Source organism: Chelonia mydas, chromosome 5, assembly GCF_015237465.2.
Source record: "Chelonia mydas isolate rCheMyd1 chromosome 5, rCheMyd1.pri.v2, whole genome shotgun sequence".
NCBI lineage: Eukaryota > Metazoa > Chordata > Testudines > Cheloniidae > Chelonia > Chelonia mydas.
This window is the reverse complement of record NC_051245.2, coordinates 117,067,972-117,212,150: the sequence shown is the minus strand read 5'-3', so window position 1 is coordinate 117,212,150 and position 144,179 is coordinate 117,067,972. Positions and strand designations below refer to the sequence as shown.

The 144,179-nt window shown below is 42.8% G+C and overlaps 1 protein-coding gene and 1 long non-coding RNA gene across 2 annotated transcripts; one reads left to right on the top strand and one right to left on the bottom strand.

Moving 5' to 3' along the window:
• Positions 1-22,019: 22,019 nt before the first annotated feature.
• Positions 22,020-29,371, bottom strand: LOC122465922. Its single transcript, XR_006291065.1, has 3 exons — positions 28,510-29,371; positions 25,099-25,211; positions 22,020-24,731 (listed from the first exon to the last, which is right to left on the bottom strand). It is a non-coding gene; the product is annotated as an uncharacterized LOC122465922 (long non-coding RNA).
• A 20,847-nt stretch (positions 29,372-50,218) lies between these two features.
• MUSK (muscle associated receptor tyrosine kinase) lies at positions 50,219-139,892 on the top strand. Its single transcript, XM_037902969.2, has 17 exons — positions 50,219-50,394; positions 54,989-55,115; positions 63,586-63,737; positions 69,792-69,919; positions 70,516-70,657; positions 97,791-97,915; positions 106,952-107,111; positions 108,794-108,800; positions 111,098-111,364; positions 116,583-116,758; positions 117,753-117,776; positions 121,140-121,228; positions 122,092-122,251; positions 123,192-123,375; positions 125,394-125,585; positions 131,986-132,134; positions 134,638-139,892. The coding sequence occupies exons 1-17, from the start codon at positions 50,316-50,318 to the stop codon at positions 135,318-135,320; spliced, it is 2,844 nt and encodes a 947-aa protein (XP_037758897.1). The 5' UTR covers positions 50,219-50,315; the 3' UTR covers positions 135,321-139,892.
• Positions 139,893-144,179: the final 4,287 nt, after the last annotated feature.

Here is a 144,179-nt window from a genome sequence, read left to right as displayed (position 1 = left end):
AAGAAGTAATACTACAGTTAAGTCACAGGCCGTTAGGAGAAAGGAGTGGAATTTCCCAAGTGCAGAGGCAATAAATGCAATAGAAAAGGCCTCCTTGTAAGCTTAGCCAAACTAGACTAATTACCAATAAAATACATGACTTCAGTTATCTGAACGAATGAATGGGAGACATGTAATTTATCGGGATAAATAGGATTCTGATGTGCATCACTTAAATCTACATTTGGATAAAGGGGGCTTTGGATAGAAGGGGTTATTTACAGACATCATGATCTAATGGATAGAGCATTGGCCTTTCTTATGCTTGGCTCAGACAGTAAGATGCTATGTGATCTTATCAAATCACTTCACTTCACTGTGCCCCTGTTTCTCCTTTAGCTCTGTGTCTGTCTTGTCTATGTGGATTGTTAGTTTTTTGGGACAGGGACGGTCTCTTATTAAGTATATCTTGCCCTAAATCTTTAGGTGCTACTCTCATACATGTAATAATCCTAATACACAAAAGAATTCTAAATACTCATGAGGCCTGATGGAAAGAGTCACTGAGTTCAGTGGGCTATGTATTAAGGTCCGCTTAGCATTTTTTCTACATAAAGTTGATCACTTTCACCACATACCACTAGAAAGTTTAGAAAAATTTAAGTTGCACATACCACAATAGACAATTCTATTGGACAATTGTGTCGTAAGGGAAATGGAGGCCGGCTAAGGATCTGTCCCAGTTTGAGTATGTATGGACACAGACACAATACATACATTTATCGTTCATCATATATTCAAAGAGGCGCATACATTCATACAGAGCAGCATGTGTTTCATCTTCTCTCGATTGTCCCATCTGATGGTCTATTACTGGTATGCAGTATACATTTTTTCTAAACTTCCTAGCTGTGTGATTAGTTTTATTTAGGAAAAATCCTGTATGGACCTTAATCCATAGCCCACTGAAGTCAGGTGTTGTCTTTGCATTGACTCTAGTGGCCGCTGGATCAGGCCTTATGTGAAAAGGAATGTTAAGGATCAATCCATCAGCTCACACCAGCTGAAAATCTAGTGCATAAAGTAAAAGTGCTATAGTAAAGAACAAAACTGTAAGACACATAGATGAACATAATTTCTTGGGGAAGAGTCAACATGGTTTCTGTAAAGGAAAATCATGCCTCACCAATCTTCTAGAATTCTTTGAAGGGATCAACAAGCATGTGGACAAGGGGGAATCCAGTGGATATACTCAGAAAGCCTTTGTGATAAATGAAAGGGGGGCAGATAGCTCCCTTCTATGGACACCCAGCCAGCCAGCAACTATAAAATCCCTCTTAGTAGCTGTTCTCTATTGCGCTACCTGTAAAGGATTAAAGAGTCTCACTGCTATGCATAGGTAAAAGGAAGTGAGTGGGCATCTGGCCAAAAGAGCCAATGGGAAGGCTAGAACTTTTAAAAATTGAAAAAAAGACTCCCCTTTTGTCTGTCTGTTGTTGTTCTCCCAGGGAGAGGCAGACAGGACAGCAGCCATGCTGTAAGAAGTTTGGGCCAGGTATGAAAAAATCATCAATATCATACCTAGAAACTACTCTTTTAAAACCCCAGAGATGTAAGTAGATCAGGAAATGTCTAGGAAGACACAATTATGTTTATCCCTTTTATTTCGTTATGGCTTGTGGATTCCTCTGTGCTAACCCCAGGTGCCTTTGTTTTGCTTGTAACCTTTAAGCTGGACCCAAGAAAGCTATTCTTGGTGCTTAATCCTTGTAGTTGTTCTTTTAAAATCTAGCAATAGCCTGAGTTCCCAGATGTATTTTCTGTCTTTTTTTTATTAATAAAATTTTACCTTTTTAAAGAACCGAATTGGATTTTTGTGTCTTAAGAGGTCTGGGCACGTTTAATTAGCTGGTGGCAACAGCTGATTTTCTTTCTGTTTTCTTTCTCAGCTCTTCCCCGGAAGGGGCGGGGGGTGAAGGGCTTGAGGGTACCAGACAGGAAGGAATTCCCAAGTGCACCTTCCTGGTCTCTCAAAGGGGTTCTGCACTTGGGTGGTGGCAGCATCTACCAATACAAGGTCAGAGAAAAGCTGTAACCTTCGGAGTTTAATAAAGCCTGGAGTGGCCCGTATAAATTTTTAGAATCCTTGCGCTCCCCCTCCTTCTGCACTCGAAGTGCCAGAGTGGGGAATTAGCCTGGACAGCCGTTGACAAGGTCCCTCACCAAATGCTCTTAAGCAAAGTAAGCTGTCATGGGTAAGAGAGAAGCTCCTCTCATGGATCGGTAACTGGTTAAAAGATAGGAAACAAAGGGTGGAACAAATGGTCAGTTTTCAGAATGGAGAGAGGTAAATAGTGGTGTCCCCCAGGGATCTGTACTGAGCCCAGTCCTATTCAACATATTCATAAATGATCTGGAAAAAGGGGTAAAGGGTGAGGTGGAAAAATTTGCAGACCATACAAAACTACTCAAGATAGTTAAGTCCCAGGAAGACTGCAAACAGCTACAAAAGGATCTCCCAAAACTGGGTGACGGGGCAACAAAATGGCAGATGAAATTCAAGGTTGATAAATGCAAAGTAATGCACATTGGAAAACATAATCCTAAGTATACATATAAAATGATGGGGTCTAAATTAGCTGTTACCACGCAAGAAAGATCTTGGAGTCATTGTGGATAGTTCTCTGAAAACATGCACTCAATGTGCAGCAACAGTCAAAAAAGCGAACAGAATGTTGGGAATCATTAAGAGAGGGATAGATAATAAGACAAAAAACATCATTTTGCCTCGATATAAATCCATGGTATGCCCACATCTTGAATACTGTGTGCAGATGAGGTCGCCCAATCTCAGAGAAGATATATTGGAATTGGTAAAGGTTCAGAAAAGGGCAACCAAAATGATACGGGTATGGAACGGCTTCCGTATGAGGAGAGATTAGTAAGTCTGGGACTTTTCAGTTTAGAAAAAAGATGACTAAGGGGGGATATAACTGAGGTCCATAAAATCATGATTGGTGTGGAGAAAGTGAATAAGGAAATGTTATTTACTCCTTCTCATAACACAAGAACTAGGGGCCACCAAATGAAATTAATAGGCAACAGGTTTAAAACAAACAAAAGGAAGTATTTCTTCATTCAACGCACAGTCAACCTGTGGAACTCTTTGCCAGAGGATGTTGTGAAGGCCAAGACTATAACAGGGTTCAAAAAAAGAACTAGATAATTTCATGGAGTCTAGGTCCATCAATGGCTATTAGCCAGGATGAGCGGGATGGTGTTCTGTTTGCCAGAAGCTGTGAATGCGTGACAGGGGGAGGATCACTTGATGATTACCTGTTCTGTTCATTCCTCTGGGGCACCTGGCATTGGCCACTGTTGGAAGACAGGATACTGGGCTAGATGGACCTTTGGTCTGACCCAGTATGGCTGTTCTTATGAAAACAAGTTACAATGAGAAGGATATCCAATCAAAAGAAACCACCCAAATCTAAAAAATAGAATGTGTTTTTTAAAAAACATATCTTGCATGAAAGCAGCCATATGGATAACTTCAAAACACACAACTAATTCTGTATGATATCTTGTGTGTGTAGAGCCTTCCATTTAGTATTTAGTACATTATTAGGGTCAACTGCAATCAAGTAAATAATCCACACATCCCTTTCCCCCTATACAAGCTAAATGCATTCAAATCCAACAGAAGAAATATGCACCGGGAGGTCTAGAGCCATCAGGCCAGGTTTATACTTCAGCATGTTTTATGCAATAATCTTTTAGAGCTGGATGGAACTTGTTGACAAAGTATAATTTCATCAAAATATGCTGTTTCATATAAACTGAAAAATTTTGTGGAACTGTAACTGTTTGGACAAAGTTTTCATCAGGAAGGCTTCTGCTGTGTAGGGCTCTCTGGTCACTTCTGACCTGGAAGAGACCCCTGAATTGAAACGCTGAGCTTTTTGATCTGAAAACAGACATTCCATCGCAATTCCATTTTGTAAAAATGCTTGAAAGGTTTTGTTTTCATTCCGCATTGGAACGAAAACAAATGTGGAAACCTCAAAAGTTGTTGCAAAATAGAACTGTCATCCTCCAGCCTGCTCTATTAGTTTTGCTTTCCAAATATATTATTTACACAATGCTAGGCACAAAAGAGTCTCCCTACACCAACTGGAGTCTGTCTGCTTCTGCAATGTAAACCTTGAGGTACCTTTAGGGAAAAAAATACTAAGTAAAATAGTGCCTGTTGAAGTTGACACAGCTCTTGCAGTGCCTGTTTCTTTTATTTTGGTGTCACTGTGGTGTTTCAGAGGGTCTTCTTTTTCCTGCATAATTTGGAGAATGTCCCAAGAGTCCACTAATTCCAAAGGAAGCAACCCAGAACATTGCATGGATCTGTTTATTATTCTGGGATGTGCATTGAGCCTCAGTTGCAGGGTGATCTTCCCCTGTCTCTAGCAATCAGAGGTAGTCTTCCTCTGAGATTGATTAATTGATGAGTAGGACTCTCTCTCATAAGAATCTTGGACAGAACACAGGACAAGGTGAAGGATTCACAGTCAAATTTAGAAGTCCATCATTTATTTATTAGCAGCACCAATGCTGAATTTCAGAAGCTGAAGAACTTGCAAGCTTATATAGCATCACTAGCATACATAGTAAAGGGTGCAGCTATCTTTTAACAGATTGCCAAAACTCATGAACTGGACTTAAAATGGAATTGGTTGGAACATATATTATTGTTCATGAATGGTTGGTGAAAAAAAAAGAGAGCTTCATCGCCTACAAGAGATGTAAAGCTGAACAACTCAGCCTGATTCCCATCTCCATGTTGGGCATTCACTGAAATCAGTCCCTGATGTGACAAACACAGAAGGTGCATAAATGAGAAGAGTCAGGCCCCATTATGCATTATATGTAATGGAGTGTGGTGCTTAAAGAGTTTTGAATGACAGAGTGGTCACAGATAGCAAACAAACAACAAGTTCCTCACATAAAAATAAAACTTTTAGGCTGCCACACAGTTATACATTTTATTTATGGCAATTTTTTTTGAGAAAAAGGTTATTACGTAACTTTTGAAAAAGCATCTTGCTGTGAATCACTAGAGCCTGAAATCCCAGTGTTTCGGTGACTTCAAGCAGTTCAGGGCTTTGACGAGTTAGAGGGTTTTTGGTGGCTATGGATTAGCAGGTAGAGTGCAAGTGAGGAGGTTAAACCCATCTGATTCTAGAACGTCAGAAATAACGCAATTTACTCCCTGATAATCCACATATCTATTGAGTACCACTATTTACAGCTTTGGAATTACGTTGATGTTATGTCTACTTGTTGCGGAAGGAGGTTCATATCTTTATCACTGCATCCACAGCATCATGTTGATGGTTTAAATCTTCTTTCCATGGCTCTCAGATAACGCAGGGTTTTGGAGCACTTGACAAAGCAGTGCTCCAATTTTTGTCTCAAAGGAGGAAACCACTGCTCCAGCAGGAGACAGTCTGTGATAAGCTTTATCCAGCTGGTCACCATGGGAGTCATGTGCTTTGTGCAGCCCGGCAGGGTGCACTTACATGACAGAGTCAGCAAGAACAAGAGGCAAGAGATGCTGGAGATCTGAACTTCTGTGTTTCCCAGATGTCCCAAGAGAAGCAGGGCAGAGAGAAATCTCTCTCAAAAAGGTTTGTTTAAACATTTGCAGTTACTGAACTGGAACATCTGAGTGATGGGCAAGCTCAGAGAGAGCACTGGGGAGATGAACAGCCCGGGAACAATTTACCGAGAGCAGAACAGGCTGGGAGACATCAGATGTAAAGGCTTCAGAGAAAGAAACAGGAACAAACAAACAATATCCCGCCGCCCCGCCCATCCTCCCAAAAAAACAGAGGAGGGGAAAAAACAGAACAAAACCCAAACTAAAAACCAATCTCTCTGTATGAGCAAAGTACTGAGTCTGAGTGAAACTATTGTATACAAGTTCCTGGTAATTATTTGAAATAGTTGTCAGCCTTGCAGTGACATTTCTAGCTCAATTCCCCCCCCCCCCCCCCCACATTTTAATGAGCTCTGTGTACCAGTCTTATTGATTTCAAAACTACATAACCTCTCCTTCAAATCCTTTAAATGAGTTCCCAGTCAAAAATATTTACCCTAACTGAAAAGTGAATGCAAGTTCCTCTTCCAAGAAATAATTCTTAATATAGGCCCTGATCCAGCAAAGCCTTTAAGCATATGCTTAATTTTTAGTACATGGGTAGTCCCGCTGAAGTCAGCTGGACAACTCGTGGGCTTAAAGGTAAGCACATGCTTTAATGCCTAGCTGAATCAGAGCTGTAATATTTGACTTAGATGCTGAAAGTTAGATTTCTCACTAAGTTTACATAAGAACGGCCATAGTGGATCAGACCAAAGGTCTATCTAGCCCAGTATCCTGTCTTCTGACAGAGGCCAATGCCAGGTGCCCCAGAGAGAATGAACGGAACAGGTAATCATCAAATGATCCGTTCCCTGTAGCTCATTCCCAGCTTCTGCGAGGGGCACCATCCCTGCCCATCCTGGCTAATAGCCATTGAAATAGTCATATTCTCTCTAGGTCTTCAAAGCGCTTAACTTCAGACAATCTGAAGCGGTTTTTTAACCCATAGTTATAGCCAGTTATGCAGGCTGGCCAGGCTTTGTCTGTAAATGCAGCCTCAAATCCTTAGCGGTGCTGAGATTAGGAAAGACTGTGCAAAGTTATGGTATTTTTAAACTTGTGTCTAGATTTTCCATTTTTGGATATTAGTAGGCAAGCCAGAGCCATTGAATATGACTTGGTGGAACCAGTTCATTGGTGACAGGTAAGGATATGCAAGTGCCATGTTGGTAAGAGGGTGTGAATCTAATGAAGATCAGTGGAGTGTAAGTTAATGTAACTTGCACGCTGACATGGCTGGAAGAAGCTACACTATCTTTGACTGCTTTAGAGCCATTTAAAATAATTTCTGACGGTGGCATTATATGTTGTTCATTCCCACAGTTTACTACCTCCTTTAACTTACCCGTCAAACCTTTAATTTTCATTTCTGCCTTTTAGCCCATGTTCACTCATTGCTGTTCTATTCCCCAAGGGAAAGTCTAAGTAACATTCTTTTTCAACCCAAGGCGTGAGGGTGAGAGTGAGGTAATCAATCACATCCTTCTGATGCAGTGACAAGTCACATTTCAGCTGTTTGTGACACAGCTGCATTAGATTAATTATCCCGTTTTCTATCATTTCAAGGAGTTAATGTGAGGACATTGTTTTACTCAGAGAGGGCACAGTATGAATCTAATATGAGGCAGCATAAGACAGCTTTCAAAAGCAGATGACATTGCCATCTCACTGCCCTCCTTCACATACACACACGTGCCAACACCGGTACTTCACAACTGTGTTGTGTTTCCCACATCTTTCTTTTCATATGTTGACGGCAGCAGCTTTGAAGATCAGACCACTTGTACTTAGGTACTCAACAGCAGGCACTCAGGTTTGAAAAGTATAGCGTTAAACACTGTATTTTATTAGTATTAATTATATAGCGCACAATGACACCTATAGCATTGCAACACAGGAAAGAGTAGCCAAACAACTGGGTTTTAGAAAAACAAAACTTTTTTAGCCCACTTGTTTGTACTTGTCCCAAGAACACTCAGCTCATAGAAAGCATTTGGTTCCTTACATAGTTTCTTCGTTTTACTTAGTTTTACAGCTGGTCTTAACTGAAGCATGAAGAGGTCAAGTGACTTGCTTCAGGTCTCAATGAATCAGTGGTTTAGCTGGGCTGGCCAGCCAGGATCTTCATCCCTTCTGCTTCTTTTGCATTAGTCACTAGACCACACATCCTCTTACATAAATTACTTTCAGCTTTTGCAAATCTCACCCTAAGTGTTGGCCTAACTCCGCTCCTGTGGAGGTCACAAGCAGTTTTAGGCCAATGGAGAGAACTTTTGGAAACCACACACTTAATGTATATCCATATTTAACACAGTATCAAATGTTTCGAGGGATGATATGTAAAGAGAAAAATTAGAAACTGGACTGAGGTATTTCATGAGAGTCAGATGTTTGATGGAGTAATGTTATAGGATCAGGCCCTTAGAACATATCTAGAAAGGCAGAAGCAGTATCCATGGGGTGATTTTGTATGTTTTGTTTCATTTTACCTTTGGTCAGATCAAAGTTCTCTGTTTATTGTAACTAAGCTGGTGGTGTAACTAAGCTAAGTTAGGAGAGACTGTAAAAAAAATATGCCAAGGAAGAGAAACAAATGCACTTCACAAAACGACCCAAAGGCTGAAATTTGTTTTTCTAGATTGTCTAGAATGACTAGGAACGTACAGATCTGCAAGACTCAATGTTTCTTGACCTACACCCGAATCTAGCATGCATGTAACATATATTTAACTTTGCTCACTTGATTAGCTTCAATGACTTCAGTAGGACTTCTTATGTACGCAAAGTTAACCATGCCCCTTATATGTTTGCAGGATTGGGAATCAAGCAGAAAACTGGACTAGAATCACCAGTCAGGTCTGAAAGATTTGCCCTGCTAAAAGAATGGGAGCAGTGCAGCACTTTGAAATTGAGGACACAATATAAGAGTGTGCAGAAAGAAAACAGCGAGGGGCTGTGTGGAAGGGGCTGGGCTAGTCAAAAGTTGAATGTTGGGTATTCAGAAGAGCTGGAGAGGTCTCTCTCTCTGGGAGACTGGGGAGAGCACAGCAGCTCAAGTGAGACAACCAAGGCACACAGCTGGGTTTCTGCAACGGGGTGGGGAGAAAGGAGTAGATTTCAGAAATGATGCCCACAGAGAAGCTGTAAGTTTCAGTGAAAGCCTGGATGTCGGGACAGAAGGAAAATGCGGTGTGGCATATTAAGGACTATACTGGAATTGCAACTATCGCTTTAGGAGTGGCTGGGCATATCGGGGGTGGGCAGGTTCCTGATTCTGTTTGCAGGTGAGGGCTCTGTCGCAAAGTATGTGGTTAGATTCTGCCTGGAAAGAGCCATCAGAAAGCAAAGTAGGGTGAGCCGTACCTTGCTTCCTTCTCGGTCTCTCTGTATTTGGGTTCTTGTGTGTTAGTGTTCTGAAGCCTAAGAAATTTTCCTGAACAATTTGGTCCATTCGAGATAAAAGGCTAGCACCCTTCTGATGTCTAGCGTGTGGAAAATCACTTCTTGTCTGTCCCTGTGAGGTTTAGGGAAGAACATGGGAAGATGGATAGGCTGGTTGACGTGGAGGGAAGAAGGGACCTTAGGCAAAAATTTGGGATGAGGTCTGAGAGTGGCCTTATTTTTGAGCAAAACTGCATAGGGTGGTCTAGCCATAAGAACACCAATTTCTCCCACGCATCTCGCAGACGTGATAGCAACTCGGAAGGCCACTTTCATGGAAAGATGTAGAAGGGAACATGTGGCCAGAGGTTCGTATGGTGCCGTTGTGAGAGATCGAAGCACTGAAGTCCCATGGTGGCATTGGGACTCTGGGTTCTGGGTACAGATTGCGCACTAAGTGGAGGAACCTTTGGTAACTGGGTGAGCAAAGACTAAAACGCCATCCACTTTGTCACAGAATGTTGTAATAGCTGCCAGATGTACCCACAGTGAACTCATTGAAAGGCCGGATTTCTTAAGGTAGAGCATGTAGTACAGGACCACTGGTATAGTTGAGGTGGTGGTGTCAATTTGTTTGTTTAGACACCACATGTGGAATCTCTTCCATTTATGTAGGTACATAGCCCATGTAGTGGGCCTCCTGCTGTTTTGCAGGATGTCTTTAAATGTCATCAGAGCAAGTTATCTCCTCACCCTGGAACCATTAAGGAGCCTGGCTGTGAGGTGGAACGACTCCAGATTTGGATGCAGAATCTGTCCTGTGTCTTGAGTGAGGAGATTTGGAAGAAGTGGGAGGAGATGCAGGGGGCATGATGGCATCTGTTTCAGGTATGGGTACCTGGTTTGTGTGGGCCATGCTGGTTCTATCAGGATGACTTTGGCTTGATCGATTTTGATCTTGTGCAGGACCCTGGACAGCAATGGGGTGGGAGGGAAGGCTTAAAAGGAGGGGTGCATCACCTCTGGATCCCGATCCCAGACCTGCTCTGGAGCAAAAGGCTTGGCATTTACTGTTCTTTTCTGTGGCGAATAGGTTTATAGCAGGGAACCTCCATCGGTGGAATATGCTCTGGATCATGCAGGTATTGAGTTTGCACTAGTGATAGGGTTAGAGAACCTCCAGCTTAGGGCGTCAGTCGTGACATTCTGAGACCCCAGTACATATGTGGCTGATATGGTGATTTATACACCATGTCCATAGTTTTATGGCCTCCATCCATAGGGAGTGTGACCTCGCTCCTCCCTGTTTACTTATGTGGAACGTTCAGGCTATATTGTCTGTCACAATCTGTATGTTTTTGTCTTTGATCAGAGGCATGAAATGTTCACAGGCATTGCGGATTGTGTGTAGTTCCAGTACTTTGATGTGGAGGGTTGATTTGGAAGGATACCATCTTCCCTGTACTGTGAGGTTGCCTAGGTGGGCCACCCACCCCAGTAAAGAGGCATCTGTTGTGATTATCAATTTGGGAGGAGGTTGAAGGAAGGGGACACTTGCTACAATTGTGTACTCACCCACACAACATCTGCGCGAGTCCTTGACCTTCATTTGAATTCTTAGAAGTTTGTTGAAGTTGTGCTCGTGTGGTGCGAAGACCGACTTGAGCCAACCCTGCAAGCTGCGCATATGCAGCCTGGCCTGTTTCACCACGTATGTGGTCGCCGCCATGTGACCTAGTAGTTGGAGACAGGTCCTGGCAGATATCCTGGGGCTGTGCACTGAGGTATTGATGAGGTTCAATAGAACGGTAAATCTCTGAGGAGGTAATGATGCTGTTGCTTCTAGAGAATTTAAGTGCATGCCGATGAAGTCCGGTTTCTTGACTGGTGTTAATGTGGACTTTTGGAGGTGTATTTGTAGACTTAGACTGGTAAAAAGCAATATAGTCTGTTGCATGACTGTGACGGCGTCTTCCCAATGTGAGCCTTGATTAGGCAGTTGTTTAAGTAGGGGTATATCTTAAACCCATGCTTGCAAAGGTGGGCCACCACCACAGCAAGAATGTTAGAAAATACGTGGGGAGCCACAGAAAGGCCAAAAGGTAGTACTGTATATTGGAAATGATCCTGTCCCAGTACAAATCAAAAATTTCCTGTGCATTGGGCATATGGCAATGTGAAAATATGCATCTTGCAGGTCGAGGACTGCAAACCAATCCCCCTGTTCCAGTGCTGGAATGATTGTGGCTAACATAACCATCCTGAATCATTGAGTTCTGAAGAATTTGTTTAACTTCCTGAGATCGAGGATGGGTCTCCATCCTCCAGATTTCTTCTGCATTAAAAAAATAACAGGAATAGAAACCCTTCTCTCTCTGATGTACCAAAACTGGCTCTACTGCTCCCAGTTGTAGGAGATGCTCCACTTCTTGTCTCAGTAGAGGCATGTGAGAGGGGTCCCCAAAGAGGGACGGGGAGGGAGCATAGGTAGATGCGATGGAGAGGAACTGGATGGCGTAGCCAGTCCTGATAATTTCCAGAACCCATTTGTCAGAAGTGATGGTTCGCCAGGTTGGATAGAATGATATCAGGTGGTTGGTGAAGGGATGGCTGGTGGGATGTAATGTTGGCAGCAAAAGATGGGGGAGGTCTGACAAACCCTCGACCAAACTTTAAAATCTGCTGTTTGGATGTTGATTGTTGAGAGATGGTGCACTGGGAGGAGTTTGGGCCATGTCTGGGCTCTGTCTCAGTTGCTGCGTATTGTCTCAGTTGCTGCATGTATGGGATTTGTCTGGATTGCTGCAATGTACAATACCTGCCTTTTTTGCATTTTGTTGCAGGTGTATAAATGCCAAGAGATCTGAGAGTGCCCCTCAAGTCTTTCAACGAGTGGATGACTCAGTCTTGCTGGCGAAGTTTTGGACCCTCCAAGGGCAGATCCTCTACTATGGCTTGGACTTCCTGGGGAAATCCGACAGGTGAAGCCAGGAGGCCCAGCGCATTACTACGGCAGTAGCGATGGTCCTTGCAACCGTGTCAGCAGAGTACAAAGATGCCTGGAGGGTTGTCCTAGCCAAGAGATGAACCTCAGAAATGAGCGATGTAAGTTGCTCCCTTTTGTCCTCTGGTATGCAGTCAATAAAGTCAGAAAATTTGGAGTAGTTTATGTAGTCATGCTTTGCCATAAGGGCTTCTTAATTGGCGGTTTGGAAGTGAAGTGTTGCTGGTATGTAGGTCTTGCACCCGAGTAAGTCTAGTCATTTCCACTCCTTATCAGAAGGGGTGGTTTTGGAAGAATATTGTTTTCCCTTTTTGTTAACTGCATCAACTACCAATGAATTTGGCTAAGAGTGTGTGAATAGAAAGTCCATCCCTTTTGGAGGGATGTAGTATTTTTTGTCCACTTTCTTAGATGTGGGAGGGATGGTAGCAGGGGTCAGCCATACGTTCTTGGCAGGTTCAATGAGTGCTGAATTAATTAATTAAACTGTAACAGCATGTAGCAAACCTATAACAAAGAAGAAGACAACCTGTAACAAACCCCGTTGCCTTCTCTGTCCCCATATCTACTCTAGTGACACCATCATAGGACCCAGCCACACCATCAGAGGCTCATTCACCTGCACATCTACTAATGTGGTATATGCCAGCATGTGCCAGCAATGCCCCTCTGCCATGTACATTGGCCAAACCAGACAGTCTCTATGTAAAAGGATAAATGGATACAAATCAGGTGTCAGGAACGGTAACATACAAAAGCCAGTAGGAGAACACTTCAACCTCCCTGGACATTCAATAACAGATTTAAAAGCAGCCATCCTGCAACAAAAAAAAACTTAAAAAAAAAAAAAGACTTCAAAGAGAAACTGCAGAGCTACAATTAATTTGAAAACTTAACACAATTAATTTGGGCTTGAATAGGGACTGGGAGTGGCTGGCTCACTATAAGAGCAACTTTCCCTCTCTTGGTATTGACACCTCCTCCTCAATTATTGGGCGTGGACTACATCCACCCAGGCTGAATTGGCCCTGTCAACACTGGTTCTCCACTTGTAAGGTAACTCCCTTCTCTTCATGTGCCAGTATATTTATGCCTGTATCTGTAATTTTCACTCCATGCATCTGAAGTAGTGGGGGTTTACCCATGAAAGCTTATGCCCAAATAAATCTGTTAGTCTTTAAGGTGCCACCGGACTCCTCATAGTTCTTGTGGATACAGACTAACATGGCTACCCCCTGATACTTGAGAGAAAACAACATCCCTTAAGGGGATGAAATAAAGGTTTTTTTTAAAAGGGGGAGAAAAAGAAGAAAAAAGTAAAGGGGCTCACTCAGCTAACCTACCTACTCTAAACTATGTGACTAATCTAGCTAAGCTAATTCTGAGGGAAACAGGTGAGCGCACTGCTGGAGCTCCAGCTCGGACCAAGGGTGCTAGAGAGGGAGCTGGGGGGGGGTCGAAGGGCCCCCACAGGGCTAGTCAACTGCCGACACAGGCACAAGACGGGGAGAGGGCATCCATGGCCCAACCAGGTACTGCTGTCAAATTCTCTGAGTAGAGGTGCAGGGTGCACAATCACCTAAAGTGGAGCACCCACAGGGACACTCCTCAAAGAACAGGTTGCTCCATAAGGCAGGGAGACAGAACTCACTCCACCTTGCTTGAAGCTGCTCTTTCCAGCCTGACTCTGGTAATTGCACGCTTTGCACCAGACGCCCCCTGGCCTGCGAACAGGATCAGAAGCCATACCCACCATCCCAACACACTTAACGTGACAGCTTTCAATTCCAACAGAGTCCTCAGTACTCAGGAATATTGCTCTAAAAGATAAAAGCACTAATGATACAAAGCTAGTCAGAGCTCTGCAGTCAGAGGGGAATAAAGAGGACTGGGAAATACACAGATGCAGGTTTCTAAAGCAGAATCAATGACACACTTGGTGCTGGAGGGAAGCAGAGAGACATCGTCTACAGCTCTGGATGCTAGGAAGCTGCTTGGGGAAATGGCTAATACCATCATCTGGGCAGAGACCCAGCTTAAGTTTTCAGGGGCAGGGGGAAGAGGGGGAGCAGCAACATAATAGTCTGAGAATTGCATGAAATTGGGCAGCTCCCCTCTTCCCTGAAAATCATTTCTTTACTATAAATAGGCCACTCCAAAGTTGTGTGTGTGTAGATGGCAGATTCTTTAGAAAGCATGAGCGTCCCATGGCCACTTCCCCACCCATCATCCCAGCCATGATCTCACATCCCCTCCGACAGCCTTAGCACTAACTGAATTTGTACATGTGTGGTTAACATTGAAATCAAAGCCTGTCTCTGATCTCATGGTGAGTGAACACTTACTAAGCTTTAAAAATCAAATTATTTCCCTTTCCAAATCCCACTGTCTCCTGTTTCTCTTTATTATAGATGCCACCCCCTTGCATCTGTCTAGCCCATTCTCTGCTCCTCTTTGCCCTTCCCCCCCTCAAACAACCTTAATGAGGACGCTCTTGACTCCTACCCAGCAGCAATCTAAGGGGTTGTTTTCCACTAAAAAAAAAAAAATCTAGGGTATGTCTTCACTGCAGAGCTAGCCTGGGGTAGCCTAGCCTGCATGGGGCATCTCCATTGGAAAGCCCTCCCTGTGCCAGACCCGTGTCCACAGTAGTGCTCCACTAGCCCACACGTGAGGACGGGGTTCTGGTGGGATATCCCATGGTTCTCAGCAGTGTCTTAAACTGGGTTGCTCTATGAATTCATTTGCAGGGTGCTCTTGTGCTCTCCCCGCCCCCCTTCTCCTAGTGTGGAGCTAACATCTGTGGCAGTGACATGAGAACAAGACTTTTTGTAACTATCTCCCCAGTGGAGTTACTCATTATTGGATACGTCTATGCTGCAAAACCAACCAACCAAGATAAAAAACCCCAGTGGCAGCAAGCGTCAGAGCCCCTGTGAACTGACTGGGGCTTGTGCTATGGAGCTGAAAATAGCAGTGTAGACTTTCCCGCCGGGGTGGGTGGGACGGGGGCAGGCTTTGAAACCCAATGAGGGAAGAGGGTCTCAGAGCCTGAGCTTTCCCCCCCACTCCGCTGAGACCAAGGCTCTGAGACTGACTGTGGCTTGGAGGGGGAAGGTTGGGGGTGGGGGGGCAGGGCGGAAGAGGGTGGCATAGATATGCCCATTAATGCAGACAGTTCTGAAGATCATAGGAAACAACATTTGGCAGCAAGAAGTTTTAATGAGAATGTCATGGAAGAATTCAGTCTGCCAGCCACAGAGTAATTTGTAGTGCACCCAGCTGACTTCTCCTTCTCCAATTCTTTCCTGGCCTCTAAACATAAAGGTGTCATTATGGGTTTTATTGTTGTCACGCCAGTTTTACCAGAAGGCTGGTGTCAGCTTCTGGCCAACTGGCAGCATAGGAAGATTTCTTGGGCAGCATCTTTGTTCAAATGCTCTGGAAGTGCAGCAAAAAGAGCAGAAGGGAGGAGGTAGGCTAGAAAGTACAGCCCAGCAAGAATAAGTTTGAAGGACTAACATCATCTTGGCTTGATAAGCCTGAAGGAAACTCAAGCTCAAGCCTATACCCTCAACCCTGCCAGCTAGCCCAGGCTGAGAGCACCCTCAAATCAGGGTTAGAGGGTTTTTTGTGTGGACAGGAGGGTTGGGGCAATACTTCTGCAGTAATGCCCAACCCTTAGTCTGTTCCTGTTGGCAGTTATGGGCTCCTCTATCTCACAGAGCTGCAGCATCACCTAGTGATTATTTGTGTGGTCCCTATCACTGTGCTATTCAAGTGCCTCAGACATTAATGAATTCATCCTCACAACATTCCTGTGGGGCAGGGAGCTATTCTTCCCTTTTCTGACAGGGGAGGAAGCTGGAGCAGACTAAGGGCACATGGGAAGTGTGACACAGCTAGGAATTAATCCCAGACCTCACAAGACCAATCCAACGTTGTCACTGCAACACCATCTTTCCATCTCTCCTAAAGTTGCTCCTCTCCTCGCATACACTGCTTCTTCAGACATCCAGATTCTAAGCCTGTAAAATCAGCAGTAAAGGCGGGGTCAGCACCCAATGCTCTCTGGACCACAATTTGAGAATTGCTGCTACAAAAGAAACCAAACAAAAGTCACTGCTCAGAGGGGACTCATATTAGTGGCTCTGTGGCAAAGAGATTTTTGGGCTCCTTTAATTTTCTGACTCCGCAGGAGGGTGGAAAAGTGATCAGATGCACAGAAAGAATCTGTAGAAAGATGAGAAGAATGTTACCGCTGGTAGCTTTGCCCTAGGTTGGGAAGCAGTGAGGCTCCATGGTTGCTGAAGCAACTCTGCCTCAGCGTAGAAGGGTCTGTGTCTATCTTTTTGTGGATCAACTATTGCTGGGATAACTAGAGGTTTAGAGCTTGGGAATTGGGAAACCTGGATTCAATTTCCTGCTCCATACAGAGTTTCTGTGTATCCTCTTTGTGCCTGAGTTTCTCCATCTTTTAAAATAGGGATTTAGCACTCCCCTATCTCACAGGAATGTTGTGAGGATAAATATGTTAAAAATTGTGAGGCATTCAAATATTTATATAGCCCCAGTTACCACAGTAACTAAGATAGGTAGATGGATTACCTGTATGTGCATGTGTGTACCATGACCATTGCCCCTAGAAACAGATCTGGGAAGTTCTTCTTTTTCCCCGCAGATATACGGCCCTATACTCCACAGCCTTGCACACTGAACAAGGTGAGTAGAAAATAGCTGTAAAATGCCAAGAGTGCAACCTTTTACTTCCCACTTTGCACGGATGTGACTCCAAAATACATGGCAGTGGAGAATCAGACCCAGATATTTTCTTCCTGTTATTTTCAAAGCTTTGGCACCCACAGAAAAATCAAATAGATTAACAACAATTGCTACTGCAAATATGGTAATACATGCCATGGGGCAGATGATCCAGCAGTTTGAACTCTGAAATGCAGGGCTTGTCGCAAACAGTAGCGAGATGTTTGAAGAGCTAAAGGTTGCGCTGATAGGGGGACTGAAAAAAAAAAAACTATCTTAACAGGAATTTTGAATGAGTAAAGACTCAAAGGTCATTTTTTGATTCAAGAGACCAGTATCTCCTATGAAGCATTACAATCCATTTCCTCCCCCTAAGGGCATCTAAATTGGACCTATCAGGTTTAGGCACACAAAGCTGCAGCAACTGACCCATGTGAATGAGAACGCTGATTCTGGCTACCCTCCAGTGGTGCTTTGGTATAACTGCAGGAGTTTCCTTTGGAAAACAAACACTTGAACAACAAACAACAAACTGTTGTTGAAACAACAAACTGTTGTTGAAAGCCCAAAATAAGCACAAGCACACTCTTCTAAGCACTCTCCAACTATGGTCATTCTCTTAAAATACATATTATTGCAAGCCGGAAGCATATTTCACCGTGAGGATTTCCCCCTAAGTCTTCATGGAGTTACCCCTCTATATCCAGTTCATTTTAAGCACACTGCATTCTGGGGTTGGTCAAAAGTAAGGGTGCAAACCTTGGTTATGCTCTGCAGGTGCCCAACACTCAATGTGCCATGGAAATGCTGCTGTCTGAGGCATCAAGACCAGCAGCAGAGAGCATCAGCTAGGTAGACGCAACACCCTGTGTGTGCCACAGACAGTAGATCATGAAAATGGGGTGTTTGTGCAGCATAACTCCCCTGTAATTATGATATATCATGTGTACTGAAGTAGTGCCCAGAGGTCCCAGTCAGTGACAGGGCCCCGCTTTAGTGGGCACTGTAGACTGTGCCCCAAAGAGTTTGCAAGCTTATCTGAAACCAGACGCAGCAGGAGACACTGTGACAACAGGAGAAGAGGAGATGGTAATCAACCAAGTGGTCACATAGGAAAGCAATGTGCATAACTAAATGGCTCTGAGTCATTTCAAAGGTTTATTTTAAAATAAAGATACATGAACCAATGTCACCTGCCCCTGACTGCGCCTCAGTCTGGCCATCATTAGGTGGCTGACCCCTCACACCAGAAGCAACGTTTGATGGAGTGGCTTTATAGAGAAGTTTTGGGGTGTGTCACGGTGCGGCACTCACCCCTGCGGTGCCTCCTGCTGGTTGCGGGGAACTAGCTCTTCCAGCCTCCGGAGTGCCCTCTGAAGGCTAGTGTCCCTCCCGGACCCCAGTGCCTCTTTTACCCAGGGTGGTGCCCCCAGGCAGTACCCCCCCAGTCTCTGGATCTCCCCTCCCCGGGGAACCCCCACCCACTATCCCCACCTCGCCTCGCCTCTTTGGCTACTACCAGTCACCATTGAGCCCCTACACACTGGGGTGGACTAAAGTGTCTAAGCCAATCATCACAGGCAAGGGGGGTTTGGACCTGCTGCCTCTGCCTACCCGTGGGATGCCCCCTGCAACTCCAGTACCCCTTTTTTAGGCCGTCTGCCAGGCCTGCAGCCTGGGGCTTTTGCAGTCTGGAGCCTCCCAGCTCCTCTGGCCTTCCCCAGCCCTGCTCCACTCCAGGTACCTTCTCAAGCTCCCCAGCAGCCAGGCCTGTCTCCCTCCACAGCTAGAGAAAACTCTCTGTTCCTGGCCCACTGCCCTCTTATAAGGGCCAGCTGAGCCCTGATTGGGGTGTGGCCACAGCTGAGCCTGCTTCCCCAATCAGCCTGGGAGCTACCTGCCCCCAGCTACAGCCCTCTCCTGGGCTGGTTTAAGCCCCTCCAGGCAGGAGCAGGTGACCACCCCACTACAGGATGGCAGCCCCAGAAAGTGGAAGTGTGTGTGGAAACAGCTGTGGGAAAAGCAGACAAGTGTGTATTCAAGGTTAGCAGCACTGATGGAACTGAGAGGTCAGGGCATGATGCAGTAAGCAACATGGGTAGATAGGGTAGATAAGTAGGGAAGGGCATAGTCATGAGGAGCCTTGAAGGGGAGGACACGAGGCCGAATCTGACGGTGTCCACTTCACAGATGCCATGGCCATTCCCTATCCTCCTCACAGCACAGCCCTTGACTATACACTATGTATTATCAAAACATACAAAGGAAACAAGCTGAAAACTAGAGAAGTCAGCGGTGGTTTTGGTAACCTTAGCAGACAAGAGATATTCAAACAACAACATAGTCTGAATATCTCAGTCTAAGATATTTCAACAACCAACTCCCATTAAAATTAATGGGGCCTGAGCAACCAAATCCTGTATGAGGCTTTGGAAAATCTCATCCATAAGCGACAACCTTTATCTGTCAGCCTGTGTCACTCAGGTGACAGGTACACAGTTATTTGTGTTTATCTGCTCTAGGCATTTTGTGTCTAAAGGGTAGTTAGAGAGGGAAGATATCAACGTGTGTCACAACTGACACTAAACCCTGATGGCTTGTTTAAGTGCGGTGCTGGTCTGCTGTGTAAGAGCTAATGGATTTTTAAAATTCACGTTAGTAAGAGAAAAGAGAAACTCTCATTTATATGCAACACTTATCTATTGTTGAAACACCTAGGGCTTATCTTATAAAAAACAGTGCAGCTTTAACTATACTCATGTAGTGAAGCAGCAAAAAGTCCCCTATTGTGGAGAGATACGCCTTGTCTCTCTAATATCTTGGAACCAACACGATTACAACAACCCTATTGTGGATGCAGTCACACCAGTATCAGAGTGCTCATAGCTTATTCCACTTAATGAACACCAGTACAACTGTGTCTATACTAGAGCTTTTACCACTATAACTTTGTCAGGAAAAACCACTCACAAAAATAAGACAAACCAAACCCAAACACTCCTAACTAAGGCTTTGTCTACACTGCACTTTCACGGTTAAAACTTTTGTCGCTCAAGGGTGTGGAAACACCTCCCTCCCCGAACGACAAACGTTTTAATGACGAAAAGAGCCCGTGTGGACAGCGCTTCATTGGTAGGAGCTGCTCGCCCGTCGATGAAGCTACTGCCTCTCGTTGGGGTTGGTTTTATTGTGTTGCCGGGAGAGCTCTCTTACAATGGCTCTCTTACAATGGCATGGCTGCGGTGGCACAGCTGCGCCGTTTTAAGGTGAGCAATGTAGACATAGCCTAACACAGTTATGCCAGTAAAACTTAAGTGTAGACCAGCCCTTAGGCCTTGTCTTTACTAGGCGAGGAAAGAAAACAGGTGTGTTTTTAACTCCAGTTAGCTAACTTAAGGTAAAATCCTAGCGAATACAAGGTAATTTTCACGTTAGCATGGTTCCCTATAGCCTTTACCTCAAACTGCATTGTCTTCACTGCAGTTTCTGCCTTGAATTAGTTAACTTGAGTTAAGAGCACACTTCTTCCTCTTAGTCAAGGCCCAGCCTCTGAGATTAAAGAATGAGGGGCCAGATTTTCACTTCATTTACACTGGTGTAAATCCAGCATACCTACATTGACTTAAGTGGACCTATTCTGGATTTACCCTGGTGTAACAGAGGTCAGCATCTGTCCAGAGAAGTATTAGCTCAAGACACAGAACCTGTCCATGCTTCCACATAAGCATGCCAGTTCTTGAAAAACCAAAATCCAAGAACCCTACATTGAATAGCTAATGCATTCCCATATTAAAATACCCCTCCTCCCCCATTGAAGAGCTACCGGCCTTAGCCCAGGCGATATGGAACGTTGCAAGTCATGAGTCTAGGAACAGAAAAAAGGTTTAGCCTGTATGCCCATTCACATGGTGTAGTTTTAAGAGAGAAAAGATAGACACATTTCCCTGCAATGTGCAGAAATAATCTGGACTGGGCTTTTCAAAGGAAAGTAAGGGAGTTAGGATCCCAACTCCCATAGGCTTCTTTGGAAAGTCCATCCTTTGCTGTAAGGTAGAGGCTTGATCCAGGAAAGCACTTAAGCATGTGCTTAACTGATTCCTATGGGACTATTCACAAGCAGGTGCTTAACTTTAAGCATCAGTGTTTCGGTGGATTGGGGCCTTAGTAAATAATTTTTAGCCTGGTGTAAGCTTTGTACCACTTAGTGAATCCATTGTTGCAATGAACTTGTTTCATTGGGGGTGTTCTCTGTGTGTAATCTCTCTCAGGCTGCATACCTCATTCTGGTAAGGTCAGAGTTTTTATTTATTATGCCATATCTTGTTTTGTTCAGATTATAAATATTGTTGAGTGACAAACATCAAATTTTTTTCATTCTTTTCTGAAAGACTGCCTGGTAACTTGGGGCACAGCTAGAGAGACTTTACAAGCTATCATTACTATGGCAATTCAAAGTGCTAATGTACAGGCAATGGGCAGTATACATCCAAAGCATGAGTCACTTCTTGCTACCCATAGCAGCAGATACAATGACTGAGGTGTGCTCTGAAGGGGAGTTGGTGATGGGAAGGGGTAGCAGTGTTACTAAAATAGCGTTACAACTTGTTGCAATGTGCAATGAATTAGCATTTGCACAGAGTGTATTCATTCACAAAATGATGATGGTGACTTTAGGCCATAGTCACAGTATGGTTGTAACAATGACTGAAAACAGTTACAAGCCAGTTTTAGCACCGTATGCAGCCGTGCACAGAAGTGCGTGCGCCCCAATCCTGCATTCCTTGTGCTTCCATAATTGCCATTGATGGCAGTGGGAGTTTAGGGTGGGCAAGGAATGTGTGTCTTCCAATGGTGGTAAGAAACTGTGCTCTAGACTTCCTGAGGGGTAGGCTGTAACATGGTTTCTGGAGGAGTGATGGTTTAGAAAAAAGAAAATACTTGTCTATCTATACTGGATAAGATTTTCCAACTCAGGTGCCTAAATAAGTGACCTGACTTTCAAAAGCATTAAGCAGCTCTCGCCGAAGTCATTGGTTGCTGCTCAGTGCGTTAGAAAATCAGGTCACTTTTCAAGCACCTCAATTGGAAGTTTGGAGCCTAACTTGTGGCACCCAGTTTGAACATTTTCTTTTTAAATTAAGAAACAAGTCACTTTCAAAGTGAACCGTGCTATAGGATTTCTATCCTGATCCTCCTTGCTCTATAGAGGGTCAAGCTAAAGTCCACTGAAGTTGATGGGAACATTTCCATTGACTTTGATAGGCTTTAGATCAGGCCCTAATTTTGTGCTACCTAAAATATCTGAGAGACTTAGTTTTCACCTTTGCATGAACTTTGTGGTTTCAAACAAAGCAAAGACAGTAATTTATTGTAGTTATACTCTATGAAGATAAGATGCTACAGTGATAGGAATGATTATAGGCTATATTACCTAGCTAGAAGAGAGTTCAGAATCCCAAATACCCACTTTAGAAGTCTGAAAGGGTCAAATTTTGCAGCATATCCTCAATGCAGCATTATCAATCCTCTCCCCACAATGTTTCTTTACAGCCAGAGCTGTTGACAGCAGCATTTGAAGTTTGCCTGCATTGCTTCCACCCCTCTCAGCACATCTCGTCGTCTGCTCCCCATCACGTAGATCAAAAGAGCCCACCCAATGAGGCCATCTTAGCTGTGGGTGGCCTGGTGACCTGCCAATCCCTCCCATGTGTGGGCACTGCTCTGCAGTAACTAGATGGGAGTAAGAGCAGAGGAGGGGCTGACACATCTCTAAGTGTGTCAAGCTGCAATATATTATAAATGCCGGGTGTGAACAGAGTGATTTTCTTCCCTTATATTTTCTGACAGAACCCCCTCTCCAATGGCTACCCATGTCTCCTTTCCAGTTGTGTGTGTTCTTGCGTAACTCTAGAAACCTGTAGCTTCTTCCTTAACTATTTCTTTTTTGAAGTTTTAGTCCTGAGCTTCATTTTGCTACAAGACACAACCTGATCTGCGAGCAAGATCTCAGCTAAATATATTGAGTATTATTAAGTAGCTAAGTAGAGCTGGTCAGAAAAAAACCTGGATGGAACTATTTTCTGCCAGAAAAGGGACAGTTCCATTGAAATGGACATGCTTCTCGAAATTGGTCAGTTTCTCAGAAATTCAGTTTTGGAGAAAGAAAAAAAAGTCCTGACAATGTCAAAACTTCCTGTGTTGACATTTTCAGAATGAAAAATGTTTCAATTTTTCATTTGGAAGTAATGTTTCATTTTTAATTGTTTTTATTTTGTAATACAGTATAATAGAATAAAAAAGTTAAAAATCAAAACAATTTGAGTTTTGCATCTGGGAGAATTCTAAAATGTTCAGGTTTTGTTCCAATTTGAAATGAAGTGAAATTTTCAAAATCCCCAACTCCCTTTGCAAAGTGGAATTTCCATCCTCTGCCCAACTCTACTACTAGGCCTATTTTATCATATTCTGTGGAAATTCTTTTGAGGTATGAACATGCCTTTCTAGATGACACGCTTTAGTCAGACAAGTTATTGAGCTCAATACAGGGTAACTGGTGAAGTTTTGTGGCCTACATTATACAGGTGGTATGACTAGATGATCTTAAATGGTCCCCTTGGGCCTTAAAAATCTAGAGAATATCTTTTGAGCAGTGCAATAAAGTATTTCAAACCAATTAATCTCCTCAGCTCAAAGCTCTATTTTCCTGCAATAACAGGAGACACTGGCAGGCTTAGATAAAACAATTATAGTTTCTTACTATTCAAAATTCTGTTGTCTTCTGCATCTGGGATACTGGCCTTGCTTAAGAAAAAATATTCCTTCAGTAAAGTTTCATATGCAACCAGAAGATGTCAGTGTTGACACAAACAACAGTGCTGGAGTTTTTAAAAATAGAGCAGATTACACACTAAAGATGACATTTAGCCTTACCTTAGAGGTTAATACATTGGATGACATCACATGTGACTGTTACATGATTTAGCAAGAAAAAGTTTGCTGAAGAATTAAAATACTTCAGCATTTGCTGGGGGAAAACACTGAAGGACTCCTGCATCTGTGTTTTACTCTATGGATAAGGTCAAAATTACTGCTGCGTTTTCCAAATAAACAATCAGTTCAGTATTAGAGCAAACATCCATTCAAATGACTGTATGAAAATATTTTCAACAAGCCAAAAGACAGACTGGATAATAATGAGATATGATGCTTTTCACTTCTAGGTCACTGGCTCTGATCTGGCCTAAGTTTTATGACTGAAAGTTGTTAGCATTTGACAGCTGTTTTGTGGCCTTTCTGAGTTAGTGATCTCAGTGCTGTTGCTAGTGGATTGATGTCCCCAGCACATAAATCAGCTCAAGAACTGGCATCTTCATGGACAGTGTCATCAGTGGTGTCAATGGAGAAAGAACTGTTCTCTTACCCCTAGAGATTGCCCCTCTAGGTCAGGGTACTGGCCCGCTGATGGGGCAGTTTGGGAAACTTGCACAGACTGTACTCTATTTTTCAAAGTTGTCGATTCAGCAGATCTTGCAAGTGCATGCAGATTTGGTAGTGATCAGAACAAGTTAGGTAGCCAAGGCTTGGTCCTGCTCCTATTCAAGTATATGGGTAATTTCCCATTAACTTGTACGGTGCAGGATCAACCCCCAGAAAGCTTTTCATACTCAATTCAATAAATACTTATTGTTTGGAAAGCAAGCAAGCATCGAAGTGGGAGCCATAGTGAAGTCATTAGAAAGGAAGGCTTCCAGAGGCTTCAGGAATTCTCTAGGACTCCAAGAGTTTGGAATTCCTTGCTTGTATCTTTATTAATGACAAACTTCCTGTGGGTCTGGCAGAGGCAGGAAGCACAAATAGTTTGTGTTCCTTGGTGCATTTCTTTAGGGCCAAATCCTGCCTATGGGCATATACCTGCAATTCACAGACAAGTTTAGTCAAAATCATATATAGATCTGAGGTCAGAATTTGGCTATTATGTATAAGCACATCCACCTGAGTAGGTACTTATATGGCCTCTACCACTGGAGTATTTGAGTGCATACATGTGAGGTGTCCACATGCCATTGGATCAGCTTTGGTTGCTTCCTATATTTTTTTATAAGTATTTATATAAATATATGTAAATAAAATATAAACATTGTTCAGAATTGTGGCATTCAATACTTCAAATATACTCAGCTAAAGGTTTATGAAAAACATGCTATTTTCAAGTCTACTTTTGATGGTTAGCATCTGATTGACCAGATCTGTATCTTGTAAATATTGCCTGAGGTCCCACCATGTGCTTGTGACCAATGTAACTGCCGTAGGATGTATGTTGACAGTCGGATCATGGAACTGTTCTCCTGGCTAGGGAAAGTGGGATGCACACTGCTCCATCTGTGTGATTTTCTAGAAAAAAAAACACATCATTGTTTTATTAGCGATATCTAAGAGCAGAGATGAACCTGAACCAAAACCCCAGACCTAAATATCCTCAGTCTTTAGGGAAGCTCAGACAGGGACATGAAGTTGCTATCATCTTTGCAGTGGGCCAAACAAACCCAGCTGCAAACACCCTCAAACATTCAATGTGTTCCAATCCACATTATGCTTGGGCCCATCTCTGCTGAAATTGCTTCATCTGGTGATAAGAAAGTTTTAGTGTCCTATCCAACTAAATATTGTTAAGAGTGCAGTACATTAAAGGGTCTTAGGTGTTTGTATTACAGCAGTGCTTAAATGAAGCCAGACTTTCAAAGTAATATACGTAGAATGGTGTCGCTTTAACAGCATTGTGAGGGGGATATTGAATTGTTTATGAAGAAATTGCTTACAGAATATGCATCAGGCTCCCATGAAGCCCTTCGCACATGGTCACATTGTAGGGTCTAATTTCAAGAGCTAAAATTTCCCCTAAAAATGCAGAGATGTATAACCCATTGTCATTTCCTCTACCCAGGTGCTTCAGCAATGTGCTGCATCCTGGCATGATGCATTTGCACATTAAGATGTGGTCTGAGCAATGAAAATAAGCTTCTAGCTTATTCACTCTTCTCAGATGCACTCCACCCCCTGGTTTAAATAGTTTGATGCCAGTCTGAAGGGATCAGATGATCCAGTGCACACAGGCCCCAGTCCTGTTCCCTTAAAATCCATGGCAAGACTCCCATTGACTTCAAAGGAGAAGGACCAGTCTCTGATGCAGCGGAGATGTACTAATGGGGCAAGTTAGATTTCAGTACATTTGGGTAGATTCCCTTACATTCAGTAAGGAGTCCTTTCACCTAACTACTAGAGCTTGCTGACTTTTTTAAAAATAAAAAACAAAAGTTGAAAATGGCCTTTTTTAAAAATGAAACATTTCACACACAAAAAATTCACTTTCAAAGAGGACGTGTGTGTGTGTGCCTGCCTGTCGAAAAATGTACAGAAATTTCCATCAAAAAACATTACAAACATCAGAGTAGTTATCAACTTTGTGTTTACCAAAATCCCAGGTTTCAGTAAATGAAACATTGTGGTAATCAATTCAATCATGGTTTGGCAGGTCTTATATAAAGAAATTGATTTCATAAGTGGAAAATGGGCCCATTGCAAACCATGCAAAATGGGAACAGCTTTGAAATTTCTCTCTCATATATATAAAAAGCTTGTGATTAGCTCTGCTAGTTATCCCTGTTGTGAAAGAAAGTGAAAAGTAGTCTCACAAGCCAGGGCAGGAAACTGCCAGAAGATATATGTTAGATTTGGGGCTGGCTGACTTTAATATGCACCACTGAAAAATGCAGATCTCTGACCTGTTTTAGGATTAACAGTGGTACCACCAACTGTCTGCAGCCGGAGTTTATGGATTTTTGGATGCATTGCATGATGGGTTGGGTTCATTCACAGCCATGGTGAAAATCACAATTTGAGCAACGAGTGAGGGCAATAGGAGTATGGAAAAAATACAATGGGCCAAATTCTGCCTTTATCTTAAGGGGACTTGCAAGTGTAAAAATGAAAGCAGGTTTCCAGATGACGAGTGTTAAGTAGAGGCTAAGACTAGAAGTACATGGCAGTAGTTTAAGAGTAAAAACCCTTAAAAAAAACATTCGACTTTATATTTATTGAAAAAAATCCATTACGTAACTAGGAAATTCATTTAACGTTACAAGACACTCACAGATCGGAAGCTATGTTTGGGTGGGTTAACTGTGAACTTCCAACCTTAATGCTACTCCTCCAGCTATGCCAGAGAAAGTAGTAATAATACCTAGTTCTCATACAGTACTTTTCATGAGCCAATCTCAAAGCACTTTACAAAGGAGATATCATTTCCCCTACTTTGCAGATGGAGAAACTGAGCCACAGAGCAGCAGCGTGACTTGCCCACAGTCACCCAGCTGGCCAGTGGCATAGCTGCGAATAGAATCCAGATCACCCGAGTCCTGTGCTATAACCAGTAGGCCACACTGTCAAACTATCTTATCTAAAAATCAGCAGTTTCATCTTTGCATTAATCACACACCCGAGAGTTTTCTTTTCCTTGCAGAAAGAAATTCATCGCTGTGCAGAGGACCAGCACAAGATTTATGCATTATGAAGTCCTCAAAACAGTGCTTAATGGAACTCACAAACGCCTTTTGATAGCATTGTGCAGAAATGAATTTCACTACAAGTACTATACCTCTTCCAAAGCCGACTCAAGTCTATGGAAATCTTTCCATTGACTGCAATGGGCTTTGGATCAGGCCTTCAGTTTGTATATTTCTGTTTCTTTCCCTTATCACATTAATTTGCATTACACTGTACATCCAAATATGTTGGTCACAGGAAAGGCATGTAGGAGAATTTTCGAATGTGACTCTGGTTTATTACACTGCAGGAGATAAACGTAAAAAAAGGAAAACTGGATTATATTAAGAAAAAAAAAGACCTACAGCCAGGACAAAAATTAATTTCCATCCGTCATTATGACTCACGAGACAGCATGCCGGCAACATTGCACAAAAAAAGGCCATTAAGTAGTAGTAATTATTTCCATTGCTAATGGTTACACTGGCTCAACAATATTTACAGGTTTTGTTAAGCTGCCGTAAAACAAACACTGCAGGGAAATAAACATGGCTATTTTACCAATATAATCAGACCCTTCTCTGTTTAGAAAACAAAATGGATTTTTTTCCCTATCCTTGCACATGAGATGTCAGGATGTCTAGTGAACAAAGTCAGATTTAGGCAGACTTTCAAATCAATTTGCAAAACATTCTTGCTGTGGTACATGCAAGCTTATTAGTCCAGCAGCACCTAATTACACCTGGAAGAGTGAAGCGCAGTGACACTCAGGTCTGGCTTAGCTGCCCCTAACAGCCAGGTGCCACCCTTCCAGGATGGAGGGGTGGCTGGGTCAAACTTTGGTTTGAGTGTGCTAGGCACTGTAAAAGACAGACCTTTCCCCTTAGTCCTTTATTTAGAAAACAAGGCTTACAGAAAACAAAAGGCTTTTTTAAAATGGATCAGAATCTCAGCTGTTGCAAATCAACATAATGCCACCAAAACTAATTATACCAGCTGAGGATCTTCCCCTTTATTTTCCTATGAGATGCAGAATTGTCTAGTGGTTAGAGTCGGGGACCAGGGGCACAAGAGAATTGGGTGCCTAAGCACCTAATTATTTTTTTACAATCCCATACTCAAAAGTGCACCATTGCTAGTGACACTGTACCTCATCAAGGAAGGCTCTCTCCTGCCACGGGAAGAACATGTTCTCCATCAGAATGCAGACGGATTTTTGTGTAGTTTCAAACCAGAGCATTTATAATAATTCAGTGAGCCAACTGACACAGGACATATCCTGACAGAGAGATTGTCCCAGCCAAAACTGATTTTTGATGAAGTTTTACAATGGTAATTATTAACTGCAGGATTACAGTAATTCAGCTGTACAGCAAAAACCTTAGACTCTACATGTAACAAATAAGCTTGTTGACAGCACAAACTATATAATTAAAACACTATTTTAAAACACCTTCCAGATTGATCAGTAACCGAGGGCTTGTAACAGAGAGAACCACTACACAACCCCTTGTAGCATCACAACTCTCTCATTAGACGAGAGCTGCCTGCCTCTCGTTAGGAGAGTGCTCACTTGCTTTTTCTGTCAGCCCTGCACCCCTTCAAGGGTCACCACTGTCCAAACTAAGAGTCCAAAGATGTCTTTAACAGAAAAGAAATTATTCCACCCTCTCTGGGGCCGTGCCTCATCCTGCCTTTGGCTTAACCTACAGCCCCCTTGCTAGGCTTCAGAACCCTTACAGTGGGCTTGTAGGCCCCCTTCCTTGGGGCAGGTAGAGGAACCCAGTTCCACCCGCAACTCTAGGCTCTGGCCTAGAGCCCTACACTAGGAAGCTAGCCCTGCTCCTTTACTTGTGCTTTGTTTTTCCCAGGTCACTTGCTACCTCTCCTTATTTTCCCAGCCCTTTGGTCTTCCAGTAACTTTCCTGGTTATTCAGGATCTCTCCTAGGCCTCCCTGCTGAGAGAACTTTCCCACCTGCTGAGTCTATCACCTTCCCAGCTGGGCTTTATCAACACTTTAGCCTGGCTCTCTCTGGGGAAGTGCCTGGTTCCCCTCAGATGAGGCTCATTCTGTCATCAGGTTGGCTCTCCAGCCCATGAGGGAAAGCTACTCTGTTACAGGGCCATGTGGTTATGCTACCATCTGCCCTCTATAAAGGGCCAGGTGTGGCCATACTGCCCTAGGAGAGGAGCAGAGAATTAAATTCCCTGGTTCCTCCTGGCGAAAAGTAATGTACTATTGGCCTGTACGAGTAGCAGGTTACATCCCCCACCAAACCAGGTCAGCTGTGCTGGCCGGTGGGAGGAGGGGTTGAAGAGCCAAGGCCTCACCCATTACTCTCCCATTCTCTGCTCTCCTTCATAGGGAAGTGTACTGGCACGGTCTTAGGGGCTGCTTCCCACTCACTTGCTTTGTGTTCACAGCAAAGTTAACTTGAGTGTTTCCTTAACTAGAGCCCTGTCCAACAAAAACCTTTAACTCATGTGAGGTGGTGCTTTTCGCTCAGGCTAGCCCGTCATAGGGTCGAGGCTACAGCTTGAGTGAGTACAACTCCTCAGTTGCTAACGTGGCCACTCTGCAGCATGGACACAGGCTAACTCCACTTTAATGCTACTAGTCCTCCAGTGCCTTCCCACCATCCCCAGAAAGGACAGGCAAGGTCTCCCACAGTTCACTGGGAGAGAATTCATATAGTCGCTCAGCTCAGTGCAGTGCAAAGAGCCATGGGCTCAGCCCCCAGACATCTAAGTGTCAGACAGGAATGAGTGTGGTGTGGACACCGCAGCTTGAGTTCATTTCACAGTGTGGCTGCTCTCACTCGAGATAACCTGAGTTAACTCTACAGTGAAGACATACCCTGTTCTGTGACTCAATGTTGCTATTCCACACAATGAAGTAAGGGAGCACCTCCGCTGTGCAGCATTATATGGCCAGGTCACAATCCTGACCCTAATAATAATAATAATAATATTTACAGAGACAGATAAAGTTGTGTTTGTATCATTTCCTTATAGGCACTTCTATGGCACTTGTGCAATAGTATCTCAGCACCTCTCTAGGCCTAATCTCAATCTAATTCTTTAGACGTATACCCAGCTAGAAACGCTGCAAGCACAGAGCTCTGCAAAATGAATATGGCCATAATGTGTTAGGTTTTGCTGAGATCTTAGAGAAAATGAGAACAAAATATTTCAACGCTGCATTCAAAAGGAAAAGGATGAGATCATAATTCGAAGAGTCTTGCCAAAGGTGAAGTCAGCAACAATTGCTGAAGCACTTACAGGAATGGAAACCAGCTATCAGAAATCAATATGAAAACCTGAGTTATGCAACCATGACTAATACTTCACATGAAGTTTAAGACTAAAGCAGGGGGTTTTTAGTAGGGGTTCATGGACACAATTGCACCCACGGTGGCTCCTGTTCTGTGGGGCCCAGCTCTCTGCTCCAGGCCCTGAGATCTGGTGCAAAGGGTTAGAGTGCTACTCAGGTTTGGCCCAGTCAGCCCTCTGTAATGAAAGAGGGATGGCTGGGCCAAACCTGGGAGGTGCTGTGACCCTTCATGCCAGGTCACAGAGCTGGGAGCTGAGCCCACACCTGTGGGACAGGAGCCGCTGCTGCAGGGTGAGTGTGTGGCAAGCTCGCTCTCCAGTCCCTCCCCCCACACTGGGGTGGCCTCCCCCTCCACAGGGTGGGATTAGGGTTTTGGTACTGGGACACAGGGTGCTGCTGCAGGTGGTTGGTAGCCCCTTGGCAGGTGAGGTGGCAGCAGCAAAGTGCACCCTTTGGATCAGGAAGCTGCATCCATCACTGGATTGAAGATGTGTCCTGCAGAGCCAACTCCAACTGCCTGTCCCTGTGAAGAGGAGTCAGAGAAGAGGTGTTTCTGTGGCTGGGAGTTAGTCTGTTTATTAACAATGTGATGAGCAATTGCCCTAATCTTGCCCTTTTGAGGGCACAAGCGAAACATTTTGCAGTATCTCTGTCCGTTGTTAGGGTGGGAAAGATTTATATACTGTATCCTGGCCTTTTCTGGACACGTTTCTGAATGAGGTGGCTGGGGGAGAGCAGATGCAGTATATGCAGCTGTGGGAGGATTCTTCTGCAATCCAACCAGCGCGACTAGTGTTCTCACCTTCTTTTGCCCTTATACAATGCCCCTGCCTCCTGTCAACCCTTCTCGGCTTGCCTTTATGTTTTCGATACAATATGCCTTGTACTTCCCTAATGTACTGACCTGGATTCACTCTCTCATCTGCCTCGGGTGCCAACCCTGCCCATCTCTCTGCAAGCTGCAATTCCATTGTCTGAAGCACAGTTATAACTGTGATGAAAAAGCAGGGCCTCCATGGGATAATCTGATATATTCTCAGATGTATCATTCCAGATGTGTGAAAATGTCTCCTGTCACAATAAAGCCAGTCAAGTAGCTTCTGTGCTGCACTCTGTCGACTCACACTTACTATCACCATCAGGTTAAATTTCAAAACAAAGCCACGAGGGCTGCAGCATTTTGTGGCATGTACCAGTGGCACTCATGTCAGCAAAGTGACACACCACAGAATTCCAACCATCACAATGCACATTGTGTGTGTGCAGTTACCAATTTGTTGTGTTCTCTTAGACGGTGTTCTAAAACCATTAAATAAAATCAAGACTATTTTTAGCTCATATTAGTAATTTGAAATCAGTCAGACTTGGATTAAATCATAAATGAAGATTATCTATATTAGACACCTCAGAAACTGATAAACTATCGATGCATATATATTGCTGCTGCGTACACCAAAAAGGTGTGTAAGATTTTTTGGTCCCTGAGTATGATTTCTATTCTTTACATCTCCGAATATCTTTCTGATCTTTTAGGAAAGTTTCTCTAATATTTAGCCTGAAAATGCCCATTGCTCTTCAGTATATGATTCCTAATTGTCTGTGAACTATGCAACTTGAACCACAAAAGTATTCAAAATCATCTTAGGACTGAGTTTGAACTGAAACCAGTAACCAGAAGAGGTTTGCTTGCATATTTATCCATTGCTGATGCTTGCATTTTCTTGTTTCAGGAATCTGAGGTGCACTGTATTTTGCATTTATAAAAACTTGCACACAGAAAAGTGTTCCCAAAACTTTTGGGATTGATCCAGAGCCCACCAAGGTTAATGGGAGTTTTTGCATTGACTTCTGTGGGCTTTGGATCAGGTCCTTAGAGACAACTCTTGAATAAGTGACCCTTTCGGGCATTTTATAACTCAACTGTTGCTTTATTTTTTAAAAACATTTTCACATATGTAATAACTGAAAGCTGTGGAACCAATCTATCTGACTGTACAGAGATCTTGGAGTCCTACTGGCAAATTTAAAACCATTCAGTCATCCCAAAGAAATCTGAAAATGCAAAAGCATCGTAGGAGCTTCCAGATGGTGACTGCATTTCAATTTTTGTCGTTTTCTCCTTCCTCTTTGTTCAAGATCTAAATGGGAGACAGTGTCAGAGATGTGAAAAAAGTGCCTAAGGAAACTATTTTGGTGCATCCCTCTTCTTTTTCAGAGCAGCAAGGTTTATACCATATCATGGGCTTTTTTTTTCACATTTCATTTGCTGAGGATTTGAATGTGTAACACATGGTTCCTTGTGTGCCATTAATAACAATACATTACATCTTAGAAGGCCGAACTATAGACACAGCACCACTGAAATACAGCTACCTCTGGAGTGGAGGGTGACAATGAACTCTTGCACTGACTACTGTGCAACAGGGAAATTTTGGGCAAGAACACTGGGGCAAACTTTCTCTGTTTTAGTGGATGGATGTTCCCTCTCAGTTACTGTTGCTTTGGGTCTTGGGCCATACGGTCCATAAATTAACATGTCACTGCTTGTGTTACTATGCACGTCTGTGTTGTTAAATTACTCAGCATGGAGCCATACATATACTCCAGTGCTTGAATGCCAACACCACTCAGATTTGCTTGACCGTAGCACTTATGTTATGTGATCTATCCATCTAGTACTAACAAACATCTACTGAAAAACATACAATTTGTGTACTTTGGATCAAAGCATTTTGCAAGATTTGATTACTGACTGATACAACTTTGTAGATTCAAAATTAAACAGTCTTACCTGGACTTTAAATCTGCATTAGAAAACCTCTTGGCTGCAATTGTGTAAAAGTCAAATTACAGTTCTAGGACCCTAATTTATCAATTTATTTCAGCACCTCTGCCTTTCAAACCACATCTTTATTACATGAAAAGAGTAGGTATCTCTGCAACTTCCTCTGACCATTTTACCAGAGGAATAGGACTGAGAAACAGCTAATTCTTTTCACATAGGGCACTGAACAGACAATATATAGTAATGGATTCTGGTGACTACCAATCTGGGCTGGATTAGAATGGGTGGAGTAATGACGAAAGACAGTGTAACATCCTCCCCAAACCAGAAGCCATCCTGTCCTCATTTAAACACTAATTTGATGCCAGATTGTGACTGGACCCTGCAAGGGTGCACGGTAGGGTGGATACAAGAAGTCTTCCCCACCTTTTTACCTCACACTAGGATCAGCGACGGTTGCAGTCTCTGGATTTGAGAGCACACAGGAAGTACTGTCATCAGGCTCCCCAAAGAGAATATGTAGGGCCAAAGCTCAGCCCACCTGTAAATCAGCCCTCCAGAGCAGACTGGGAACACAGGGAAGATGGTGCTGCATACAACCGTCCTTCAGATTTAAGTAGCACAATCCCTCCCTAAGCTCCCTGCTGGGACAGTGCAGCTCTACACCAGACCTCACTCATGGCTGTGCTTACCTGGCATGGTCTAGGTCCTTGAGTGTAAAATCCTAACATCTTGCTCAGCCAACACACAAGGCTAATACAATTTCATATTGTGACATATCAGGGTATAATCCAGACTAATGAGCAGCTGTGTCACCCCTGACCTGCAACCTTGGGTGCCTTACAATGCCTTGCTAAAGTAGCTCCCACCTGGCCCACTCACAAACAACCTTTCAGCATGCAAGCCACACCCTGAGTATCTGTGTGTAATGGCAACCTGCCAACCACACTTGGCCTACTCTCTGGTTCTCACCAGCCTTAGTTATACTGTGGGGTGACCCCAGCACTCCTTCAGTCCCAGATTTCTCCCCAGAAATGTATGTCCTGTACTGCCCAGATCTCTCTTGGACAGTACAAAATATTGTAAGTCTGTTATTTCTTTAAAGGAATAATATGCCAGCTAATCCTCTCAAATAGTTATTCAGACACTTCAATTTAAACACACTGGATTAGATAAAACAGCAAAACAAGTTAATTAACTACAAAGAGATAGATTTTAAGTGAGTACAAGTAATGAGACATAAAATTCAGAAATGGTTACAGGAAAAATAAAGATAAGACATTTGCTAGTGCCTAATTTAACAAACGATATCAGATTCAAGCCACGCCAAGCCAAGTTTCTCACCACATGTTTTCATCAGTCTTACTGACCAAACCTGTAGGTCAGGACCCCTCCCCGAATGCTTCCTTTGTCACTTCAGGTGCAGTGAATGCAATGGGCAGAGAGAGAGAGATGAATGCTGTGGGGTGTTTGTCCCTCCTTTTTATAGTTTCAGTCCCTCTCTTGAAAAACATTTCCAGCTGGGTGCTAGGAGACAAAGAGTCTGTGTGGAAGGATGTTCCCTGCTGGCTTTTCTCCCCTGTTTGAGCTTCCTTTGTTTCCCTTCCTGCCTGATGACTCTGTTTATTGCTTAAATGCAAATTAGGCAGAGCACACATTCCTTTGTTTGCCAACCTCAGTTTAGGCAGGGCTGTGGGATTTGGAACATGTGTTAATAATATCGTATGGGGAAATGTTATAAATTTACATATGATGTTGCCACATATTTTATCAGGATGATACTGACCAACAAATTATGAGTTTCCAAAGGATAATTTACAAGGCATGCCTTGTACAAAAAATATTACATCAGCCTCTAGGGCAGGGGTCTCAAACTCAATTTATCTTAGGGCCATTGCCAGTCCTCAAATCCTCCCAGCCGGCCAATAATGTCACTGAAGACGGCGTTCAGAAAAGAAAACGTTCCTATTGTATTTTTTATTTCGAATTTCTTAGAAATAATAAAACTGGTGTACAACTTTATACAGTTCTTTGCCTGCCAGAGAGTTTTTAGTGTTTGCCAGACACCTGGCAACACTTCAGTTCTGTCAGTTTGTTGATGTTTGGCCTCAGTGACTGAGCAGTTGAAACCTTCAGGACTGCAGCAAGGAGCGCATCAGATAGTTGTGTTTGGTATTTTGACTTGTTTATATTCATTGTGGAAAAAAGTGACGCTGCCTCCATGGCTGACTCTGCCTGGCGACAAGTGATGGTATGTCTGTCCCTCTCCCCCGACCAATAGGAGCTGCAGGGGGCGGTGCCTGCAGAAGACATTGCCAGCAGCTCTCCTCCATGCGCTGCAGTGGGGAGGTTCTCGGGCCGGAGATGGCCCATGGGCCAGGACTTTGAGACCCCTGCTCTAGGGTGTGAACACGGGTACATTATGTCACACATATAAACTCTTAGATGACAGCACTGGACACAAGGCTTTACAGTGAGGGTCTACCAATATTTCATTAAAAGGGGGGTCCAAACAATCTGGAATGTTGAAGGAAATCTAGAATCTATTCACTCTTTCCCATAATATATCCCAGGCTAGCAGCAGCACCACTTGGCAAAGAAACCACTATGAAGTGCACTTGCTGGAAATGTTGATGCTTGCTTTCTGAAAAACGCACTGTATACATTGACAGCGTGATGTGGTGTGCAACTTGTGGTGTCTAATCTGGCGTGTGGAGAGGGGAGATTTTGCAGGTGATCATGCATATTTATCCTTCACCAGGAAAATACTTAGGGAGGACGTAATACTTGGTGTGATCCGGTGCTTCCCAGAGGCAAAACCATTTGCTCATTAGAAGCTTGTCTCAGGATGGATAATTTATCAGTATCTAGAGAGGGGGTGACACCCTCAAAGGACAGGAACTCATCATAACCCTCTCTTTAGTCTGGTGGGGAGATTCTATGGCCCCCAGGAGCCCTCTCAAGCTCAGCACTGGGGTTAGAGAAGCAGACCTGAAAGTTAAATCACAGAGCCCCAGAAGACCTCAGTGTCAATTAGCTGGAGGTAATAGTAGCTCGAATCCACACCAGAGACTGTGTTAGTGGCTGTAACTATTAGTGGCAGTATCAGGAACAGGATAACTGGCCCCTTCTCTTACTTATATAAAGAATTTTGTTACATTAAAAACCAAGTTGTTTCCATGTATACACACACGATTAATCTGAATGTCACCCCACACATAAATATCACAACATGAAGATCTGAAGGGAATGACATGCCTAAGAGATTTAGAAGCACAAGTCCCCGTGAAAGTCAATGGAACTCATGCTCCTAAACCTCTTAGGTACTTTTGAAAATCTGTCCCTTAAGCTGTGTTAACTTTTTCACTGTAGAGTTATATCAAATTCCCATTAAATTCAATGGGAGTTGTTCCATTGATTCGACCTGGCGATCAGTTGCTAGGTAATTTTAAGTGAATCCACCACCTCAGATCACTATCGTGCAATAATTAATCACACAAGTACCTCCACTGAAATTAATGAGATGACTAACATGAGTAATGACCACTTGTGTGAATGAGGATTGCGGGAGTGTTGCCAGCTCTTGTGATTTCATTGTGAGTCTTGTGATATTTGGTGTTTTGCTTAATGCCCCAGCTCCTGGAGCCATGTGATTAGGAGAGCATCTCAGCTTTATTTAAAATATAATTAAGTAAGTTTCTAGCCCTTATGGTTGTGGAGAAAAGCTTGAAAATGTGACCTTAAAGGCTCAAACACCAGAAGGAAAATAAAAAGACCTCAACTTATTGTATTTTTTCAAAGGCCTGGCTTGCGATGTTTGAATATTTGGAACTGGTAATACTGTGGTTAACCACACATTTTGACCAAGAATGCTCAAAAATTTATTTATTTCGTTAAAAATGTGTTTCAGTTTCTAGATGAGTTTTTTAGGACTGGCGCCATTGCTCAATTCAGGGATTTCTTCTTCTCTAATGTTTCATACAGTGTCTTATTATATTCCCCAAACATCCACTCCTCCCCCAAAAAAGCCTGAGTCACCCATCACGCAAAGTTCCTTAATGAACACATTTCCTAAAGTGTTTTTTGGTTTCAAAACATCACTCTTTCACAAGAAAACACACGGCTAGAAAGGTCAGTTTTAACTAGTTTTCCATGAAGTATCCTTGGTTAGGTTGCAATACAGCTATTAGAGAAATGATGTTTCCTTTCTCAGTGTCTGGGATCATAGGCACAACCATGGTGGAGGTAACGAGGGTGCAGCGGGGGACATGTCATTCCCTACTTCCCTTCCTCACACACAATAATTTGCTTGCCTGATGGCTGGGAAGGAAAGGAAGTCTCTCTGTAAGCATAACATCCTCCTACTGGAGATCTCCATTCTATGGCCCCATGCAACAAACAATTCTGTCTCCCCCATTCACCCTAACCTTGATGCAGCCATGCAGGGAGGGGACACAGTGCTGGAGTGGTCCACTGGGGGACACAGAACACGGGGGGGTTGGGGCGGGTGGAGGGAGAGAGGGAGACGACAATGGGACATACAGCATGCGGGGAAGGGGGAAGTATCCTGGGGCCCTCTACCTACTCAACTGACATAGGCTGGAGTAGCCCCAGGGCTAGGGCTAGGGTGGAGTTGTGAAGAGAATCAGGGAACTGAAGACCGTTGCCTAATAGTTCCCCTGTCTCTGCTGGTTGTAGAATAGAATTTGACACTCATTTGCTGGGCAGAGTTTGTAATGAATGAGCGGACCAGCTCTGGGGGCTGGACATGTAGGAGAGGAGCATGACCACTTGTGACCTGTTGCATCCCTTGGGCTTTTTGAAAAGCTCGGGCGCTAAGTTGTTCTGGTCACAGTAAATTCCCCCTTGTGATTTCAGTGGCACGTTATATTCTGCCTCTCATTCTGTCCTACATAACTATGAACCGTTAAAACAGTTGTCACATTGCACCTTAGAGATGGTTGCATTTTAATGATTCCTGACTTCACTGACAGCTTCAAATACACAGCAAGGACAGAATTTGGCCCATAGTTTGTAGTCTGCTTATGGTGAGGCCAATATATGCACCGAAGGTCCCCTGAAGGAGTACTTAGCCTCAGTGATATGAATCTCAAAAGTGAACAGTGCTTTCATTTACAGCTTCCTTCACACATGGTTTTAATGTCAATCAGCTGCAGCTTTAACTGGATATAATACGTTTTATAGTTTTGTTCCATTTGCTCTTGATCCAGAATAGGTCTAATATTTTGGTTTGAGGGCTTCTTAGCTGCTAGATATTTAGAGGTACTGGCTGATTAAATTTCCAACCATCTGCATCTCTTTCCTTTTCCCCCATGGAACATATTCAAGGAATTTGGAAGAAATATATTGCTGTCATGACTTAAGGCTTGTCTACATGGGGAAATATCCTGGAACAGCTATTCAGTACTTTGGAAGTGGATTAAGCTAAGCCACACGAAGGCACTCAGTGTGGAATAAGAGTGCCCATACAGGGAGTTACTGCAGAATAGCTATTACACTTTTAAATTGACACCCTTGCTCATTTCACAATAGCTTCCCCATGTAGATAAACCCTTAGAGAAATCACATCCCCCAGCCCATCCTGTTCAGAGGAGACTCCAATTGGAAGAGCGGATATAGCAATAGTTACGTCTTCTGAGATACCTGCAACAAATTTTAATTTTTGCTCAAAGTGAAATTTATGGAATGTTCAGAGAACCTCCATAAATGATCGATCTGGGCAGCATCTACATCTTCGGTCTTTGACACAGATCAGCATTTTCAAATTTGAGTGCCTTCATTCTGGCAGCTAAATCCAGACTGAGTACCTAAATCAGGTTACTAATTAGAAACCCTGAAAGAGATCTGCTCTCATTGTTCACAGCTTTTGGGTCTTTCTGGACTCCTGTATGCTAGTGGATATCCAAAAAGTCCCATTACTATCTTTGAATGGCCAAGAATTTCCCCCCTCCCCTATTGGAAACCAGATCTAGCGATACCGATTCATGTACTCACAACTTCCAGCCTCGATCATTACAACTCATTAGATCTAGGACAGAGGCCTCACTCCCTGAAAGAGCTCCAGCTTCTACAAATTGCAGCAGCCCCTCCCAGGTCATCGCAAACCTATCACCCTAGTGCTCAGATGTATGTGCCCTGTTGAATCCAGAGTACAGTTCAAGGTCTCAGCCCTTACATTCAAAGACCTCCACGGCGCATGAAAAAAAACAAGATGTCCCTTACACCCTGCATGTTTTCTTGAGCTGTCAGACATTACACGGGTGAAATCCTGGCCCCACTGAAGTCATTGAGCATTTTGCCATTGTCTTCAATGTGGCTAGGATTTCAACCTAGAAATTCATGTACAGATGGAGAGAAAGGGTATCTTTTACTCAAGTGAACCCTTCTGTATAGCCTCATCCACTGCATCAGAACAGAACCTTCTGCTAGCCATGAGACTTAGTCTTGTCACGTTGTGATTGCTACTGTGTGGTTAAAGTGGCATCCATGGTTCCTAAGAACTATACGAGCCATTCGTACATTGATGACTATTACTGACTGGTAGGATTCCTCAGTGCTCATGCAGAAAATCTTACTGATCCCATCACTGTTCCCCAAAATGTCATCATAGCGGACTTGGTCCTTGGTTGCACGCTTCCTGGAAGGGCCTCTCTCAGAGGCTGAGCCACACGCTTACAGATAACAGATGTCCAGCGAGGGACACATGAGATTTCAGTTTGACAGAAGTAGTTTATGCACCGGAGGACATATAAATTATCAATCTGCTACTAGGAAATCCCCCTCCTGCTACATACACACACGCACACACGCACCACTCTCAGCAGCTGGAGCATATTAAAAGGAGCGGGAAAAACTCAAGCCTGGTGTAATTCCACTGGAGCCAGTGGAGTTACACCAGGGATTAATTTGGCCCAATGCTTTTTTATATGCCAAGATACTGCAAAGCTCTCACAGAAGAGACAAATATTATGATAAATCCTCAGCAGGAGAATCACTTAGCAGCACAGTTTACTACGATTTCATATTAAACTATTTTGGGAAACGAAGCCCAGCATTACTCACTCATCATGTGGCTGCTGGGACAAGGTGCTGCTGCCCTTGTCATCCCAAAGGTACGTGGGTTGTTACATGGCTCTTCAAGAAGGTTCATTTTGCTTAAAGGCGTTGGTATGTTTGATGGGTCTTGGGGTACCCAGGACTGTAAGTCACCTTGTTACCCCTGCCTCCAGCATGAGGGAATTTTGCTGGTGGTAACTAGATGTTAGCTCCTTAACACCACCAGCCTGTTAGCTACCCACGCACTCTCCTCTGGATTAACAATATATGCGCCTCAGCCCCTGACTCCCTTTGAAGTGCTGCTACAGAAGATTTGCTACAGAAGCGAGAAACATCTGTTAGCCATAGTGGGTGAGTCTAGAAGTCTGCCGACCCTTACCACATTGTTCAGGAAGGACTCCTACAACGAGAGCTCTCCTTTTCAAGTCACAGCAATGCTTTCATATTTGTACTTCGCTTTCTATTATTGAGAGTGTGGCGTTACTTCTCCATCTCCAAGAATAAACATAACTGAGACAAGAAAAAGCTCTTGGCTACACACTGAAAAATACCATGATGCATACTAAAAGCAGAGCTGTGCAAATCCTGGTGGTTTCCCTCTACAGGGATCTGTGTTATTTTTTTTCTCTGGTTTTGTTTCGTGAGGATTCACATAACCCCCGTTTTGGTTTGAGTTTGGATGAACTCAAAATCTCAAAGTGAAACTCAGTCAAAATGAGAGTGTTTCACCTCAAGAAACTTGCAAATTTCACCAGATTCTGATGCACCCCCATAAATCAGCCCATGTTCTCTCAAAACTGCACAAACATCCTCCAAAGGGGCAGAATTTTAAGATACTTGGCTCCTAAAGATGCAGATAGATGCCTAAGGGAGTTTACAAAAAAGTGCTTAGGTGCCTAACTCTCATTGTGGGAGGCTGGCACTTTAGAAAATTCCACTACACCTATCTGCATCTTTAGGCACCCAAATACATTTAAAAAACTAGCCCTGTGTGCATCAGGTAACTTTTTGAAAAACCTGATCTGGATGTACAGGTTGTAACAAACCCAGTAACCTGTGACTTGTATGAGCTTTCATGCTGAGCTGTGAATATTTTGCACAGTTCTGGCTGATGTCTTGATAGCATGAATGACAGCAAACAGGACAAACCTACAGGGCGAAACTCAGCCCATTCAGGTCAGCTGCATTTTCCTGTGCTGGAGCTAAATCTGACATGCAAAACAGTACAGTAAGTACAAAAGGAGCTATGTTTTGCTTTTATATTAATTATATTATATTCTATTATATTACATTATATTGACTAGGGCTAGTTGAAAATTTGCCAACAAAACTGTAATGTCAGTTAAACTAAAAAACGTGTCTGCTTTCAACAGAAAATTTAAATTTTTTTGTCAACCCTCCCGTCCCCCAGAAACATCTGAAAACAGAAATATTTCCATTTGGAAATGCTGTTGCAGTGTCTCATGGGAGTTGTAGTTCCATTGCCTTGTGGCTCCATTTTCTTCTATGAGCTAGGCTCTTGGGACAGAGTACATCTGCCATGATGCACACGGCCAGGGACTCCCATGATAAACTGCCTCCCCACTCCAAGAGGGGAGATTATGGTGCCTCATGGGACACAGGCTGACCAGGAAGTCCAGCCTATCTAGCAGAACAGGAGCATCAGGTGTCTGAATTACAACTCCCTGAGGCACCATAGCAGGGTTTCTGAATCAAAATATTACTGCTTTGTGGCCAAAATGTTTTGGTTTTCAGGTTTTTTTTTTCTATATGAAATTTTTACCAAACAGATGTTTTCCATCGGAAATTTATAGAAAAGACCATTTATTCCGTTGTTGTCAAAACTGTCTATGAAAAAGTCTATTTTCCAACCAGCTCTGTTGGATACGTCACGTAAACATTCACAATACCTTTAATGTCACCATCCTAGTTCTTCTGCGGCACCCCCTTGAGGTGTGGCAGGTTATGCACTCACTTGGTTTCTGGTCACTCAGACTGGGGTAGTTGGTCACCCAGGAACTGAATATGAGCCCTCTGGCTGAGTTCCTCTGGAGTTTACCCCTTCTCGGGTACAAGGGAAGAAAGAAAAGAGCAAAGACACTGGAAAAAAGAAAGGGCAACAAATAGCCAGTCCCAGATAGACAAGCCACTGGCCTCTCTTCCTTCCAAGGGGCCCTGGGCAAGCTACAATCCAGCTCAATGTCCACAAAGAACCTGCCTTCATTTCAGGGAACTTGGACCATCCATAGGAAAGGAGGCAGGCTCTACTGCCTTTCACCAGGCCTGCCCCCTAGGCACCGGGAAGATAAACACTCTGCTCTGCTCCCAGGGCTGCCTCCTACTGACTGCTCCCCTTTTGAACTCTTCCGCCACTCTTTACATAATGTGCAGGGGTTGCAGTAATCCCCTTCCCGTCTACTATGGGGTTTGTACACCCACCATGCTTAAAAGTCTGAAGCATGACACTCTCGCAAGAGACAATGGACCTTGCAGGGCCAGATCCACCACTGATGTAAAGAGGCTTAGCTGCATTAAAATCAGTTAAGTGAAGTTAGTTTACAATAGCCAAGCTACAAAGGCCTTATGCAAAACCCACTGACATTAACAGAAAGGCTCCTATTGACTTCACTGGGGTTTAGATCAGGTCCTACATGCTGTACAGGTGCGTAGGAAACCAAATTGACAGCTACATGGAATGAAACTCTTGAAAATGAAGTATCTTACCTGAGAGTGAGCATCTTAAGGAACTAAAGAAGTAATGAATGGAAAAGCCAGGACAAAGTTTATGAATAAGGGACAGGAGTGCATAATGTTTTATTCATAGTGCAAAATCATACATTTGGGTCAATGTATTTTCCTTTGCATGGTTTTGCTGAAAAGACATGGCAAAGAGCATTCTATAAAGCCTCAGTGCAGGACAAGAGACAGTAGGCTCCAAATATAGGATATCATTTTAAAAAAAAAAAAGGTCTAGCAGACCTCACCCTAACTCACTGTTTTCCTGTACTTGGCTGCTGTTCTTCCATCGCTTATGCACAGACTATCTCAGGTTTTCAATATGAAAAGTGTTGTTATGCCAGGCTCCTCCAGTTGTGTGCCATTGGTGTTCAGCTGCCAGTGCTTCTGCACTCATAATGCTTCTTCTGAGGGACTGAAATTCACCCAGGATGCAGAGCCAGCACAGGGTTCTCCTCCCCACTTACTGCTCACACGGGGACTGTCCAGACAGAGTGGCTGTGCATAAGTGTTTCTGTGCACTCCCTCTGTGGTACAGAACACGACTGCTGTAGAAATTAGAGATGGAGCAAAACCCAAACCCCAGAGCCAAGAACCCCTACACTCTAGTGAAGGTCAGAGCTGGATCTAAACTTTACAGCATAAGCCCCTCTCTAGTGGAAATGATTGGGATGTCACAAAGGATTATGGCTTCAAATGACAAGCAGATGAATGATTAAGGAATAAAGATCACAGGTTATATTCTGCTCCCAGTTACACTTGCACAAGCCCATTGATGTCAAGGGGTTGCACAGGGGTAACTTAGAGCATCTGGTTTAATGCAAATATCCTTAGCTCTGCTGACGTTTTTTAAAAGTGCTGTACATAGCCCAGAAGGACTGCACGGTTGCTCCTGCGCTGGGCTGCCATCAAGGCATGCGTACTGTCACTGGCAGAATGCATTACAGGCTGCAACACTGTGTGGCAGCTTACATCCACATCAGTGAAGTGAGAAGGGGAGGGGACACCCCCGATTTGGGTTTGAGATAAGTCACCTGCAACCAGATAGACGTAACATGGCAAAGGTGACAGCATGATAGCACAGGGTAGCCACAGTTCAGGTGTGCCATTTCCATTACCCTTCACCTGCAGCCAGATATAGCTGGAAACTGCCATATTGTTGATGGTACTTTTCAAGCTATAGAGTTTCCTCACCGTGATGTTCAAATGTTGTAACAGCTCCCAGGTCCCATTTGACTCCAGTGACATTACGATATTTCAGCGATGACACATAGTTGTTTCTGGGTGCTTTCCTGCTGAAAGGCGAATATGTTTCTGAATACTGACTAGCAAGGAAACTAATTACTATTATTTTTGTGTTGCAATAGTGCCTAAGGACCACTATCATAGGCCAGGACCCTCTATGCTACATGCTGTTCAAACACATATGAAACAGAGGCACTTATTTGTTCACACAATGCCTAGCACTGTGCGTCCCCAGGCACTACCACAATACAAATAATTAAAATAATTAAAAATAGTAACAGAGCAACATTTTAAACCCGCTGCCTAACGTTAGACACATGAATCCATACTGAGGCACCTACGTGAGAGTGTGGGGGTGGGGGAGGGATTATCAGAGGTGCTAATAGTAATTAACATGTGACGCAGGAGTTCTGGGAAGAGACAACAAAACTTTATTTCCTGGCTCCTGTTCATTGGTGCGGTATTCACTCAATAACATCTACTTTCACCATCTGGTCAAGTTCAGGTTTACTTTATTTCTCAATGCTACACGGTGCATTATTTTGGCACCACACTGGGATCTATCTCAACATGATGTATATCCCTTAACGCATCCCAGTCCATTACACACCTCATCATAGTCTTTATTACATTTTGCATAGATCACGCCCAATTACCGTTGAAGTCTATGGAAGCTGCGAGCACTCGGCACATCTGAAAAATCAGGTCCCTTGTTTAAATAGCTAAAAATAGATTTGGGTATCCAAATTTGAGAAGTTTGACCTAAGTCACAGGGGAAGTCTGTAGTGGAGCTGGGAATGGAATCTAGATTGTCTAGATCTTCCCATACGATGCTTTAGACATGAGAGCATTCTGCTTTACAATGACAGATTTTATGTGAATTTTCAATCTTACTTCAAGCTTTAACAAGTGATTTTCTTTTTATGCCTTGGAATCACATGCATCAGGTTCCATCTTCTAGTCTAAGATTCCATATAATAAAATGCACTCTGCATCGCTTTGTGAGGGACCACGTAACTGTGCATTTCTGTGTAAGAGTCAATTTTGCCAAATGGGAATGCACTGGGAAGTTCTCTATCCCCACCAAAAGTTAAAGGAGTCGGTATATTCACCTGATTTCCATGCAGGCTCTGCTAAATGTTTCTAAATGTGTCTCTGATTTCTCACTCATTGAGCTGTTGCACCACGTGATAGAGTGAGTTTCATAAATCAATGGGCATAGTGGCCCAGGAGTTTACAGTCCTCTTACTACATTTAGAGTCAGAGGGGCTGAAACCAGAGAACAGTGAACACCAAGACTTTATGCACCTGCTTGGGGTGTCACTCTGTAGAGAAATCAAAACCACCACCAGCTGGCTCAGAAACACAGCAACAGATTTCTTGTGGCACTGTTGCTGAGGATAACTAGGCTGTAAGATTTTCAGCAGCGAGGTGAAGCTGGTACTTCACTGAGGAGAAATGTAAGGTCTCCCAGTTGAGGGAGGCCCATGTATAGTAAAGGATTAATCCGTAGTGATCAGCTAGGGAACAAAGATAGCCACATCTTAGCTGTACGCTTTGTAGAAAAAGGGCACTGCTAGCAAAACTCAAATGTAATGTGTGAATCTTCTTCCCTCAGATATCCCTGTGCAAACTCAGTTACATCCTGTAACTCCAGTGACCTGCGTGACTGAAGGCAGTGCATGGCTCGGTGTCAGCTGGCATGTCTGTGTGAACGTGGTGGATGGAGAAAGTGTGGAAGTAAATGAAAGATGGTTCTCTCCCAAATTATACCAATAAAGTGGAAATGTTTCAGGGTAGGGGGCTCTGTAGGGACTGAACTGACTTTAGCTTTGAAGTGATTCTCATACAGCAGAATTGCGTTATCTGAGACCAAGACTTACCATATACATTTAAAGCCTAAGTTATTGGGCTTTTGTGTAGGGAACACCCCCCCACACCCACCAAGCCACATGCAGGCCACAGGGCTGAAACAGCTGCTCCCTTCTCTGCACTCCCACAATAGGAGAAAAGAGATTGGGCAGTTGCAGTTTGGGTGACTGATGCTTCTGTTTTTCCATATGGGCCAGTCTCTCTGGCTGGACTACAACTCCCATGATACACCCCCAATAGTGACTCCAATGAGCCACCACATGCCCCAGTCAGAGGGGAGACTGCACTGTAGCATGGGGGATGTAGTCTGGCCAGAGAGCCCAGGCCACAAGAGAGACTGGGAGCCTGAGGCACTTCAACTGTGGTACCACTAAATATAATGAACTAATTAAAAGTCTGAGATAATTTAGTCTCAAAATGAGAAGATGAAGAAGGACTTGACAGAATTATTCAGCATTATGAATGGCAGAGTGAAAATGAATCCATCCCTTCATGTAATTAGAGAACAAGTGGGATGATTGAACTAAAGAGAAGCAAGTTTAGAATAAATTTAATGGAAATACTTCTTTACACAGATGAGATTGGAATTCAGTGCTGCAGGAGGTTGTTGAGCCTAATTAATAGTTATGCCATGGGGCTAGGTTTAAAAGATGGATAATTTTATGATCATTAAAACATTTGTAGCTGTATGAGTTAAGAACATAAGGGCAACTAAATATCATGCTTTACTATGCAAACTGATTGCCTTCAATTATGGACAAGGAATTTCCCTGCCCCTGCACACACCATGGCAGTTAGCTAGATGCCTTACAAGGGAGGTTTGCATATTTCATTAACGTGTCAAGTAATGACCACAGTCAAACATAGGATATTGGATTAGATTGGTCAATGATCACATCCACTATGGCAGATCCTGTAACTTAAAAAATCCAGCACAATATATAGCAAGAGACTGTTATGAGAATAATGGAAGTCTTAGATCAGGGGTCTCAAAGTCCTGGCCCGCGGGCCATCTGCAGCCCGAGAACCTCCCCACTGCGGCCTGCAGAGGAGAGAAGCATGCGGCCACGCTGCCGGCAATGTCTGCTGCAGGCGCCGCCCCCCGCAGCTCCTATTGGCTGGGGGAGAGGGACAGAGATACCATCACTTGTCGCCGGGCAGAGTTAGCCATGGAGGCAGCATCATTTTTCTCCACAATGAATATAAACAAGTCAAAATACCAAACACAACTATCTGATGCGCTCCTTGCTGCAATCCTGAAGGTTTCAACTGCTCAGTCACTGAGGCCAAACATCAACAGACTGACAGAACTGAAGCAAAGACTAAAAACTCTCTGGCAGGCGAAGAACTGTATAAAGTTGTACAACAGTTTTATTATTTCTAAGAAATTCAAAATAAAAACATGGTGTTCTTTTCTGAACACCATCTTCAGCGACATTATTGGCCCGCTGGGAGGATTTGAGGACTGGCACTGGCTCTAAGGTAAACTGAGTTTGAGACCCCTGTCTTAGATTCTTCCTCTAGGCTCCTGACAAAGGAGATATTTGTCTAGCGTTATAATGCAGAAAGAGTTGAGATACTATGTTGAAATAAGAGATTGGGCCAGGCTGCTGAGTTCAGATGCAAAGCCAGTAATGTCCAGATTTGAGACATTGTTTTGATTTGGGCCCATTTTTCTTTAAAATATTTTAAAATATATATGTTTTTCTTTACTGACATGTCAAGGGAAAAAAAAAGAAAATACAGACTAACACAACCCCCTGACACTACAAGCCAGATGTTTAAATTAAGACAGCACTTGTTATTACTGATATCAGGAATTACACCTTGCAGGCAATATGCACGAAGGGCATGGGGTGAGATTCTCATTGACCCCTCTCTGCTTCCATGGAAGTCTCTGATGCATCTACCACTGACTCCAATGGGAGCAGAGTAGTTAGACTATCACTGGTTGCTTTTGAAAATCCACCCTCAACTTTTTGTTATACATGCTGACTTTGGAGGTTAAACGGTAAGTGGGAGTCTGTGTTACATATCTCATTGGTAGAAGACGACTGGGAAGCTTTATGACAGAGTGTTAGAAATACATCCAATTCATGATCACTACACTTTTTCAAAAACAAATTTTCAAATAGACTTTACGGGACATCAAAGCATCTCGATAAAGCAGATTTAGCTAAGCATACAATAGCTGAAGAGGCCTCCAGCCATCAGCTAATCTTCAGGACCAATCCAGAGTTTTGGCTGAAATACTTTTAAAGACCCAAGATTTCATGTGGCACTAAATCATAATCCTGTTACTTGAAATAAGAATATAAGAACGGCCATACTGGGTCAGATCAAAGGTCCATCTAGCCCAGTATCCTGTCTTCTGACAGTGGCCAATGCCAGGTGCCCGAGAGGGAATGAACAGAACAGGTAATCATCAAGTGATCCATCCCCTGTCGCCCATTCCCACAACAAAAAGGCAGTCCCCTACTTTTGTTCATGTTTTTCCAATATATGTGCTCTGAATCCAAGCCTCACATATCCCCCCTTCTCACCTACTCCTCCATCAAGCCCCTTTGAGCTCTTCACTCTGTGAGATGTTTCAGGACTGCTACTGCCCCTGCTAGTTCTCCGTGGATAGGTAGGACTTTTCTTCCTTCCCTGACCACCGCTTTAGCACATTCACTACACGTTACTCCTTGTCTACAGCAGGCACACAAGGTGGGGGATGTGGGAAGAGCCCAGATATTTAGTCGTTGCAATTCAAATAGTTGTTTAGGCCTATAGTTTCAAAAGTTGTCACTAATCTTGGGGTCCTCAGTTTTTCAGTGCCCATCTTCAGGAAGTGAAGATACAATGAAGCAGGCACCTAAAATTAGTGGCCACTTTTGACCATTTTGAGTCTAACTTTCCAATCTGCACTGCTGGCATTGTTGGGACACATGCAAGTGCTGGACATCTGCACACACAAATAAATATACAATAAATAAAAATTGGGTGCATATGTAGGTATTGTTTTGAGGTTCCCTTGAAAATGTGCTTTGTTTTTCAATATAGATTTGGCAAATAATAAGAAATCACAGAGATAATCATGCCTAGATTTAACATGTATATTTCATAAAATGAATACATCAACTGTTGCCTGAATTGACCATGCTGTTGCTGAGATTATAATAAAATACACTTGGTCCTCCAGAGCACAAATTGAGAAACTTCCCCTGGTAGCAATTAATCTTTCACTTTCCCAAAGCTTGTATGGGTTCAAGAGTCTATTTGCAGGACATGACACTGCTTTCTCAGTTGCAACAAATCTGGAGAACTGACAGTCTCCTTGATAAACAAGACAAGCTTTCAGTTCACAGGTTCAAACATACTGTGCTCTAGCAGATGTATATACTACGCAAAAGAAAAGTGTTATCTGAAGTGGAACAGGTGGTACATTTGAGCTACTCACCAGGGATTATGACAAAAGAGAGAGAGAAGGAGAAAAAGAAAGAGAGGACCAAGTTGAAAGAAAATCCAGTGTCACTGACAAATATACGTATTACTAGTGTATTTACCTTGGGCTGGGGTAAAGGCATGGCAATTTGTGCTGTACTGGGTCAGGTTATTATTTTGGAAAGGCATTTGGCCATTGTATTCCACACTCTTTGCTCAAAAGGAATTCTAAAGGGATTTGCTTTCTCTTGTTTCATGGCCTCACATTTTCATACTGACCTAAGTGGATGCACACCAGCTGGCCATGTCCATCACTGCAGCCACGTCTGAGAATTCCTGATTATAGTTAGATCCCATACACTCCGCAGCAGAGACAGTCATTAACCGAGGCACTTTGTAACAAACCATGGTTTAAAATGAAACTGGCAGGGAACTCAGTGCACTTTGCCTAAAGGAGCCTTGTATGATTCTGGATTAACCATGAAAGACTTAATGAACATTCCACTTGTGCATATCTTCACCCTGGCGGCCTTCAGCTTAGCTGAAAAACTTCCAAAAGGTTTGTTTAAACAGCCTTCATCTTCTCCTAGCTTTTGTGACTGGTTAAGGAGTTTTTATAAGGACAGGCGAGGCTTGAAGGGCGGACCCTTGTGTCAATACTGAAAACTGTATAAATGTAAGGCTTTCAGTTTCACTAGTCTGGTCATTTCTCTATTGTCTTTCGAGGATAACAATGAAATAATCCTGCATTTCTACCTAAAACTGAAGGTTGTTTATTTACAAATAGCACTTAGTGTCACTGTAATGGGCAAGGATGTTCTTTGGGTCCAGTTTGCGTGGGATGGGTGTTGTCATGTCAAAGAAAGCTCCTAAGACTTGGCTGCTGACTGGTATACTATGTGTTAGGGTCAAAAGTTTTATGATATTCTTGTGCATCTATGTATGTATATGTATAAATCGTATTTGTATATATAATGCATATACATGTGTATATATAAAATGCCTACAAAATGCATGTGTATATATATATATATATACACATATACATGTATCATATATTAATATCATATGTCATTTATATTATACATACACACACACACCAATATGAGATTCTAAAAATCTGTTCAGAAAATTCTGAGAGATGCAAATGCAACTTTATTGTAATGGGAACTGAAGATTTACCATATGGAAACCCAAGTGTCAGGTAGGTAAATGTAACTTTTTTATTTTTCCATATTGATTATTAGGACTGGATCAAAATATACCATAAACTACACTCTCTCTGGAAAAAGAAATTTAACCCAAGAGGAAGCTGCTAGTCACCTATTATGCCAATAGCTCTGCCCAAGTCAAGATTAATACCTATAACCGGTGATCAGACTGTTTTCCTTGCTTTCCAAATTTATTGACATGGAAATTGGCCCCAAGGTTTTGTATTAAGGCAGCAACACTAGATAAGGCTCAGGAAGAGCATGGTAGATAGTAGCAAGACTGGAGAGACAAGAAAACAAAAAGAGATAGAAGTGATTTTTCTGATACCATCATGCAATGAAGAGACATCTGCCCTTTCATGAAACATCTGCACTGGATTTTCTCTTTAAGAAAGCTAAACATCATGTTCATGTCAATTGTCATGTTTCATGAGAGAGTCTGAACATGTGAATGCAACCAAGTGTGCTGAAAAGACCCCAAAGTAATATTTTTGATAGGTTTTGCAGCAAAGCTGGACCAGCAATGGTCAGAAATACGCACAAGAGCAGTTCATAGTTAGAGAAGTTTCACTATTTCCAAGAGTCTACAATTCTGGAATGGGGGTAAATTTTATTTTTCTGTTTCATTTGTTCACTTAAAAAAGTTTAAATTTAAAAATAAAAAACAACCCAGTACTAACTGATGGACTGCACTTAGAACAGGGTCCACTATCTTCTCACTGAAAGTAACAAACACTAGAAACTTTTAATATTGACCGTGAATCCTTTTACTATTTCCTAAACTTGCAATTGATGCCCAGGAAAATGGCACCTGAATGGCCTTAAGGATGGAGCAGTTATATGTCTTGTTATGCTAGTTAAAGTTATAATTGTTATCTAAAAATATCAGAGCATAGTCTTGACTGACCTGAGTGCCGCAGCACGCAAAATTCTTGTCCGGTTTCTCAAACCTAGGCACAAGGTACTATGCATTTTTCTCAGTTAATTTAACCATTGGCAATATGGACATCATTGGATTTGATGTGATTTTCTGTCTGGGAAAGCATTGGTTCTCATCAAAACCAGGACTTTTTTTATGTCAATCTCTAAATAAGCACCAGTCACTGCCATTTTGGAGATCTCCCTCTGGACAGAAACAAAATGGTGGCACGGCCCACAAATTACTGCGTCACACAAACACACCAAGTACTTCTTGGACCTGTGTCCTTCTTTTCTCTTATCCTAGCAAAATAATATTTACTCAATCTTCTCTGTTATCCCAACATTAAATTTTAATATGGGAAAATAAAAAGATAGGAAGGAAAGTGCAGGATACTCCCAGTTATTAACATTATTGTTATAAAGGCTTAGAAAGCGACAGAGGGCACTGTTAACAAGTTTTCCTTTAACTGTTTTTCTGATTGGTAAAATATTAGTTGTATGGATGCCATTCCCTTTACATATAAGGGTTAATCCTGCTCTGAGAGTTATGCCATTAATTTGAATGGGAGCTGGATTAGGCCCATAAAGCAGAATAGTGCTAGTGCCAATGGTATCTTATCTACCAATAAAAAGGTAAAATAAAACTCTTTAATTGTGCCCATTATATCTGTTTACTCCCTGACTCTGAGGGATCTTGTTTTGCCTGATGAGCAAAGTACGATCAACAATACATCCAGCAGATCAGCTGTTACCGCATTCTCCCTCAACATAGCTACATTTAGCTCATGAATACAATCAGTATGCAGTACACAATATGCATTTGAGTTAATTCATTAATTAAAGTAGCTTGAGATCAAAATGCACCTTTCCACAGCTCTAGGCACGCCAGCATAAATTAAAATATCGCATACAAGACAGCCATTGCAACCAATCCATCCCATAATAGACCCCAGCTATAAAATCTGATTCACAAAATAACTAAATCCTCTTTAAAATGAACAGACTTAGGGCAGAAAACGTACTAGCAATAATAAAGGACTTCAAAAAGTGCCTATAGTGTGTTTTCTCTAACATTTCAACACAGTTATTTTCTTGGCATCTTTTTCAATAGGACCTGGAGTGAAATCCTGGCTTCACTGAAGTCAGTGATAAAACTCCCATTGACCTCAGTGGGGCCAGGATTTTAACCCAGCTGTAACACTTGCGAACAAGGAGGAAGGGACTTCTTATGCAGTAATAAACATACACCCTGCATACTTTAAAGCAGTGATAACCTGATGCAACTATCTTGTTTCTTTTAGCTGCAGAATTATGATTTGTTTTTCACATATATGTAATTACTGATTACTATGAGCAGTTTGCAGTCATACTGAAAAGAAATGTTATTAGCAGAGACATGTTTTAGTAGCAATTTTCAAAAATACTGGACCATGACATGAACTTGAAAGATATAGTTAGCACGAAGGGCCTGAGTCTCCTCAGTTTTACTCCAGTTGGACTCCATAACACCAATGGAGTCCTAAGTTACACCCAGGTAAGTGAGAAAAGAAGCAGGCACAAATTCTGTACTATACCATCTAAATATTCTGTCTCATTTGTACTGGAGTGCCTCACATTGCCATATGTTTTTGGTGCATTTTAGTGCTCAGGAATATTTAAGATTGAGTGTATTGGCTACAGAGGAAGCAGACATAGCGTAGGCAAACATTTTTCCACCAAGAAACATCAAAATGTAGCAGACATCTCTGCAGTAAACACAGTATATCTATTTAGTAATGTATGTGCGGGAAAGGTAATTTTCTTTGTACTGTTTAAAGGTCACTGGAATTTCTCTTGTTGCTCCTTCATGTTCACTGCAGTATTTCACAGAGAAGCAGACGGCTAGTTCAAATATCTGCACAGCTGTCAATGAAATCCAGCGTACCAAGTACTGGATGTACATCTCTACCAGTCATACATTAAGAGTTACTGGTAGTGTATCTTTGGTTGCAGGGATCACCATGGGGAGGGAAAATAATTATGAGAGGTACCTTTTGATCGCTACCAACTATGCTTCAGCTTTTACCAAGTGGCATGGAAAATACCTTTCCAAAGATAAAGCAACATTTCAGTTGATGATGGGTGCCCAATAATAAATGTAAGGGATAGTTATTTATTATCTACATCACACTGGGCACGAGCTGATTAAGGAAAAAGAAACAAGAGGTTGTGTGTCCGTCAGGCTGCAGTATTGCCGTACCTCAGGGGAATTTATAGACTATCCCTATGCCAATAATAGCATTACACATTTTAAAAAAAATGAAGAAATACAGAAGAACTGAAACCGACTGCATTAATGACACGGATTCCTGAAACTCACATATTTTGACATCAATGGCGCACCACCTTACACACTCACACCAGGGTGTCAAGGAGCCCCCTTATTCCCACATATTGATCCAGCATTGCTGGTCCATGCAAGGATGAGCAGCTGCTGTAGGGGCCACTAGTTCCCCTTGTGTAGGCAAATAGTGTGTAAAGCCTAGGATCTGCCCCCCACCCCCCAACATGCCAACCACTGCTGTTGAGCAGGCATGGAGGGGGAAGCAGGGACTGAACTGTGACTCTTTGAATCACACCAGGTTTGGGGTAACTTCATGGACTATCCCTTAGAGAGTTTAAGGAAAAAAAAAAACCATGATAAAGAGACCAGGTAATAAGTGCCCATGGACACCTCAGTTCAACTGTGCTAGTGCAGGAGGCCCAGTGTGTATTGGAAGAGCGTGCAGATTTGCGAGTGATGAGGATGCAGGGAATTGCCAGCCCCACTAGCCAGTTATAAGTGGCCTAGTTCTGTGTCAGAGAATTACTGAATTCCAGGGAAGGAGTTGGGAGGTGACCCCACTTACATTGACTCTGCACAGCAGCAGAGTCCCATTGGTTTGTGCCCGTGAAGTCAACAGGCAATTTGATGATTTTGCAGACATTGCTCAGAAGAAACCCAGGACTGAAATCGCATGTTTTCTCCCCTTCTTTCTGTAGCTCCCCTTATCAATACTCCTCTGGAAACCGTGGACGCATTAGTAGAAGAGGTCGCTAAATTCATGTGTGTAGTGGACTCCTACCCCGAGCCAGAGATTACCTGGACACGTAACAACATTCCCATTAGGTAAGTATGAAGTACTATGACAGCTCAAGGGGACACCGATTAATCTAGAATCAAATCAAAACTAAAAGTTTCAATTCAGTTCAACCGTCCAAACTGAAATATTTCGATTCCAGAATGTCAAAACATTTCATTTGTTAGGAAATGTTGAAACAAAATGTTTGGAATCACAATTTTTAGGCTGGTTTCAGAGTAGCAGCCGTGTTAGTCTGTATTCGCAAAAAGAAAAGGAGTACTTGTGGCACCTTAGAGACTAACAAATTTATTTGAGCATAAGCTTTCGTGAGCTACAGCTCACTTCATTGGATGCATTCAGTGGAAAATACAGTGGGGAGATTTCGAAAGCTTATGCTCAAATAAATTTGTTAATTTTTAGTCTATTTCCATTCCATAAAACATGTGGATATTTTGACTTCTTATCCCAATCAGGATTAAAACAAATTTTGAAATACCAGAATTTTCTGCAGGATGGAAATTCTGATTTACCACCAGCTCTACTAAAATGTAATACCGAGGAACATAGCAGGACGTAAAATATGTAGGGCTGAATTGAAAACTATGGATGAAAAGCACCAGCAGAGTGCCAAGTATGTCCCTCTTTAGCATGTCCTTGATAGAACAGCAATGTCACAAGCTGTGATCCTGTAACAGGGAAATAAATGAGGTTACCTGTTGTGATTCCAGACAAATTACTGGATCAGATTTTTTGGCAGGAGAATCACAAGCGTTTTCCTATGAAAAAGACATTTGTGACAGCAGAAAGAAACGTTACCTAGGTGCATTTTGATGAAAATCTGTCGTGAGGGGAAAAATGAGCAGAAACAACATGTGCGGGAGTTCTGTACGTTAGAACACGGCACTGATGGGATGCATTAGCAGATGCTTTTTAAGATAGTCCCAGAGTGCTCGGAGCATAGTAGCTGAGTACACTATTCCACTTTGTGGTAACAGATGGGAGAAATAAAGTGCCTAGGTATTCGTATATGCTTCATAGGGTTGTTATGTAGGTTCCTGGAGCCATATCTCCATTAAATATATTTGCAGACAGCCAGCTACCTGTGCCAATGCTTGTCAGATTTTGTGCATAAGTCAGTATGACGTTTGTTGTGTATCCTTGTGCCACCATTTTGGGAGGAGTCAGGTTTTTTTTCAGGGGGAAACAAGTGTTTGAGCAGCATCAGCCAATGGGGGAGCACTGGGATGGTTTCTGTCTCAAGGATGGAGGCAAGATGTCTCTCTGAGGTCTGCTCAGAGCCTGTGACTATGCCCCTTTATATGGTACAGCCTGTTCTCCTCAACTCACTGGTCCTGCTCTAAGAGCCTGTGTAGAGTCCTTTCTTCTCCTTTTGGGGCATCATGCAGTCACAGCACTCCCACTGCACAAGCCATGTTGAGAAGGAAAGTGTCCTTGCATTCTCCCCCACTCTGCCCCTGAGTCTGGCCCAGAGAGAGACGCTTACTTAGGCATCGAGCTTGTTAAAATATTTTCACACAAAACTCCCACTGACTTCAGTGGGAAAACGAATCTGCACTAGACCCAGTGCTGACTGGTAACTTTGTGGACTAGTGAGTGCTGGGGGTGGAGCACTCTAAGGGTCCTGGCCGCATGTCAGGGTATTATTGTGTGTCAGGTTTTTGGGCGTGGCCCAAGATTCTACATTTTAAGAAAACAGTTTTGCTTCATTGGGGTGAGCTAGTTAAGGGGAGGGTAAAACTATGACTGGTTTTATTTGGGGATTATTATTTATTATTTAGTGCTCACAGAGCGCTTGGCACTGTACACCACACAGAACGTGCCAAGAGTACTAATCCACAGTGCCACGCACTGGTGCTTAATACTGGTGGAAGAGATGTCGGACAGGGAGTCAGGAAATCGGTTGTCTGTTCCCATCTCTGCCATGAGCGTCTTGCCTGAACTTGGGTGATCCTATTCTTAGCCATATTGGAGTTATTTTCAATGTGGTCATGTGAGTGTATATCAGAGCAGAATTTGATCCTTGTTATTCTTTAGGTCTCATTTCTGTATGTTAGAACTAATTTCCCTATACGGCCCTACACATTTGAATTTGAAGGAGCAGTCATATGACTGAGTCTATTGCTGGCTATGCCACCACAGATTTCTTGTATAACTCTAAGAAAGCAATTAACTCTGTTCCTCAGTTTACCCATTTACAGAACAGGGATGACATTTCTCTGATGAAAGGGAGTGTTGCAAGACTTCATTCATTTGTGTTTTCAAAGTACTTTGTGAACCTTGCATGGAAAATGTCCTGTAATAGCAAAGTAGTATTATTCCTGCCTTGTGAACATAGTAATAGATTAAAAGAAGGTTTCTTTGTATTGTACACTGTCACACATCATTCACTACCTACCAAAGCATCATCTAAAGAAGAATGATGTGCTGTGCTTTGGAAACTGTTCATTTCAGGGTGGTAGGGAATATTACTGTTGTTGCTATGGTTACATTTTGCAGACAATCTCTTGCAAAGGTAAAAAATAGTCCATCCACTTTTAACCTTGGATCAGGCAAATTCCTTTACATTCTCTGTTTCACATTCTTGATCCTCCCTTGATTCTCTTTCAGCGATGGGAAATTTCATTTTGTTTAAAAATAATCTGTATATAAATAAAGTGAGACCTGTTTTAATTGTGTAATTTGTACATTACTCAGGGCCTGCTTGAGGATGACTTCTGAGAAATACTCACGAGACTCCAGACAGGTCATTACTGCAGGCAGATTTGACTGTTTGTGCGACCATTTTAGAATATTAAAAAAAAGTCCTATCAATCTGTTTAAAACTGCATATGTATATCCACACAAGATTTTAGAATTCATGCTTCAGTGACTGCAGGAGAACTGTCCTCTTTAGCCCAAATCTCAATCCTGCAAGAATTGTACTAAAGCCCCCAAACTGTGCCAAGCATCTTGCAGAACAAGGGCCTAAATCCGCATGAACAGAATCTTCAGATCAAACCACCTATCTTCTAGTTCCTTCTCCATCAATAAAACTAGCATTGAAGGGAGAAACAGCCTGGGGGATGCCATTTATACATCAGGACTGGGGTCACATCATCCCCAACCCCCAATCCTTATAGGTCCACACACCTTCTCTGAGAGTATACAGAAAAGTAGACACTAAGTGGTACACTATCTCCTTCTCCAGTAACTCAAATCACCTTCCCAAAAGGTGTATCACTTTGATACTAAATTAGACAGAGCATGCATGTTTTACACAACTGCCAAAAAATCCTCGAAAAGCCTATTTTTGTGCGACCAAGCACATCTGTTTCTTTGTTCTTCTCCTGGTGTTTCTGCAGCAGAAACAAAATAGCTTTCTCCAGAGCAGTCCTGACATTCAGGGTCGGTGCTGGTGGATACAAAGTTTTGGCATGAAGACAGGGCATTATATAAACTGAAACTATTTCAACTAACTGCACTCCAAACTCAGGGAGGGAGAAATATTTGCTAAATGGAAGAGAACCAAACCAATGGATTTGTAAAAAAATCAAACGTCACAGACGCTAATTGTTACACACAATACATATTGATTATTTTATTTTTGAAAGCTTCTTCCCTTGCCAAGGCTCAAGGACACTGGACAGACAGATAACTTCAAAACAAAACAATATGTAAACAATTGAATGCAATGGGAACAATGCCAGAATAAGGAGTGATGAGATTAGATTGCATGCAGCTCCTTATGTATTCCTTGTTTTCTAGGGTCACTGAATATTGACATATATAGTAGAGTTTTCTGCCTTTAGTTAGCTGCTGGCCGACTAACTCAAGGTAGCTAATACATTCGTAAAGCACAGTGTAAAGCCACACATGTTTGCTTTAGAACCTGCAGTATGAACTTCAACTATGCAGACATTACTTGGGGTAGCATTTCCAACAGAAAACTCGATAGACTAGGGTCATAGGTTAGAATCCTGAATAACAGGAATCCACTGCTTTGCACCCTGTGTGATTGTTTACACCTGGGTGAGTGTAGAATGCTCCCATTCTGATTTTGTAGTATTTTCCCGCTCCCCTTGCACATGTGTAAATGATGATACAAGGTGCCAGCCAGCGGAGAGCTATGCCCCGTGCTTCTGTAGCACTTTCACTCCAAGAATCAGAATGGGCTCTACAAACAGCACTGAATTCAGTCTCACAACAATCCCGTGAGGTAAGGAAGGGTCATTATTTCCTTTCTATGCTTAAGGAAAGTGAAGCACTGAGCAGGTAAGGTTACATTTTTGAAAGACATTGCCTTAATTATCGGAGGCCCACTCTGCAACAAATGGGGCCTGATTATCAGAGGTACTGTTGAGTACCCAGTGGCGTTGTGGCTACTCAGTACCTCTGAAAATCATGTCCTTGAAAATTAGGGCCTAATGCCCACGTCCTCAAAGGCATCTAGGTCATTTCAATTGATTTCAAATGGGAGTTAGGTGCCTAAATATCTCTGAGGATTTAAGCCTACGTGACTTGCTTAGGAAGTCAGTAACAGGTATACAGAACCAGATCTCCTGACTCTTTTTCCTGTGCTTTAGCCATAAAACCGTCCTTCCTGAGCACTATTTAGGGTTTGTATCTTTCACCCTACTTTGTCAACTCCTACATTTTCCTAGGGAGAACTAGGAAAGGCAACTAACCAACATCCTGAAACTATTTATTGGCAGTTATGACTCGTCAGTGTGTGCTAGATGGGTTTATTTAAATTGTGGTTACACAGAACAGCTGAGCATAAAAACTTTCCATTTGCTCACCTCCTGCTTCATTGTCCAACCAAAGCAGTAGTGTGGAAGCTTTCCTGGTACTCAGACAGCCAAGATAGTTTTATAATGCTGCCAGGGCAGTTCTGGTAACATGTCTAATTCTCAGTAAACCCACTGAAGTGTAGCTACTCACGACATGTATCTGGCCAGCATACAGATCAGACTGCAAAGCTGAGTTTGATGAAATTGCTATCCTTGAAAAATACTGCTTTAGTCTCACAACATCTTTTACTATGGCTGGCACAGTCTCCAAAACATATACACTAAATCACACACCTATTCTACAATGCAGAAATCTGTATTGACTGCATCAGACTCTGTTATTTTTCTGCTTTGTACTTTACTGTCCCATACAGGGGCAGCTTGTGCCCACTGATTTTAAGCCCTCGCGATAAGGGTTTGATTACTTGCTTAACGCTGCTCTCTGGCTGTACTGCATCATGTGAACTAATGGCACTGTGTGAGTGATTAATAAAAATAAATACAAAAATCTGTGATGTACCATTGTTCTGTGACAGCCATAAGAGATGCAGTAAAAAGGAAAAATTATCAAAAATAAATTATTCATATATTATGTATTCATATAATTATATTGTATTATATATTACATTTAGTGCTGATTAATCACAATTAACTCACGATTAACTAAAAAAATTAACTGCGTTTAAAAAAACTAATCACAATTAATCGCACTGTTAAACAATAGAATACCAACTGAAATTTATTAAATATTTTTGGATATTTTTCTACATTTTCAATTATATTGTATTCTGTGTTGTAATAGAAATCAAAGTGTACAGTGCTCACTTTATATTTTTTTTATTACAAATATTTGCACTGTAAAATGATAAACAAAAGAAACTGTATTTTTCAATTCATCTCATATAAGTACTGTAGTGCAATCTCTTTATCATGAAAGTGTAACTTACAAATGTAGGTTTTTTTTGTCACATAACTGCACTCAAAAACAAAACAAAGTAAAACTTTAGAGTCTCAGTCCCACTTCTTGTTCAGCCAATTGCTAAGACAAATAAGTTTGTTTACATTTAGGGGAGATACTGCTGACTGCTTCTTATTTACAATGTCACCTGACAGTGAGAACAGGCCTTCGCATGGCACTTTTGTAGCCAGCATTGCAAGGTATTTATGTGCCAGATATGCAAAACATTCATTTGTCTCTTCATGCTTCGGCCACCATTCCAGAGGACATGCTTCCATGCTGATGATGCTCGGTAAAAAAATAACGTATTAACTAAATTTGTGACTGAACTCCTTGGGGGAGAACTGTATGTCTCCTGTTCTGTTTCACCTGCATTCTGCCATATATTTCATGTTAAACCAGTCTCAGATGATGACCCAGTACATGTTGTTCATTTTAAGAACACTTTCACAGCAGATTTGACAAAATGCAAAGAAGGTATCAATGTGAGATTTCTATAGATAGCTACAGCACTCGAACCAAGGTTTAAGAATCTGAAGTGCCTTCCAAAATGTGAGAGGGATGAGGTGTGGAGAATGCTTTCAGAAGTCTTAAAAGAGCAGAAACTACAGAACCCGAACCAAAGAAAATCAACCTTCTGCTGGTGGCACCTGACTCAGATGATGAAAATAAACATGCGTCGGTCCGCTCTGCTTTGGATCCTTATCAAGCAGAACCCGTCATCAGCATGGATGCATATATTCTGGAATGGTGGTTGAAGCATGAAGGGACATATGAATCTTTAGTGCATCTGGCACGTAAATATCTTGCGTTGCCAGCTACAACAGTGCCACGTGAACACCTGTTATCACTTTAAGGTGACATTGTAAACAAGATGTGGGCAGCATTATCTCCTGCAAATTGTAACCAGACTTGTTTGTCTGAGCAATTGGCTGAAGTAGGACTGAGTGGACTTGTAGGTTCTAAAGTTTTACATTGTTTTATTTTGAATGCAGTTTTTTTTTTACATAATTCTACATTTGTAAGTTCAACTTTCATTATAAATAGCTTGCACTACAGTACTTGTATTAGGTTAATTGAAATATACATTTCTTTTGTTTTTACAGTGCAAATATTTGTAATAAAAATAAATATAAAGTGAGCACAGTACACTTTGTATTCTGTTGTAATTGAAATCAATATATTTGAAAATGTAGAAAACATCCAAAAATAGTTAAATAAATGGTATTATATTATTAACAGTGCGATTAATTGTGCAATTAATCACAATTATTTTTTTAATAGCTTGACAGCCCTAGTTATAATTAATTATATATGCAGTGACAACCATCCCAATTGTGTCTCCTGTATGCTACTGGTAATCTTCTTTTATATTTTGCTCTCATTTAGATTCTGATCCTGAGCCTATTGAAATAAATGGCAAAGCTTACACTGATATCAATAAGATCAGGCTCTTACAGAGCTTCAAACTGAGGATCCAATCTTGATCCCTTTGAAATCTATAGTAAAACTCCCACTGCCTTCAGTGGGGTCCAAAGTTCACTCCTGGGTTTCATTCACTTCAACAGAGTTAGTCTGGATTTACACAGGTGCAACTGAGAGCAGAGATAGCTCCTTATGCTTAAAGGTGGGTTTAGCGGTATCTAACTTCAGTTTTGGAAAGCTGAGCCTATAAAATCTTAAATGGTGAATTTAGACTTATGATGCAAAATATTTTAAACATTAAACGAAAACAGGGCAAATAAGGCTTTGGGGGTTTAAGCCTGCTTGGCAGAAGAACCCCTCTTTCAGTGACATTTGGCCAAACAAAGGGCTGTTTTCATGAACGCAGTTGTAAAAGGTCACAGAAAGATGTAAAACTCACAAACTGATGGCTATAGGATATTTGATGCAATCCGGAGAAATCTTGCACCATTAAAATGACTGCAAAGTTTGTTATGTTTTGCAGTTTTGTAAGGAAAACCACAAAACAGCCCCTTCCTCTCCCCTAGGAATTTTGTATTGCTACACTATAGTTAGTCTAGCAGACCACTTCTCCTTCCAAAACATGGAAATCTTCACAGCTTTGTGGTGGCCTTAGGAATTTCCTTTCCTTCGCTAAGACCGATGGGCCAGATCCAGTTGTCATTTAAGTTATAACCACATTCAGATCTTGTAGTCCTTATTAGAGATGGATGGCAAATTTTTATTCTCATGAAAAATTACCAAAAATTTTTTTTTTTGGTTTAAAACAAAATAAAAACTGTTTTGGATGCCAGAAACTTAAAATTGCTTGGCTTTTTCTTACTCAAAACCTGAACAATTTTGACAAAACAAACATCTTTTCACAAAAATTTCCATTTAGTTGAAAAGACATTGTTTGTCCAAAAGCTGTGATGAAATATTTTCAACCAGGTGTAGCTCTTATACAGACAAATCCTCATCGAAGTCAAATGCCCCTCAGCTACACTCAAAATATGACTTAGTTTGGTGAAGACTACTGGAGATTCAAGTGGATGCAAGGTTCTGTGCTTGTCTATCCACTTCAGGATAATAGTCCTCGATACTCAACACCTATATTTCACAGTGATTGATATTATAGAAATACCACAGATTAGATAAAAGAGTGTTCAGAACTGCTACTAAATTGGTATCCTTACATTTAGAAGTTTCAACATTTTAGGAACCACGAGACAAAGCTAAACTTGAAGTGGGTTTGATGACTTGGAATGAGTTCAGATTTATACTGTACATCTTCTGCTCTTACCAACGTGTCACTGTATCCTGCAGGCTGTTTGATACACGATACAGCATACAAGAAAATGGGCAGCTTCTGACCATTCTCAGCGTAGAGGACAGCGATGACGGAGTATATTGCTGCTCAGCTGACAATGGAGTTGGAATGCCTGCAAGAAGCTGTGGGGCTTTACAGGTGAAAATGAGTAAGTGGGAGGAGCCCTTTCAACACAATTAAACTGAGTAGATGATAAAAGCTGATCTCTCCTTTTGAATTAATCTAGCAGACGCTTAGGACTCCATTCTGCTACTATTTGTGTAAGGGGACTGTTGCCCCCTTACTAACATTCAGTGGGGGTGTTTTGGTTGGCTAGCTCCCAGTACTAAAAGGGGAAGGGTCTATGGGGAATCAGGACCCTGAGACTGATAGTCCCCAGGAATAGTGGGGAGAGGCCAATGCTCCAGGTCAACCTGATTGACAGGGTGGGCAGGCTAATCAGAGAGTCAGGAGGCCCCGTCCTCCGTGTGAGCTGGAATTGCCTGGGTCAGACAAAGTGGGGCTGAGCTAAGGAGAAAGCAGGGGCCCAAGCTAAGCTGGGGAGCAGAGCCGTGCCAGATCCAGAGAGACCAGAAAAGCAGCCCAGGGAGAGCAGACCCTGTCCTGGGAGCAGAGCTGCAGCTCCAAAGCCAGAGGCACAGCCCAGAGAGAGCAGACCCTGTCCTGGGAGCAGAGCTGCAGCAACCAGAGCCAGAGGGGCCAGAAAAGCAGCCCAGGAAGAAGGTCAGTGCTGGGAGCAGAGTCACAGAAGCAGCCTGCAGAGCAGACCTGTCCTGGGAGCAGAGCTGCAGCAACCAGAGCCAGAGGGGCCAAAGAAGCAGCCCAGGGAGCTGGAGGCAGAGCAACAGCAGCCATGCAGAGACCGAGTGGTGGAGCTGGGGCTGCAGCAGTCCGGAGCTGGATGCGGTGAACAGCTGGGGAGAGCGAGGGGGACCCTGGGCAGCAGGCCCAGCACAGGGAGACGCCTCAGCTAAGAGGCTCTGCAGGCCAGGCTTGGATCGTAACCCCGACAGGGCGGGGGCAACACTGGGAAGAAGGGTCCTACCACTTAGAGCCTGAGAGCATGTGGCCACCACCAGAGCAAGTGTCCAACCCACAGCATCCCTGCAGCATAGCTAGGGCCTGAGAAGAAGGCCTGGGACTTACAAGGAACAGACTGTGAACTGCCCTGACGTTCCAGGGACACTGTTTGTGATGTTCCCTGCCGCAGAGCGGGTTGATGTGTTTCCTTTAACCTTTCCCATTTTTCCTTATTCTTTTTAAAATTAATTGTTGATTTAAATAACTTGCATTTGCTTTAAATTGTATGTAATGATCAGTGGGTCAGAGAAGTGCCCAGTGCAGAGAGAGTACCCCGGAGTGGGGACACCCTAGCCCCTGTCCTAGGTGACCACAGCAGGGTTGGGGGTCGAGCCCCCCCAGGAATCCTGGGCCCAGCCTTGTTGGGGTTACGAGGACTCTGCCAGACAGGAGAGTGGAAGGGGAGCCCTCAAGGGCAGGGAGGCCACTGGGTAAAGGAAGGGGGAGTGAGGACTCAGATCCTTTCGGTAGCCTACTTCACCGGGGTAGTACAGAAGCCAGGAAAGTTCCCCACAGTAGCGGGACTATTCCCCCGCTTACATTTGGAGAAGAAAAAAAAAAACTTTCTTTGCACAATACGGACAATTTACAGTCTCACATGATGCACTTTCGATTTTTGCATATCTGTATGCACACCTCTGGCTTTGCATGGGGTTTCTACATCTGGCAAATGTAGTCAGTGTTTCTTGCATACAAGTGACCATGTTTGGGTCTTTGCTTATGCATATGTGTTGACCATGTTCTTTGTTCTGACCATCCAATCCCTAATGAGTTCCCCAGCTATTTCTTGACAGACAATAATAGAAACCCTTACAGTACCTGGACGGAAAATGAGAGAGAGAAAAAATTAGCTGCCCAAGCTTCAGGCACCAAATGAAATTTCCATGGTATGTTCCTGTGACTCTCAAAACCGTAAAGTAGGGTAGGTTTATCTTTCCTGACTGACAACCATGGAAGACTGTTATAATGGTTTACAGATCAAAAAGGCTATTCCTCCCCAGCTGACATTTTCACTGTGGAGCTCATCTAGGAGATTGCTGAGGACTCGTCTTAAGATCCACCCCCAATGGACGGAATGATGCCCCTACCACCGTGGCGCATCTCTGCAACACAACAGCAATGTGATGACCGTCCTCCCACCCACTACGGAGGGGGACAGGAGTGCCCTATTCCGAACTGAATGGCGTAACCCACCATTCCCCAGCCCCCACGGTGGCAGGTTAGATTTTTTTAAAAACTGACTTCAAAGAAATCCAAACAGCTGCCCCCGTTTCAGCAACCTTTGTGTGAATCAGAAGGCTGGACCTTGTTTATCATTTCCCATCATACTGGCGTGTGAATTCACATTTAGCTACATCCCACTGACAAAAAATCTGAAGCAGCTTATTACCTGAAATATATTGTACTCATGGAAAGACTGTGCCTAGTTCTAGTCTGAAGGGATAATAGCAGATTAAAAAAAAGTCATGGACCAAATCTTTAGCTAGTGTAAAGGGGAAGTAGAGAGGGACTGAGAGGAAGAGTCTATTTGAGAGTTGGGGGTGGGAAACTGGCAGCCTACAGGAGAAAAGAGATTGGAAGGAAGAGACTGTATACATGAGGCAATGTGGGATCGTAGAGTCTTTCCACAGTTAGTCATCTCCACCACCAGGAACTACTCCAGCAGAATGCAGCCAAACCGTACCAAACAAGCTATGGAGGCCTTGAAATATGTACAGAATATTGCCCAAAGGAGTTTCAGTCAAAGCCACTATCTTTTATTTTTGAAAAAAATATGTTGATTAGATGCAAACCAGGCACCTAGAGGTGAAAACCCAACTGGTTAATCACCTCGTAGGAAACCCACCCACTGCTATTAAAAATAATCACGTAAATGTGAGAATGAGACCCAGACATGACAACCTCTGGAGAAGCCTCAGGAGAGACTACACAGCATACAGCCATATTCTTCAATTTCCTGTTCTTGCTTTATGTATAGGATCATACACACTCTCACATCTAATAGGCGAAGAGTCCATCCACTAAGAGTCTGCTACCGGATGCTTTAGAAGAGGAAGGCATAAAACCTTCATAATAAACCTAACTGTGCATTGCTGTGAAAATGTCTCCCTGACCCCATCTGGAGATCAGTTTGTGCCCTGAAGCACAAGGATTGCTAGCCTTCACAACAGACAGTGTGTCTAACTACTGTAACTATGATGCTATTCTTATTCATGCAGGGCCGCATTTTGGCTCTTGCGGTGAGAAGCACGCTCTGGGAGGACTGGGAGGGAGGTGTGATGCCAAAGTGACAGTCCCCTTTTTCGCCCAAGCGCAGCTGTACACAGAGAGGGAGAACTGGGAAGGAGCCCACTGAGCAGTGGTACTTACGGTGAAAGGCACAGCATGCATTCTCCCTGTCGCTGCCTCTGTGTGCCATCGGGCCTCAGAGCCCTTTAAGATGATGAGCCTTTACTAGCCAAACAGTCCAGCACTCAAGGGCACGCTGGGGATATAGTTTGGCTGCCTCCTATGTCAGCATGCTTGGAGGGAAGACAAAGTACTCCCTTCTTTGCTGTCCCCCACAAGTGCATCTACGCAGGGGCAGCCAGCCACACTTTGGTCCATAAGCACATCTTCCTTTCTGAAGTTACTACGTCTCATTTGTCTTATTATTTAATGTTAGCATGAGCTTTACTTATTGATGCCATTGGTATACATGGTGCTGAATATCCTTCAGCCCTGAGTTCCACAAGATAATTATATGGCACTCCCAAGTATGTTCTGTTTCGGTACTATATGCTATTTGAGTACAGCATATCAGATAGCATGGCCCAGATCCTCACAGGGACTTAAACTCCGAAATTCCATTGAAATCAAGGGAAGTTAACTAAATAACCTTGAGGATCTGGCCCTGATTTATTCAGTGTGGCTGATTCTCCCACACTTGTTCACCTTGAGTAGCACTATGCCCATGTTGCAGTCAAAGTGGCTATTTGTGTAGTGACGTACTACTCCACATGAGTATGGGGACCAGAATCTGCCTTTATGTGAGGGATTAAAAAACCCTTGGTAAAGCAATAAAGTAGCCCCTCTTAGCAATGTTGTGCATCAATCCTTCAAGTGCTGCTCCTTTAAACATAATCTTCCCTTGTATTTTAGTAACCAGATTTATTTCAGAGCAAAGTACAAATAAGCCCGCATCGTACTACGTGAGCACAGACTTTTTTATCCACAATCTCAAAAAGTCTTGAGCATTGCTCTATACGTGTAGTTGTCCCTTCTTCATAGCTAGGGCCTGATTCCTGCAAATACTTATACACCTGAATAGCCCTGTTGAACTCAGTGGGAATAATCAGGTGCCTACAGTGATTTACATGTGTTTGCAAAATCAGAAGCTAGATTTGTATCTGCTATTACATATACGAGTATGAATGGGCATCTGTGAGTTAATGGGCCGGATCCTGAAGACTCTCTGCATGCAGACAACACATTAACATTAACAGGAGTTTTAGGCATGGGAAGGTTTGCTAACTATTGGTCTAATCCAGTGCCTACTGACATCAATGGGAGAGTGTTTGATGTCCATAGGCACTGGATTATAGCCATTATGAGAAAATAAATATCTTTGAAACCATTTTATTACTTATTTAGAATTAAATAAAAATCCTCCCAGAGAACATGGAAGACAAAACTTCAAATGTTTTAGAAAAACAGACACTAAGATTTTTTTTCAAAACTTAAAGTTTCCAAGGTCGCGTTTACCTTCCAGGAACACAAAACTAACTGTACCCAAGTTAATCTTTCAGTTGCTCTGGGTTTTATCAGGCCCGCCGACAGCAATTCTGGGCCCCAGGGCAGAACAGTCCGTGGGCCCCCACGCACGCACAAGCCACATCCACGCAGACGCGGTCCGCCTGACATTTGGGCGGTTCTGCGCCTGTGCTGGCTGGTGCCCAGCGAGCTGCTGGCTGTGCTGATGGGCGTGCTCTTCTGGCATGGCCAGGGCTTCCACATGCCGGCCTGGTTGGGTTGCCAACTGTCTAATTGCGAAAACCCAAAGACCCTTGCCCTGCCCCCTGTCCCGCCCCTTCACTGAGGCCACGCCATCTGCTCACTCCATCTCCCCTCCCTCTCTTGCTCGCTCTTCCCCCACCCTCACTCACTTTCACCAGGCTGGGGCAGGGGGTTGGGGTGCGGGAGGGGGTGTGGGGTGCAGGCTCTGGGAGGGAGTTTGGGTGCGGGAGGGGGTCAGGGGGTTGGCAGTTACCTCGGGCGGCTCCCGAAAGTATCTGGCAGACCCCTCTGGCAACGTCTCCGACCCATGGGAGTTGTGGAGTCGGCGCTCGGGGTGGGGGGGCAGCGCAACAGAGACCCCCTGCCCCGTCCAGGGGCTGTAGGGCTGTTCTGCTGCTTCTGGGAGCAGCGTGGAGTGAGGGCGGGCAGAAAGCCTGCCTTAGCTCCATTGCGTTGCCAGCGGTGACAGCCGGGGGCCCCAAGGCCCTTTTAAATCTCCTGGGCCCCTGGGCAGTTGCCCTCTTTGCCCCCCCATCGGCGGGCCTGCTCAGATTATCCAAATGTTAATACTCCTGTCACACACCCTTCTTCTTGGGTTACAGATGGACCTGATCTAAAACTCTGCATTTGGACACACTGAGGAAGTCTGAATCCAGACCCAAACTTTCACAGTAAATGCTCTCTTTACAATGGACAAAGCAAAAACCCTGAAGACAAATATTCTTGAGCATTGGAGAGATTGTTATCTGGATCTCTGCCCAAGATCTGACGAATTCAGATCAGTGTCAAATTTCAATAATTTGAATAATTTATACTAGGGTATCTGATTTGGTGTCGTTTACCTGGATTTAACATTTTAGGGTGTAGATATAGTTTATAATTATTTCTTTCAGTGGAATTACATGCCTATCAAGAACTCTCTTGGTTCTTCTGTCATTTAGGCCCAGATCTTCCAAGACTTTAAGTACCTAAATACCTTTGAGGGCTGGGCCTTGGTGACAGCAATAAAGGCTATTTGTACAGAGATGCAGACAGGGGATTTTTGATGATAAAGAATAGTATTGAGTGTATCTGAACTGTGTCTCTTGTCTGCTGTTCAGATTTAATTTTGGCCTTTTTGTTTTAGAACCTAAAATAACTCGTCCTCCTGTAAATGTAAAAATAATAGAAGGCTTAAAGGCTGTTCTTCCTTGCACTACAATGGGGAATCCCAAACCTTCTGTCTCTTGGATCAAGGGAGAAACTGTTCTAAAGGTGAGTAGAGAATGAAATTAAAATATCACTTGCATGCTAAAAATATGACGACATAATCAGTCCAAGTATTTGTAAATTCTGCCAGAGAAGCATTTAAAGAGACACAGATGTCATGTTGAAAATGTCAAAACAAGATTTTCGTTTAGGGGTAATTCTACCTATATAGAATTTTTTTTTTTTTGGAATTTCTCTATCTCATTTTTCAATTAATAGTAGATCTGAACTAATATAACCCAAAAAGAGTTTGTGAGTCTAATTGTGAATAAAATGTACTCATCTGCTTTGCAGATATTCATTCACAAGCCTTTTGAAGTTATTATTCCCTTATTTGTAAAAAATTGGGTGAGTGAATGGCTTGAACAGTACGAACTGAACTTATTGGACTGGAGGCTCTAGCTATAAATTCCTTAATTCATAAGTCTTGTTCAAAGGTGAACATTTACTTCTAGCACTGTTAAAAGGTATTTTGGAATTCACTTAACAATTCCTGTAGGAAAGTCCACATTTGTAAATGAAAGTTTCTAATTGTTTGACGCAACACGTTAAAGTCTATTCATTTTTCTATTTCCCAACTCCCACCTTCCCATCTCTGGCAGGAAAATGCTCGGATTGCTGTTCTGGAATCAGGGAGTTTAAGGATCCATAATGTTCAAAGAGAAGATGAAGGACATTACCGCTGTGTAGCAAAGAACAGCCTGGGCACAGCCTATTCGAAACCTGTCACAATGGAGGTGGAAGGTGAGTGACCCTCATACCCAGACTATCAGCATTTAAAGATCTTTCAGTCATAACACGATCCAATTTCCAGTGAAATAAATGGGACCTACATTTTGTTATTCAAAAGCGTATGTTAAAGCGGGTGCAAAAGGCTAGAGAAGGGCAAGCAAAGAAAAACTCAGGTTGGGAGCGTTGGCTCCGTGTCCAGGAGTGAAGAAAAAGCAAAGGAAACGCAAATCAGCAAGTATGTTTTCCCGTTGCTTGCTGATGGTGAAAGTGATGATTTATGAGGGCCAGCTCCTGCAGACCCTTTGACTTCAGTGGGAATTTTGGCTATGTAAAGACTACCAGATTTGCCTTACAGAGAAATAAGTAATTGATGTATCTCCCCTTTCTTTGTCTAGCCATTCCCATATATTGGTTTGTAAAGCCTCACTGTGATTCTACCCTATATCTTTCTAGCTTGGCCAGGGTGGGGAATGTTGGCGCTCCAGATTGATTCCGGAAAGCGGGCTGCTGGAAAGTGCTCACTCAGGGCTGTCTTCAGTTCAAAATGTTGCAGCACTGCTTCTGAGCTTACTATAAAGGATTGCAGCGTGATTATTATTACTGCCATTTCCATCCTTTTCTCCTGTTTTTTATTTGAATTGATTGAGTCTTCAGGAATACAGAACAGTTCTCTTCAAGGAACAGTTCTTTGTACATTTTCCTCCTGCTCAATTGGACACCGGATTGATTTTGTTTGTTGTGGTGTTTAGTTACTCGTATACAGGGTGTTTTCCCTCTGGTATAAATTATCACCGATTTCAGTGTGCTGAAAGCAACAGACTGCAGTAGAGAGAGACTGAAAAAGCTAATAACATTCTGATTTCTTGGATACTATAACGAAAGTTAGGTCAAGCAGTGCTTTATGATAGTCAGTGGTGGAGGAAGGATTAATCCAATGGTTGAGCCAATTTGCATTTCCCATTCTGAATGGAACCCCCATGCTGCAAAGGGGCTGTCCATTTTTCCAGTAACTCTAGTTTTGGGGCTGCGTGGTTTTGATCAGTGCAGGCTATATCATGGTTTTCATCAGGGGAGGCTATATTTAGCCTTATGAGGACATTTTCCCATATATAGGGTGCAGTCCTACTCCCAAACTCCCACTGACCTCATTGGGAGCAGGATGTGGCCCATTGCATGGAATTACAAGTTAATGTAGGTTTGTTGTTTGCTTAGTAAACACATTTGCAATTAAGATTTCACCGGACAAGTTGTTTGTATATCAAAAGATCTTGCAGTACACTGAATCAGAGATAAAAGTGTTTTCTTATAACTAGAGATCCAGACTGCCGCAGGGTTCATATCTGGCGTTTTGGTCTGAAACCATGACAGACATGTGGCCATCCAACACATTTGGATCTAGGTCTAAATTTCTCCAGTGTTTGGGGCTGATTGGTTTGGGCCCATTGTAGAGATAAAGTCCATGAGGGCCTGTGAAGAATTGATTGATTCCAGGAACACAGTGCCATTCAGTGGAACTTCCCCTACAGGGCAGGACCAACCTGTTTTAAGTTTTAAAGCTCCAGGACCATAGGAGCCAGCTGCGGAGTCTAAATCTGTGTTGGAACTGCACCAAAATTTGGGGTGCTTGGATTATATTTTGTTTTGTGCCTGTTAATTCAACCAGTGGAGAATTAATCAGCAAAATCACATTGCAAAGAACTCTGCATACATCCAATCTCTAAAACAAGAAAAAATAGTGGTTAATTAATTAATGAAAGCTCAGTGCTCGTGCACAAACTATTCCTTCATATTCCATTAATGTATGTTATACTAACAAAGTAATGCTGTTCATTACTCTTGCTTTGGTTCTTCTGACCAGGTACCCATATAATATACCTCATTTCAGGGTAGGGTTGCCAACTTTCTACTCGGACAAAACCGAACACCACGCCCCGCCCTGCCCTGCCCCTCCTCTGAGGTCCCGCCCTGCCACTTCTCCAAGACCACGCCCACTCCGCCCCCCCCATCACTCTTTCTCCCCACCCTTACTCACTCGCTCATTTTCACCGGTCTGGGGCAGGGGTTTGGGGTGTGTGTGGGGGTGAGGGGTCCTGCTGGTGTGGGGCCGAGGATGAGGGATTTAGGGTGCAGGAGGGGGCTCCAGGCTGGGACCGAGGGATTCGGAGGGCAGGAGGGGGAACAGGGCTGGGACAGGAGGCTGGGGTGCTGGAGGGAGTGCAGGCTCCAGCTGGGGGTGTGGGCTCTGGGGTGGAGCTGGGGATGAGGGGCTTGGGATGCAGGAGGGTGCTCTGGGCTGGGACTGAGGGGTTCAAGATGCGGGAGGGGGATCAGGGCTGGGGGAGGGGTTTGGGGCACGGGGGGTGTGAGGGCTCTGGCTGCGTGTGCAGGCTCTGGGATGGGGCTAGAGATGAGGGGTTTTGGATGCAGGACGTGGCTCCAGGCTAGGGCTGAGGGGTTTGGAGGGCAGGAAGGGAAACAGGGCTGGGGCAGGAGGTTGGAGCAATGGAGGGGGTCATGTGTGCAGGCTCCAGGTGGCGCTTACCTCAAGCAATTCCCGGAAGCAGTGGCATGTCCCCACTCTGGTTCCTAGGTGGAGGCACGTTCCAGGTGGCTCTGTGCACTGACCCGTCCACAGGGGCCGCCCCTAAAGCTCCCATTGACCATGGTTCCCACCCAATGGGAGCTGCAGAGCTGGCGCTTGGGGCGGGGGCAGCGTGCGTAGCCCCATGACTGCCCCTATGCATAGGAGCCGGAGGGGGGACATGCCGCTGCTTTGGGAGCCGCGTGGAGCCAAGGTAGGCAGGGAGCCTGCGTTAGCCCCAGTGCGCTGCCGACCAGACTTTTACCAATCCAATCAGCACCGGCCGCCAGGGTCCCTTTTCGACTGGTCATTCTGGTAGAAAACCGGACACCTGGCAACCCTATTTCAGGCCTTAGTTTTGTTTTACTTTTCAGCTACCAAAATCTGAAAATAAAAATCCTGCAGTGCATAAGAATCTGTTTCTCATTCCAGTGTTTGGGTGCAACTCCAGCAAACATTAACAAGAGTTGCGTGTGCACAGACCACACCTCCTTAAGCATTCAGTAGTTTGATTTATGGCCTGGCCCACACACTAGTTGTCACTATTTTTAGTATTTTCCCCAGATGTCACAATTTTAAAATAGCTTCAGGTGAATAATAATCTAAAATGGCATGGTGCAGGCAATCAGTCCTCAACTAGGTCATTCGGGTGTATTCACTACCGTCCATTGGAGCTTATGTAAGAAAACTAATGGAAATACTTTTTCTAGATTACCTTTCCTTAACAGAAATAAAATAGTTTTTCTTAGCTGATATCTTGATACAACCATTCACTGAAATTACTGGACTGTATATTATTCATTAATATTAAAATGTAGTTACCGAGAATGATTGGAATACTATCAACATTTAATCCCAGAACAAATGCACATTCCAAAAGTAATACAAATATGTTTAATACCATGCTAAATATAGATCATGCAGGTCCTGATTTTGAAAAGAGGCTCCTCCTGAGCTTCTAATTTTATGGGTTCAGTATTGGGCCTGGAATTAGTTTCAGGCACAATTCGCAACATATAAATTTCTAACTGCTTGAGGGATTAATCTAATGCCCATTGAATTCAATGGAAGTATTTACTGCTTAAAGTTAGGCACATCCTTAAGTACCCCGCTGAATCAGCACCAAGGAACATCAGGTTCTCAAAGTTGCAGAAAACTTTTAGTGCTGGATGGTTAAAGAATTAAATTAAATTAAAACTGAAAACACTATGTTCTTTGCACTTCCATGTTCGGGGGCATGACCTGATGTGAATTTAGAGCCTGATTCTGCCCCCACTGGAATGAATGACAATGGATAGAGTTGGTCAAAAAATACCAAATATTTTTTGCAAGAAATGTAAAATAAAACTATTATTTCTAAAAATAACCTATGGAAGTTTTTTCTGTTTCTTGACACAAACCAGAACCTAACCCTCCCCCCCACCCAAAATGTTGGTTTCTAATTTTTTGTGAGCCTCCCTCCCCCAAAATAATGATTTTGCCACCCCTCCTCCCCCGCATTGTTAATTTTTTGGCCTATTTTCATCAAAAACATTTCAGCGAAAAAAGTCAGCCAGCTGTAGAGTAGGATAAGGGCCTAAATGAGGTAGAGTTCCTCTGGAACCCTTCCTCATTCTATCTGTGCCTTACTGCATAGCCTGTGCATCTTCAGTGCAACCCACTTTTATTTTGCAGGTGAAATACCTCCCTCTTCAAGTCAATAGGAGTTTTTCCGTTAATTTCAGTGGGGCCAGCATTTCACCCATACTTTTTATAAAAATGACTAAAAAACCCAGATCATTTGCACTGTGCTTGCAAGAACTCCCCACCCCAAAATCAAAGGCAAGTCAAACTAGTTTTCACCAGAACACACAAAGGTATTTTTCCTTTCTAAGGACTAGCTTGCTGTCAAATTTCAGCTTTCTTCCCCCGGACATTTCAGCACTAGACATATTCAAAAAATGTTTGAAGATTTTTTTTTATGAGATAAAAAGTCTGTTTTTTTAATTTATTTTTCTTATTTTCAAAACTGGCTGAACAGTTCTCACTCAAACTTTTGAAGAATAATCCACCTGCCTTCTGAATCCAAGCCCCGCAAGGATCAAACTTTCCTAAAGTTATTGAACCACTAAATACAGAGCTTTAGAATGGAAATGCTTATGGAACCTTAACAATAGCTCTTGCTACTTCTCCGACTACAGTATAAATATATTTTGATAGATAATGAATGCATTGCTTTCAGTAGCAGAATAAACTAATGCATGTATAATACAAAATAACATGTTACATTTCTTGTACATAGCTTGAAAACCCTGATTCAGGCACTGATTATAATTTATTTCATTGGGCCAGATTCTGCAGTCATTTACACTAGCATAAATCCAAACTAGTTACATTTAAATGAATGGAGATTTCCAGATTTACATTTATGCAACTGAAAGCAGAATTTGGCTCACTGACTTCAGATGAAATTAATTGTGCTGATTTTTAGTTGAAGAATTTCACAAAATTTGAAATTCATCCTAGTTTATAGAACTGGGTGAATAAGAGGGAAGAATGTTAACTGAATAATTTGTTTGAAAAATACCATGAAATTGGACAAATAAGTAATTCCACAAATGTTATTCTGCTGGCTCTGATATTCCTGTGGATGTTCTGCCATCAATATTAGTGTACAGCCATACATCTGGTTCATCATAACACAATTCAGTAGCTTTCATTACAGTTGGAGATTGACTAATGATAAGCAATGATGGAATTCCCATGGAACTGCATGGTACATCCACAAGAACACGCAGGATTTGAATCATGAATCATGCTAATACAATGAATGATCACATTCAGATCCAAAGGCTCCAGCTGGAATACTCAGTACAGGCACGCAAATCAGTTCACTAAAGTAGGGCTTGCAGAATTCAACCTCCCCGTCCGCCCCGCCACCCAACTTGAAGGAAAACATCTAAATGCAGCAAAAGCTGTAGGGATGGGTTTGAACAAAGGAGATACAGGAATTGATCTTCTCCGGTTGGGGTGGAGGGGGGTGGGAAGGAACACAAGTGACAAGCATTTGTTAGGAGAGTGTTGGAAGTAACAATGCTAAATAAACTGAAATAGTAACTAGAAGGGCAGAAACTATTTTTACAATTTGAGCATGGCCAGTAGTAATAAAATCATGCTGCAAGGGGGCTGGAATGTGATGGTGTCTCTCTTTAGAGACGTCATGGCACACTGGAGCTTATTTTTATGGTTTCATTCCAGGGATAGTAGAGATGGTCCCAAAGGAGAATCTCAGTTTCAAACAGCCCAGAACGTTGAGGGGCTCTACATGCATACGCAGGCATTGCGTCCTTGCGTGCATGGCTTTCTCATTTATATCAGTGCAGATTGAGGGCAGGGCATGGCCCTAGGTTTTGTCAAAAACGCAATCCTTAACCCTTTTCTGATAATTGGATAAACGTGGCGCTTGCATGGGCCAAAAAAATTGTTAAAAAATGCAATATTCACCTGCGTCTTCCTTTATTTGTTGTGCAGTCCTGGATGTGACAAATGCAAGAGAAGTATTTGCAGACTGTGTGTGCTATATTCTCAGTGACTGCACTATTAATATTTGCAGTGATACTTTTCCAGGCATCAGTCCTAAATTGCTGATTCAGCTAATAGGGTGGGTCCAGAAATCAATGGGGATCCACCAAGCATAAATGTAGCCCTTTCTATGAAAAGTATGCATTGAAGTTGGCCAGCAAAAATATTTTTGTGAAAAATAAATCCCTCTAAAGACTTTCCACCTCATGTTCTGGTTATCTTATAAAACGAGATGCTGATAGTTGATATTCATAGAATACATGACATCTGCTGTAAATAATAGCCGATGTGGCAACACCAAAATGGAGCAGTATAGTTATTTTGGTGGATTCAGGCCAGGGCCAGCTTATCACATCATCTGGGCCACATATTGTGACAGAACCTCCTGCTCCTAAATTGTTGCCATCTTCTGCTTTCAGTAGACCACAGGATCTGCTGCCACTCAGAGCCATGCTCCCTGCTCTGTCTGATCTCTGTATGTCTCAGAGACTTTTCATCATTGGTTCTCAGCCCAAAAGACCCAGGGACAGACTGTGGCCTCTGATGAGATTGTTTTGCTTTGCCCGATGTAACAAAGAAACCTTAAAGCTGCCAATACAGCGCAGCACAGAAGATCTCCGGCGGTACAGAGTGGCATGGTCATCCTGTGTGTGTCAGAGTGTGCTACATTTCAACAATTCCCAGCTGATCTAGTGGTCCCCAGAAATTGCAGCAAGCCAGAATACATTTGGGTAGCCCAAAGGCTGCTTTAATTTACAACAGAAACCAAACTAGTTCCATCTGCCCTGAGTATCAGGGGGCACTGTGGTGATGAATATACCTCCTTTCCTTCCCTCACCCCAGGTCCCATGCTGCGTGGACCAAAGAATCAGGATCACAGGGTTGTAGGGGCTGTTGGACTTTTTTTCTTTCCCAGGCCATGGATGGAGAGGAAGGACTCCCTTGGTCCCACACAATGTAGGGAGAGGTAGACAGAAAGAGCAACGGGAACTTTCTTTTTATTTTTGCAAGGACGTTTTAGGTCAGGCTATTTGAGTTGATCCAGGCCTCATTTGGGTTTAATCCATTCCTGTCTGTAAAGCCATTTTAGTCCCATATTTCTGGAATTAATGGTGCACTCACATGTTCAAATAAATTCAACAAATTAAAAAAAAACCCTTGGTCATTTTAATCTTTAAAAATGATGAGTCATCCATAGAGCTGCAGGATTTGAACCTTTTGCATTACAGAAGTAAACCTAGTATGATAGATATAGCCACTTAGCTAGTGTGCGTCTGCTAATTACACATTCAGAACAGCCGTCCTTGCATATGGTATGGCTGTTGTTACATTTTTTGAATATCATTTTCTGTACAGATTCAAAATCCTCTAGGGAAAAATAAGTATCTCTTTAAACACACAGAGAAGGTATAAAGAGAAGATGGTTCAAGTACTCTGCCCTTGTGCTGTATATCTCGCACTCTAAAAAAAATTTCCCAACATGAAAAAAACAAAAGCCTAAGGACTCAATACAGTGTTGAAGTAACTGTTTACAGAAGTATCTGTCTAATCTATCTATCTATCTATCTATCTATCTGTTGTATTTTTATATTGGGCCAATTTATTTTTACAGTATATGCTGAGCACTGCCTGTGAAGAGAGTATTTCCTTGAAAACAAATTAATGTGTAAAATGCCTGAACGACGTACCCGTGCTTAACCCAAACTGCCTCCCATATCTTCTCAGGTGCCAAAAGCCCTACCTGCCTCCCACCCATCTGCCAAACCTCTCGCGTTCCCCCTTCACATACAGTGAAGCTGTGTGGTTTCAGTACAACACACTGAATATTAAAAATATAGGGAAAAGTCATGTAAATGGAATTTAATATCACATGAAATAGCACAAGGAATACTGTGCCGATTCTGTTATTCCATTTGTATTTAACTCAGTAAAAGCCTCCGTTTTTTCATTTATCAGACAGAATCCCCCGTCTATGGGACCACAGTGCTGCAGAATCCAGGGGCCTTGCCACAGAATTATTTCAAGGTTGCCATAGATCCTGGGGGGCTGTGGTTATAGGTGTAGAACCATTGTTCATACGGTGGCATGACATGGAGGGCTTGCCTGTGTTAATCAGGGCTTGTCTACGCTTATAAAATGCTGCATCTGGGTCGATGGAAGAATTCTCCCATCGACTTCACGCTGTCTACACCAGGGGCTAGGTTGGTTCAATGGAGTTGCTATGGGGTGTGGATTTTTCACACCCCTGAGCAACGTAGTTATATTGACCTAATTTCCTAGTGCAGACCAGGCCTCAGTGATCAGCAGAACTCACTAGGCTCAAAGGTGTGTTTCAGCTGGAACAAGCACTGAAAGGTCCAGGGGCCAGACTGAAAACCCAGTGGAGACTTCAGTAGGACTTTGTGTCTAGCACAATGGGGTCCTGGGTTCATAGGTGCTACGACAATACAAATAATTAATACTATTAATAGGTATCAGGCTGTAGCTGTGTACCTAAATTTCTTTGATCTCTAAGGATTGGGCTGAAAATCTCATGAGAACAGGCTATTTCCGGTCAGGCTGAAAATGTTTCATTTTGAAGGATGGGCAAAGTTCAGGTTCACTCAGACATGATCCAAGCAGATTCATTCATTCCTAATTCAAAGTGGTCTTAATCCACTTCTTGTTCTGCTGCTATTTGATATGATAAAAGGCAAATCAATCAACACACCGGGAGGAGCAGTATGCCTCACATCCTGTTACTTGGAAGGTACTTTTTTTAAAATTCCATCCCTTGTAGACAGAAGCCCTTTGGTGCTCGCAGTTTATTGCTTATTTATAGCTACTAAAATAGTGCCCTGCCACAGCCCGCAGAAATGTTCCCCCACAAGCCACTTGTGAGACCTGCATTGCCCTTAAAAATAGGACGGGCTTGCTCTGTGAATCATTCCTTCAGGGAGGACGATCAGCAAGAAGCTGAAATGGAGATTAAAAAAAAAATTATGCTATTTCTACATCTGCAGAGAATTTCTCCCCTTCCCCCTTCATTAACCAAGGCGCTAAGGGGGCTGAGAACTTGCAGATGCAACAGACAGTCACTTTTCAATTTGACAGACAGGTTGAGGACACATGTTGTAACAATGTTCATTTGCTTCCACTACTTCCTGGTCTCAGAAAAGCCGAGCCTTGTGTATTTTACAAATTTGCATTATAGATAAGTTGGCTGACACAAGAAATTACTGTCAAAAATAAGTGTGACAAAGATGCACATTGGGAGTGCAGATAATTGTGTGTGTACAGTATGGTTGCTGGAGCAGAATGCATGGCAGGGTTTTCAGATGGGAGTGGTTCAGAGGGCCACCTGCACGTCTGTATTTGGGGCATAGAGTGCAGCCCGTGACACTCTTCCTTCGCCCAATTTCTGCGTGATCACGGCACTCTGTTCTCTTCAGTGCCACACAGCCGTGGGGACCATAGTGACTAGGAAGAGGAATTTTCTACTGAGGTGGGATGGATGGGGCTTCTATCGGGGGTTCTCATTCAGGCTTCTTAGCCTACCTATCTTTCTTTCTTTACATATTTATATGGCCCCTATCTGAGCACCTCACATTCTTTAATGTGTTTATCCTCACAACATCCATGGGAGGCAGGGAACTGCTATTATCCCCATTTTACAGATGGGGAAATGAGGCACAGAGAGGCTAAGCGACCTGTCCAAGGTCACACAGGAAGCCAGTGGCATAGCAAGGATGTGAACATAGGTCTCCTACATCCCGGGTCATCCTTTTCTGGCTGCTTAGAAGTTTTGTCCAGATAATGTTGTCTGGGCCAAAAGGTACATTCTCCACCCAGGGCTCCTAACCCCTGCTGGCCTGAGAAACAAAACTGTGACTCAAGCATCATCATAATGAATGACCAATAGTCACCAGTCATTAAAAGGTCACACTGAAATAAATTTCAGTTGAGAAAGCTGTCCGTCCCTAGAGCACAGCTACTCCCTAGGCAAGCCCTATGTATGAAGTATGAACATGGCAATAAAAAGGATAGGAGCATCCCTTCACTCCTGGACCCACTCCAGGCCCTCCCTCAGTGTTGTACGACAGTGATATTTATTTAAATAGGAAACAAACAAGTAACAGGATGAGCCAGGTATGGCATGTTCAGCTACACACATGGTGTACTTCTTATAAACATAGCTGGTACATGCCACAGCCATTAACTGGAGAAACCATCACAGCTGTAGCCCAAGGCACTTTCTAAAGGATAATGACTAGCTCAGAAGGGTCCAGCTGCTGCCCTGGACCTTATTTCAGGCCATTAACACCAGTCATTTTTGAATCCCACACAAACTGCAGTGGGCCAAGCTAAGAATTGCTTTTATAGTTTCTTCAGAGAAATACTAAACTTACAGGGTTATACACTGGCTCTGAATGTGCACATATGGCTCCCACTAAAGCCAAGACAGGGCTGCACGTTCACTTCCAAAGCCAGACTATGGATCTTAATGTGTTTCTCACGTTGCTGTTGTTTCTTCAGAGAGCCACTGGGACTGCGCTTGAATGATATTTCTGCTGATCTGGGCCTTTACAGCTCATTTAGTACTCCAGCAGTGAATTAATAGCATCCCATCAAATAGCACCAACTACAAGCATATGTTCATTTCTTTGTACCTTTTATTTTCCCATAGTCTGCAAAGTGCTTCCAGCCAGGAAAAAAGGCAGTGTTCAGGAATTATCCACTTATCAAAGGGGAGATGGTGGCAAGAGGAAGAACTAATTTTTAATCAGAAGGACAGATAAAGTTGACGGGAATGTATTGTGCTAAATAAACTGATTGTGTCAACACAAATACCACCTGATCTCGCACAGGTTCACTTTTTTTCTGTTGCCGAAAAGAAAAAGAACTGCCTATGTTCCAAAGGGACATTCAATAAGAGATCAGACCCCAAAAGTAATGCAAGTAATGCAAGAAGTGCTTTCTCACAAACTAATGATCTTATTTTACTTTCTTTATCCTCTTTCTTTGGTCAAATGCACTGGAGATGATAGAAAAGACTTAAAGTGCTGGAAAACACTTTTTATCTTTGGAGGAGGGTTATAAAGGCACAATTCACCTTCTCTTATGACATTTGATTATTTATTTATTTATTTGTATTGCAGTAGTGGCTATAGGCACTGCCCCATTGTACTAGAAATTGTATGTCTCAGTTTCAGGGTAATTGCATCTGTATTTCCCCTCTGTGGTCCCTGAAGGGCATCCACTTATGGTTTCTGGCTCCTCAGCCATCACCTCTCTTGTATGGTGACCCACGTCTTTCTCCCTCCTGACAGGTTTTAAGGCTGCCTAACACTGTGATATCCCCAGCAAGCCAGTCAGACCGAAGGCCAACATTGTGCTTTGCTTTCTCTCTGAGGGCTCTAACCAGTGTATTGCAGCAGTTAAAAGTTACCACACAGCTCGTTCTTAGCAAGCACATTGATTCTTAAGGTAAAAGCATTACAGAGAAAAAATATTAAGAACAATAAAAGAGCCTACACGCGTGCTAAAAGCTGACCAGAGCCTACCTCAGCTCCAACTGAGGGGTCTGATAGGTGTCACTCTTTCCAATTCCACAACTGGGTTTGCCCACTTGATTACATGTTCATGTCAGTTTTTGGATCAGGAACCAGAACCCTGACTGGACAGTTCAGCTGTTTCTTGATACAGTTTGGGCCTTTTATCTCCAGTCTCCAGGACCAGATAATCAATCGCCAGTTGATGGCTCTCTCCTCAGGCCCTAGATACAAAATAGGCCGTGCTTTTGTATAATCAGAGTTGTGGAATTTGGATTAACTGTTCCTCAGGGATTCCCCCCGCTTAACACTTATTGTCCCAAAACTCCATGCCTCTCTGGCACATTTCAATAGTCTTCTGAACTCCTTACGCTTCCCAGAATTCACATCTGTCACACTCCACAAACACATAGTAAGAAGCAATCTATGCCCTAAAGACCTCACGATGTAAATAGACAAGATTCATAGATTTTAAGGCCAGAAGGAACCATTAAGATCGAGTCTGACATCCTGTATGACACAGATCAGAGAACCTTACCCAATAATTTCTGCATCAAATCCATAAATTATTTTTGAGCAAGGGAATATTTTTAAAAAAAGACAACCAAGACAGGGAAAGGATAGGAGAAAGTATGATCATCTCCATTGTACAGATGAACATAAGAACATAAGAACTGCCATACTGGGTCAGACCAAAGGTCCATCCAGCCCAGTATCCTGTCTACCGACAGTGACCAATGCCAGGTGCCCCAGAGGGAGTGAACCTAACAGGTAATGATCAAGTGATCTCTCTCCTGCCATTCATCTCCACCCTCTGACAATCAGAGGCTAGGGACACCATTCCTTACCCATCCTGGCTAATAGCCATTAATGGACTTAACCTCCATGAATTTATCCAGTTCTCTCTTAAACCCTGTTATAGTCCTAGCCTTCACAACCTCCTCAGACAAGGAGTTCCACAGGTTGACTGTGCGCTGTGTGAAGAAGAACTTCCTTTTATTTGTTTTAAACCTGCTGCCCATTAATTTCATTTGGTGGCCCCTAGTTCTTATATTATGGGAACAAGTAAATAACTTTTCCTTATTCACTTTCTCCACACCACTCATGATTTTATATACCTCTATCCTATCTCCCCTTAGTCTCCTCTTTTCCAAGCTGAAAAGTCCTGGCCTCTTTAATCTCTCCTCACCTGGGACCCGTTCCAAACCCCTAATCATTTTAGTTGCCCTTCTCTGAACCTTTTCTAATGCCAGTATATCTTTTTTGAGTTGAGGGGACCACATCTGTATGCAGTATTCAAGATGTGGGCTTACCATGGATTTATATAAGGGCAATAAGATATTCTCCGTCTTATTCTCTATCCCTTTTTTTAATGATTCCTATCATCCCATTTGCTTTTTTGACTGCCGCTGCACACTGCGTGGACGTCTTCAGAGAACCAGCCACGATGACTCCAAGATCTTTCTCCTGATTAGTTGTAGCTAAATTAGCCCCCATCATATTGTGTGTATAGTTGGGATTATTTTTTCCAATGTGCATTACTTTACATTTATCCACATTCAATTTCATTTGCCATTTTGTTGCCCAATCACTTAGTTTTGTGAGATCTTTTTGAAGTTCTTCACAGTCTGCTTTGGTCTTAACTATCTTGAGTAGTTTAGTATCATCTGCAAACTTTGCCACCTCACCGTTTACCCCTTTCTCCAGATCATTTAGGAATAAATTGAATAGGATTGGTCCTAGGACTGACCCTTGGGGAACACCACTAGTTACCCCTCTCCAATCTGAAAATTTACCATTTATTCCTACCCTTTGTTCCCTGTCTTTTAACCAGTTCTCAACCCATGAAAGGATCTTCCCTCTTATCCCATGACAACTTAATTTACCTAAGAGCCTGTGGTGAGGGACCTTGTCAAAGGCTTTCTGGAAATCTAAGTACACTATGTCCACTGGATCCCCTTTGTCCACATGTTTGTTGACCCCCTCAAAGAACTCTAATAGATTAGTAAGACATGATCTCCCTTTACAGAAGCTATATTGACTTTTGCACAACAATTTATGTTCTTCTATGTGTCTGACAATTTTATTCTTTACTATTGTTTCAACTAATTTGCCTGGTACTGACGTTAGACTTACCGGTCTGTAATTGCCAGGAACACCACTAGAGCTCTTCTTAAATATTGGCGTTAAATTAGCTATCTTCCAGTCATTGGGTACAGTAGCTGATTTAAAGGACAGGTTACAAACCATAGTTAATAGTTCCACAATTTCACATCTGAGCTCTTTCAGAACTCTTGGGTGAATGCCATCTGGTCCTGGTGACTTGTTACTGTTAAGTTGCTCAATTAATTCCAAAACCTCCTCTAGTGACATTTCAATCTGTGACAATTCCTCAGATTTGTCACCTACAAAAGACGGCTCAGGTTTGGGAATCTCCCTAACATCCTCAGCCATGAAGACTGAAGCAAAGAATTCATTTAGTTTCTCTGAGATGACTTTATCGTCTTTAAGTGCTCCTTTTGTATCTCGATCGTCCAGGGGCTGGACTGGTTGTTTAGCAAGCTTCCTGCTTCTGATGTACTTAAAAAACATTTTGTTATTACCTTTTGAGTTTTTGGCTAGCTGTTCTTCAAACTCCTTTTTGGCTTTTCTTATTATATTTTTACATTTAATTTGGCAGTGTTTATGCTCCTTTCTATTTACCTCACTAGGATTTGACTTCCACTTTTTAAAAGATGCCTTTTTGTCTCTCACTGCTTCTTTTACATGGTTGCTAAGCCACGGTGGCTCTTTTTTAGTTCTTTTACTGTGTTTTTTAATTTGGGGTATACATTTAAGTTGAGCCTCAATTATGGTGTCTTTGAAAAGTGTCCATGCAGCTTGCAGGGATTTCACCCTAGTTCACTGTACCTTTTAATTTCTGTTGAACTAACCTCCTCATTTTTGCATAGTTCCCCTTTCTGAAATTAAATGCCACAGTGTTGGGCTGTTGAGGTGTTCTTCCCACCACAGGAATGCTAAATGTTATTATATTATGGTCATTATTTCCAAGTGGTCCTGTTATAGTTACCTCTTGGACCAGATCCTGCACTCCACTCAGGACTAGATCAAGAGTTGCCTCTCCTTTTGTGGGTTCCTGTACCAGCTGCTCCAAGAAGCAGTCATTTAAAGTATCGAGAAACTTTGTCTCTGCATTTGGTCCTGAGGTGACATGTACCCAGTCAATATGGGGATAATTGAAATCCCCCGGTATTATTGAGTTCTTTATTTTGATAGCCTCTCTAATCTCCCTTAGCATTTCATCATCACTGTCATAAATATAAAGGGAAGGGTAAACACCTTTAAATCCCTCCTGGCCAGAGGAAAAACCCTTTCACCTGTAAAGGGTTAAGAAGCTAGGATAACCTCGCTGGCACCTGACGAAAATGACCAATGAGGAGACAAGATACTTTCAAAGCTGGAGGGGGGGGAGAAACAAAGGTTCTCTCTGTCTCTGTGTTGCCTATGCCGGGACCAGAGCAGGAATGCAGGTCAGAACTCCTGTAAAGGGTTAATAAGCAATCTAGTTGGATATGTGTTAAATTCTGTTTTGTTTAAATGGCTGATAAAATAAGCTTTGCTGAATGGAATGTATATTCCTGTTTTTGTGTCTTTTTGTAACTTAAGGTTTTGCCTAGAGGGATTCTCTATGTTTTGAATCTGATTACCCTGTAAGGTATTTACCATCCTGATTTTACAGAGGTGATTCTTTTACTTTTTCTTTCATTAAAATTCTTCTTTTAAGAACCTGATTGATTTTTCATTGTTCTTAAGATCCAAGGGTTTGGGTCTGTGTTCACCTATGCAAATTGGTGAGTATTTTTATCAAGCCTTCCCCACGAAAGGGGGTGTAGGGCTTGGGGGGATTTTGGGGGGAAAGACGTTTCCAAGTGGGCTCTTTCCCTGTTATATTTGTTAGACGCTTGGTGGTGGCAGCAATAAAGTCCAGGGGCAAAAGGTAAAATAGTTCGTACCTTGGGGAAGTTTTAACCTAAGCTGGTAAAAATAAGCTTAAGGGGTTTTTCATGCAGGTCCCCACATCTGTACCCTAGAGTTCAGAGTGGGGAAGGAACCTTGACAGTCACTATCACTATCCTGGTCAGGTGGTCAATAATAGATCCCTACTGTTATATTCTTATTAGAGCATGGAATTACTATCCATAGAGATTCTATGGAACATGTGGATTCATTTAAAATTTTTATTTCATTTGATTCTATATTGTCTTTCACATATAGTGCCACTCACCCCCCTCGCCCCGCACGACCTGTTCTGTCTTTCTGATATATTTTGTACCCTGGAATGATTGTGTCCCATTGATTGTCCTCACTCCATCAGGTTTCTGTGATGCCTATTATATCAATATCCTCCTTTAACACGAGACACTCTAGTTGACCCATCTTATTACTTAGACTTCTAGCATTTGTGTACAAGCACTTTAAAAACTTGTCACTGTTTATTTGTCTGCCCTTTTCTGATGGGTCAGATTCTTTATGTGAATGTTTCTCGTCTGATCTGGCCCATACTTTATCCTCTTCTATCCTCTCCTCCTGATGAAAACCTAGAGAATCTCTATCAGTATACTCTCCTCTAAGAGAAGTCTCAGTCCGATCCACGTGCACCTCTGCAGCAATCGGATGGGGGAACTGCGGCAGGGAGAGAGTAAGTGATTTGCTTAAGATCACGTGTGAAGTCTGTGGGAACTGAACCCAGATCTCCTGATTCCCAATCTATACCCCACCACACCACTAGCTCTGCTAAAACTTCCTCCAGAATCTTACATTGGCTTCAGTAACAGTTTTGACTGTGTATGGAATGGCAGGGAAGCCGGCCCTTAAAGATAAGCTACCAAAATAGAGAGAGTTTTAAAAATATACCACAAATAAACAGACTTCATAAACAGTTATATATCTTTCATACTATCCTCATTTCTGTTAGAACAAATGAGATATATTCCTGTTCAAAGAGGGATTTTCCCTCCCAGTAGAGTTTCTCCTCTTAGTGTTCCTTCAGCAAAGTTTTTTTTTCTGCCATAGAAAATGTTGTGTGTGCAAAATCTTGCAAGTACATTTTCTAGCAACAAGGTAGTTATGGGCAAGTTTTCAAAAGTCGGTGCCTGAAGTTAGGCAACTAAATCCATACCTACGCATCTAAATAGGAAGCCTGATTTCCAGAAGTGTTGTGCTAACACTAATTTCAAGAGCTGTAATGGGTGGGAGCTCAATACCTTTGAAAATTAGGCCACTTATTTTTCTACCGATATATGGATTTAGGTGCCAGGTTTGAAAATTTTGCCCTAGACCTCCCCATGCCAAAGAATGCACCTGCAATTATTTATAACCATAAAACGTTTCCTTTAATTATGTACAGAGACAAAACTGGGAGCATGAAACCTGAGGTATATTTCAAAATAAGGCCCACAGTGGTGAGAGCAAAACTATTTCCATGGCAATAAACTAGGGAGTTTAATATAATATATAACCAGAAGAATATGACTTCATTCCAGGGCAAAGCAGGAGATGGATTGATGGAGAAAATCTTTATATTTCTTAACCTGTAAGCGCCTTGGGGCAGGGGCTGTGTCTATATTTCTTCAGCGCAGATTCGATCCTGATTGGGGACTCTGAGCAGTACTGAAATACATGTACTAGGACAGATTTTCAAAAGGGCTCAGTTCCCATTTAGGCAGCCAAATGAAGCCAGATTTTCAAGCACTGAGCAGTTTCACTTGGGTACCTAAATGGGAGCTGTTGTGAAAATCTAGTGTAATAAACAATGAACATCCTTAGATATATCTCAGTCCAGATCACAGTGGACACATCACTGCTATTGGAAGTAACTGGCACCCTGCTTGGCAGCTGGGAAGCCAAGGGCACAATAGGTCATGGAGACTGAACTACCCTCTCACACTCAGTCCTGGGATAATGGGGTACAATGCCACTGAAGGCAAGTCAGGGATGAATTTTTCCTATTGTACTGGCAGAGAATCTGGCACTGCCTGTCCCCATGCTGTACCAGGTCTGTAGTTAAATAGAGGGGACTTCAATCTCCAAGGCTGTTAATCCTCTCTCTCGCACGCACACACACCCCCATCCCCCCACGAAAAATGTCTTTATTAACAGGAAAGAAAACATTTGTCACTACCACTGAAGAGACAACCTCCAGATGGGACCCCGTGTTCTAAGAAATGGGATCTACATTAAGATTTGCCAAGCTGGGGGTGCTAATTTGAGGACTTCTCAAATTTATTTAAAAAATGGAAAATACTGAATTCCTTACTTGTATTAACGAGAAATGAAATCTGGCCAGTCATAAACCAGGCCAGCACACTAAACTTCATCCCAAGCCCCCTAATAAATGTCCTCCTTTGTTTTACAGCCCTGCTAAATGATGTACTATATCACTACAGGCTTACTAGGAGACATCTGTTCTGAGGCCAGCTGCTCTCATTTCTGAGAATGAAGTAATATCATCCAGTCCAAACAATAGGATTTTAATACAGCCATAAAATCTTTTATGTCATGAAAAGATTAAAACACATTCTCACAAATTTGAATGACTAAACTCCTTGCAAAAACAACAAGGAGTCCTTGTGGTACCTTAGAGACTAACAAATTTATTTGGGCATAAATCTTTCATGGGCTAGAATCCACTTCATCAGATGCATGGAGTGGAAAATACAGTAGCAGGTATCAATACACAGCACATGAAAAGATAGGAGTTGCCATATCAAGTGGGAGGTCAGTCTAAGAAGACAATTCAATTAACAGTAGGATACCAAGGGAGGAAAAATCACTTTTGTAGTGGTAATGAGAGTGGCCCATTTCAAACAGTTAACAAGAAGATGTGAGTAACAGTAGGGGGAAATTAATATGGGGAAAATTAGGTTTTGTAATGACCCAACCACTCCCAGTCTTTATTCAGGCCTAATTTCATGGTGTCCAGTTTGCAAATTAATTCCAGTTCTGCAGTTTCACGTTGGAGTCTGTTTTTGAAGTTTTGTTGTTGAAGAATTGCCACTTTTAGGTCTGTTATTGAGTGACCAGGGAGGTTGAAGTGTTCTCCTACTGGTTTTTGAATGTTATAGTTCCTGATGTCAGATTTGTGTCCATTTATTCTTTTGCATAGAGACTGTCTGGTTTGGCCAACGTACATGGCAGAGAGGCATTTCTGGCCCAGGATGGCATATATCACATTGGTACATGTGCAGGTGAACAAGCCCCTGATGGTGTGGCTGATGTGGTTAGGTCCTATGATGGTGTCCCTTGAATAGATATGCGGACTGACTTTTCTTGTCCTTTTAATTAGTTCTGTTTTTCTTCCCAAGTGGGGCACCTGACCCCCCAGTCCTTTAAAACAGAATGCTCCTACTGTCATCAATGGGAGTTTTGCATGAGCAAAGGCTACAGGATCTGGCCCTTTGTTAATATAGGGCTTGATTGGTTTCAGGTTTCAGTCTGCAGCCACGAGGGCTAAAAATTTACTCTTTTATAAAAAATGAAACTGAGAGTCTCATGTAATCACTTGACTCCAGCAGCTGGGGCTTTAAGAAAAAACATCAACTATCAAGAGACTCGGGATAAAATCACAAGAGGTGGCAACATGGGGGCTTTTTATTTGGATGACTAACAAGATTTAGGAGCCTAACTTTAGGCACTGATTTTTTTTAAATCTTGGCCTATGTCCACATATTTTCCACCAGTCGTTTTATACCCAAAGTGCAATAAATAGATTGAAAGCACCTCCTTTCCACTGAGGACTTTGGGTGATTTTGGTTTTGTTTTGTTTGTGCATGCCCCACAAGATGCTTCATAAAAGCATACAAATATTTTGCAAAGTCGGTCACTCTTCTTGACAATAAGAAGTACAGTCATCTAGATCCCGAACCATCACATTCATTAATTCTTTCTGAGGAATTTAAACTGAGATGGGTCAGAGACAACGAGACTTGGGGTTAGCTTTTTCTTGAAAGGTCAGCTATGTAAACTATGACATTTTTACCCTCTGACATTTCCAATTAATCTGCATGAAATCCCAGTAATTCTCCAAATACCATGTCTGAAAAAACGTCATACATTATGTTGTATTGACATGCATCACCACGACTGCCGTGTAGAAATGTATGTAGTCATTAATTTCATGCCAATCCCCAGAACTGGTTAAGTGAAGCACAATCTCTGCAGCTGACACTAGGGGAGTAGATCCTGCTCACAGTCCAAATGGATTCTTCAATAAAGCGAGATCAGGGACTCGCAGCAGCAGAGGTGGACTCTGATTAAACATGGATCATATGGATTCCATATGGAATCTGCTTGATTTTTCTCTCTCTTACACACACACCACCACCACCAATAATGTCATGCAGCCAGTCAGAGTACAGGGTTTTATTAATCAGCGTTGCCAGCTCTCATGATTTTATTATGCGTCTTGTGATACTTGGTGTTTTTCTTACAGCCTCAGCTCCTGGAGGCAAGTGACTTTGTGAGACTATATGAGACTCTCAGCTTTCATTTATTTAAAAAGTAAGTTTCTTACTTTTTAAAGCTTTCCTGGTTGCAAAGCAAAGCTTGAAAATGTGACACAAGCACACCTGAAAGGTTCAGAAACTAGACAGGAAATAAAAAGAATCCCACTGTATTATTTTTATTAAAATCTCACACTTTTAAAGATCGATCTCATGGGTTTTTTGGCTCCTGACCTCACGGTTTATGAATATTTAGGGTTGGCAGTAGTGTTGGCTGTACTGTCATTATGCAAATTGGACCCCCCCTGAGTCAATCAGGATGTGTGGCGTTGTGTGTGGGTACAATCTGGAGTCAGTAGTGGTACAGCATCCTGCTGAGATGAATATCAGACAATTCCATTTCTGTGCAGGAAGAAGGGATAAAACCACAGCATGCTCATCCAGAGGAATAAGCCTTCAGCTTCTAAGCTACAGTGTCTAGTATCAAAGCATGTTTTTTCCTAGCAAGGTAATAGCTTTTCAAAACAACCGTATTCTAGGGAGAGCTCCAAGATTTATGGATAGTAGTGAACGGGGAGATGAAAGAACCCCAGGTAGTAGTAGGACAGACTGCATCAATGGAATATCTGACTGCATGTTAAATGCTCCAGCTTGCAGAGGAATTTCTCCACTGTGAAAAGACTTTTGTATCCCATATAGATTGCCAAGGAATCCTAAAAAAAAAGACTGCTGATATGTAAAGCTGCAATTACCATAGCCTTGGGAGGATTAGATTTTTATAGGTCAATGTCGATAAGTGCCAATGTCATACCATACACACACAAACCAACAGAGTATTTCCATAGATGATAATCTACGCTTACAGATAGGCAAAGTAAGAAAAATGCTTCTTGAGAACTTATTTGAGTTTGGTTTAATGATATTTACACTGTATATTTTGACGTGATATTTTAACAATTATTAGGGCTGAAAAGCGATTAAAAATGAATAGCCATTAATCGCGTGATTAAAAAATTAATTGTGATTAATTGCACAATTGTGCTGTTAAATAATAGAATACCATTTATTTAAGTATTTTGGACATTTTCTACATTTTGAAATATATTGATTTCAATTACAACACAGAATACAAAGTGTACAATGCTCACTTTATATTTATTTCTGATTACAAATATTTGCACTGTAAAAAAACAAAAGAAACAGTATTTTTCAATTTACCTAATACAAATACTGTAGTGCAATCTCTTTATCATGAAAGTTGAACTTATAAATGGAGATGTACAAAAATAACTGCATTCAAAAATAAAAATGTAAAACTTTAGAGAGTCTACAAGTCCATTCAGTCCTACTTCTTGTTCAGCCAATCACTCAGACAAATGCTTGGTTATATCTGCAGGAGATAATGCTGCCCGCTTCTTGTTTATAATGTCACCTGAAAGTGAGAACAGGCTTTCTCATGGCATTGTTGTAGCCAGCGTCACAAGATATTTATGTGCCAGATGCACTAAAGATTCGTATGTCCCTTCATGCTTCAACCACCATTCCAGAGGACATGCGTCCATGCGGATGATGGGTTCTACTCGATAACGATCCAAAGCAGTGCGGACCAACGCATGTTCATTTTCATCATCTGAGTCAGATGCCACCAGCAGAAGGTTGATTTTCTTTTTTGGTGGTTTGGGTTCTGTAGTTTCTGTGTCAGAGTGTTGCTCTTTTAAAACTTCTGAAAGTATGCTCCAGACCTCATCCCTCTCAGATTTTGGATGGCACTTCATTTTCTTAAACCTTGGGTTGAGTGCTATAGCTATCTTTAGAAATCTTTATGTTTTGTCAAATCTGCAGTGAAACTGTTCTTAAATCAAACAACATATGCTGGGTCATCATCCTAGACTACCAGAACACAAAAAAAAAAAAAAAAAAAAAAAAAAAGGTAAAATGTGGGTAAAACCATGGAGCAGGAGACATACAATTCTTCTCCAAGAAGTTCAGTCACAATTTAATTAACACATTTTTTTGAACAAGCATCATCAGCATGGAAGCATGTCCTCAGGAATGGTGGTCAAAGCGTGAAGAGGCATATGAATGTTTAGCATATCTGGCACATAAATACCTTGCAATGCTGGCTACAAAAGTGCCATGTGAATGCCTTTTTTCACTTTCAGATGACATTGTACATAAGAAGTGGGCAGCATTATCTCCTGTAAATGTAAACAAACTTGTTTGTCTTAGTGATTGGCTGAACAAGAAATAGGAATGAGTGGACTTGTAGGCTCTAAAGTTTTACATTGTTTGGCTATTGAGTGCAGTTAACAAAAAAAATCTACATTTTTAGGCTGAACTTTCACGATAAAGAGATTACACTACAGTACTTGTAGGAGGTGAATTGAAAAATACTATTTCTTTTGTTTGTCATTTTTACAGTGCAAATATTTGTAATAAAAATAAATATAAAGTGAGCACTGTACACTTTGTATTCTGTGTTGTAACTGAAATCAATATATTTGAAAATGTAGAAAACATCCACAAATATTTAATAAATTTCAATTGGTATTCTATTGTTTAATGGTGCGATTAAAACTGCGATTAATCTTTTTGAGTTAATCGCGTGAGCTAGCTGCAATTAATCGACAATCCTAAAAATTATTAAGCTTTAACCTTTTAAATCTGTGCATACACTGTCATTAAATAATTGTCTGACACCCCCCTCATAAGTTCCCATAACTGTGAAAATTTAAAATTGACGGAAACCTTAATACTTAAAAATAAACATCAATATTATCCATCAAAATTATACAAAAAAAAATCCAATTCTGCCAAGCCTGCATAACCAGAGCAAAATGTAAATAGCTAACTTAGGTCCTGTGAAACTAGATGAAACCTGTGTCTTACAAGTGCTCATTTCTATATACAGTGCAAACACCAGGTTCAAGGATATAGGAAGATAATGCGTTCAAATTACCTTCCCAAGACAATGAATAAGGAAATTCTTTTCATGTAAATGCTAGTCTTGTATGTATGTGGTCTTTCAGAAGAAAAGACCCCTACAACACTCACTGAAGAGAGTTTGTAGAAGATGGAGACACACTAGTGACTATATAGTAAAGGGCCAGACTGTTGGGGTATGTCTACAGGACAGCTGGGAGCGAGTCTCCCTGCCCAGGTAGCTAGACTTGTACAAGACAGGCTCAAGCTAGTGCACTAAAAATAGCAGTCTGGCCATTCCAGCTCAGGAGGAAGCTCAGGCTCTCAATTCCACCCAAGTTCCTAGGCTTGAGAGCCCAAGCTCCAGCCTGAGCCAGAACAAACACATTGCTATTTTTAGCACGCTAGCTTGAACCCTACTAGCACTAGCTCAAGGCCCGCTATCATGAGTCTGTCTACCCGGGCTGGGAGGTTCGCTCACCGTTGCAATGTAGACGTACCCTTGTTGGACCATGACCATGTGCATAAGACTAGGGGAGTGTCCAAGTCTCCTGTATATAGTGACAACTTCTTGCTAGTGCCCTCTTGGAGCAGAAAGGGCAAGGAAGAGACGAAGCCTTGGCCGCATCTTCCCACATCCATGATGATTAGCAGAGCTGGCTCACAGTCTCCGTGTATGACTATGCTATTGGGAGGGCTGGCACCAAGCTTTCCTGAGCTCTGCCTAGGGCAGGGGGTTTTTCCTCCAGCCCCTAATGCAACCCAGAGCATAACTGCCATTATCAAGACCTTAGATCATGCTCAAACATTACGCATTCAGTGTTCTGTGTCCATCAACCCCATCTCAATAGCAGCAGAGTTTGCAAGGCCTGCAAGCACAGCCTGAATGCATTGGAATCCCCACAAGTTCCATGCCTGTCTCTTACCCTGCAGAGCTCAGCGGGATTCACATAGGAGCAGACATTTCTGTGAATAACTGGAATACCGAGAGCTATTATAGTAAATATTGTTTAAAAATAAACAAGAAGGGCTGTAAACCCTCATGCTTCAGGGCATAAGCCAGACTCTTACTATGGGGGACTAGGAGAAAACTTTCCCTGAGGGCAAGTTATCTCATAATTGACTTCTGGGGGGTTTCTGGTACCGTACTCCTGGCCACTCTTGGTGACAGGATACTGAACAAGATGGTTTGATCCAGTCTGGTAATCTTGTGAGCCAGTGCTCCCAGAGTCTGAAATACCTGCAGATTCGATCCATGTGTGACATTCCTTCATGGTGAGAGAGAGCCACTGATTTCCCTCTCTGGGTCCTTCAGTCAGTGGCAGCAGCAGGGGGAGGAAGAAGGAACCTATTCCAGCTCACCTCAAAGCAAAGGGATCTGGGAGGAACTCAGGGCCTCATTACAACTCCCCCCATAATAAGCATTCAGGAAACCAGCAGGGACCAGGGTATTGGAAGGAGCCAGGAGCTGCTGGGATGGGTGTGTGGGCAGAGTCTGGAAGAGGGATTGTTGGGGAAGGGGGTGGAGAAAATTGGTGTTCTTATAGGGGTAGAAGGAGGAAGGACTTGCAGGAGGTAGGAGTAGGGAGTCTATATGATCGGTGGGGAACATTCCCTCATTTTGCCCTTTTCCCCCCTTAACCTCCCCAATCCCTCCTTCCCATTAGCTTTGTCCTGTTTCCCTCTGCCCCAGGAGTACCCAGGGTTGTGAGGCTACTCACCACCACCTGCCCTTAACATGAATCAGTCTTGTCCGTGCCTGCTGTGGATCAGCTCCCTGAAACCACCACCCTCTGCCTTTCAGGCCTCGCTCTCTGTTCCCTGCAGTGTCTGGCCCCTTATCCAACTCACAGAATTACCAGGCCTGCTGTACCCAAAAGAACAGAACGTACCAGCTTGTAAGATTCAATTCAGGACCAGCACTTTGCTTAACACCACAGCACTGGGATATGTTTATAGTGAACACAAATAAGTTTATGGTCAAAGACAGATTCAGGAGATGGTGAGTGAGGATAATGGAAGCAAATGGTTAAATATAAAACAAAATCGTAACACACTTTCTAGAGACTAAACTTAACTACCATGTTAACCTCCTGTCTAAAGAAGTTTGTCTCACTCAAAGTCCTTTGCAGCATTTCCAACCAAGGCAGGCTGAGACCCCACTTTCATGAATGCAAGCACACTGTCCGGTTACTTCCTTGGTGCTGGATAACAGAGACTTCTTTGCCTTTTAGTAATAACGACAAAGTTCATTGTCTGTACCGTTAGAGATGATACCCCCATGGCTTGTTTTTTCCTGTGAGCTCCTTTCTCATTGAGTTTACATCTCTCCATTAACATTTGACTTTGTATGTAAGTGTGCCTTTGCTGTGCTAGCTTACAGTGCTTCACTGACATCCTGATGGAGAGACATGTTTCCTACCTCTTGTCTGGAGGAACCAGACTCAGGCATATCACCTTTTGGTGACCTGTTCTTAACTTACGTGATTAAGAACAATTTTCTGATTGATACGTAACTCCTTGCATAGTGCATGTACATACATTTCACAGTGAGACTGGTGACCAGCGTAACACTGGCTTTCATTGGAGACCTCACGTGGCATTCTTTGATGAACCTGAATGTACTTATCAGAACCAGGAGATACCTGTACCCCTTTGCACCCCCTTGTCAGTTGACATTAAGACTTTGTTGGGTCATAATGGCAGGAGAGAACTTGGTGTTATTAGGGGTAAGAGGTGGACGTCTGGCAAGCTTCTGGGAGTCTGGGGTACGTAAGGTTGTTGGGGAACTTTGTCTCATACTGTGAATCCTACTCTACTAAAAGCACCCCCAAGTTAATGATTTCATGCCATCAGTTTTTAAGTAGAAGTTCCTGATGATTTCAGTAGAGATTTCTACTTAAAACCTGATAGTATGACACGGTCTCCTGTGAGCAGTTCTTAACCTGTGGGTTCCTTGACGCCTATTGGAGTGATTTCAAAATATTCTCAATTTGGGGCCAAAACCCAAAATATTTCAACTGGGAAAATCTCATGAGCCCATTCTCCTCTCTGGGCTGGGCTCCCCAGCCAGACTACCTCTCCCAATATGCACCAGGTTCAGGGACCCCCATGATGCATTAGTTCCCCTTGCCAACAGAGGTGCCCGTAGTGTATCAGGGGAGATTAATCTGACGAGGGAGCCTGGACAATCAAGGAGATCATGAGGCAATGGGTGGCATTTCAGAATCTAAATATTTCAGTTTGGATTTTTTTTTTCCAAAAAAGGTAAAAAATTACTGCAGAAAAATTCCTATTTTGTGACCACTAGCTGACATGCTGCCAGCACTGGGTGTGGACAGGGTATGGAGCTGTGTGGGGACAGAGAGACAGCTCATGGTTGCTCTTGGATCCATGTGGTTCGACCCTGCTTTCCCATAGAACCTTGACCTCTGCAAGTTCTGCCTCTCGGTGCAATGCTAGCCACTCCTCCCTTGGGGGATAATACGATGGGAGTGGAGAATTTCAGGAGCCGGGGATTTTCTGTGGTAAGACCTTATCTCCAAGGTTCCCAGTACAATTCTGTCTGAACTTTAGTGAAAAGCACCTCCCCCATGCCTTGTTAATGGTGTGCATGACTGATTTCTGCTGGTTCCTTGGGCAATAGCTTAAAATAGGTTTCACTATTTGTAGACAAGAGATCAGGTTATGCTGTGCAGAAACAGCTTGTTGTGCATTTATTGTAAATTGCCCCACACCAATGCACTGTACATGGGTTTATCCCACTACACCAAACTCTGCCCTCCAAATTCTTGCACATGCACCTCTGCAGTTTGTTGGAGTTGCCCACAAAAATCGGAAGGCAAAATTTGGCTAGTATTGTGTAGTGTATATAAAGATGACAGTCTTGGGGGGAAAAAAAGTTCTCTCATTTATGAGTGAATGTATGCAATGTTTTTATTCACTGCAGGGCTTGGACTGCCACCTCTTTCAAGATTTACTGAAGAGGAAGCGTGTCTGAGCTTCATCTTTAAATAGTCACTTAACTAGTACCTTTGTCTTCTTAACAGTTTTTGCCAGAATCCTGAAGGCTCCTGAATCCCACAATGTCACCTTTGGGTCTGTGGTGACTCTGCGGTGCGCAGCAACAGGCATTCCCGTTCCCACTGTCACGTGGCTTGAAAATGGAAAAGCTGTAAGTGCTCCTTTTATACCTCTGACTAATGAGGGCTGGTATCAGGAAGCAGCATGATCTAATGAATAAAACACAGAACTGGGAGTCAGGAAGTTGGGTTCTATTCCTGTCTGAAATGATGTGGCGTGCCACCTTGGACAAATCACTGAACCTCGCTGAGTCTCATTTTCCCCATCTGTAAACTGTGGATAATCGTACAGTGCTTACCTGCTTCGTTGAGATGTTGGGTTGAGTGACCTGTTCATGATTGCAAAGTGCTTGGTAATCCTTAGATGCAAAGTGTGTCAAGTATGGTTATTAGTAGTAGTGCTCTACGTCAATAGAGCTGCAGGTTTGATTTAGTGTTTTATGGGGCTTTTCTCACCATCTTTTCTGACTTGCCTTTTAATGATCCCTTTGATAGGTAGCCAAATATATTAATAATAATAGGGCAAAAAGATGACATGCTGACTCTGTTTACAGAGAGAACCATAGCATGGGACTGCTGTGAGATGTTAGTACCAGGTTGATGTTCTTCTAGCTAGATTGCGGGGAGGGTATGTGCCAGGATATATTAGGGCAAGATATCTTTATAACAAACTGCCCACACATAATATTTATAGGTTCATTGACTTTAAGGCCAGAAAGAGCCATTGGGTCATCTAGTCTGACCTCCTGTATAACACAGGACCTTAAATTTCACCCAGTTACACCTGTAATAAGCCCAATAACTTGTGTTTTGCTAAAGCATGTCTTCCGGAAGGGCACCCAATCTTGATCAGAAAACATTCAGAGTTGGAGAATCCACCACGTCCCTTGGTAATATGGTCCAATGCTTAATCTCCCTCACCGTTAAAAAAGCGTGCCTTATTTCTAATTTGAATTTGTCTGGTTTTAATGTCTTGTTTCTTGTTCTGCCTTTCTACATTGATTGAGAAGCCTTTCAGTACCTGGTATCTACTCTCTGTGAAAGTACTTATGCACCATAACCAAATCAGTTCTCAATGTTCTTTCTGCTGATCTAAACAGTTTGAGTTCTTGAAGTCTCTCACCATAAAGCGTTGTCTACAGCCCTCAAATCATTTTGTGTCTCTGCATCCTGTGCAATTTTCAACATACTTTTTAAAATGTGGACACCAGAAGATATGATTCTATTACCAGTCTCACCAATGCCATATACAGAGGTAAAATCACCTCCCTAAACCTGCTCATGACCCTCCAAGGAGCTCATCAGACCTTCTTTTGCCATAGCATCACGCATGTTGAGTTACTTGTCCATTATATCCCCTAAATCCTTTTTAGAGTCACTGCTTTCCAGGACACAGTCCCCCATTTTGTAGGTATGACCTATATTCTTTGTTCATAGCTGAATGACCTTTGGCTGTATTAAAATGCATTTTGTTTAAATGGGCCCAGCTTATCAAGCCATCCAGATCGTGCTGCATGACCGCCCTGTCCTCATCCTTATTGACCACTCTACCAATCCTTGTGCCATCTGCAAATTTGATCTGCTGTGATTTCAGATCACTGATAGAAATGTTGAATAGCATCAGACCCAGTACCGATCCCTTTAGAAACAGCCCTATTTGATGATTCCCCATTGACAATAACTTTTTATGATCTCTCTGTATTAACGCAGGTACTGCTAGAACCTGCAAAAAATCCTGCCTAAAATGCTTTCCGAATTTGTGAACTGCCCCCACTCATGTTCTGCATTAAGGACAAAATTTTTGCCTGCCCAGAATGGCTGCACACAGCAGGACGAGGGCATGGGGAGCAATGTCCTCTACTGTGAAAATTAAAACAAGCAATGGACCAGCAGCTCCACTGAGTATTAGACATGACTCCCAGGAAGCATGTTCTGCTGGTTTATGGGTGATGTCCCAAGACTGCTGTCAAGGTTCCTTCCCCACTCTGAACTCTAGGGTACAGATGTGGGGACCTGCATGAAAGACCCCCCCCCCAAGCTTATTCTTACCAGCTTAGGTTAAAAATTTCCTCAAGGTACAAACTTTGCCTTGTCCTTGAACCCTATGTCCTTGAACCCTACGAAGCGTGTTAAACAAAGAACAGGGAAAGAGCCCACTTGGAGATGTGTTTCCCCAAAAATATCCCCCCAAGCCCTACACCCCCTTTCCTGGGGAAGGCTTGATAAAAATCCTCACCAGTTTGTACAGGTGAACACAGACACAAACCCTTGGATCTCAAGAACCATGAAAAATCAATCATGTTCTTAAAAGAAAAATTTTAATTAAAGAAAAGGTAAAAGAATCACCTCTGTAAAATCAGGATGGTAAATACCTTACAGGTTAATCAGATTCAAAACATAGAGAATCCCTCTAGGCAAAACCTCAGTTACAAAAAGACACAAAAACAGGAATATACATTCCATTCAGCACAGCTTATTTTACCAGCCATTTAAACAAAAGGAAATCTAACACATTTCTAGCTAGATTACTTACTAACTAACAGGTATAAGGCTGCATTTCTGATCTGTTCCCGGCAAAAGCATCACACAGACAGTCAGACCCTTTGTTCTTCCAGCTTTGAAAGTATCTTGTCTCCTCATTGGTCATTTTGGTCAGGTGCCAAAATCTTAGCTTCTTAACTCTTTACAGGTGAAAGGGTTTTGCCTCTGGCCAGGAGGGATTTTATAGCACTGTGGACAGAAAGGTAGTTACCCTTCCCTTTATATTTATGACAACTGCTGATACACAAGGAATGCTCCCGAACTTGCTGTCCCCAGGCAGAATGGCTAAGGAACCTTCTGCTCTCCATTACCTCACTGCTTAGGGATGGCAAGGGCAGAATATTGCCTTAACTACTTTGTCAGTTGGCTACTTGTATATCATCTTATGAGTAGTCAAATGGCCTTTTCTATACATCCTCAATTCCTTTAATTCATCTTTAGTAACCCTGGTAGAAGATCTTTAGGGACACTTTACTTTTCACCCTCATTCTTTTCTATTGATCCCCTCTATCCATTAGGGTTCAGTATGTGCAGGCTTTGTGATCTGCAGGGACACATATTTGAGTACCCAAAGTGGATGAGCATATTACATGAGAAAGCTTGCTTGAGGTCTGAATGAAAATCAGACTCTTTCCGCATTCAGTTTTTGGACCGTATAGCACAACTTTTTTTATAGCTGGGTTTAATATTTTGCAAGATCAAATGTTATTGGGACCTATTTCCGACAGTGTATCTTTCTAGTGGCATAAGCTTTTGGAGGTGAGCACTGTGTAATGACCTAGAAGGTAGGCACCATCTTCGCCCTTCTGCAGTATGCTAGCAGATGCTGGGCTTTGCAGATCAGTTTTCCGTTGGAGGAGAAATCAGTGAGGTGGAGTCTGGGTATTTTTTAGTGCAACTTGTATTCAGTGTAAAATTAACAACAGCCCTTGAAAACAGGCGGTCACAAACACCAGGCAAGGCAATCTCCTCTTTCAGGAATCACAGCTCAAATGCCAAGACCTGGTTCCTGGGAAGAAAATTTGTACCAAGGATTAACAGGAGTTACAGAGATTAAGACAGAGAGCAAACTCTCCTCTGCTTGCAACTGCTCCACCAAAAGGTACTGATATCACAAAACTAGCAACAATGCGTCCAAGACTGCACAGGGGCCAAACGCTAAGAAAAAGATCTTGTAAGACCATGTGTAACAGTACTAACTGATGACTCCTACATTATCTTTCTAGTTGTGGCATCTTTGCGGCATTATACTCCCATGTGCTTGCCTTGCGGTTCATGCATTCGGTATGAATCACATGCAGTCCCCATCATTCACATTCACTCTCCAGATTTCTGTGGCGTGTTCTCCTGGGTGCTGGGCAAGGTGTGTTCTTATATTCTTTCATAGCCACTCTCTGCTGCTCTTATATCTGAGATCACACTCCTATGGAAGAGCGGCAGAACAGCTGAGAAAACAGTAGAACCACAGAATTCTCTGCCTTCTTTGCAGGAGCCTTCCAAAAAGCAAGATCTCCCCTCCCCTTACCACTAAATAGGCCTCAATATATCAAAAGGAGCTCTCAGCACAGGATCCTAAATGCCTGTTGTCTGTAGTATCAATATCTTCTCCCACAGCAACTTCCAGCTCCTTTGCCTGACCTGGTGATTTACTATTGCCTTTGTTCTGAATAGATCCAGTCACTACAAACTTATCCCAGAGAAAAGAGGGTCTGATCAATACACCTGGCCTCCAGCCAAGGGCTGAACTTTGTATACTCAATCCATTTCTTAACTGGGCATCGTTTGGGCTGGGGTCAGATCCGCTCCAGCCTCTATGCCTCCGAGGCAAAATCAGTCCCAAGAGGAATGCCTTCACGACCACATAGCTTTAAATATGGTAAGGAGACCTTTCTTTAATGAGTGCCTGCCTTTAGTAAAGTTAAACCAGGAAACAGGTGGAATCGAGCACATGTATTTAAAGACTGACTTGCAAGCAAGCAACAGCGAGTAATTTGAGGCTGTGATCCCTGCAGTGTCTGTGTTGTTATAGTCTCTGGGTGCTGACCTGTAATTGTCCTGAAGTTTAACGAGATGAAAGCACTGTAGTCATTAAACTGCCATGGAACAGAAAGATGAAAGTTCCTCTAAACAGCAGCTGTCTTGACTTCCCAATGAACAAACAAACAAAAATACTGTTCCAATCCTGTTTCCCCTCGTTAGCCATTGCAAGACATCAAGGGACTGACCTATAACTCTTTGTTGTACTGCAAGTGAGAATTAAGCTAAAACACAAAGATGTGGTAAAAGCCTCTTCCTTCTTAGATTCCAAAATGGAATTTTAAAAAGTTAAAGAAAATCCTACTGGGGGAAGGAAAAAAAAAAACGTACACAATTTCTTTAACAAGTAAAGGAAATCAATACATTTAATGAAGACAATCTCAGGTTCCAAGTAGAAAAATTAACAGCCAATTTGTAAGGTCTAAAAATACAATGACCTGAAATTTTCAAGAGCTACATCAGAAAGACAAGGTGGGCGAGGTAATATATTTTTTTGGACCAACTTCTGTCGGCGAGAGAGTCCAGCGTTCAAGCTTACACAGAATGCTTCCTCAGATCTGGGCCATAGACTTAGGTCCAATAAAAGATATTACCTCACCCATCTGGTCTCTCTACTACCCTGTGACCAACATGGCTACAACAACACAGCAAAAGCTACCTCAGGCTCTCTCATGCTGTTTTACATAATGCAAGAGACAGTTGGTAATGCTCTAGCTGTTTGCAAGCAAAGTCAAAGGGGATCGTTTTCACACAAAGAGGCCTTGAGCTGAAATTGGTTATTGGATTATTTTCAACTGTAGCATATTCCCCTGTTCCTGAAATTTCTATCAACTGACCTGGCAAGCAAAGCATTTTGTATTGTGTGATCCAGGCTGAGAAGGAACAGTCCTGACTCACTGTTCTCAGATTTCCTTTCTGAGGCCCATTACGCTGAGTAAAACTCCACAGAAGATCCCAGACTTGACTCAGACCCTTTCATGTTTTGGCACTGATTGGATACACAGGAAGAAGAGTTCAGAGGAAGGGAGGGAGGCTTATTCTGAGACAGTGATCCATGGATCAGAAGTTTCGGTGAAAAATAAATTAACTGACAGGCTCCATGCTTGCAGAGAAGCTAACAGCACGGTCTAAGGATGAAGTCTGAAATGTAAGAGAAGCATTTCAAGGAAGAAACGTATTAAAGCCCAGTCAGCCTGGTGTACTAGCTCAACTATTATTGCACCTGGTTGAAATCCAGGAGACCTGGGTTCAGGCTCTGAAGAAATTCCTTTTCCATACCAGCAAGAATGATTGCAGTTTTGCATCCAAAGAAGTAGGGGCAGGACAAACTCTCTTTGCTCAATTATCTAATCATGAACACAGGTAAATGTTTAAGAAAGAATGCATTCCTTTCCTCCGAAGCTGATGTCATGGATGTAAGGGGTGGGGATGTCTTTTGGTTTTGTGTTTGTTCCTCTCCTAGCACAGTGGGGTCCTGGTCCAGAATTTGGGCCCATAGCCACCACTGCAGTAAAAATAGACAATAATAATCGCATGCATCTGTGTGATAGGGCTTAACCCCGCCATCATCTGCAAGGCCAGCAAATGCACCTTATTAGTCATGCATTGCTCCTGGGGCGGTGAGCAGCTAATTGGCTCATTGCCAAAAGGCATGGAGATAAGCCCTAATAAATAAACTGAAGGAGTTTAGTTGGGGGAGGAGGAAGAAATGGCAGAGGAGACAGGTCTCTCTGACTGAGAGAAGGCTAGGGCGCACAGACAGAGACAATGGGGGGCAGCACAGTACAAGGGTAGCATAGGTTCCTGCAAGGGAAGCCCTGAGATGGTGTCTGTAAGTAGAGAAGACTTGAGGAGCCCCAAAAGGCAGGAGAACTATTCAGTTTTGTTTGGGCTTGTTTATAATACCCCTGAAGAGGTTAGAACTTAGGTGACTTGGACGAAGGGCTGAGACACAGAAGACTGGGGCCAGAGTGAGGTGACCAGCAGGAGGCGCTAGAGCTGAAGCTAGCAGCTACATCCTGCACCAATGCAAGGGGGTGCTCTGGGGGTGAGTAAGCCCTGCCGCAGTCCTCCTTTTTGCTGATTTCGAACACTGTACAATGCGCAACCAAACTGAATGTGTGTGACCCAATTGAGTTTCAATAGCATTGTGCTATTTGGAAAACACACATTTAGTTAAAGCTGTTGCCAGATATTTTCTGCAGGCAAGACCTCCGACTGGGATGACAGGAATTCTTGAACCAGAACCGATTCCTGTTAATAGAAATCTCACTCCTATCAGCACACTGGATAACTGATACTAAAAATTATTCCTGCCGTCTGGCAGTAGCTATTCTAAATATGGCCCAACTCCTTCCCTGGCCCCGTTGCCTCTCTCCAGTTTGATTCCGGCTCCAGAGACCGCCTCACTTGCTCCTTCCTGCTTCCTGACTCGCTCCCCATAGCGGCTTTCAGTAACCTGTGCATATATGGGTATACACCAGAAACTGAGAGCCACTAGCCAATGAATCCTAAAAACATGGATGCTGCATGCCTCGAATCAGAATGGATCCAAACTCAGTTTGAAGTTTGTTATTTTTCACTTGATTTAAAAATAATATGGTACAAAATGTGACAGACTAGATCCACAAGCAATAAAAAGAAGTCATAAGCCTGTCTTAACCACCCAGCTAAAGTGAGTTTACAGCTACTTTGTGTCACTGGAGTATCACAAAGTATCCAGAGCCTGATGGTGAATCTGGCCCAAAATGCCAACTGTAAAGAAGGCATTTCTTGACGATCCAGTGCTGATCTGCAGACCTCAGAAACCAGTACAGATTAGGGAGGGTGGGCAGATAAAATAAGCACCAACTCAAAATCCTAACCCAAACACCTCAACCTTTAAAGAGTCATTTAATTCTTTAGGCCAACTCTAGAAGTGTAAGTGTTAACAAAGCACAAGGATGGGTGAAATCCTGGCGTCATCGATGTTGATGGCAAATTTCCCAATAGTTTCAGTGGGACCAGGATTTCACCCACAATGTTTCCATCCTGACTGCAATCAGGAGGTATTAGGAATCTCCCAAGTAACTCTCTTCTCATGAGATATCCAGTTGAAGAGTAAAGTTCAATGGGAGTTGAGGGTAATGGATCATAATTTTGCAGACGGAAGTGTTCAGACAGTATAACTTAGCTTTGAATAAGCATTTACACTGGAATTCACAATCTTTTAAGATTCAGGAATTATTAGCATATATTCCACTGTGTGGTACTTGTTACTTTAAGCATGGGCATTGTCCCATTGTCTTCAGTAGAACTACTCCTGTCTTTCATGTTAGACATGTGCTTAAGTACCTTGCTGAATTGGGGCCCGCGAAAAGATATTCCAGATCACTAGCCCTAATTCCCATTGTCAGGTAGCACTACTAGGGATCCAGAAACGACTCTCTCTCACTTGAATTATTCCTGATGGTTTGACACTGTCTCTGGCTCTCAGTGGTGGAGCAGGGTAACTGCTCAGCTTTAACTTTGTGATGTGACTTTGCAGGAGCTATAATGGACTATCATCTACAATTGCAGTGAGTGCCAATGCTGAACCAACAAGGAAAGACTGACTATAAAATTATCCCAGCCTAAAATCACATCGCTCCCAGCTCACTCGTGGATTTCTGAAATGGGCAAAGAGAAGCACCAAGTCTGAACTCTTTCACATGTTACTGGGGGTGAGAAGTCAAAAAGTCTATCAGACCTTTCCTTACATTGGAGCCAGAGCACTTGCTCTGTTCAAAACACTGCCTTAAAGGATGGGTCTACCCTGAAAAGTGTGAAAATGGCTTGTGAAAATTTTTGAGATCTTGATTTTTTGTCCTAATTTGGGCAGGAAAATTTTCAAAATCTCTACAATTCTCAAAGGGCAGGAGAACCATTTTCCACCCAGCCCTAATCCTTGGCTGCCATATTTAATGAAATTCAGTGAATTCAAAGGGAAATTTGCTCAGTTTACGTGTAACAAGATTTTTTCCCCTAGCAGCGAGCCCTGCAATCTCAAAGCCCTGCTATGTTCTTTGTGGCTCATGTATCATCACCAATAAAGACAGATCCTGGACCAGATCCTCAACTCAATTACAAAATTCAGTATGACCCTGTGACGTTGCAGTTTAGTCAATAGTTATTGATGTAGCATGAAACAGAAAGGAATCAGACTCCCCCCCGTGCGTTGGTATTGCACTGCTAACAGGGATAAAACATCCTAGGCTCTGCTTTTAGAAAGTTTGGAGCACCCACCTTCTGAAAAAGTCTCATTAAAGATGTCTCACATTGGGCACCCCAAAATGGAAGCACCCAAAATCACCAGTGATTTGAAAATCCAGACTGTTAAAACTTGCTTTTGCCCTTAAAGTCAGCAGTTACGAAGGTACCATTTCTATGCAGTCCCTTTTCTGACCATGCCGTACTTTAACTGACTGCCACTTTAATCCACCTGGTTCAGTTTTGTTTGTTATTTTAAAATTTGTCTTTAAAAAAACCCTCAACCAACCCCCAACCCATTGTTCAGTTTTTTGATCTTTTAGGTTTCTACAGGATCTATAGTCGAAAGCGTGAAGGACAGAGTGATCGACTCCAGACTGCAAGTGTACGTCACAAGGCCGGGCTTGTTCACTTGCATTGCTACCAACAAACACAGCAAAACCTTTGGCACTGCAAAAGCTGCAGCGACTATCAGTGTGTCAGGTATGCTGAAAAGAAAAAGCTTTTATAAGCATCTTGCCACCCAGCATTACCTTTATCCTGTCAGGAGGAAGGAGTAGGGGAAGGAGCTTTGGAGGATGTGAGGGGCTCTACTTAATAATAATTTACAGTGGGTTAAATTTGACCATAAGTGCAACCCCCTGCTGGGCTATTTCCTTATATATCATTATGCTTCAGAGATTGGCACAGCTGTCATTTCCTGCTTACTTGCTGTTGTCTTGCATGCTGTGTCCCAGAAGTGCTGTGTAAGTTCATCCTTGTGGAGGAAGTCACAGTATTAATATCACCTAACAGCAAAATGAAAATAACCTCAATGAATGATTAGCATCTTATGTTATATGAAAGAAACCATGGAGCTTTGTGGCAGAACAGGTTTCCCTCCTCACAGAGTGAGATTGCAGGGCCGTGCAGCTACTGGTCCTTAGGTGACCTCTCTGTTCGTTAACTGAACTGTGCTTTTGGGGGGAGACCTGTGCTGTGAACTGGAAAATTTGGGGTATGATAAACCAGGGAGGAACTGTTGATTATTGCAGGATAAACTGAGAGCCCAATTTATTCTTGCACTAACACAGTTAGTGACCAAAATAAGATAGTTTGCCCCTCCCCTATTCAGGAGTTGGTTTGTTTTCCCATCACCCCAAAAAGACCTAGACTTTCTTACAAGAGAACGCTTCAGGCTTGATGACATATAGGTTATCATAAGTCCCAAGTAAAGGGCAGTTTGTAGCTGTACTGCCCAAGGAAAAAGCCAGTCACAATTCACTCCACGTTTCCCCCTGGCTCCAGGAGGGAAGTAATCTGTGTCAGTCTCTTATCAGGAGCAAATTACTTCTCTCTCTGCCAGCTCGGCTGCGCTTGCTGGCATATTGCGTGGTGGGGTGGGGGTAAAGATAGTGCTCCAGTCATTCCTGACCCCTGCCTGTTAACTCTCTGCCCAGCTCTTCCCCATATGCTGTTCTGGTGTCCCACACAGGAACATAGGCTGAGCCACAATTTAATCTGGAAGGCCTGAGTGCTGACTCCATGGGTGCTCCAGGGCTGCAGCACCCATGGGAAAAACAATAGTGGGTGCTCAGCCCCCCCACCGGTGGCCACGCCAATCAGCTCCTCTCCCTCCCTCCCAGCACCTCCTACCTGCCACAGATGCTCTTCAGCGGTGTGCGGGAGGAGCAGGGCGGGAAGACATGGGGTGAGGATGGAACGGGGAGCAGGAAGGGGGGGCGGGGCCTTGGGTGAAGGGGTGGAGTGGGGGTGAGACCCAGGGCAGAGCAGGGGTCAAGCATCCCCCAGGAAATTAGAAAGTCGACGCCTCTATTCAAGGCTACATTATGTGGACACCAAACTGCTGATCTGCTGGCCTGCTAGAACCAGCACCTTTGACACGTGGATCACCACGATCCATTTCAGCAAGAATTTCATAGAACACGCCTTTCTGTTCCCAATTCATTCTCCTTCCTCTTCCCAAAACACATCCAGGAAGGAAAGCCTCCCTCTCCATTACAAAATACAACAACTCAATGACAAAAGAGAATGGCAGTTCATTTCCTATATGAACCTTTAAGTTTTGCCCTCAAGAAGAATGGGTAAAAGGTCACTGACTAACATTTCCCTTTCTCTCCCAAACCTGGCTCCCGTTGCGGCTGGCTCATGTGCCTTTCCAATAGAATGGAGGTAAGACTATGTTTTCTTGTCTGTTGAGGTGATTGTTTGGGCCAGGGAGGCTGTGAGAGGAGATGAATTATGAAAGTAATAGGAGAACTTCATTTGAGATTTCCCCTCTGATTTCGAGGATGAAAATTTTTTGAATATATTTGGCTGAGCCTTTTTAAATTCCTTCATCACATTTGACTGAAACCTATTTAGGTCCCTCTGTCACTGACCACAGAATTGGGGAAGTTATTCATAGCTGATTATTTACTCTGTGAATTCAGCCCTCGTATTCTCTTCACAAGTAATCTATGAGCAGGGTTCAGTTGTTAGCGTTTGTCATTCAGTGCTGCTATTTGATGCAGATTTTCGGTGTGCATCTTTTAGTCCGTGTCGCCCGCACAAGTTCTTTACAGCAACTGTTCCTTTCAGCATTTGCTGTTCAGAATTCACTTTTTGTACTGCATGACTAGTCACCAAATGAACATGTTGATTTTGCTTACGATTAGATTACTGTCTGTGGTTCTTTAATTTAGTTTTAAGATGATGGCACATACACATTCTTCTGAGGTCTCTGAACACAAGGGAAACATGATAGTAGCACCGATTGTTGCTATCAAGCTATTCCTGTGGGCCGCCTGCCATAATAGTTGCTGGTTTTACAGCTGACCAGTGCAATCCTATGCATGCACTTATTGCTTCCAACTTTCTCTGGCTAAGGGTGGGGAGGACATCCCTCACCCACTAAACAGTAAACAACATTTTATAAAAAATAATACAAGTACTCCAAGAAGGAGCTGACCCTGCCACATTTCTCATTCTGACAAGCATTGCTTCAGTGTAGCCTCTGACATCGCAGTGCTGGTTAGGAAACCTACCCTCCACGGCGTATTCGTGGGCTGAGGCTGACTGACGCAAGCAGAAGTCTCCTGGTCAGCCCATGGAGCATGCATAGGAATGTTGTGGTGGCAATGTTCAGTGCTGCCATCATTCGTTACTTCCTTTTCTTTTAGAATTTTTTTTTTTTAAAAAAAAGCTTGATATTGACCCCAATAATTAGAACTATTACACGGCCAGAAATTGTCCTTAGATTGCTACGAAAATATCACCTGAAAATCATTGAATTTACAGTTGGGAAAGGCTTATTCATTTGTCTTGTTTATTCCCTTGTCGGTATGCTTTTTTTCTTTTCCCTGGAGGAACCTGAAGCTGTACTGACAATGGGTAATTTGTGAAGGGGAAAGAAATAAAAGGAAAATATACAAATAGCTTGACTGGCTTTTCCAAATGGTTAGCATGTTGCGAATTGAACCCCATTGACCTCTGTTAAACTGACTGAATGAGCCACCAGGACAGCTGCAGCCATGCCCCATCCCTCTGCATTTTGAACACTCTCTGGTTAAAGTCAAGGCAGATGCTCCCAGGTGCGTGCTCGTACACCCATCCTGCTGGCTAACCACTCTTGGCTGGATGACTCATGGGGGTGTGGATGTCTTCACGTGAAAACAAAACTCCACGTTTGCAGTCTCTGACAGCAATCCCAGCCTATCTGGCAGCTGCTCAATTAGTTCCTTTTAAATAAAGCTGTTTGTAATAATAATTATAAACCCCTTAAATTGTCATGCTTTCTTATTACACTTATTCTGTACTAGGCTAGCCCCTTCTGCCTGTCGTCCGCACTGGAACCCAGAACTGCATCAGAGAGAGAGAACAATTTTTTCCTGATCTGAGAAAATATTGGACTAGGGTTCGGTTTGAATGTTGGGCTATGGTTGAGATTGGTTCTTATCATACCCAAATCACTTTGCCCATGCCTAATTTGAACTTCTGTACTAGGGCTTCCATGTGCCTAATAGGGAGATATCTCTTTAAGAGACCCATTGCGGGGAGATAGGAGTGAGTTGTGTGGGGGTCATCGTTGCTAGGCAGATTTAGCACTCCACATCCAGAAGCTTCTGGAATTGGGTATGGTAGTTTTGGGTCTGCTCCAATAGGTTCCCTAGCAACAGTGACCCAGACACAACTCACTCCTACCTCCGGCACCAATGGGTCTCTTAAAGAGATCTCTCCCTATTAGGCACATGGGTTACACATGCACAGATGTCTCCTGCAGTACATTGCACTCACTCTCCAGACAGAGCGGAAATCTTGTGTAAGTTGCACCTAGTTCCATGTTTGGATAGCACCTGATTGTTTCAGTGGTTATATTTATGCTCCTTCTTCACTGTCTAGCCTTATAAATACTGTCTTACTGATGAAACTTTGCACTTCAGCACAGATTACCGCTGTACACTTACTCCTGTGTACATTCCCCCTACCAGCAAACTGTACAAGGGTGATACAGGCTACTGCAGCACATACAGAGGTGAGGTGTGTAGTGCTATCTTGGTGAAGGATGCTCTTGTTTTCTTCAACTCCTCCTATGCTGACCCAGAGGAGACCCAAGAGCTGCTTGTTCACACTGCCTGGACTGAACTTAAAACGGTGAGTTCATTCTGCCACCCAGCTGCTGAGTCTCTGCTGTGTAACTACATCTTCCAGGAGTGCAATCCCTCAAGAGTTGGACCAGCTCCAAAGCCCGTGTGCAGGTAAAAAACATTGACCAGCTGGGTGGATTTCAGAGAGGGCGGGGCAGGGGGAGTTTGTCCAGAAAAGAAGTGGGGATTGTAAGGAAGAACAAGAAAATTACTTTAATGTTTAAAACAGTGTATATTTATGGCATTTTTCTTCGCCCCAGTTTCAGCTGTGTTCCTCTGCTCATGGAGGTTCCGAACCCAGCCCAATGAACACAATCACAAAGCTTACTTAGACTGTACTGAGGATAGGATCAAGCCCAGAGCTCTTTGTAATACAGAGGGAAGGCAGCATTAAAGAGCAAAAGCACTTTCAAAAATATGCCATTGGTTTCCATCTGAAGCGCACTAGAGGTTTAATGAATGAATGAGTTAACGTCTGTAAAGTGATCTGAAGAAGCATCATGCTATATTATGTAAATGCTAAGTATTTTATTAGCATTGGGTCACATCATGAAGTCATTATTCAAAGTAAGGACAGAGTATGGACTGCAGGATTTGGCCAACCCAGTAAAAACAATTATTTTAACCTTGTAAAAGAAAAATGTCAAAACACAGTACAACAGGTATGACGGCACAAATGCCAACATACGTATTTGCATGCTCTGATGGAGAACCATGCATCAGTGCCCATTGGTACATCCATGCTAATGCTGGTGTAACTGTTTGTTCATATAGCACCTAGGTTGTTTGGGGCAAGGAGATAATGACTCCCAGGTGGTTCAAATGAACATTTATCAGAGCAATGGGCCAATGTCTTGCCTCAACCAAATCTCTGATTGGCAGAAATGGCAAGTAGAGAGATCAGGACTGGATCCACTGAACTCAAACCAAACAGAATCAAGCAGTCTCTCTAATCACTATTACCTCTATTGTTATATAGGGGTCCACTATCGCAGTCAGTGAGACATCCTACCAAAATCATTTACCTCTTTCAGTGCAACTCCCTCAGCATCTCTAAAAACAAGTCACTATGGGGAAGTCTCTGTATGAATTAAGATGTAGTGTGCCTTAAATTTGGTGAATATACTGTATACTAGGATTTGCCAATCCACACAGTAACCTCTCAGCTTATTTTCAGTCTGTGTGACAGTATTTATATCCAAGCCAGTCACCATGTATTTGTCAAGTGAGGCTTTCTGAGGTGCTGTATTAAATATTACACCTACTGCATTCCCTCCCCCCCCCCATCCACAAGTGGCCCTCCATGGGACAGAGCTCCCTGTGACTCAATGGAAATTCTATGCCTAGAGGGCTTGAAAAATTATGGGCCACAGCCTAAGCTGTGTAAACCAACCTAGTTCCTGCACCAACTGAGGCCCTGGCCCAGCGGGCCTAAGGGTTTGCAAGAGAATTCAAGATTAATAGATTTGTCTGGAATGATCTATTTAAAAATCTTAGCTGCTTATTGGCAATGGTTTCATCATCACTCTGTAGATTCACACACAATTTTATATCTCTCTATATAGACACACACACGCTCTAGTATTTTAATAGGGATTGAAGTCAGATTTAAATGACAATTCCTGAGACTGCTCCCTCTTCCTGTTTTAAAGATCGAAGAGCCGTACCACAATGATTTTCTCCAGAACTGCAATACCCGTACTACTTCGGTGGTCTTTGATTTCTGAAACGTAATTGTCAATGGTTCCGAGCCCTTGGACGCATTTCAGATGGTCTTGTTGATTTGTGTATATTGTCTACTCTTTATCAACAGTTTATCTTTCTATAGCAATTGGCCAGATCTCACCACTTTTCAAATCTTGTTAAATTCCATTTTTAAATAAGAAATTCAGTAGCTCAGACATTTTAAAACAGATTTCACCAGCCGACTCTTATTAAGAGACTACTTTCTCTCTAGTATTTTTACCACCACCATTTTTTTTTTTAAAAATACCTCTCTTACTGCTTATTCCCTTTACTTTTTGGTGACCGTTAGCTTACATGACTCTCTTGCTGCTTTTATATTTTCCCCTTTCTGTGCCATCTTATTGGTTTCATCTCAACTTCTTCCTTTCCACAGTGTCCCAGGAGCCTGGAGTTGATGGTAGAATTGGGACATTAGAAATAAATCAGCCTATGATTGTACACTTCGCAGCTGGGCACTAGCAGGCTTGAGCTATTACTTGCTTATATTCTGAATATATCAGAAGCACTACACATTTACGGAAGCAATAGATACGTAGAATAAATTAGTGTGAAACAAAAATGTGTGCTCTCTCTCCCTTCAGTTAGATTAAAATGTAGCTTCAGGACCTATCCAAAACTACTCATACCTTTGCAAGTACAAAAAGAAAAGGAGGACTTGTGGCACCTTAGAGACTAACCAATTTATTTGAGCGTAAGCTTTCGTGGGCTACAGCTCACTTCGTGATACTTGGCCAGTTAAGAATGAAAATGCAATTCTGCCAATGACTAGGTCTTGAACTCTTTCTTCCCCTCTGAGGTTCAGGATATAGAGTCTCTCTGGTTCACTCACTAGGGCATTTGGAGTATTGTGGGTACCTGCTTTCTATCTTTTCAACTGAAAGATAGAAAGCAGGTATCTTTCTCGGAAAAAGTCATCTCACAAGTAGAAGGCGTAACAGAGAAAATTAATGAGGCCCAACTCTACCCCAGTGACAGGGGTGCAACTCTTGTTAACTTCAGTACGAATCACACTCAGGGGAACGGGGACAGAACTGAAACCTTAGCCTCGGAGTCTCAAAACCCAACCACCGTTCTCTTTCAATGAGATTGGGGTGCTTGCCTCGTTTAGACTGCTTGGAAAATCTCACCCTTACTGTTCCGGTCATCCTCGGTCATAAATGTTGGCAGTTGTCATGCTTCTGTGTGGATTCATAGGTCATTCTAAAACCATAAACCCCAAATCCATTATACAGTATATTTTCATAGGATTAGGTTCCCTTGGGACTAGATGATCACCACGGATATCCGTTCAGAACAAGCAGGCAGTCTTGGTTTAAAGTTTGTTTACCAGATACAGGTACTTATCTTGTAGTTTACAAAAAGGATGACTTGTTGCAAAAAAAACAGTGAACATCATGAATGACAGGGAGTCTCACATTCTTTCCAATTGACTCTGGAGTCCCTGGATAAGAAGCACTGGGAGAACTGGTGAATTGCCATATTTTGAGGGAAAGTAACTTCTCATCTTATGTAGTTATTGATTGGCTGCATCCTTCTCCCTGTCTTGGTGGTTGGGTATGACAATAGCTCAGGCAGGAGAAGAATGAGTTCATTCATTTTGAGATACTGCTGTTCTAAGTACTTAGTGGATCACACAGCAAGTAATATTTGTATGTTAAAAAATAATCTGGAATGACCAGGTGGCATCTGTGCTTCTTCTCTAAAATAAGGTTCTTTTCTTCCTAGTCCGAATGGTCAGTAAGAGGTTACTGGCCCTCCTGTCCTCCTGCTGATTTTGTGTCTCTCCCATTTACATTACAAGGATTCTAACAATGGTCTGATGTCATCTATCTTTATATCTGATCTCATCAAGCTCCTGCTCCTCAGTATTAGGTTTTGTACAAAGGACTGCTGCTCACATAGCCCCCTCACCATGGAATCAGAGAACTTCGGAAACATGCATGATTTTAGCCTCACAATACTCCTCAACAGGGATGTTCATCCCCATTTCACAGGCACAAACAGCTTAATCGACTTGCTCAGGGACATGCAAGATGTTTGTGGTAGAGGCAGGTCTTGAACCTGCATCTCCCAAATCCCTGCCCAGTTCCCCAAGATCATCAATCTTCCCCAGCTTAGGGTGCGTCTCTCACTCCTTTGGAATGTGCTGTTTAATTAAAATTGATATGGTCTGGCTGAACTTGGTGCGTATGGGAGTTAGCAAGGAGCGAGCACTGGCTAAAGGCAAGCACAGTGCAGGCAGGATCTGTGCATTCTTCTTACACAGCCTTGCTCCTAAATAGAGCCCCGATACTGCACTCACTGCAGCTGCAGAAGAGCAGCTGCCCCATCCCTTGGTAAAATACACTCCACCTCAGCTGTGCTATCACTGAACAGTTGACTCCACAGGGGCAGAACGTTTTATAAAGATTTGCAATGTCCCCAGCTCTTATTAACATTAATCCTCACTGAGTAGCAGGGAAACTGGTGGCAACAAAATTGCAATGCGGTGCTTTAGGTCACACATTTTTAGGGGTGACTGATTCAGTCACTATCATCATGTGCCAACTGCTCAACTCCTAATTATGCCAAAGCCTGTGCTAGTTTTGAATAGTAGGCAAGCCTGCCCCACAGACTTGGCCGAGTCTGCCAAAATCATCTCCACTTGTAACTGCAAAGCCAGTATTCCAGACCAGGTTTCCAAAAAATGAATGGCTGGTAATTAACTAATTACCACCATCAAAATCGTTCCCAATATTCTGGGTATGACAGTTCTGGTTTTCTTATAAAGCAGACAGTTTTTCCTGACGGCACGCTATTCCTGAAACAACTGAAAAACCATAAGCATTATTTAAAATGTAAATGAATTTCAATAATTTATTCATCAATTTCTTTCAAAGAGTAACCTGGGATGAAAAACATCAGACAGTCCCCTTTTTTATCTATTATTATTAAACATTTCTATTGACTTAGCACCTAGAGATCTCATCCATGTTAGCGTTTCATTGTACTAGGTGCTATATAAAGGTCTCTGCCCCAAAGAGATTAGAGTGAAAAAGACAAGACATAGCAGGTGGAGGAGACAAATCAAGGAGACCAGAGCAGGGAGATAGATTTAAAAAAAAAAAAAAAAAAAAATAGAATGTGCCCAATTCTCAGCCAATCAGGAGTAGTAATGACAGCTCACCGCCTGGTATCAGACTGCAGCTTTCTGTCTGTATTACAACAGAGAGGTGAGTTTTGAGGAGGGACAGGAGGAGGTTAAGGTGACCCACAGGCATGACACATTGTCATTAGTTGGTGTGAACCCATGATACAGAATGACATGTGTGGTGCTTTGAACAGAATACTGCTTTACAAAAAATGCAGCTTCAAGGCTTTCCCTAGAGCAAATTGTTACATTTCGTGCAGTGTTTCCATTACAGTTTAAGAGCCGGATTCGCAGCTCGTATAAATCAGCGTGGCCCCATGGAAATCAGTGGAGCCACGCCGATTTCCACAAGTTAAGGATCTGTCTGCATAACTTTTGCACACCATTGTTAATGCAGTGTTTGTCAGCAAGCCATTGACTGTGTATTTCACTGTTCTTTGTAAAATAATGTAGAGAGCATTGCCTTGCGGTAAAGGATCTCTACTGCTTTAAGGAATGGCTCTCAATGGAGGAGAACTCCCAGAAAGGGATTTACAAACCAGGATTAATGCTGCTCGCTCTACCTGAATGCAACAGACTTCCCAGCCTGCACAAGGACGCAAAGGCCTGCACCAGGATTCCATATTTTGGTAACTGAGAATTCTGCTTGCTGTTGTGCTAAATGGAGTCAAGGCGTAGCAAGTGTTTGGGGACGAGGGGAAGGCCTGAGGCCAGTGAGCAATCAGGACCAAAAAGTGTGGGCCAGATTATGCCCTGAGGATGTGGCTCTCTTCTTCGCCAGAGAAAGGGGGGAAATCAGACATGTCGATCCTGCCCCCTTTCCTTGGATTCCATGGTGGATTCTCCAGAGTTTTGGGGATCTGTGGATTGGATGGAGGAGGGAGAGCGCATCCCCCTTGCACTCAGCAGTAAACCCAAATACACCCAGGAGCTGTAATAGCTTTCCTAAGGAAACCCTCTCTGCTGGGGAACCCCTTTAAAGAGAGATACAAGGAGCAGGAGGCGGCTGGGGAGTCCTTGGCAGTGTGACTGCAAGAGAGAGGGGCCAGCTAAAAGAATCCCACTCACATCACTGGAGACACACAGGGTACACTGGATTGGCCCATGGTACCTTTAAGTATTTATTAGGCTGTGGCATGTCAAATGCCCTCTGACAAGGAAGACAACTGTAAAAATATAAAATTTACAAATAAAATAAGAATTGGTAGGAAATCAGCTTCCTACGTATCAGTCTATGTAGTTGGAAGCGGCTCTTGAAGTAAATTGTAGCCTTGCAACATCTTTAGTTCTACTTTACCCTGTGTTTGAAATGCCAAATTCTGTGCATTACAGAATAGCAACAACAGTTTGTTTATTTGGTCTGATTCCAATGTACAACCCACCCAAAAAACAACCACCCTATTTTAGAACCACTGGTCTCAAAACCTAAAACCAGTTTCGTTAATGATAGTGTTGCCACTTGAAGAACTGGTGTATTCACAGAGAAACTTCCCAGAGCGCTTCTGGGAAAGAATGTTTTCCCACAACACGTGCGAGAACTGACAGTAGCTGAACCATTGAACAAAGATTTCAGTTAGAATATCTGTTGCTTACTTGTTGTTTGTCTTTTTTTTCCCCCTCCAGATTTTAAGACAGAAAATACAACCAGTAAGTAGATTCCCTTGCAGTTTAGAACTAGAATCCTTGACTTGGTCTAGTTATTTAAGATGCCATGTTGCCAACTCTCCTGATATTTGGGAGGAGAGGGGGGGTTCTTTCAGCCCTACCTGCCTACTGGAATCAGGTTATTACCTGAAAATCTCAGCTTTCATTTAAAAGAAAAAAATTAGCTCTCAGGCTTGGGGAGAAAATGTGATCCCCAAACTTTTCAACATCAGGAAGCAAATAAAAAGAACAAATAATTCATTCTTAAATCTTGTGATTTTTTTAAAGCCAGTCTCATGATTTTGGGGGCCTTGACTCATGGTTTTTGAACAATTGTGTGTGGGGGGGGGTTGGTTAAATCCAAAGATGTTTCACGTTTATAATATTTGCAATATACTTTTTCATTATGATGAGGCAAGGTTTTTGCAGCATGACGACTCTTTGGGGTTCATACCTTCCGTGGAGCTTTTGATTTGATAAATCATGATGGTCTGGCCTTTGCGTAGGTTGAAATGTGTGTATGCGACTCCTCAGTGTGAGGCCAAAAACTCTTCTTAAAGACTGAGAGTTAAACTCTCTGCTTTCACTGTTTCGCATTCCCACAGACAAACTAAATAGAGCCAGGAGGAAGAAAGAATGTGGAAGGGCAAAGGAGAGGAAGGGAGAAGAAAGGAGCTGTAGAAGGGTGGAGAGAGAGAGAAAAAAAACACAAAAACAAAACCCAGAGGTCTAATCTCATGTACTTTTGCTTCCACCCTTGGGAGGTGCTCAGATACTATCCTGCTGAGCATGCAGTGCAAACAGAGGAAAAATCCGGGAGACGAAAATAGGCTTTTCCAGATAATAATCTCTCTCCCCACAGCTTCCCTCAGGGTTTGGCTTCCAGAAGTAGCCGTCCAAATCCCCAGAGCACTTCCCTATCATAGTGTGCTGCGAGAAACAGCTTAATTCATTACAGCTGCTCCAGTTGTGCTGCTTTGACACAAATCTTTGCATTTAAGGCATACAACTGTAGTCCTTCCCCTGCTCAGAGGAAGGGTGTGTGTGTGTGTGTGTGTGTGTGTGTGTGTGTGTGTGTGTGTGTGTGTGTGCGTGCGCGCGCATTAACCCTTTCCTGATCATTTTTGGGTCAGGGGTTTTAAGTGCTTTGGAAGGTCAGAAGAGAGACTATGTAAAAATGCTACCTTTGTCTAGTATCAATGGCATTTTATCAAAGGACACCTTCTTATTCAGCTGATAAGCCCCCGCAATGTCCATTTAGTCATATTTTCTGGTTTTAGGGACAAAAGTACGATTTTAGTGCTTTATTATTACAATACTATTGCCAATCCATACAGCTATGGGAAAGTGAGCTGGATTGTATTCCAACTCACGCATAATCAACAGAGCTACTATTAACTAAATCCCAAATATAGAATCTCTGTTACTCCTTGCTCCTTCCTATGGGAAGACTGCCATGCGAGTGGCATCTTTGTTTCCCAGTTTCTCATCGCCCTTAGACAGAAAGCAGGGGCTACTTTTTTGGTAATTGTTTCCGACTCCAAAAGGTCACTAGAAAGTGTCTCTCAGACATTATATGGATGTTTATTTCAGACATGTGGTGAGAGTACCAAATCGGAGGGCACGGGTCACTGTGCAAGGCTTTTATTTTTGTCAAGAAACAGGCTAATGCTTTAGTGGCACCGGGGTGCCAGATCAATCATGAAACAAGTTTTAGATATTATTCACCTTGCCTTTGAAAGGGAAACTCCTAAAATATTCATTCTGTGCTGCCAGGACATGGTCGTTGTCGGGTCTGGTGTGTGTTTTCTTTCCTCTGCCAAGTGTGTAATGCAGGGAGCCCTGAATGAGGTGTTCAGGTACTACAGAAAAGAAACTATTGTAGTAATGGAGGTGTGGAATGCAACAGACTAAGGGATACATGATCATCCATGATGTGTTTGATTTACTCTAGTAGCCCTACTTCCATTGGTCCTTTTGAACTTGTAAATATTTAGGGTGGACATCTATAGCACATCTGCAACCTAGGCCTGCATGAAGTACATTTACCTTACAGACGAGGAATGGGTAAAATCTGTTCAGACAAAATAAGAGGCCAAACCTTTTGCCCCAAACAAATCTTTCTTGAAGTTCAAAACCATTAGTGTAACTTTTCACCCTGTTTCCTAACGTTGTGTCTTCTTGGCACTTCTGATGTCTGGCCAGGAATGGAAGAAATGGTACTGAAATAGTGTGAGAGGTGATTCTTGTGGCACTTCCAGCCCTCCCAGAAGCAGCTAGTTTAAGAAATCTTGCACTTAAGTGTATTCTCACAAGATTTCCTGCTCAGTTTAAACTCCAGTGTGAATAAGCTTTGGATCTATCTAAACTGTATTCATTCTTTATTCTTAGTATCAGTGTGTGCAGGTACCACCTACAGTGTCTAGGACCTATGCACACACACTATGCCCTGAAAAGCTTACTCTCATAAGACAAGCACCACACTGTTGGAGAAGAGGGACACAGTCACAGAGCCTGATTCTCCCCTCTGAAGCCAATGGACACTCTGTTGCTACCCTGCCCCTGCAGGGGCTTGTGGGTACTTCTGTTGCTAGTCCTGAGGGGAGAAGACTGCCCTAGGTCACTGCCAATCTAAGTGGGTGTGAGGCTGATCCATGGGTGTCCTGTGTTAGGGCCTCCGATTGGCATGATCTGGCCCTGGAATTCAAAATAGTCTCACCTACTATTAGGGGGGCTTGTGTGCCTTAATTCCTTACGTATTTTTGAAAATCTTCCCCCTTCATTTCTTAGAATCAACTCCTTCCAATCAGATTGGCAAACCTTTTGATGAACAGGATGGTATTTAATTTTACAGTTCTAAGAGCTGTCCCTCTTTTTATTCTCAATTTTACAGGAAACAAGGAATAACTAATTTTATATTCCGTGCAGCTTTACTTACTATATCTGCATATGAAAAAAGCAGAAAGATACTTGTAGGTTGTTTAGAGGGGTTAAGTGCTGCATTTTCTGTAACAGGAGTGAATTGGATGGATGGATGATGGGCAGAATGGCTAGACTAGAATCTGAACCCACGTTACAATGGTGTAAACCTGGAATAACTCCACTAGCTCCTTTGGAATTACACCATCTTTACCTTTGTGTAGCGGAGTTCAAAATCTATTCAATGGTGTGAACAGAAGTCTAGATAGTCTCTTGATGGCAGACTAGCTGTCTGGACACCTTAATGTTCTCAAGGGTGTTTTTTTGCTTCTAATCTGCAACTGTGGTCATTTACTCCTATTTTATTAAATAGTTTACACATTTTTGATTCACTGTGCTGCAGTCCACTGTCTCACTTTACTTGTTTAAATGGCCTTTCCCCCACAGCAACTTGCTACAAAGGCAATGGCAGGTTCTACCAGGGTTCTGTCAATGTCACAACCTCAGGCATTCCTTGCCAGAAGTGGAGTGAACAGGTGAGCATCAGTTTACTCAGATCTACAGTCGGGGTTGGATTTATAGTCTAATGCTGGGATATCCAAAGGAGTCGAACAGAACTCAGTGGAAGTTGGGTCGCTGCTCTTGAAAATCCCCTGAAAATCCCAGCCTAAGTACACTATCTTGGGTGTACAAGTCCAGAGGGGAGTGGGGGCAAAGATGGCATCTGAGGAGCCAGCCGTGTGCTAGGCATCTCCCCTGTGTTAGAGCAACCTGAAAACTGGTTTAAATAGTGCCAAAGGCCAATGACCCCAAAGGGGTGTTATGGCAGCTGCAGATTAACTGGGTAGATCTTCCTCGGTCCCTCTGTCAGCATGAAGAAAGAGGATGGTGGCACAGAAGCCACAAAGCTAGCTGCACGTTGCTGAAAGATCTGCCTACACTGGGGCAATCATTCCCTGGCTGGCACCTCAGGCTTAGTGCAGGAATCCCCCAGAAGCACAACAGACACACGACACAGGAGCCATCTATTTAAGCGATTGTGTTTTCTTGTAATATGTACAAGTAACTGGAATAAAATCCCACCTATTGAAAATGATACCGAGATGGCCAGCAAATTACTCAGGCCCTATTTAGACCCTTAATTCTCATTGAAATCAACAGGAGCTAAGTGCCTAAATACCTTGGCGGATCAGGGTCTCAGAGACAGAAAGCCAGGGAAAGTGTGGTTAAAAGGTCAGGTATGTTAGCATTTCACCCTCACGGCCGCCCCCTCACAAGATGCGGATGTCATATGTTTCTTGGCAAGCTGTTGCAGACTTGCAGCCATCAGCTGTTTCTAAAAACATCAGGAAGAAGTGCACTCTAGAAACACTAACGCTAACTTATTCCTTCCCACCAGGTACCCCATTTGCACAGAAGGACCCCTCAGGTTTTCCCAGAGCTGTCAAATGCAGAGAATTCTTGCCGTAATCCAGGAGGGGAAAATGAACGTCCCTGGTGTTACACAAAGGACCATTCTGTAAACTGGGAATACTGCAGTGTGCCTCTCTGTGGAGAGGGTAAGGGACAGCAGCTAACTACTTCGCCCAGTAGCTGTTAGTTTTAGAACAGCATTAAACATTGATCCACAAAACCATGCAGGACTGTCATATCCTAATAGTCACCATGATAGTTCTGACAGTCGTGCCAGTGTCTTTGGAATTCAGTGGGAACAGGATTTGGCCTTAACGTTCAGAGTGCTTTACAAACTAGCACGTGCTCATAAAAAGAAAAGGGGAGATGAAGGTAGAAAAGAAGCTAAGTGACTTCTTGCCCAAGGCCCTGGGAAATCCAGGCCAGAGGCAGGATATGAATTTTAGAGTTTCTGCCTCCCCAGTTTGGTGCCCAGGCACACACTTTGCTTATCCACAGGACGTCAGGGGTTTTAAATGACCATTACAGAAATACTGCACTATTCAAACTATGCCTCAGCAAAGGCCCTTTTCACTACTTCCACTTCCACTAAGCAGAGAGCAGAAGCATTCTAAGGCTCTAGTGAGCCAAAGCTATGTCACGATCGCTGCACTTGAAAAGGAATGAAGGGGAACAGCCTGATTTAGCTTTCCTTTTAGTCTTGGCCATTACACGTACAAACCAACAGATTGCTAGCATAGCCCTGAAAGAGCTAAACCAATGATTTATATTTATATTCATGATGCTTTTTGAAAGAGATAATTAAACTAATTTAAGTTTAAAAAAGTTTAAATACATTTGTACCTATCAGATTTTTTTCAAATCACTTTTATTACTTTGATTCTTACCAAAGTTATTGGCATAAAAAGGGGTTTCTTCCTTTCAAACGACCTTCTCCTATATGATCCTGCTGTGGAAGTCAGACTGTGGAATTTGTAGACATCACAATAATTACCATGACAACTGGGTGATGTCAGAAGTATCCTTTAACAAAAAGTTCTGTAGAATTTAAGAGGGATGGAATCATTATTTTTGTTTTCATTGCAGTATCCATATCACCAGGAACAAAAAAACCAAGTGCAGAGACTCCCAATCTCCCTTCTTCTTTCTCCCCTACATACTCGATGACTGTCATCATTTCCATCATCTCCAGCTTTGCATTGATAGTGATTCTCATTATCATTGCTCTTGTTTGCTGCCGAAGGCGAAAACAATGGAAAAACAAAAAGAGGTAAGACCTAGAGATCTATAAATAAAGCCATGTCGGATTTGTTCCAGCAAATACAGCTTTGACATGGGGCTTGGAATGGACATTCCAGTACTCACTAAATTCAGATTTAAGGAGGGAACTTAAATGAATCACAGGGAGGTCAGGTTTCCCATTATATGGGCAGAAAAGATTAAATTGATTAAATTCATCTTGGCTGACAGCTTGTATTTTTCTTTCAATGTCTGTTTCAACTCTTAAGGCCGATAGGGCAATGGGAAATATTAGATTGGAAACTCTTTGGGACAGGGATGTCTCTTTATATGTCTGTTCGGTATTTAGCACCCTGGGGCTCCAATCCTAACTGGACCCTCTGGGCACTATTCATACATTAACAACAAATAATGCAGGCCAGAAATTCTCATGTTCCTCCATGAGACCTAGAAATCAGGACAAAATATTGGTGCTTGTCTAGTGCTTCAGCTTTCCCTCACATTTCCAGTTGAGGTTAGTAATGTTTCATTTTGAATTCTCATCACACTAAAGCAAGCTACTGGTGACTTATATACCGTACGACTAAGACTAAAAAAGTCACATGAACATCAGCAAAGTTCATAACTACATAGGACCTCATGTAACCTGAGGAATCATTTGACAAAGACATCTGGAAACGTGTGTGTGCAATTAAGCAGGTCAGTTGCTTTCATTCTGAATAGCAAACAATTGTTCTGGTTTCTCAGGCAATTAACAGATTTGAGAATGAGTTCAAGTTTCGCTTAGAATGTAAGGACATACTATGGTAGGCCATTACTAGACAATCTAGATGTAGGAAACTTTCCTTCTTGGGGAGATTAGATGTGAAGTATTCAGTAGGTATTTAGACATTGTTAAGAATTGAATGGTCAAAGGGAATTAAAAAGGAGCAACTCCAGCCCCACCCACTTCCAATAAAAACAAAAAAGGAGACTCTTAATGAAATTTCTTCTGTTCCCAAGCATTACACTACAAACTCTTAATGGTGAGACTTTAGTCAATATATAAGAAGTTATCTGGACATGAATGTGGTTGAAAATAATATTTGTGGGTTTTCTCCCTCCTCAAAACCCTCATGCCCTTAAAGCAAATTCCTTAGCCTCAACCCTACTGTTTATGGTTAACAGCCTGAACAGTTTGTGGAACAGGCCAGAAGATAATTTTTCCAGCCACTAGATTCCTTCAATTGTCAAAAAGTGAAAGGACGCTGGTTTTTGAAAAGTGTAACTTTGCAGAGTGCTCTGCTGAGGGGTGAGAATAATGTTTCCAGGGTATCATTCCTTTTTGCTGTAGGTTCTTGTGTTAGATCTCCTTTCTCTATATATTGTTGCCCCAGATTACTGACTGAGGCCCTGCAAACTCTTAATCACATGAGCAATCCTGGCTCACATGGATAGTTCTGTTGCAACTGCTCATGGAAGGACGACCACTGTACCCAATGGCCTGCTGGATTGGCCCCTGACCTGGCAGACCTACAAACTTAGCCTAGATCCCTAGAAATAACAGGCAAACTGGAAATGTCCCAGAAACAACAATACAATGTCATGAGACACACGCTAGTGCACAACTGGTAAGAAGGGGGGAGGTAGCAAAATGCCCAGGCAGACACATTGTACACTTGGAAGGCACATATCCCCGTGTTAAGGGGCACCACACTCACCCATCCAAGACACTTCCTACATGTAGTTCCACAAGGGCATACAGGGCTGAAAATGAGGACGTTGGCATGGTGGGAGCAAAGACGCAGAACATGTATTCAGGGCATGCTATGGCCTGGCAGCCATTTTCATAGATAATCACTACTCCAGCAGCAGGGCAGGTTGACTGTCTGTGCAAGGCTGGCAAGCCACTCTGTATGGTGTGAAGAGGCCCTGTGGATAGTCTTTCTGCACTTCCCCCTTTTCAGCCTTGCAGAGTCAAACCGCAAACGAATTGAACAAAATGTTCACTCTTGACATAGTACCCTACATGCTCTAACCCACTGATCGTTTCCTTATCTATCATTTCAGGGAGTCACAAGCACCAACGCTGACCACTCTTCCATCGGAGCTCCTACTGGACAGGCTTCATCCTAACCCCATGTATCAGCGCATACCCCTTCTCCTGAATCCTAAATTACTCAGCCTGGAATATCCAAGAAACAATATTGAATACGTGAGAGATATCGGAGAAGGAGCATTTGGAAGGGTCTTTCAAGCAAGGTAAGTGTCCTGCCAGCAAGTGCTCCTTAATACTGATACGTGGACGATATTAACGTCTGGCTAGAGTTCTGGTAGCAGGAAAATGTTTGTTCGTTTATTCCAACCGTCATGGAGAAATTAAATTGTTCTAACCAGAATGAAATGTGTGTGTGAATGTATGACAAAAATAATGATAAAAACTAGGCTAATTTACTCCTGTTGTTTCCCGCTTTCAATTGTTATTTGGTAAAACATGGTCACAAATGTCCATAGTCATCTTCTATATATTAGACAGAGTATCTCACTTATTCCTGTTAATCCAGCTGAATGTGGCAGCTAAGTTTATGATGCATTCAGGACATTAAGAATTTTGCTGGTTTTTCCTGTGACTAGTCCATTGTGAAATTTTCAAATTTTCCCAGGATTTCATGTTTGTTTAAGATGTTGGTACATGGTAGCCAGCAACAAAAAAACCCCAACATTTGCTGGTGGTTACCCCCCTACTGTATTTGCAGTTAGGCCCCGATCCTGCTGCAAAAATACCCTTACTTGCTTAGCGGGTCCTTATTCCTGAAATTGACAGTTTCTTATTTGCCAGGAGACCAGATCATAGACGGTCAGAGCAGGAGTCAGGCCTAGTGGTCAGAGTCCACATGCCCAAGACAGAGTCAGAATCAGGAATCAGAGCTGAGGGTCAGAACCAGAATCAGAGTCTGAATGCCATAGACAAGGATCTAGACAGAACTAGAGTCAGGAATCAGAGCCGAGGCTCTGAAATGGGTTACCAGGAATCAGGGAAAGCAGGAGCAGGGCTGGTTCTGAGGCAGGAACAAGGCTGGGACAGGATGGGAACAAGGCTGGGTGCAGGTAGGATCTGGACTGAAGCCATGGAAGAGTAGAGCAGGAGCAGGGCTTGGTGAGACACAAGCAGAGGGAGGCAGAGAGTCCCTGAGCATGTGCTTTGAGCAGCCAGCAAGCTACTGCTGCTGCTGGGTTTAAGAACTGGCCTGCTGGCTTCCTCAGCCAGTCAGGCAGGACGGTCCGTCAGGCATTATAGCTGGCTCATCAGGGTGTCAGGAACACTGTGCAGGTGCAGCTGCAGGGCCTTACTCCTGGCACTATTCTGAATTCAAGGAATTAAGAACCAATCCTGTTTCTGTTGACTTCCATGGGCGTAGAGGGCAGTCACTACTTTGCAGGTGAAAGACCATAAATCATGAGCAGTGAGGTAAAGGCTCATGTAAGTTACGAGTGAAGCAGGGAAGATAAAAGGATAGAAATAGTATCCCAGTGCTAGTTATCATGGATATTAATTACTCTGAATTGTTTTCCAGTATCGGTTTCTCTAAATGTTTTCAACAATTTACAGGCGGGAATTTCAAAAGAACTCCGAATTTGCTGCACCTCCATTGGCTGCAGTGGAGTTTGTGGTAACACCCCCATTGCCATCAGTGGGGTAAGATTAGGCCAGTGATGAGAAGTTTTGAAAGTCCTACGCCAGAATTGCTGAAAGGAAGTGGAAAGGCTGCAGTGTGTATTTATTTTGGCTCCCTTTCCTCTTTTCACGGTTCGTTTCAGTGATGTGCTTGTTACTTGGGACACCTCTGCAGGATGGAACATGACTGGTTAATGAGGTTATATGTGGAATTGTGTGAGAGAGAAACGAAACGAACAAACAACGTACATGCGCCTCAGCATGGACATGCACCCACAAACCTTACTTGTGGGACTAGTCTCATTGATTGCTAAGTCAAAGGACTCCTCTTGCAAGTTGCGGTTGCAAGAGCAGACATTTAAAAGTTAATAGTGTGGTAATACTCTGCCCTGGCATGGTCAGTTATACCATTGACAACTTTATTAGGAAATGAATTATGTAGTAGGTTAAATTTGTTAGAGCGAGGAAATACTTCTAATGGACGTGAGGCATTTTTTTGTCCCCCTGAAGGGATGTGGAGGAAGTGCACATTTATTTATACAGACAGTGTTAAAAATAACAGTTTAAAGGGCACACAGCAAAATCACAGATGCTTAGCTTATGATTGACGATTAGCTTTGTTGGCTAAACTAGATGAGTTGAGCTTGAAGCAACAAAGCACATGGGACCAGATTCATAACTGTGCGCCGGATGCCAAGTGCCACTTTGATGAGGCAAAGCAGCCCTATACCCAGTGTATCTGCCTAGCTAAACCAAGCATCTGGGACACACTGGTGAATATAGCCCATCATTTTATTTCATACTGGGTAAAATTCATATCTATGCAGACAGGCAACACAAGGACTATGCCCCACTTAAGACCACTTGAGCTCTATTTTGAGGGTATAGGCTATCCCTCTGCCCAGTGGTGAAGTTGACCCAAACAGAATGGCACCTATGCAAGGCAATTCAAACCCTACTTAAGCTGTGGGTTAAGTGAGCCTTAAATGGTATGTAGATCTTTACATAAGCCCTATTGACTTGGGTGAATTCTATCCACGTGAGTTTCCTCTGAATAATCCTCATCCCTCCAGATTCCCATATGTAATTTTCACTGCATTTTGCAATTCTTTTTAACAGAAAGTTTTTAAGCGATATTTAACAAGAACCAGAAAAGAGCGTGAGGTGTATGAACAGAAAATAGAAAGACCCTGTGCTTTGGGAATGACTTGGCTTGATGGAGAAGCTCCAGCCATCCTGATTTCTGAATGGGTTTCCTCCCTATTGTTGGCGTTACCCTCTCACCTGGCAGCTTCATCAAGAATGCCTCAGAAGCCGAGCATTTCCTGGGCAAAGGTTCGCAGTTGGCACTGCTGCGCAGAGTTGGTGGATAAAAAATAATGGTTCTGTTAGCTTCCAGTACTGCCAGATCCACACCTGGATGGAATGCTCAAGCTACCACATGAGAAATAAGCTTTTCCTGTTCTCAGAAAGGAAATTAAATTCACTGCCCTATGTATGTTAATGGATGCCTCAGAGTAAATTTAGTAAGCCTCTTATTTCTCCTTGTATAATATTTCATCCCTGTAAACATAATTCTACACACAGTGCCAATAATCTCTTTGCCAGTTGGCTTCCTTAAAATTCTGATTCACTGTTTACTTATTCTTGGGTGAAGCAGCATGTCAGGACAGGAAGTGACTGGCTGTTATTTACTGGCTCCCTCTGAAAGGCTGCCATTTGTATTAAGAACAGTCTCCTGCAGTGGGAATTGAGGATGTAACAAGTTACCGTCACATCTGTCTTAAGAACAAGATCAGTAGCCGGCTCCAGTCAGTCACTTAAGCAAAGCTAGGGCCAGCTCAAGACGTCCTAATAAAAGAGCATTATCTTATGCATTGCTGGTATTCCTTTTATAGCTCTCAAACCACATGATTCTACATCGATCAGCATGCAGCTGCCTTCTTCAGTTTGAGCTCGGCGGCCATGGCCCGGCATATCTAACAGATTGCCTAAAAAACTCTGGGATTAAGACCGTGGTCAACAACTGCACTTCTCAGACAGAAAAGCCCTTTCTACCATAAGGGCAGACATAGCTCCTGGGTCCGTCTGTGTGGGTAACTCTGTTTGCACTACTGGTCAGTCCTTTGTGCTGGTTGTCACCTATGAGCCAAATTCTGCAGCTAAGAACCATATCCTATCCTGTGCTGCTCCGATGCATAGTGGGCAGAAGGCATAGACAGCTTCCTCCACCCCAAACACCATCGTGCACTGGCAGCATAACATTTAATCCAAGCACTGGAGAGACGTGTACTAGCAAAAATATCAGTTGATGCAACCTGGTCCCAGGAGGAAATAATCTATTGGTTAGGAGACCCCCAATTTTCAGCCCTGGAAACTGAACTCCTGTTTAATATCAAAATGAGTTGTTTTCGAATACTGCCCTGGAAAGAGCACTCTGTGGATTAAAAGGGCTCCGTCTCTATACCTCTCTGCTAAAACTGTTAAAGACACCACTTCGTTCCAAATCACGGTGATTTTTGCAACATAGATACTTGTCTGCTAAGAACTTGCTCAGCGTGAAATTCACCCTTGTGCAAAACTCATGCACTGCTTAAATCCCACTTAATTTACGCTTTCAGGATTTAAGAGGTACCTAGGCTATTGCCAGCCTCTGCACAGGGGTGAATTTCTCACTCAAAAGAACACCATGTGAAACCTGTGTTGTCTCTTATTTCTGTTCCGTATAAACCCTTCTAGGCTTTTGATCAGGTGTAATGAACCCTTGATGCTAATCAGAAGAGGTGATCCCCCTTATCTTTCTTACACTCGCATTATCTATCAATAACTAGAGATCATACCCTCCTTTTCTCAAGCACTGAAACATATGCCACTGACTGGTACGTGAAAAGAGTATTGTCCCCAATAGCATAGTGGAAGTTCTGATACCCACCAGAAGGCACAAATGGCATTTAGCTTTAAAGAAGGCAGTTGTAGAGAAAAGAGAAGAAGTTTTATTGCTCCTACGTTCTAGATCTCAGACAAACTTTTCAGCTGTAATACTGGCTTGCCTTGGGAGATTTCTTTTTAGATGGGTGTTTCGCCATTCTCTGACATTTGACAATGATGTGACATTTACAGTAGCCAAGTGCATCTGTTGCAATGCCATCAGTCTGCAATAGGTGACAAGGAAACTGGAAGTTTGCTTCGGAAACTAGAACCTCTCATGGCTACTGAACAGTAAAATAACCTGACACTTAAGCAATGGTGGATCAGCGGGTCAGGTGTAGTAACAGAATTCACAAATGGATGCTACCTTTTATAGGCATTAGGTGGCTACATCCAGGAACATAATGCTGAGGGCATGGCTTCCATATCTCTCCATGGGTAGGAATTACCTCAAGTAATAAAACGTACACCATTCCCGTAAGTTTGACCAGTGTTTAAAGAGTGAAAAGTTACTGTGCTTTGGGAATTGACATCCCTAAGTCTTTGGCAAGCTCAGGACCCAGCATCTATAATTAAAAATGTTAAGGGAAGAGTGCCCCAAGGATAAGAAAAATATTCATGATTATTATTTATATCACAGTGGTGGCTAGAGGCCCCGACTCAGAAAAAGGCTTCAATGTAGCCTCGTGGATTGGGCACTGGACTGGGACTCAAGAGACGGGGGTCCCAGGTTCTGCCAGGCAAGATACATCACTGCCACGTGCCTCAGTTTCCCCTATCTGTGAAATGGGGTTAATGATACTGGCCTCCTTTGTAAAGTGCTTTGAGATCTGAAGATGAGAAGGGCTATGTAACAATATTACTATAGCTTTACTAAGCTGACAAGACAGCGATTTTCCTTAAGTGCCAAAGCAGGTCAGTGACTGAACTGGGAATGGAGCCCATCTACTAGGCCATGCAGCCTCCCAAGCAAACCTCAGTCTGGGGTGTATTCGCAGGAGTGTTGTAAGCAAGACACGAGAAGTAATTCTTCCGCTCTACGCTGCGCTGATTAGGCCTCAACTGGAGTATTGTGTCCAGTTCTGAGCGCCACATTTCAGGAAGGATGTGGACAAATTGGAGAAAGTCCAGAGAAGAGCAACAAAAATGATTAAACATCTAGAAAACATGACCTAAGAGGGAAGAGTGAAAAAAACTGGGTTTGTTTAGTCTGGAAAAGAGAAGACAGAGGGGGGACATAATAACAATTTTCAAGTACATAAAAAGTTGTTACAAGGAGGAGGGAGAAAAATTGTTCTTAACATCTGAGGATAGGACAAGAAGCAATGGGCTTAAATTGCAGCAAGGGCAGTTTAGGTGGGACATTAGGAAAAACTTCCTAACTGTCAGAGTGGTTAAGCACTGGAATAAATTGCCTAGGGAGGTTGTGGAATCTCCATCATTGGGGATTTTTAAGAGCAGGTTAGACAAACACCTGTCAGGGGTGGTCTAGATAATACTTAGTTCTGCCTTGAATGCAGGGGACTGGACTAGATGACCTCTCGAGGTCCCTTTCAGTTCTACGATTCTAAGCTGTAGAAATCTTCAATTTATAGCATGTTACAGCAGCTGCTGCCGGGCAGGCATGTAAGCAAGCAAAGCTCAGCAGATGCTAATGTCCTCTCAAAAATATTCAAAAGGTAGAGCTGGCAAAATATGCAGGACTGACTAAAGGGGGTTTAAAGTCCTCAGACACCCACACAACAGACACAACAAGGGCAGCAAGTGTGCTACCTTTCCCACACACTGACCATGTGTCTTACACACCTGCCAAGGAGGAGTCACCTCTAAAAGGTGAGGTGGGTTTGATTTTCATTCTCCTTCAGTCCTTGCCCTCTCCGGAGATTGCCCAGCAAGGCTGCAAAATAATTCCAGTTGCAGGTCACTGCTTTGAGAGTCCTCCCCCAATCCCTGCTTTTTTTGGTCTGTGGTTTCTAACAGGAAATGGGATTAACACTGTGTGTGTGTGCGCGCGCAATACCTCTAGTCCTATTTAGAAATTCTCTCTCTTTCTCCTAGGGCTCCTGGATTGCTTCCTTCTGAGCCATTCACAATGGTGGCAGTGAAAATGCTAAAGGAAGAAGCTTCGGCAGACATGCAGGCTGATTTCCAGAGGGAGGCAGCTCTCATGGCGGAATTTGATAACCCAAATATCGTCAAACTGTTAGGTACAAAAACAAAATGCTAAGCTCTTGGGGTATGATCTTTCCAGCAATCCATTTGTCGTCATTTTGGGTCTAAATTTTCAAAAATGTAACACACCTAAGATTGCATACACAGGATTTGCAGTTATGTGAAAATTGCAAATTAAGGAATAGGCAACTGAAATTTGCTTTTGGTAAGGCCCTAGTTGTTGGGGGAAGAGGGGGGCGGGGAGGGGGGGTTTGTACATGCCACTGCATGTTTTTTGCATTCTCTATTGGCACATGTTTGAATATTTAGCGCTAATGCCATTTTCGTTACGTGGAGGCAGACTAGTTTTCATATATGGCCATGTAAATAAGATCCAAATCCTGCAATGGGGTTCCTGCACCGGGGTTCCTGCACCACTTACGTCAGTCTCTCTATCTCTTTGCTAAGACTCTTAACACAGACACCAGTTAGTTCCAAATTATGGTGATTTTTGCAATAAGAACTGGACTGAAACCAGAGTCAATTCACTCAGAGTGAAACTCAGGGAGACTACAGGTCAGTACATACACGTTTTCCTAGCCTGCAGTTGAAAGATGTGGGTGAAAATCTTATTGCTTACACCTCCACTTGGCTGTACGTACAAATGAACTGGCTAGAGATGCAGTAACTCAGAATTGCTATTCATTTTGCGGGCGCAAAACCGTGGGTGCAAATTTTGAGCACACAGATTGTCTCTGTTACTCAGATGGCTCCCATCACTGTATAGCCTGAATACCTCATTGAGTATTTAAAAATAGAAACAACAAGAATAGTCTCTCTCTCCTCCTTCCCCTTTGCAGACTGTCTGAAAATAGCTTGATAAAAGTTTATTGGGCTTCTTAGAGGGCACGACCTCCATGGTGGGCTAATGGTGCCCCCCCCCCCGTGTCATTCTTCCATCAAGAAATCTGACCACAAGAATTTTGGCCCTGCAAACGTCATCTTTCAGCAGTAGTAGAGGTCATTAACCAATGCCATCAGATGGTTCTTCTGTAAACTCCCTGGAGGTAGATTTGGCCTTTGTCATATCAATAGGAACATTATCAGGGAATTCTGTAGGCAATCTGGTTTCATGAAAGCTGACCTGGCGTATGTACTTCAGCCACAGAAAAGAGGAACAGGAAGTGCCCTAAACTAGAATCAACTTTTTGTTTATTGTTAACACATTGGATAAATTTGGAAAGGCCAAAGATACAGGAATTATCTGGTTTTATATTGCAAGGGTGTGAGGAAATGAACACTATTTGACCTATAAACCTTTCACATTGCTTGTTCTTGCTAGAACCAGATGTTATCACATTGGGAAATGTCTGTTCTTTCTCCGAGAGACAAGTGTTAGGTCATTGGCAAGAATTTCATATTTCACAATAACCCATATCATTGACTGTGCTAAATGGCAGTTATAAGAAAGCAAAGTGTGTATGATTTGAATGTCGGTTGCACTGGTTTTCAGTGGCTGGCAAGCAGTGGAATACTGGTAATGTTCGTGTCTTTTTGGCCAGCTCTAAAATTGGTTTAATATTGTTATTTATTTGGTAAAACTGAATAATTTGGAAATCTATTAATTGAATAATTCCTTCATTCATTGGATGTTGGGGGGGAAAACAAACAACAATATACACAGAATAAAGACTCTGGAGCCAGATCTTCAAAAGTGCCCAGCATCCAGTAGTTCCAATTGAGAATAATAGCTGTTTAGGAAACCCGGCCCTCCTTAAATAATTCCTTTGAATTTGAAAGTGAATATTTGCTGATCATTTCTTGCATCTGACACCTAGCTCGTCTCATCATCACATTGCTTTTTTCTTTAAGATACAAAAGATATACGATCAAAATGTACAGGGTACTTGTCTCCATTTCATTCAGCTGGTTATGAATTTCTTTGAAAGAATCGTTATAACTCCCAAGGGAAAAAACACAAAATTAAGATTAAATGGTTCACAGATATTTGTCTTAACATGGGGGACTTGCTTTTATTCCAGGATAGACATCATAAGATATTTGGTGAAACGGTAGAAGTTTGTTAGGTGTACCTGAGTTGAGCAAAAATAGAGTCGTTTATAAAGAAATGTCAAGGAAAAATTAGAATTTTCACAAGGCACACAGAAGCTTGGTTTATGAGAGTTCCACTATATTGGTTGTAAGTTCTTAGGGGGAAGGACTGTCTGTTTTGCCTTTGTACTGTACCTATAGCACGATGGGGTCCATGGCAAAACTCCTTGTTAACATGAATGTGACCAAGATTTGGTTCGTAGTCAAATGAAGGCATCCACATTTTTTTATTTTGGGGAATCAGAGTAAATCAGCCAAGAACACTACATTTTTTCCCTCCCCTTAGAGTTCAACATTAGAAGATTAATAAAGGCACAAAGAAAGTCAGGGGGATTTGAGGGCCTAATTTATATCTGTGCTTTTTAAAAATCTTCCTTATACAAAAAAAAAAAAAAAGAAAGAAAAAAAACCGGACAAGATTGACTTGGTGTATTTTCTCGCTTTCAGGGGTGTGCGCTGTTGGGAAACCCATGTGCCTGCTGTTCGAATACATGGCTTACGGGGATCTCAATGAGTACCTGCGCACCCGCTCACCGCACAACCTCTGCGGCCTGAGCCACAGTAACCTTGATGCCAGGATCAGGCTCTCCAAACCCAATCCCCTTGCTCTGTGCTGCACAGATCAGCTCGGCATTGCCAAGCAGGTGGCAGCGGGCATGGCGTACCTCTCCGAGCGCAAGTTTGTGCATCGGGATTTGGCCACCAGGAATTGTTTGGTGGGCGAGAATAGAGTGGTAAAAATTGCCGACTTTGGCCTCTCGAGGAATATCTATTCAGCAGACTATTACAAAGCCAATGAGAACGATGCCATTCCCATTCGCTGGATGCCCCCCGAATCCATATTCTACAACCGCTACACCACCGAGTCCGACGTGTGGGCCTACGGCGTGGTCCTGTGGGAGATTTTCTCCTATGGCATGCAACCCTATTATGGGATGGCTCACGAGGAGGTGATTTACTATGTAAGAGATGGCAACGTCCTTTCTTGCCCCGACGACTGCCCTTTGGAGCTCTACAACCTGATGCGCCTTTGCTGGAGCAAACTGCCTTCTGACCGGCCCAGTTTTGCCAGCATCCATCGCATCCTGGAGCGTATTTACGAGAGGGCAGTGGCTGCTATCTATGTCTGAGGCGTGTACTGCAGCATGACATTTCACCCCCATCCTATGCCCAGTGCAGCTGGCCCACTCCTCAGCCACAACACCCAAGCTGAACTCAAGGGGAGTTTTCTGAGTGAGGGCTGCAGGGTCAGGCCCAGTATGTTTAATCTGCTAAACCAAAAAGGTAAAGGGGAGAGACTGTATGTGCCGGATGGGACGTTTGGGAGTGGTGGCTACATTAGAGGAGGATAGTTTTGCTGAGAGCAGAAGCATCTTGCTCATCAATCAAGGGGCAAGTTCTCATTTTGTCTTTATAAACAGGATTTAGCTTCTGAACTAGTGAACTAATTTGCAGTTGAGTCAAGGCCTAGACTCCCTCGAAAACCAGTGAGTCCAGTCCTTATTACTACAAATTAGTTCAATAGTTACCGTTTAGGATTTCTAAGGAACAAACAAAACACTCCCCTCAAAGCAAAACTTTCTGTTCACCTTAATTTCCCTGCCTTCCCATTCTCTCCTTATTATCCCATTTTCACGTGTTTAGCTTTTCCCCCTTTTCCTCTTCCCTTTCTGCTTTCAAATCTCCTTTTTTTAAAATCCTTGTTTCCTTTAAAATTTTTTGTACATATTCACTTCCTTTAAAAAAAAAATTATCCCATTCTTTTCCCTTTAATTTCCTTCTTCTTTCACACTCTGAGATAATATTTGCCGCACAAGATCAGACCATTAGCCTGTCACATCCTGCCCCGAGCAATGGCCAATACATGGTTGCTACAGAGGACGGTAAACTCCCTTAATGGGCACTGAGAGCTGCCACTGAAGTCAATGGGAGTTTGCCTGAGTAAAGCCGAACATAAAAAGTGAGGGCCAGATGGGGCCTGCTGCTCCATAGGTGTGTGGGGCTGTGTGAGGCAGGGTGAGGAAGGGTATAAATCTCTGCCCCTGCACAGCACAACATCACTGCAGTTCCTGGAGCACAGGGATTGCTCCCCGCGCTGTACCTCCCAGATAAGAAACCCCTCAAGAGGTAGGGTCCCTCCCCTTCCCCTATGCACTGGCGTGGGAGCAGGCCAGATACACAGGAGAGAGTAGGCTGCCTCCCCTGAAGGGATCCTGCAATGGGAGCACTTCTCCTGCATGCTGGGTTGCTTTGGGAGGAGTGCTGCATCTCCAAGGTGAAATTTCTCTTTGTGCTCCAGGTAGGGCAAAATGGGTCTGTGTAGCCTCCAACTAAGGACTGGGCATCACAGGCTCAATTGAGCCCTCAATAAAGACTTTAGTATTTGGCCCTTGAAAATTTTGCCTAACATAAAATGTATCCAATGATGAACACTTGAAGTGAGGAACAAAATGAACACTTTAGCAGGCTGGGCTATCTCAGCAAAGGAGAGAGTTTAAAATGAACTTCCAAATTGCCCTTGGCAGACCATATGATGAAACAACTTGGATGATAGCTCAAACAGAACAATAGTTAGACTCGGGAGTGGAGGATGGAAATTTTCTATTCGCTCTTTGTCCCAGTGGGCCCTGGTAAGACCTTATGAAATACTCTTGTTTATCTGAGAATTCACAAAGAAATCGAACACTTTTTTTAAAGCCCTGCTTCATTAGTTTCACACCATGTCCATTTTGTTATGTGCACAAGTAACACTGAAATATTATTCTGATGAGTTACAGTCTTTGTCAATGCATACTGGATGGTTGTATAATTTGTGTTAGAATGAGTTTATAACTCAAAGGTTGAGTCACGCTTTTATACACCTCAATAGGAGTTCTACATGCAGAAAGGGCAGGATTAGGTTCTAAACCTGTTCCCAGTCAGATATTTCCTAGTTTTAGACTCCGATTGAAAATTGTACTTATACACTAGAGGTGCTCACCATACGTTTTTAAATGCCTTGGATCAAAAGTGATGGTGTTCAAATCTAATCTCCAAGAACAAGGGGTTGTTGAGGGGGCGGGGGGGGGGGGGGGGATTTTCACAAGCACTCAGTTTTTTGCCTGATTTTGCTCCTGTTGATGTCAATGGTGCAATTCTCATTGATCACAGTGACAGCAGTTAGGCAAATACTAACCACGTGTGAAAAAAAAAAAAAAAAATCACAGCCCAGATTCACAGGCCTTGTGCACAGTGGTGAATTTCACCCTTAGTAGAAGCACCTATAGAGCAAGAGGGTCATCCTGTGGAGGGACAAATTCAATTTTAAATTATGGTACAAGGGCTGGGGTGTATGTTTAGGCCTAAATACACCCCTCAATCCACAACACAGCTCCCACTGACTTCTTAGATTGCACCAAGAGTAAAATGTGGCAATGTAGTAACTAAACTCTTACTTGTCATTCATTACTGCTTCAGAGCCTTCTTGTCACATCCAGCATCGCTCTGTAAGAAAATACCCTCTCCTTTAGCAATGCCATGGTTTCCTCTTGCTGTCTCATCCCCATCTGTTTTCTCTCCTTCTTCCTTCTCTGCCGGAGATCCCAGTTCCCATATGTAAACTTCACTCCCAACCCTTTTCACATTCCTTGTGCTAAAGTTTTCAGCGAGGAAATAGTGCTGATATGCAGAGTCATTGGGAGACTACAGATGAATTGGGGCGCAAGGCAGCTGTTGTTTCAGGCTGTCTGCACACTCAGGAAGACAACACTGCATCAGTTATTTGTGGGTCAGATCTGGCCTGCAGACATCTCTGACCTGGGCTAGGGCTACACTAGAGAGTTTACAGCAGCGCCATTATAAGCTCTCTAATGTAACCGCCCTCAGCTAATGGGAGGGCTCTCTCCCATCAGCTGAGCTACTCTACCGCCCCGAGTGGCGGTAGCCGGGTTGGTGGGAGAAGCTCTCCCACAGACATAAGCGCCGCTGTGGACAGCGCTTAGTCAGTGTAACTTATGTCGCTCATGGGGGTGGCTTTTTCACACCCCTGAGCGACAAGTTATAGCACAGTAAGTACTAGCATAGACATAGCCCTAGAGTTCCTTCTCTGGTAAAGCTGCTCAGGATCCCTGCAGGTGGTGTTTTTTGTGAGGAAAATTTAATATTTTCTGAACCAGTTTTTAATCTCTTGGATCCCAGAGAAGAGAGAGGAAAGTTATCCAGCTTAGAATCTGGAATCTCATAGTTATATCTAATATGTAATCAGAAAGTGATACATGGTTCATCCCAGCAAAATGGAAGCTTTAGAGTAGTCATTAATGGGCCAACGTGACTTCTGTGTTTAGTCAAGCTGTTCGCTTTCATCTAGGAGTCACCACAGAAGTCAGGTCTCAAAAGTGGGATTTATTAGTTGGAAAATAACTAGAAATAAAGCCAGCAATAAGGAAAGCAATGCAATGTGCTAGGTTTTTATAAACTGCACTTTCAACTCTGCTTCATGCTGTAGTCACATATTTTCTTACATAACCATCACTCAAAACATTTTGGATACAGCCACAAGAACATGGCTTAGTGTTTATAAACCACTGCTGCTTATTTCACCCAACCCAGGAGCTCACCATTACCAGAAACAGTGAAAAGAAATAAGCTGCTTCCTCTGGCCACAGTAGGGAGCTGCAGTCCCTGCTAGGGGATGATGTGATAAGAGTGCGAGGGCACATGTAAATTGTATACCAATGCGGCAGTGTATACGCCCAGAAGTCTCTCAGCCACCCTGTTGACCGAGAACTGCTTACATAGCTTGGGACACTGATATAATCTCAAGAACCAATGCTCCAGTAGAAGAATGATCTCTGCTACTTACATGGTCTTCATTACCATAGTATTTGAGGCTAGGGAAATGCTATTATCCCATTTTACAGTAGAGTAACCGAGGCACAGACTCCACAAAGAGACTAAGTGACTTGCTCCAAGTTACACAGGATGTCTGCTGCAGAGCAGGGACTAGTGCTGAGGTCTGCCGAGTCCCAGGCTGGCACCCCGCCCGCTGGACCATCCTTCCCGCTCTAAACAGGAAGGACAGTCTTGTGGTGAAGGCACTGGCCAGGGACTCGGGTAATCTAATTTCAGTCCCTGGCTCTGTTATATACTTCCTGCGTGACAGTCAGTATCCTCTCTAAGTAAATACTTCTGTGAAACAAGCACCTCTTTCTATCCCAGGTGCAACTCCTCCCTAAAGGTCTCAAGAGCGGATTTAGATTGACAGAGCGGCTGAACTCGAAACAAATAAATACATGTAAAGCTTGAGAGATTGAACCTGCATTTCTCTCTATGATTCCAGTGCTGGGTTCAGCTAATCACCCCTCCTCCTTTCCCCTCACCTGGCATAAGAAGTCCTCAAACCCTGACGGCTGTTTCCGTGCTGCTTAATGATATTTCCAGCCCACCCAGTTAAAAGCTCATAATGTCACATGCTATAATCTTTCCTCACCCCGCAACTGAGAAAGCGCCTTCTCACTGGAATAATACCCCTTTTTGTTGCACTTTCCTGACCAAGTCCTTCGCTCAGTGACACCGTTTCAGCCCCATTAAGGTCAATAGGGAGGTACCGGTGCGAACCAGAGAGAATTTGGTTGTCCTTGTCCAGCATTCCAGCCTTTGCAATATAAGAGTGAGCCTGAAATCTATGGTAGTTAGCAATTGTTCTTTTAAATGCAACAAAGAATGTTTCCACCCTTTTTGCATGGGGAAAGAAAAGAAGAGATCTTTTCCTAGCAAAACTTCCCACAATCTGGGTAGAACTCACCCTTGTGTAGAGGACCACCAGCACATAGGCCATTTAAATGATTCCCTATTTTGGGGATGTAAGTGGTGCATAGACGTAGCATTGCTGCAGTGCACATGGGTGAATTTTATCCTGAGGATTCCTGGCTGTTGTATATTTTTCAGCTTGCTGTACAGAAATTGCATTATTTCAGTTTTCCCCTTTGAGATTTCAGCTTTGTTACTGTATGTTTGCTACCAAGAGGGGTATACAGTGTTCTGTTAACAATTTACTTAAACACAAATTGTTTTTCATGTGGGTTGAAGGGGGGGGTAGTCTCTTGTTTAAAAAAAATTGAATTTTTTTTTTTTTGCTGTTTGTTTGGATTTAAGTGTTCATGAAGAAGGTAGTAAAATATCAAGTAGATTTGATTTCACATCACATTTGACAAAAACATTCAGAGCATATATGAAGCTTTACCACTGAGGACATATAGTGTGAAGTGACTAACCAGAAAGTCCAAAGGACACAGAAATCCTCCTATTCATATTTTTATAGATTTTTTTTTAAAAAAGTATGATTAAAATACATTTTGCATGCTTGGATTTATATTTGTAATGGTCTTTCATCAGCAGCATGATGCAATCTTGGCCAAGAAGTGCCTCAAACATATCCATGGACTAAACCTGATTGGTTAATCTAAATCAGATTCTTTCTAATGGGCTAAATACATGTTCTGTTCTTATAACTTCCTGTAATTATCTGATGTGCATTTCATGAATGATGCTTCTGAATGACATCCCAAGCAACAGTGTATATTTCACAATAAATTTTGCACACTGGCACAGCCTGTGTAATTCTGGTGTGTAGTATTTAATAAAATGAAAGGTATATCGGGGGAGGGAAGGGGAACACATGGGGCCCTCTTTTTATTCACCCCCTCCTCCTAAATTCATGGCTTTGGAGTTTTGATACTGGGTAAGTTATTGAAACAGGATCTATTTCATGTCAGAACAGAGGGTTTAATCACGGTTTATTTTCATTACATTTATATTAAACTATAGTTCAATGTTAACGTAGGACACTAATGATGGAGCTAAAAACCTGTATCCAGTACACATAGGTACTATCTGAAATAAAGGTCGCACTTTAAATTTAGGGTACATTTTTGTTTCTAATACCTTATTTTGTAACCCTTTCCAAAATGTAGGACTAAGTAAGCAAACATTGTATCAGCATCCGACAGCCAGAATAAATCAACTAAAAATGCACCAGAGCCAATAAAAAAAAATTACAAACATTTGAAAACCATTTGTCTTTTTACTGATGTGTTGTAAATCAAATACTGTTTATAGACCAATAAATTTATCCTGCAGCATGCGTGCAAGCACTGAATGTGTGTAAGTGAGCATGCATGCAACTTTGTATGTTTATCTGCTGTCCCACAGGACTCCTGTAAATGAGATGCGATAGCGCATGAATTTATCTAGGCGAGAAAACTTTTACGTAAACAAACAACTCCATGGAAGAGTGGGACTGCACTGAATTGAGAATTACTGGATGAATGAAAGAGCGTTATTCACTCTCTGGGATGGTGAGCTCACTCAGGGCTAAATTTATCTTCTTTACGTAAAGGTATATTAACTTCAGAGCAATGATACTAGAGAAGAAGCAGGCTTTAGTTACACCAAAGACGGGGGAGCTTCTAGGGTCCTGCTGAAAAGCAGGAGGATGACACAGTATCCCTGTGAGGAAGGAACATCAGGGAACTGGAAGTTCTGCACGTGAGGAACATGACATTTTCTTCATGGATGAAATGCCAAACATACTCACCCCTGGCCTAAAAGCAGCCAGAACTCCAAGTTTATTTGGAGTCTAGTAGCTTCCGCTTACAGTTCCTCATTGTTTGTTATTGTTATGATGAATTATTTGTATTGCAGTAGAGCCGAGAGTCCCCAATCCCATTGTGCAAGGTCTGTATGCACACACAACAAAAGGATGGTCCCCCCTGAACGAATTTACATTCTAAAAGGACAGGGTTCTGCTCAGTTCTTACTCGGTTATGGGTTGTGAAACAGCAATTCTTATCTCACTGTGGTGTCTGACTATGCATATCCCATAACAGAGTTACAGCTCTCAGTGGGTTTGCGTGGCTCCTCCTCATTTGGAAAGGACTCCTCACTAGAACTGTACAAACTGTTCGGAACAAAACCTGAAACCACGCCAAGTCGCTTGCTTGTGGGTGTCATTACTAGCTCAGAGCAGTTCGTGAAAAGGTTTTTGGGAGCTTTTCAGCTGAACCTAGGCTCCACTTCAAGTGAAACTGGGCTGATTTGCAAGTCAATTTGCAAACACCTAGAAGATAAGGTGATAAGTAACAGTCAGCATGGATTTGTCAAGAACAAATCATGTCAAACCAACCTGATAGCTTTCTTTGATAGGGTAATAAGCTGGGGGGGGGGAGGGGAAGAGCAGCAAATGTGGTATATCTTGTCTTTAGTAAGGCTTTTGGTACTGTCTTGCATGACATTCTCATAAACAAATTAGGGAAATACCACCTAGATGGAGCTACTATCAGGTGGGTAAATAACTGGTAGGAAAATCGTTTCCAGAGAGTAGTTATCAGTGGTTCACAGTCATGCTGGAAGGGCATAACAAGTGGGGTCCTGCAAGAATCAGTTCTGGGTCCGGTTCTGTTCAATATCTTCATCATTGATTTAGATCATGGCATAGAGAGTACACTTATAAAGTTTGCAGATGATACCAAGCTGGGAGAGGTTGCAAGTGCTTTGGAGGATAGGATTAAAATTCGAAATGATCTGGACAAACTGGAGAAATGGTCTGATGTAAATAGGATGAAATTCAATAAGGACAAATGCAAAGTACTCCACCTAGAAAGGAATAATCAGTTGCACACATACAAAATGGGAAATGACTGCCTAGGAAGGAGTACTGGAGAAAGATCTGGGGGTCATAGTGGACCACAAGCTAAATATGAGTCAACAATGTAACGCTATTGCAAAAAAAGCAATCATTCTGGGGTGTATTCGCAGGAGTGTTGTAAGCAAGACACGAGAAGTAATTCTTCTGCTCTACTCTGCGCTGATTAGGCCTCAACTGGAGTATTGTGTCCAGTTCTGGGCGCCACATTTCAGGAAAGATGTAGACAAACTGGAGAAAGTCCAGAGAAGAGCAACAAAAATGATTAAAGGTCTAGAAAACCTGACCTATGGAGGGAAGATTGAAAAAAATTGGGTTTGTTTAGTCTGAAAAAGAGAAGACGAGGGGGAACACGATAACAGTTTTCAAGTACATAAAAGGTTGTTTACAAGGAGGAGGGAGAAAGATTGTATTTCTTAACCTCTGAGGACAGGACAAGAAGCAATGGGATAAATTGCAGCAAGGGAGGTTTAGGTTGGCCATTATGAAAAACTTCCTAACTGTCAGGGTGGTTAAGCACTGGAATAAATTGCCTAAGGAGGTTGTGGAATCTCCATCACTGGGGATTTTTAAGAGCAGGTTGGACAAACACCTGTAAGGGATGGTCTAGATAATACTTAGCGCTGCCTTGAGTATAGGGGACTGGACTAGACCTCTCGAAGTCCCTTCCAATTCTATGACTTATGAATTTGCCACAGTAACACACCAGGCAACAAACAGCATTTTGGGGAAAGGTCGTAGATGGGTCCCCATGTCCAGGGACAGATTAAACCATCAGTGGGCTTTGGCCTAGGTAAACATGCACTCCTGGCCTGGTGCAGAGGGAGATGTTTTAGAGAGCAAGCCTGCTCTGTCGTCACCAGGCAGCCGCAGTCCTGTGGAGCTTGGACTGGCTCCTTGCTCCGGGCATCGTGAGATGGTGCAATGCCCCTCACTCCAATTGGGCCCATCATGACGGAGGAGTGGCTGGGCCAAACCTGAGTGGGACTGTGACCCTGTGTGCCAGGTCACAAAGCCCAGAGCGAGGAGCCAGGCTGGGAGTCATCGCTGTGGGGTGGACTCACTCCGCAACATCTCCCCTCCCCACCATTCTGGGATTAGGGCTGAGGTCCTGGGGCATAGGGTGCATTTTATGTAATGGTGGGAAGAAAAAAAAAAAAGCGAAGTGCAGTTGGTGGATTGTCTTAGCGAGCAGTTTGGGAACCACTGGACTAGATGATCTAATAGTCATAGATTTTCCTGGTGAAATGCTGGCTCCACTGAAGTCAATAGCAAATCTCAAATGATTGCTTCTCTCAGGTTTCTAGGG

Bases quoted from the DNA above. Each gene is read 5' to 3' on its own strand.
- MUSK (XM_037902969.2), top strand. From the start codon at position 50,316: ATGAAAGACTTAATGAACATTCCACTTGTGCATATCTTCACCCTGGCG. The intron at 63,738-69,791 runs GTAAGTGGGAGG...TTTTTGTTTTAG, and splicing joins GGCTTTACAGGTGAAAATGA to AACCTAAAATAACTCGTCCT. The intron at 117,777-121,139 runs GTAAGTAGATTC...TTTCCCCCACAG, and splicing joins TAAGACAGAAAATACAACCA to CAACTTGCTACAAAGGCAAT.